Source organism: Lissotriton helveticus, chromosome 11, assembly GCF_964261635.1.
Source record: "Lissotriton helveticus chromosome 11, aLisHel1.1, whole genome shotgun sequence".
Classification (NCBI taxonomy): Eukaryota; Metazoa; Chordata; class Amphibia; order Caudata; family Salamandridae; genus Lissotriton; species Lissotriton helveticus.
The window spans coordinates 756,664,974-756,809,152 of record NC_136072.1 but is presented as its reverse complement, the minus strand read 5'-3'; positions in this window follow the sequence as shown (position 1 = coordinate 756,809,152).

The following is a 144,179-nucleotide window of genomic DNA, read 5'->3' as shown; positions in this document are numbered from 1 at the left end:
GCCTGGTATTTAAAAGTGCAACATTTATAATAATAAAGTTGGCATGTCTTTCCAATGGCTGCCCCCAAAATCTATTTATACTGGAACTGCTGTAGCTAGATCCTAGAAAATGTTAATAGTTAATGACTGAAATAGTCATTCAAAGTCTATTGTTCATGTTTATGAAACATCCAGTCCCTTGGTGAAGTTGGATTTACATTTAATATGTGAGCAAAGTAACTTTAGAAAGTTATACTTTTCTTTCTTGAGTCCCGGTCCGAATAATTATATTAACCTTGGAAAGCTGGCCTGGCTGTGCCTCCCTGACAGTGGGGTATGAACTGAAAACCACTCCCACAGCAGAGACAATAATCAGGTTGGGTTGGTGTTTTTCTGCCCCTTGCATGAAGGACAGTTGGGGGGAGCTCAGGAATATCATTAGCTTGTACAGGACCCAAGTGAGACCCAGCTTTTCAGAAGCAAATGTAAGTGGGACCTGGAAGAGTGGAATCTTTTTTTCTCAGGCCCATACTAGCCAGGGTGGCTCCAAACCCAGTGGGAGGGAAGCTGTCCCCAAAGCACGTTTGGAGTGAACATAGGGGAGGGGCCTGCTCATTACCCTGCCACACCCCTCGGTGGACTCAAGGGATCTGAACAAAGGAGGAAGTGTTCCGCAATCTGGAAATTTAAGAGAATGGAACATTCTGGGGTTATTTGAAGTACAGCAAGCAGGAACTAGAGGAATAGTGGGTAGGGTTACCCCTGGCATCCCCGAGAACCACTACACCTTTGGTTAGGGAGGGGGCAGGAGTCACGCCGACCCACTGACTCATGGCAACTATGCACCCTCAAAGAATGCTGGATCTCGGCGGGCAGGAAATATTTCCTGCTCTGAGCTTTTCTGTGTAAATCAACAGGATCTGGAACTTATGTATGATCACTGGTTTCAGGATACAAATGTAAATAGGCCTTTATATATATGCTTATGACCTCACATATTACATCACTCATTACATGGTCAGTGATATCACTGATGACATCACTGATGACATCTCAAATGACATCACTGATGACATCATCCAATGAGTGTCATTATTTTCTAAGAGTTTATGATTGTTAAACATATATACTAACCTACTACAAAAGTTAATTTACTATTCTAGGTTCACTACTAATGAGTGACACTGCTTTTAACATATATTTTATGAGTGGCTGTGTAACTGTCTGTATACTAGTATGTAAGGATGTGTGAGTTGCTGCATGGGTGTATAAGTGGTTGTGTGAGTAGATGTGTGGGTGAATGAGTTGCAGTGTAAGTTGAAGTATTTCTGAATGGAGTGAGTGGGTGTGTCAGTGGCTGCATGGAGAGTGTGTGGTGGTGTGAGTGGCTCTATGGGTGAGTAACTGGGTGTGTAGCGACTGTATTGGTGAGTGAGTGGGTGTCTCAATGGCTATATGAGTGAATGACTGGGTGTATACATGGATAATATCTGAGGCATGATGTCTTAGTTATGTACATAGTTGCAAGGTTACGAAGACCTGTCCATTAAGGTTTACACAATGTTAAGTACAGTCATATAATGCCATTGTGGTCAGAGTATTTGGTGCTCTTGGTACATTGGCAAAATCAAAGGTGGTGATGGACGGAGCGTTGACAATACAAGCACTAACCCCCAGTCAACTGATCTGGGTTTAATCCATCACCGTTCTTTAGCCCACTCTGCCACCCCAGTTCAGACATGGCCATATGCAAATCAGTCTGACCCTGTGCCTCATGGGAACAGTCCAGCCCAAACGGCCTAGCCATGAATTCCCTGTAACGGAAACAATCTTCCGAGGACCGGTTTCTGGCACTTCAGCCGTCTTCAACCCGGCTTGCTTGAATCCAGTGGCAAAGTGCGCAAGGGACTCACGTCTGAGCATACCCTGCCAACTTATGGTGAACAAAGTGGTACAAAAGGGGGTGGTGATGGACGGAGCATCTGCACCAATCAAACACTCACACCTAGTCAACAGATCTGGGTTTAATCCATCACCGTTCTTTAGCCCACTTTGCCACCCCAGTTCAGACATGGCCATATGCAAATCAGTCTGACCCTGTGCCTCATGGGAACAGTCCAGCCCAAACTGCCTAGCCATGAATTCCCTGGAACGGAAACAATGTTCCGAGGACCGGTTTCTGGCATTTCAGCCGTCTTCAGCCCAGCTTGCTTGAATCCAGTGGCAAAGTGAGCAAGGGACTCACGTCTGAGCATACCCTGCCAACTTATGACGAACAAAGCAAAACCAAAGTTGGTGATGGACGGAGCGTTGACAATACAAGCACTCACCCCCAGTCAACTGATCTGGGTTTAATCCATCACCGTTATTTAGCCCACTCTGCCACCCCAGTTCAGACATGGCCATATGCAAATCAGTATGACCCTGTGCCTCATGGGAACAGTCCAGCCCGAACTGCCAAGCCATGCCTTCCCTGGACCGGAAACAAGCTTCCGAGGACTGGTTTCTGACATTACAGCCGTCTTCAGCCCGGTTTGCTTGAATCCAGTGGCAAAGTGAGCAAGGGACGTTTTAACAAGTGAAAGGATAGCACACCTATTAATGTTTCATCTGTTTTTTTGTCCATTCTTTTTAAACCATAATTTTGTTCGGCGTGCACACTGCTTGACATGCCAAGCCCACATTGCATGTGACGAACATAGTATACCAAAATTGTGGGGCAACTTCTTAACCCCACTCCAGTGGCGACAGCCTGTTTATTCTGCATTTGCATCAATTTCTTCATTTATTTGTATTACTCTTCATTTTTAAACCATCCGCTTTGCGCAATATTTATCCTGTTGAATAAACATCCTTCATAATCCATCCTCAAGCAAGAAGCTGCAAATTATCAAAGTTTCTCATGCTTTGGTGGGCCAAACGAACCTCTCTCCCCAAAACACGCACTGAAGCATAGTTCTTATTTCAGCTGTTTATTTCTATCCAATGCATTTCGAACCCTTACATGGGTTCTTCGTCAGGGAAAACTGTAGACAAACAATAAGACATATATTTACAATCATCTTCGTTTCATGTTAATTTCATCAGATATATTCACTTCAATACAATCTGCCGCCCCAGTTCAGACATGGCCATGTGCAAATCAGTCTGACCCAGTGCCTCTTTTTTTTTGTTTTTTTATTGGAGTTCATCGTGCAATAAGAAAATACATAAGTACATAACCATAAGCAAGGTTTAAAAACATCTGATACATATGTAAACCATGAAAGGACACAATATTTCATATGGGGGTAAAAAAAATTATATAAAGATCTGTCAATAAATATAGCAATACAGTGCATTTCAATTTCTTATTCTATCGTCCATCCATTTCTTAACCGGGGCCCATAATCGTCTTCCCATTTCTCGTTTTTTAACACCTTTGAATTCATAGAGGCCAGACTCAATGTTGTGAATGGCCAAGAATCTGGACATCCACATTTGAAAAGACGGGGCTGTTACATCTTTCCAACCGGCTGAAATCAGGATTCTAAGCACGGCGACCGACATAAAAACCAAAGCAGCCTCGTCATCTGTTAAAACCAATTTAGAGTCTGAGCCAAATAACATTAGTCTTGGGGATAGATCGATCTTATGACCCAGCAGCCCCTCCCAGAATTTTGTTATTCCATCCAGGGCGGGTGTCAATCGTTCACAGCTAAAGAACATATGTAGTAGGTCAGCTCGTCTCTTATTGCATCTCGGGCAGCAATCATCATTCCTAACACCCCAAGCAAATAATTTAGCCGGTGTGTGGTACAGATTAAAGACTGTTTTAAAATGTTGTGTTCGTAAGTTGGACGCCCGAAAAATCTTTTTATTCAAGCTTAATGCTAGGTCCAAATCTACATCCGGGTTTCCCAATTTAGTTGCCCAATCACTTTCTACTTTTCCTACATCGTCCTGTAATCTGGACACCAGCATGTTGTAAATATCTTTTATCTTCCTACACCTTCTTCTCATACCCTCAACCACAGGAAAGTCTACGAGGGGTTTGAGCTTTGGTCTACAAGCCTGTAAGATACTGGAGATTTGCCCATATATAAGCCAATGATTAGCCGGGAGTCCATATCTCCTTTGCATGTCCTCAAACTCACTTATCCTATCTCCTTCCATTAGGTCTCCAATAGTCTTAACCCCTAAGTTCCTCCATACTCGTAGGATCCCGTCATTGCTTAAGTGAGAAAAAAGGCTAGAATTAACCAAGAGGAGAGAAGGGTTGACTTTAGGGATATGACATTTTTTTAGAATAGATTTCCATACTTGCCATGCACCTAGCAAGATCTTAAATCGCGCCTTTCTATAAAACCTATATTCCAGTTCCGTCAGCAATAATCCCGTAGCTTTCTCCCCCATTTGTAGATTGAAGATGGGAGGGGGACCCTGGTGGTCTGTCATAGTCGCATCAGTGTCGCAATGAACAGGATTGACATCTGGGTTAGGAGACAGGTCCAGTGATACAATCTCAGGTTCGGAAGTGCCATCCCACCCCTTTCCCAATGAAGCGACATAAGGGTCGTTGAACGTCTAACCTTGCCGTATTGCCATATAAACTTGATAAAGACAGACTCTAATTGCTTCAGAATTTTCTCCTCAATATATAGGGGAATGGCTCTAAATAGATATAGCACCCTTGGAAACATCGCAATTTTTACAGCATTTACTCTCCCGACCAGCGAAAGATGAAGGGCATCCATCCTTTTCAGTTCTTGCTCTATGGATTTAATAAGGGGTAGGTAATTCTCTTCCACTATCTTACCCACTGTAGCATTTATCTTAACCCCTAAATATAAAGCAGAATCAACATTCCTTGGGTCGGGTCTTGGTATGTTTCTAGAGCAAATTATCTGGGTTTTGGATTCATTCAGAAGATATCCAGAACCTTGACCAAAAAGTTTAGCTAACTGTACCAGTTCTGGGAGTGCCTGCTGTGGGTCTGTTGTGATAACCGCTAAGTCATCAGCGTAGGCTAAGATCTTATTTTCATAACTATTGTAAATCACAGGAGATATTCTAGGGCATTCTAAAATCTTCTGAATGAGCGGATCAATGTATAGATCGAATAGTATGGGGGAGCAGGGACAGCCCTGCCGTGTCCCTCTACTTATCTTAAACTTGTCTGATTTCTCTCCCATTACCGTAATTGTCGCTTCTGGGTCTATATACATAGCTTTAATAGCCCTAATAATATTTGGACCAAAACCCCTCCCGGCCAAAATGCTCCACAGGAAGCTTCACTCCACCCGATCAAAAGCTTTTTCTGCGTCGAGCAGGATCATGGCCATCCTTCCCCCCACTGCTTCCTGGGCATCAAACAGAGTTATTGCTCTAGATATGTGATCTGTCGTACCACGCCCAGGAACAAAACCATGTTGCCATGGAGAGACAAGATCGCCTATGATCCTGCCCAACCTCTTCGCCCAGATCCGTGAATATAACTTGGTATCGGCATTTATTAAGGATATAGGTCGATATGACCCCGGTTTCTCTGCTGGTTTGCCTTTCTTATGGAAGTCTATAATGTTAGTTTCCTTCCATGAATCGGGGACCACCCCAGAGTGCAATATCCCATTAAAAAGATCTACTAAAAGAGGAGCGATCTCTTTTTCAATTGCTTTATAAACCTCCGAGGGGAGACCATCAGGACCAGATGCTTTCCCTGGCGCTAATTCTCGCAGGGCAGATAAGACTGCCTCAGACGTAATATCTTTATCGAGTGCTTTTCTTGTTGTATTATCCAAACACGGTCCTATGTCAATACACCTATCCTCCTGATCATTATTGAAAAGGTCCTTCTCATATAATTCCTGATAGTATTTTTTAAATATCGCTAGGATATCTTTTATCTCTGTGTATGTTATCCCTTCCTCTTCTATACATGGGATCGCATTCTTTGTTTTTTCCTGTCTAATCCGGAGTGCAAGTGCTCTACCAGCTTGCTCACCCGTTTCATACCTCTTTGCCCTCGAAGCTTGGTACTCCCCTATTGCTTTCTGTGTAACCTCCTTCTGTAATGCCGCTTTTACTGCCAATAGAACTCCCTGACTAGCCTCGGTATTACTGTCAGTAGCGATATCCTTTATATGTTGTTCTTCCACCTCAACTAGTTTGGCCATTAGTTTCTCTACTTCGTTTCTATTTTCCTTTCTAAGCCTGGCAGCACAACTGATTGTTTCCCCTCTTTGAAATCCTCCCAGATCCCATTTCGGGATGTACTAAATCTATTTGCGGCAAAAAAATCGCCAGCCCATTTATTCAAATGATCCACAAATCTGCTGTCTGCTAACAGCCTTCTTTCGAAGGTCCAGTTTGTTTTAGACCGTTCTACCTCCCATATCGTAGTTCAGCAACAAAGGGTTGTGATCTGAAATAACCCTTGGGAGTCTACTTATCTTAACTTTTTCAGATTCCAAAGTAGAGACAAAAAAGTAGACCAATCTTGAATATCTCTGGGCTGGATTTGAAAAGTAAGTATAACCTATATTTGAAGGTTCTTTAGCTCTCCATAAGTCCTGAAGCCCATGAGAAGCTAACATAGATTGAACCGCTTTAAAAAATCTAGGTTTCCTTCCCTGATACGATGTACCCATCCCCCATTCAGATGAGATATTTAAATCTCCCGTAAACACTAGAGGTGAGGGCCAATTTGCAAGCTCTATTTCTAGGAAATCGTAAATTTCGGGATCGTCCTCATTAGAACCATACACCGTACAGATAGTTAGCCCCAACTCCATCTCTAAAATCACCCATCTGCCTTTACTGTCTACTTTCACCTTTTTAGCTTTCCCTAAACTTTTTCTTCCTAGAATGGCAACCCCTCTGATTGTTGATGTTTGAGTTGTACAGGCTAATAGTTCAAATCCATTTATACAAAGCAAATTTCTCTTAGACCAAGGGAGGTGGGTCTCTTGTAAGCAGAGAAGATCTATTCTGTTATGTTTAACTAGATATGCTAATTTCTGCCTTTTCCTCCAATTGTTTAATCCCCCCACATTCATTGTACATATAGTAATGCGTGTCATCGCTGAGAGTGTTATAACCTGTATCAAAAATCCTTTCAAAAATCCTTTCCCTTGCTTGCCTCCGTTGACCTTTACCTATTCTGCACCATTCCTTCCATTTTCCATTTTTTTGTTTTCTTCTCACCCGCCCTTCACCCTCCCTTCCCTCTCCCCCCCTCCCCCCTCCCCTCTCACACCTCCTCCCCCCAACCAGTCCCTGAGGCATCCTGGGACCAAGGGGCCCCAGGTATGGACGATCGAGTGATCCGAGTATCACCGCATGCTTGATCGCCTGAGAATTTTTGTATTTTCCCTTGTTTTTTTTGTTTTTTTTTATATAGACTTATAGCGTTACAGATGGTAATCTTTAGTATTTCCCCTTCTATTTTCTTAGTTCAGAGAGTTCATGCAAATAAGCTTCAGCTAGGATCTCGCTTGTGAAGTTCTTTGTCTTTCCTTTATAGATTACTCTTAAGCGCGCTGGATTCAGCAAAAAAACGGTTGCTCCAATTTTCTCAAATGGGGCAAAAAGTTGTCTCAGCCTCCATCGGCGTTCAACCGTTGCGTGTGCGAAATCTGGACGGACAAAGAAGTTATTTCCTTGAAATTCCTTCCTGCTCGTTGGTCTAGCCAGGTCATAGATTGCTTCTCTTAAAAGAAAGTTTCCGAAACAAACCAGAATGGCTCTTGGGTACTGTTTTTCTTTAATAGAGCTTTTGGGGAGTGTCAGAGGGAAGCGATGAGCACGTTGTACTTCTTGTTCCAATTCCCACTTTGATAAATCGGGCATGGAGGACTTCAAAAGGTTTACAATATAGCCCTTTACATCATTTCCTTCTGCCCCTTCTGCGATTCCCAAGAAGCGAAGGTTGTTTCTTCTTCCCCTATTTTCAAGGTCCTCCACCTTTATCATTAAGTCTTCCATAATAGCTGATTGAGATTTTTCTTTAACCTGGAGTTTGATGACATTTGCTTCCAGATTTTCGGTGTGGTTCTCCACCGAGGCCATCCTATCCACTATCTCCATACAGGTATTATCTACCTTCTGGATAGCACCTTGGAGTTGTTGAATCGCATCATGATTCCTTTGACTATCTGTTTTGACGTCCAAGTGAAAATCCTTTATGGTCTTTAGGACCTCGCTTAATGAAGGTTCAGGAGAGCCTTCTAATTTGTCAATATCATGGTGTTGTTGTTGTTGCTTTCTCTTACTTTTACTCGATTCAGCTGCCCCACTTTTGGGATTTTTAAATTCTGTGTCTCCTGTCAGTGTAGGAGTCGGACTTTTCCGGAGGGGTCTATATTTTCTCTTTGCTTGCTCCTGGTTGCTCCCCTGGTCCATTGTTTCATCATCTAGTGACCCTGTGCCTCATGGGAAGAGTCCAGCCGGAACTGCCAAGCCATGGCTTCCTAGACCGGAAACAAGCTTCAGAGGACCGGTTTCTGGCATTACAGCCGTCTTCAGCCCGGCTTGCTTGAATCCAGTGGCAAAGTGAGCAAGGGACTCACGTCTGAGCATACCCTGCCAACTTATGGCGAACAAAGCAAAACCAAAGGTGGTGATGGACGGAGCGTTGACAATACAAGCACTCACCCCCAGTCAACTGATCTGGGTTTAATCCATCACCGTTCTTTAGCCCACTCTGCCACCTCAGTTCAGACATGGCCATATGCAAATCAGTCTGACCCTGTGCCTCATGGGAACAGTCCAGCCCGAACAGCCAAGCCATGCCTTCCCTGGACCGGAAACAAGCTTCCGAGGACCGGTTGCTGGCATTACAGCCGTCTTCCGCCCGGCTTGCTTGAATCCAGTGGCAAAGTGAGCAAGGGACTCACGTCTGAGCATACCCTGCCAACTTATGGCGAACAAAGCAAAACCAAAGGTGGTGATGGACGGAGCCTTGACAATACAAGCACTCACCCCCAGTCAACTGATCTGGGTTTAATCCATCACCATTCTTTAGCCCACCCTGCCACCCCAGATCAGACATGGCCATATGCAAATCAGTCTGACCCTGTGCCTCATGGGAACAGTCCAGCCGGAACTGCCAGGCCATGCCTTCCCTGGACCGGAAACAAGCTTCCGAGGACCGGTTTCTGGCATTACAGCCGTCTTCAGCCAGGCTTGCTTGAATCCAGTGGCAAAGTGAGCAAGGGACTCACGTCTGAGCATAATCTGTCAACTTATGGCGAACAAAGCAAAACCAAAGGTGATGATGGACAAAGCGTTGACAATACAAGCACTCACCCCCAGTTAACTGATCTGGGTTTAATCCATCACCGTTCTTTAGCCCACTCTGCCACCCCAGTTCAGACATGGCCATATGCAAATCAGTCTGACCCTGTGCCTCATGGGAACAGTCCAGCCCGAACTGCCAATCCATGCCTTCTCTGGACCAGAAACAAGCTTCCGAGAACCGGTTTCTGGCATTACAGCCGTCTTCAGCCCGGCTTGCTTGAATCCAATGGCAAAGTGAGCAAGGGACTCACGTCTGAGCATACCCTGCCAAATTATGGCGAACAAAGCAAAACCAAAGGTGGTGATGGAGGGAGCGTTGACAATACAAGCACTCACCCCCAGTCAACTGATCTGGGTTTAATCCATCATCGTTCTTTAGCCCACTCTGCCACCCAAGTTCAGACATGGCCATATGCAAATCAGTCTGACCCTGTGCCTCATGGGAACAGTCCAGCCGGAACTGCCAAGCCATGCCTTCCCTGGACCGGAAACAACCCTCCGAGGACCGGTTTCTGGCATTACAGCCGTCTTCAGCCCGGCTTGCTTGAATCCAGTGGCAAAGTGAGCAAGGGACTCACGTCTGAGCATAATCTGTCAACTTATGGCGAACAAAGCAAAACCAAAGGTGATGATGGACGGAGCGTTGTCAATAAAAGCACTCACCCCCAGTTAACTGATCTGGGTTTAATCCATCACTGTTCTTTAGCCCACTCTGCCACCCAAGATCAGACATGGCCATATGCAAATCAGTCTGACCCTGTGCCTCATGGGAACAGTCCAGCCGGAACTGCCAAGCCATGCCTTCCCTGGACCGGAAACAACCCTCCGAGGACCGGTTTCTGGCATTACAGCCGTCTTCAGCCCGGCTTGCTTGAATCCAGTGGCAAACTGAGCAAGGGACTCACGTCTGAGCATACCCTGCCAACTTATGGCGAACAAAGCAAAACCAAAGGTGGTGATGGAGGGAACGTTGACAATACAAGCACTCACCCCCAGACAACTGATCTGGGTTTAATCCATCACCGTTCTGTAGCCCACTCTGCCACCCCAGTTCAGACATGGCCATTTGCTAATCAGTCTGACCCTGTGCCTCATGGGAACAGTCCAGCCCGAACGGCCAAGCCATGCCTTCCCTGGACCGGAAACACTTTTGTACCACTTTGTTTGCTATAAGTTGGCAGGGTATGCTCAGACGTGAATCCCTTGCTCACTTTGCCACTGGATTCAAGCAAGCCAGGCTGAAGACGGCTGGAATGCCAGAAACCAGTCCTCGGAAGCTTGTTTCCGGTCCAGGGAAGGCATGGCTAGGCAGTTCGGGCTGGTCTGTTCCCATGAGGCACAGGGTCAGACTTATTTGCATATGGCCATGTCCAATCTGGGGTGGCAGAGTGGGCTAAAGAACGGTGATGGATTAAACCCAGATCTGTTGACTGGGTGTGAGTGTTTGATTGGTTCAGATGCTCCATCCATCACCACCCCCTTTTGTACTACTTTGTTCGCCATAAGTTGGCCGGGTATGCTCAGACGTGAGTCCCTTGCTCACTTTGCCACTAGATTCAAGCAAGCCGGGCTGAAGACGGCTGAAATGCCAGAAACCGGTCCTCGGAAGCTTGTTTCCGGTCCAGGGAAGGCATGGCTAGGCAGTTTGGGCTGGACTGTTCCCATGAGGCACAGGGTCAGACTGTTTTGCATATGGCCATATCTGAACTGGGGTGGCAGAGTGGGCTAAAGAACGGTGATGGATTAAACCCAGATCTGTTGACTGGATGTGAGTGTTTGATTGGTTCAGATGCTCCGTCCATCACCACCCCCTTTCGTACCACTTTGTTTGCCATAAGTTGGCAGGGTATGCTCAGACGTGAATCCCTTGCTCACTTTGCCACTGGATTCAAGCAAGCCGGGCTGAAGACGGCTGAAATGCCGGAAACCGATCCTCAAATGCTTGTTTCCGGTCCAGGGAAGGCATGGCTAGGCACTTCGGGCTGGACTGTTCCCATAAGGCAGAGGGTCAGACTGATTTGCATATGGCCATGTCTGAACTGGGGTGGCAGAGTGGGCTAAAGTACGGTTGTGGATTAAAACCAGATCTGTTGACTGGGTGTGAGTGTTTGATTGGTTCAGATGCTCCGTCCATCACCACCCCCTTTTGTACCACTTTGTTCGCCATAAGTTGGCAGGGTATGCTCAGACGTGAGTCCCTTGCTCACTTTGCCACTGGATTCAAGCAAGCCGGGCTGAAGACGGCTGAAATGGCAGAAACCGGTCCTCGGAAGCTTGTTTCCGGTCCAGGGAAGCATGGCTAGGCAGTTCGGGCTGGACTGTTCCCATGAGGCACAGGGTCAGACTGATTTGCATATGGCCATGTCTGAACTGGGGTGGCAGAGTGGGCTAAAGAACAGTGATGGATTAAACCCAGATCTGTTGACTGGGTTTGAGTGTTTGATTGGTTCAGATGCTCCGTCCATCACCACCCCCTTTTGTACCACTTTGTTCGCCATAAGTTGGCAGGGTATGCTCAAACGTGAGTCCCTTGCTCACTTTGCCACTGGATTCAAGCAAGCCAGGCTGAAGACGGCTGGAATGCCAGAAACCGGTCCTCGGAAGCTTGTTTCCGGTCCAGGGAAGGCATGGCTAGGCAGTTCGGGCTGGTCTGTTCCCATGAGGCACAGGGTCAGACTTATTTGCATATGGCCATGTCTAATCTGGGGTGGCAGATTGGGCTAAAGAACGGTGATGGATTAAACCCAGATCTGTTGACTGGGTGTGAGTGTTTGATTGGTTCAGATGCTCCATCCATCACCACCCCCTTTTGTACTACTTTGTTCGCCATAAGTTGGCCGGGTATGCTCAGACGTGAGTCCCTTGCTCACTTTGCCACTAGATTCAAGCAAGCCGGGCTGAAGACGGCTGAAATGCCAGAAATCGGTCCTCGGAAGCTTGTTTCCGGTCCAGGGAAGGCATGGCTAGGCAGTTTGGGCTGGACTGTTCCCATGAGGCACAGGGTCAGACTGTTTTGCATATGGCCATGTCTGAACTGGGGTGGCAGAGTGGGCTAAAGAACGGTGATGGATTAAACCCAGATCTGTTGACTGGGTGTGAGTGTTTGATTGGTTCAGATGCTCCGTCCATCACCCCCCCTTTCGTACCACTTTGTTTGCCATAAGTTGGCAGGGTATGCTCAGACGTGAATCCCTTGCTCACATTGCCACTGGATTCAAGCAAGCCGGGCTGAAGACGTCTGAAATGCCGGAAACCGATCCTCAAATGCTTGTTTCCGGTCCAGGGAAGGCATGGCTAGGCACTTCGGGCTGGACTGCTCCCATAAGGCAGAGGGTCAGACTGATTTGCATATGGCCATGTCTGAACTGGGGTGGCAGAGTGGGCTAAAGTACGGTTATGGATTAAAACCAGATCTGTTGACTGGGTGTGAGCGTTTGATTGGTTCAGATGCTCCGTCCATCACCACCCCCTTTTGTACAACTTTGTTCGCCATAAGTTGGCAGGGTATGCTCAGACGTGAGTCCCTTGCTCACTTTGCCACTGGATTCAAGCAAGCCGGGCTGAAGACGGCTGAAATGCCAGAAACCGGTCCTCGGAAGCTTGTTTCCGGTCCAGGGAAGCATGGCTAGGCAGTTCGGGCTGGACTGTTCCCATGAGGCACAGGGTCAGACTGATTTGCATATGGCCATGTCTGAACTGGGGTGGCAGAGTGGGCTAAAGAACGGTGATGGATTAAACCCAGATCTGTTGACTGGGTTTGAGTGTTTGATTGGTTCAGATGCTCCGTCCATCACCACCCCCTTTTGTACCACTTTGTTCACCATAAGTTGGCAGGGTATGCTCAGACGTGAGTCCCTTGCTCACTTTGCCACTGGATTCAAGCAAGCCGGGCTGAAGACGGCTGAAATGCCAGAAACCGGTCCTCGGAAGATTGTTTCCGTTCCAGGGATATGGCTAGGCAGTTTGGGCTGGACTGTTCCCATGAGGCACAGGGTCAGACTGATTTGCATATGGCCATGTCTGAACTGGGGTGGCAAAGTGGGCTAAAGAACGGTGATGGATTAAACCCAGATCTGTTGACTGGGTGTGAGTGTTTGATTGGTTCAGATGCTCCGTCCATCACCACCCCCTTTTGTACCACTTTGTTCGCCATAAGTTGGCAGGGTATGCTCAGACGTGAGTCCCTTGCTCACTTTGCCACTGGATTCAAACAAGCCGGGCTGAAGACGGCTGAAATGCCAGAAACCGGTCCTCGGAAGCTGGTTTCCGGTCCAGGGAAGGCATGGCTAGGCAGTTCGGGCTGGACTGTTCCCATGAGGCACAGGGTCAGACTGATTTGCATATGGCCATGTCTGAACTGGGGTGGCAGAATGGGCTAAAGAACGGTGATGGATTAAACCCAGATCTGTTGACTGGGTGTGAGTGTTTGATTGGATCAGATGCTCCGTCCATCACCACCCCCTTTTGTACCACTATGTACATTGGCATCACTATCTGCCCACTCAAAAATATTTATTAGCACAACATGTGTAAATAGTAATGAATATGTGGGACAATTTGATCCATTAAGTACATGTTTTACATTTGTTGAATAGTGATACAGGGAACACAATTTGTATATAATATATATACAGGAAATACAATTCCCATAATGCCTCATTAATAATAATATTAATAATAATCATATTTATAAAGCGCCTGGTTATACTAGGCCATTGTGTCCCCGTGTTGCAGTGCAAACTGCCCTCAGCAACTAAAAGCTATCCTAGAGGAGGGACTATACAGCTGGAAAAAGATACGTTTTCAGCTTTTTCCGGAAAGTGACCTCCGAACCCTCCAACCGGAGGCTCCGCGGGAGTTTGTTCCATTGCCGTGCGTCCAAAAAGCGGAATGAACGGCCCCCCATCCTTGCTCTCCTAATGGGAGAAACACACACCAGACCCATCCCGCTTGATCTAAGTTGCCAAATTGGAGAATATTGAGTAAGTTGTAGCAGACGCACAGCGCCTTGAACCGGACTCTCTCCCTAATCTGCAACCAGTGGAGGGAGACCAGTGCCCTCTTTGAAGAGGGCGCTGGTCAAGGCGCGATGTCACTAGGGCATGCACCATGGTCTTCCTGGCTGCTGTAGGAAACACATCCAAGATTTTCCGGAGGCCCAGCAGGACTCCAATACAGGCACCTGCCACCTGCCTGGTATGATACTCAGAGGAGAGCTTGGTATCCAGCCATACCCCAAGGTTCTTAGCCTGAGCGCAGGACGTGGGGGAGGGCCCCAGACTCTGGGGCCACCATGCCGATGACCACATTAACGGAGCTTTTCCTACCGCAAGCACCTCGGTCTTATTGCCATTCAACTTCAGGAAGTATTGGCCATCCACTTTGCAAGTTCTTGCACGCACGCCACGAAGTTGGAGGCTGCCGTGTCCTGTGCCTGTGTAAGGGAAACCACCAGTTGAGTGTCATCAGCATGGGACACAACCATAATTCCAAATTTTTCTGCAATCTCAGCTAAAGGAGAGACATAGAGATTGAACAGGGTCAGGCTCAGGGTGGGGACCTGAGGCACCCCCTGTTTAAGTTTGACAACTTTGGAATAGTAAGAGCCCTGCGACACATGAAAAATACGCTCTGCCAAGAAAGATTCCATCCAGCGCATAGCACTGCCAGACACACCACCTTTCCTCAAACAGTGCAGCACAGTATGGTGGGCAACAGTAGCAAAAGCAGCACTTAAATCAAGCAGAATTAAGGCCGCAGTCTGTCCCGCATCAACGTATTTCCTAATGGTTTCCGTTGAAAGTAGCAGGTACGATTCCGTAGAATTGAAGGCCCGAAAACCGGACTGAGTAGAGTGAAGGAGATTGTGTTTCCCGATATGCGCTGTAAGTTGCATGTTAACAACCTTCTCTGCAACTTTAGCGAAGTAGGGAAACAAGGAAATAGGACGCAAATTATCAAGTTGGTCTGTACTAATACCAGGCCCTAAAGTTTCAATACTCCCTCTAAGCACCTTAGGGGAGGCAGGGTCCCTGGAAGAGCCTGACTTAATACTGATGCTAATATTTGTTAAAACTTCAGGGAGGGGGACAGTGAACTTATCTATACAATCTATCTCTGGAATGGGACCAGCTTCTCCAGGGGTCCACTGGCCTGCTCGAGCAGAGACTAGAAAGATGGAGTACATTTTCGCCACTTTGTCTGCAGAAAAATCCGCCACGCGATTGCATGACTCCTCAGAGCTAACCCCTGGTGCTGCCGTTTTTGCTAGAGAGGATATTTCTTTATAGATCGTAACAGTTCCTTCACTGAATTTTCAGCTTCCCCAATTCTATCCTGATAGTAGGATGCTTTAGCCCTACGGATAAGCCCATGATAGCGCTTCAGGGCGCTTTTATACTCCCTCTTCACCTGGGCAGGCAGGTCTTTCCGCCGCCGCCTTTCAAGGCGTTTACAATCTGCTTTAGCAGTTCTCAGGGCGTTATTAAACCAAGGGGCAGATTTTTGAACTGTTCCCGGCAGTTTTTATGTCCAGGGAGCAATGCTGTCCAGTGCCTCCATAATACGCATATCCAAGGTTTTGCATGCACCTTCAGCATCTAAGCCCCCAGGCAGCCCACCCTGAGAGAGGGCATTATTAAACTTCTCCTGAGAGAAGCCAGCCCACTTCCGGTATGCTATTTTCAACTTGGGTTTCTCCTGTACCTTCAACTGGGGAGACCCACCGCGAAAGGAACCAGGAAGTGATCAGACCATAAAACAGAAAGCGGTGGCTTCACAACTATAGTTCCCCAGTTAGCAAAGATGGGTCCAATAAATGACCCAATTGATGAGTGGGGAAATCAAATGTTAGCGTAAGTTGTAGAGTGGCCATTTCCTGACATAGCTCTCAAGTCCCCGCACTCATTGCATGATCAAAGTGCAAATTGAAATCGCCGAGCACTAAGAATTTCTCGTATACAAGTGTTGGTTCTATGAGGCATTCTATCAAGCTAGGTGAAAAGCGAGTGGGAGGTTCAGAGGGTTTTAGAGAACAGGAGCCCATTCAGGATGTAGTTTGTGGCCGCATTTATGGTAAACAGACCAGCCTCACTATCTGCAATAGTGACCGGCTCGAGAAAGCATTGGAAAGTGTGCTTAAAAATTATCGCCACCCCCTCTCCTCTGCCAGATGGCCTATCTACCCTGGAGATTGTATAACCGCTGGGCAGAGCCTCGAGGATTTCAGGCGCTGAATCCTCATCCAGCCAGGTCTCAGTAAGGAACATCATGTCTACCTAGCCATCTAAAAGATGGTTGTAGATCTACAGTTCAGTAGGCAAAGATTCAAAAACCTCCCTCCAGGCGCGCGACCTGAAAAAACAGAACCTGCAATCCCAGCTCTTGCTCCCTCCCTCAATACTGTGCCTACATGAGTAAGCCATGGCAGGGCAGAGTGCATGAAGTTCTAGTTAGCTATACTGTAACCCTGCTCCCAAACCCCCAGGGGTTCTGGCCCCAGGCCCCGGATGGGCGCGGACTGGCATGGACGGGCGCGGACGGGCGCAGATGGGCTTGCCTTTGGCATGCCCGCGGAGCGCCCACTGTGCGCGTCCGCTGTGGACCACATGGGATATCAATATAAAAAGAAATCAATGTAGGACTTACCCAACCGTGATTAAGACCTTCTGTCGAAAGGCTTTGGTGTTAGTGGTGAGAATAAATCTTTGACAACTACGATACCCTGGAATGCGGCATCTTTTGTTGAATGAGAATTACTACGGGCCTGATTCCGCCCATTGCTGCCTGCACAGATTGAGAGCGCGTTGGGAGCTGGACATGCCGTTGTTTGAAATTAATTTGAAACACAACAGCACCCGATTCTGAAGAAAGAAATACCAAAGAGATTGCATCAGAAAGTTTTCACAGCTTGCCCAGTTGTGAACCATAAACAGCAGGGGCCTCATTTATGAAAAGGGACGCATCGCTGCGTGAAAACAGCGATGCGTCACTTTTCACTGTGCACTCCTTGCGACACCAATGATGCGTCATATTTAATGTATGAAGCATCATGTCGCAAGGAGTTACTGATACGTCAGTATTTCTGACGTATCTGTAAGCGCAAAAGTGACGCATTGCTGGAGTGTGTCACAAAAGTGACGCAACTCCAGCAATGCGCCCTTTCACATGAGGCAAGCCCCATGTGAAAGGGCCTGCGTCAGTCTTACGCCAGCTGTGAGGCAGGCGCAAGATTTTGACGCAACGGCGTCCTAAAAGTGACGCAGTGAAATCTCATAGATTTCACTGCGTCACTTCTACGACCCTTCCTTGCGTTAATACACCCCCCCCTTGCATACATTATACCTGGCGCAGGTATAATGTGGCGCAGGGGTTTACAAAGTGACGCATCTACCTAGATGCGTCACTTTGTAAATATGGTGCAACAATGCACATTATTTACGCTGCTGGTGCGTCACAAAAAGTGACGCACCGGCAGCGTAAAAGTGGCGCACGGCCTCATAAATGAGGCCCCAGATGTTTTGTCCTGTATACTACAATCAGATCCCCTAGGCAATGGTGGGCCTGCACAATTCGCAACTGACAAAACCGAGCCTGTACACAGACGGCCTCACCAAGTACTATACTCTGCACAATGGAGAAACTGTGAGGCTTACACTAATTAACCCCTCCTCTGCTGGTGACGGAACCACTCCGTCATCAGCTGCGGTCGCGCTGTGCTGATGACGGAGCGGTTCCGTCACGGCCCGCTCGGCACGCCTGCATGGCACGGATTCCGCGCCTGCGCTGAGCGTTCCATTGAGCGGGCGGGGCCGTGACGGAACTGCTCCGTCATGAGCACAGCGCAACCGGGGCTGGTGACGGAGCGGTCCCGTCACCAGCATACGCCCGCCGCGCGGCCGCCCTGCCCCCTTAGCACTGTGGCGGAATAGCTGCCGCAGTGAAGGGGTTAATAAGACTAAGAGATACACAGTTTAATTGATGTCCGTACCTTAAGACAAGTTATTTTTCTGGGCGACTCTCGGTGCCACCAGCTAAGTGGAGGAAGAGACGGTTTGCACAAAATCTGGCACTCTGAGGGCGAGAATGCTGGTCAATCCACTGAGAAACTGCGCCAGGAGGCAGACCACCTCTACAGACCTATCGTAGCTCGCGTGGCAACCAGCTGACCCATACGGAGGAAGACATCCCTAAACTTGCATTCCTGAGGCTGGGAAATCTGACAGCCTACGAGCCGACAAGTAGACCGCCAGCATAGCTTCAGTGCTGTGACTATTGCAACGCAAAAAGAGAACAGCACGATTGAGGACACTGGAATACGTACCAGAGCCTGAGTGTAAACCGCGGAATTGAGCCAATATCTCTGGGCATTGAAACGCCCGGCAGTACACACAAACAACATCAGAGTCACAAAGCAAATGGCATCAGCCGCCCCTCGCCCTGTAGAATGGTTAAAGAGGGCGGGTCACGGAGAACAGTAATCAAGCCATGAAGTGAGCGGCCTCACCGTACCTGCAATCGAATCCCAGTACAGGTGAATGAAAATTAATGTTTGGAGACGGAAGACATCACCCGACCGTGAGTGGTCACTGGAAAAAGATTAAGGGGTTGCTTGGTTTCTGGGAACGATACATCACTGACTGTTTCTTGTTAAAAACAGAATCGAAACAGTGGAATTAGTGGGTTTTTGCTACAAAAACAATTACTCATGCCACCAGGGATTGCAACATTGTGATAGAACAACATTGTATCACTAATTAACCGCATGCGCGCGGCGGCGTTTCCCGCTGTATGCGGCGTTTTTTTTAAAACGCGCGTTACATGACGAGCTCAGCTTGTCATCAGCGTGCGAGCGGTGCAACTGATGATGAGCTGAGCTCGTCATCAGCGCCGAAGTGGTTAAGATATGAGCATGTTCCAGGATTTAACTTCACCTAACCATCAGAGTTGATCAAAGCACATATTAACTCGGTTTGAAGGCAACAATCCTTTATTAAGTTATAATGCTTTCTAGATATAACATGGAGGCAAGAGCAGCTAAAGCCTACAAAAGGCTGAAAATCCATTCACAAAAGAAAACAAGAATATGAATGAAGAGGTCTCTATGCATAAAAATTACAATAGTTCAAAAGAAAACAATGTTAAAACTTTATTTATACAATTAGAACGTCTCCTTAGAAAAGACATTTCCAAACGTTGAGAGATCATCATCGTGGAAAAATACATTGAGGTAGGGAGGGTACCGATATGTCTTAGAATCTTTACCCTACCCAATCACCCAGACACCCGACCTGAAATGTTAGAGTGATGGGGTAACAACAACATGTAATGTTCCAAAAATATGATGCTAATCCACATTAAATATGCGAAAAGAGACATGGAGGACATCTACAATACAATCAATACAATTGAGAATCAAATTCAATTCCTGAAAAAAGGGAAGAAGCAAAACAATTGAGTTTAGAAATGGAACAAAGACTGGACAAACATGAAAATCAAGTAGAAGAGAGGAAAGAGCGTAAATTCAGAAGAGATGAAAGAGACTATGAAGTGGGCACGATCTTGACATTCGCTCAAAGATTCAATTCATTGAAACAACAAATAAAAGATCACAAACTTGGGGGCAATGAATCAGATACAACAATCAGAGACCAGGGAGAGGCAGAGGCAAAGGGAGAAGTCGTGGAAGGGGATAAAGTTCGTCAGGATCACAAAGCTATACAAGAGGCGAAAAAACAGAAAAGAAAATGGAAAAAAGAGACATGTACCCCATAGGCATCCGACCAGAGTAATAAAAGCCACAATGCAAGCAAACATCATTGTCAAACATCACATTAGGTCAAAATCAAGCCAAACGTTTGATCAAAGGTTTAACTTTTTGCCCTGAGAAACACCAGAACTATACTGAAACCAAGATAGACTTATACAAATTCACCAGAAAGCTGAAATTGGCTACATTCTTTGCCAAGATAGACAATGTCAATAAAAATACATCTAAAAGAGAAAGAATCCCAGACACCCACCTCACAATAGAACAAATACCTGACTTAGGGAATACATACAAACTCATGTGAGACATACAGGAAAATGAAATGACGACTAGTCAAATTATTGATGAGTTGGACATTGATATAATGGGCCATGAATACACACAGTTCAAGGGCCAATCTAAGTTCTGCCCAACATTGACACCTGGTAATAGATCAACAGTTTTATCTACAAGTCTGAGGACATGCTAGGGTTAAGAATATATTGACAAATTACATCTTTGGCTCAGACACATGGACAATTTGTTTGTCTTATAGAGTGGTACTGAAAGTGAATTTATGCAGTATTTTAGCAAGCTAAACTAGAATGAGATTGGCCTATCATTTACCTGTAACACCAGCACGACTGCAGTACAGTTCCCTGATCTCTCAGTGTATATTGAAAACAATCAAATCAAAACTACGGTATACCGGAAACCCACAGCAACCAATAGTCAAATAAACCTGTTTTTAACACATTATTTCTCCCCAGAGGGAATTACAAAACAGTTGTTACAATGACTGAGTTGTGTACATGCATGACATTACTCCACAAGTCGTAACAATGACTTGCAGAAGGGGGGGCGATGGATTTTGGAATAGTATATTTTACTATTCCAACTGCAGTCTGTGCGGACAGTAGGGAAGATGTTGGATTTTAAATCCAACACCTTCTGCCCCCTCCTTGACTAGGGGCCTGCCCCAGGGAGGTGGCGTCCCCAGGGAGAACGGCCTAGGAGGGGCCATGCAGCCCCTTTCCATTTCTTTACACAGTACTTTGGCCCCAGGGAGATGGGGGTCCCTGGGGCTTGGGGGTGGGTCCCCGTGATTGCCCACATAAAGAAAAAATAGACAACCAGGTGATGGTGGTCCCCAGGGCAGGTGGGGCCTGCAAGGCACCCCATATTACTGTAATTAGCCCCAGGGATGTGGTGTTCCTTGGGGCAGGAGGTCCACAAGGCCCTCGCCATATTATTGAAATTCGCCCCACAGAGGAGGCGGTCCATGGGGCTGCAGGCAGGCCAAGTGGGCTTACCCGCATACATAAAAAAATTGCCTAGCGAGATGACGTCGACCGGGGATTAGATAAGCACTAGGAGGGGGTCCCTTGCCTCCTCCTTCTAAATTTATATTATGCCCCCAGGACCCGGCTTACACAGGAGTTATTCTAAAGCAAACATAGGAACCCATGTTTGCTTTTTTTAAATTTTGCAACAGATTTGCGGATCCACCCCCACGGATTCACAGATCCCCCCATGAATCTGTGGCAAAATGTAAACAAGAAAATGCTATTTACCCCGCGCAGGGTCCCTGGGGAACCTAACCACCATATCTTGGGGGGTCAGGGTACACCTACCCTGACCCCTTTTCTTTATTTTTAATTTTGATCCTGGGACTGGGCTTCAAGCCGAGTCCCAAGGTGGCAGCCAACACTTACTGGTTTAAGTTTTGGCACCAAATCAAATTATATATGGATCTGTGAGTCTCCTGGAAGGACGCGCGCCCCCCGATATCTATTTTTTTTTTAAGTTAGATAGCTCAAAATCTACTGAACAGATTTACACGAAATCACAAAAACAACACTTTCTGAACCATCTAGCTTTCTGCCAAATTTGGTTTTATTCTGTTCCGCAGTTTGGGCTGTAGTCTTTTCAAAAAATGAAAAATCCCCACATATATAACATGGGGAAAATGTGTTTTGGGGCCCCTTTTTTTCAGCCCTCACTTGACAGATCACATCGAAACTAAATGTAATCTTGGGCAGCTTTGAAGGGGCAAACAACACCATGCCACCGTGAGGGAAACGGCAAACACTGCTGGAACTTACCTTTACCTGCCATGAGGGGAACGGCTCACACGGTCTCAATCTCCCAGCCGCACATGCTCTGTCGCCTGCGGTGACAGTGTGCAGAGCACCTGGAGGCGCAATATATTCCCACCAGTGCATATTAGTGTAAAAGAGGGCGCTTCATTGCCACGCTTGCCTTAATACAAAATTTAACAGGAAGGCGAAGAAGAACTTATACACATTGTTCATGATTTAATTAAAGTGGGGGTTGTGGAGGAAGTCTCTTACAATGCTTGCAACAGTCCTATTCTTTCCATTTTGAAAAAAGATACTGACACTAGGATTTACAGAATCATTACTGATTTGCGAAAAGTTAACAAGATTGTAGTCCCACAATACCTAGTGGTTTCTGACATAACAACAATTCTTACTTTGGTTCCTCCGACAGCAACTATGTTTTCTGTGATTGACCTGAAGAATGCTTTCTTTTTGATTCCTATTCATCCTGATAGCCGATGTTTGTTCGGCTTCAATCGTACAGATTTTGTAGAATTCCTCAAGGGTACTCTGAGAGTCCTATTATTTATAGCCAAGCATTGAAAAGACAGCTTGATTCTTTTGCTTTACCTGAAGGAGTGGCTCTCATACAATATGTCGATGACATCCTGTTGTCAGCCGATACTCCTGAACAATGTGAAAAATGTACTTTGTCTTTGCTTTCTTTCCTTGCATCGCACCATCATACAGTGTCATGGAAGAATTGCAATATTCTAGACCGAAGGTAACCTATTTAGGTCACCTTCTGTCTAAGGATGGCCGTGCACTTACACCAGATCGCATTCAAGCAATTTTACATCAGAGTGAAGGGATAGTTTTGTCATATAAATTGTTGGTGCTAGTACCCCATGCAGTAGATGCCCTTCTAAACCAGAACAAAACGCAGCACTTGACTAGTGCTCGTCTGACAGGCTATAAATTGACACTGTTGGCCCCTTATATTACCCTAAAGAGATGTGCGACTTTAAACCCAGCCACTTTGTTGCCATATCCTGTGACTCAGTCTCAGTCACAGGAGCCTCATGATTGTATATTCCTTACTGAGGAACAGGCAAAGGCGTTGATTTGCAAGATACGCCCCTTTCTGATGTAGATGGGGAACTGTGGGTTGATGGGTCCTGTTTGAAGTTACTAGATGGCACAACTTCAGCTGCAATGCAATTACGACACTTCAGACAGTAGTGGAAACAGCTTGTATACCTCAGAAGTCAGCTCAAGCAGCTGAACTAATAGCTTTAACACGAGCATGTGAACTTAGCATTGACTTGCGTGTGAACATCCATACAGACAGCCGCTATGCTTTTGGAGTGGCCCATGATTTCGGCCTGCTTTGGAAGGAAAGAGGCTTTCTTACATCCCACGGGATGTAGATAATGCACGGAGAGTTAGTGCATAATCTCTTAGCTGCACTAACATATCCAAAGAAGATAGCTATTGTGAAGTGTAGTGCACACAAGAAAGTAACTGATAAGACAGGACAAGGCAATGCCTTTGCAGATCGCGTAGCTCGTGAGACTGCAATGCAACAAAGCACTACTTCTATGTATGTAGTGAAGTCTCAAGCTGAGCGATGGCATGATGCTAGATAGGAAGTGCTAGATGTACAGAGATCTGCTTCTGTAGCAGAACTTGAGCAATGGGCTAAAGAAGAAATATTGGACGATGAGGGTTGTTGGCGAATACAAAGACATGGATAAATTGAAACTACCTGCAGCCTATTTACAACCTATGGTTCAAATGGCACATGGGCTGGCACATGTTGGAGCTCTAGCAATAACGAAATTGCTTACGCGAATTTGGGAGCATCCTGAAATTGCCAGCACAGCTAAGAGAGTAGTACAGTCCTGTTTGATCTGTTGGCAGTATAATCCTGGTAAAGGGACACAGACTCCTATAGGAGGGTTTGCTACACCGACTGCACCTTTTGAAGTTTTACAGATGGATTACATCCAACTTGCATGCTGCAATAACTTGAAGTATCTCCTAGTGGTTGTGTGTGCCTTCAGCAAATGGATAGAGGCATACCCAACAAAGGATAATACAGCTCTCACTACAGCTAAGGTGCTTCTAAAGGAGTTTTTCCCATGATATGGTGTTTGCAAATTTTGTGGAATGACAACGGACCTCATTTTATTGGGCAAGTTGTTGAGTATGTTCTGAAAGGATTAGGAATCAAACAGAAATTCCATGCAGTCTTCCACCCACAATCAGCAGGATTAGTGGAGAGGTACAACGCTACTTTGAAATTGAAGTTAGCGAAAATACTGGCTTCCACGTCTCTGAAATGGCCTGATGCACTACCTTTGGCATTGTTATCCATAAGATCGGTGCTACATTCACGATCTAGGCTTACACCATAAGAGGTGGTGTTTTGGAGACCGAAGAACATTTGGGGAGTTCCTAAGCCACGCCCCATACATGATGTTCCATGTGTTCTGATTAATGATTATTTGGCACAGTTAACTGACAGTTTGATCTCTATTCAACAATCTTTATTTCGATCTATGTGATCATAAAAGATGTACAAGCAAACAGCATTACAATATTTAAAACTGTAAAAAAGGGATTAATCAGTTAAAAATCCATGACATGATTACTAGCTTTAAAAAAAAGTGCATCTTTAAATACAATCGTTTCCAGTTATTACAGTTAGGTTCTTGGAAGTATATTAGGGAGAAATTAGTCGAGGCACAGTGGAATCACTTATAATCCTTGCGCGTACTCTCCACATAGCTGTCAGAAACTTCGCCATTACAAATACTGTGGGAGATGTAAGATCAGTTTTAAGGACTCTATAGGCTGGGGCATAAGTTCGAAAGCCCAAGTTCCTTAAATATGGCATGAGCCAGAAACTCCTAATGTACAAAATAAGACCACATGAACGTCGTTTTCTAGTTTATGGTTACACGCGGGGCAGTTGGGTGTGGCCTGTTTATCGTCCCAATTTTTAGTGAGCGACCTCAATGGGAGAGAGCCATATCTCCATTGTAAATAAATTTTTCTAACATATACAGGAGACATTGCATCAAGGACATATTCAAAACTGTAAATGTCTTTTATTTTAATGAATATGTCAGTTAAAGAGCCCTCCCAAGTTGAGGTAATAGATCTCTGGAGCATGAAGCCATAGAAAAGTTTGGAAAGTGCTTTCCTAGAAAGCCTTAACGATGTTGCTTGAGGATCATTCCATAACTCTGGGACTCCAAGGGTCATACACATATCTCTAATATACTTGAGCCATTGAATTTTGGATATGGATATCATTCTAAGAAGCTCTTGCAATTCGCTTCTATAGTGACTCAAATCTTGACTACTCCAGAGGCGCCTCCAATAGGTCAGTGGTTTAAGGCTCACTTCTTCGCTAATTGGGCACAGTGCCAAGTCTATTCTCAGCGGAAGTAGTGGAGTGCTTAAAGGGAGAGCCGTCAGGTGCCTAATAAAATTGTTCTCGGCAACTTGAATGGAGTGGAGTGGTGTGTGGCCCCATAGTTCAGCCCCGTAAATGATACCACCCCGTGCTTGGGCCTTGTAAATTTGTATAGCAGGTGCCAATGGGCGAAAGGGGGATTTTTTAGCGATTCTAGTGATTGCACCCGCCCTCTGGATTAGTTTGGTGGTTGCTTTTGTTTTGTGCGGCAGCCAGGTTAGGTTGTGATTAAGTGTTATGCCCAGATACTCAATCACATTAACTCTCTCCAGAGGTGTAGGCCCTAGACGTGGATTTGGACAATTTTTATGTTTGCGGCTCAGGATCATAAATTTTGTTTTTGTTGGATTTATTTCTAGGCCCCTTTTGTTACAAAAGTCCAAGAATCCATCCAGGATCCTTTGCAGCCCCATTGGTGTTTTTGACAGCAGCAGGGTGTCGTCCGCAAACATAATCGCGGGCACCCTGCTGCTGTTCAATGATGGGGCGTCGATGTCGGCGATTTTACAGAGGTGCTCTATCACCCCATTTGTAAACAGACAAAACAGGGTCGGGGCCAACACACACCCCTGCCTTACCCCACGTTGGACAGGGAACCTATCTGTAAGCCTACCACCCTTTCCATACCTTACCCGGGCGTAATTGTTAGTGTGGAGCCTAACGAGAATCTGTAGGATGTCTCCAGGGACACCCATGTCCTCCAATACCGCCCACAACCTGGCCCGAGGGACCAGGTCGAAGGCGGCACGGAGATCCACAAAAACTGCATAGAGTGACCCCCCTTCTACATAAGCAGTTTTCCAAAATAAAATATTTAATCTCAGTATTTGGTCCACTGTAGAGACACCCTTCCTAAAACCTGCTTGAAGAGGACTCAAGATCTCAGTCTCTTCCATCCAACATTGGAGTCTATCCAGGATCAGCCTACCGAACAGCTTTTGACTGACATCAATGAGGCTAATCGGACGATAGTTGGCGGGGAGCAGAGACGAGCCCTTTTTATATATCGGTACCACCTCTGCTCCCAGCCAAGTATCCGGTAGCCTCATTCCCTCTAGGATTCATCAACAGGTTCAAGAAGCTCTTCCTGACAGATCTACAGGTGAGGCCCACAAACTCTGTCCTGGCAACCACGTGATGGTCAAGGTCTTCAACAGATCAAACAGCTTGGAGCCGAGGTGGCGAGAACCAGAGCAAGTGCTCCTTGTGACAAGTACTGCAGTTCGAGTGACGAATCGAAAGAATTGGGTCCATAGTACTCACTGCAAGAGAGTATTACCTACCTTGGTGGAATCTACTGTGTTGACCATCCATCGAGAGATTCTGGAGACGGAGAAAGGTCAAGCTATCTCACCTTACGAATCTGGGGAAGTCTTCCCGGACCACACGAGAGAATCCCGATATCAATTGAGACCAAGGAAAGAATCTGCTTTGCCAAAAAAGACTGGTTGAGCTACCGCCCTGGGTTGGTGAAACGGAATGTCAATGTGGCAAGGGGGGGATCAGTCCTGCATAGTGTAGTGACACCCGTCTTGACCCTCGGTGAAGAAATCAGCGGCTGCCCAGGGATAAGAGCTCCAACGATTGTTTTTGACGACAAAGTAATTATGTCTGTTGAAAGGTCAACAGTTGCTAAGATCTGCAATAAGAAAATAATTTGTGCTGTAGGGTTTGTTGTTGCTTTGGTGGTTATGGCAATAATAGCTTGGTTTGTTGAGAAAGTGGCTCCTGCTCTTCAGCTTTTGATTGCCACTACTCCAGTGCCAGTTGAAGACACCACTACTTCCCTACCATGAGCAGAAGCATCGACAATCCTACCTAATAATACATTCATCCAGATGTTGCATGATACTCATAATGCCACAAATACTACCAACTGTTGGGTGTGTGGGATGATACCTGCTCACCAGAAAAAGGGAGGAACACCTTTCATTCCTGTTCCATTCTCACAAAATGGTTCTTGTCAAGCTTGGTATGCGCTTTGGTTTGCATCTGGAAAGCCTTCAGTAGGTGGGATTAACTTTCAACTCAATAAAATATGCTATCAAGATAAAGATGGTTATTCTCAAGCTAAAGGGACCAAATGGGAATGGGAAGAGTATCAACCTGACAATATTTCAACACCATATATCTTCACGAATATGAGAACTATCAAGTACAATGGACCATTTGTGCTTTATGTTACTAAAGCTAAAGCAGATTTATGTATTATTAGTGTTGGGGGAAATTCAAGTGGGGAGAAGTGAATGTACTGTAATTCTAACCATTGAAGCTGCCAATAATAGCAGTTGTACAGCCTCGCATAATACTTACTTTGTTTGTGGCAATAAGGGATATTATCAACTACCTGTTGGTTGGTCAGGGGCATGCTACATGTCCTTTCTGTTGCCCCCTGTGTTTTTGGCACCTGCATCGTATTATCGTGATTACCGACTGTACTGTGACATTTCCAGAAGCAGGAATAAGAGGACTATAAGTATCGATGAAGTGGACCAGACTGACATCACTCTGCAACAATGCGTTGATTTCAATTTGGGTTTGTTTTTCTTCGTTGGTTCTGTATTGAACTTCAGAAAGATAAGGCAATTGACCCTTGTTGTGGAAGCTGTTACCAATCAGACAGCTCTGTCACTTGGGAACATTACAGAGGAGCTGCAAGTTGTGAGGATTGCAGCACTCCAGAATCACATGGTGCAAGATGTGATTTTGGCTGATCGAGATGGTGCATGTCGCATCATCGGTAGCAGCTGTTGTGTTTTCATTCCGGGTCACTCGCCTTCAGTATATGATGCAATCTCTAAACTGCATAAGATTGCTGCAGAGATTCACCCAGAGACTGGTACATGGGCTTTTTCGAACTGGATGTGGACACTCTTTATTACTTGGGGCTGGAAGCTACTGACTATTCTATGTATACTATTGGTGATACTACTTACATGCTGTATATGTATACAATGTGGTCCCATGCTGTGCTCTATTTGCATCACTGCTTGTACACCTGCCAAGAGAAATGTTGCAGAAATGAAAGCCCAACGAATGCTAAATAAAGAGGTCACTGAACTGATGAGCATCGATGTACAGGATGCATATCTAGATTACCCCAGATGAACGACTGTCTTCTGCTAATGCTCAAAGGGTTATCTGTTGTAATTTGGCAGCGATTGGTGTTAGCATTAGCAGAAGCCATCCTGTATTTAGAGGTTATCTTATCCGTTTTGTGGAATCCATTTTGTATTTCTGGCAGCCATCTTGTTTGCCATGTGCTACCACGTGCGTGCCATGTGCTCTGTCCTACCTTGCTGTTGTCTGCTCTTGGAATCTGCCTAGAGATAGGTTATATTTAGTTTCTTCTGCTTCGCTCATGCTCAGTTGAGCTTGTAGCTGTCCATGCAGCTGCTGTTAGTCTGTAACTGTCAGGATGTGTTCACCAGCAACAGTTAGCTCCTCCCACTTGTTGGCTGTGCATTTTTTGTATGACCTTATATGTACCTAAAACCTTCTTTCTTGTATGTGTACCACCTTCTTTTGAGCCCCTGTGTGGGTATAAAAGGACCAAGCTCCTTCCATTCAGTGTGCTACTTCATACATTACCGAAGGGTGCTGTGTGAATGTAGTTCCACCTCATGAGGTTTAATAAATCTTGTATTTTCTATTCCAGTTTCTGTGCCAACTCCTATTCTATGGTCTTAGGATTCTGTGCAGAGAAGGGCGAACCCCTAGCACGGGTAGGCCTTGCTGAGGCCCACTACTACAACCAGCCATTGACTATTTACATTATAAGGCAAATGTTATTAATCATAGCGGTGGTATCTTTAATATATGCCGTCTGGCAAGTTACCAACGGTTGGAAGAATTTGTCCACGTACTTGCTGAATGTCTCTGTTAGAGAGTCAATACTCGAGATGATAGGTCTCATTGGTGGATTTAATATATTCTTGTGTACTTTTGGGAAACCATGTATTGCTGGTACTCTTGGATTGGAATTCTTCAAAACATTTTATTCATCAGAACACAAAATATCATCATCTTTGGCAAAATCAAGTAATCTCATTACCTTTTTAATTAATATATTCCATTCTGTTTTGCTGGACTTTTGATAATGGGAAGTGTTATTAATAAGTAGAAGCATCCTATCATTGTAATCCTCAGTGTCCATCACAATGGTATTTCCCCCCTTATCTCCTAGCTTAATGCTTAGGTCCTTACGTCCTTCCAAATTGTTAAGAGCTGTTCTTTCTGCAGGGCTCAGGTTATTTTGCCAATAAAGTTTTTGGGACAGAAGGTCCTTAATGTTTTTTTCAACCACTTTCTCGAACAGCTCAATGTTTTCGTTAACTAAATTGAGGGACAGAGTTCATTTAGACTTGGATTTTAAGCCTGATTTATTTGGTAGCAGTGTGTTTTGACATTCTCTATTCTTAAAAAAATCTTGTAATCAAATTTTTCTAAAAAAACTTTGTAAGTCTCTCAGAAGATTAAATCTATCAATCTGGGTGCATATTGCGTATCCTAGCCCTTTCTCTAATACTGATGGCTCATCCTTAGTCAGGACAGTTTTAGAGAGATTAATAATGGGTGCTGTATTGTCTAATCCCACATCGCCTGACTTTTGGTTTTCATGTAGGGGCGTTTTTGTGGTGGGTTCTGGGAATAAAAATTCCCTCTCCCCCGACTCTGTCCAGAGGTGGGTTGGCGATGGTCTAAAAAAGAGAAAGATTCTCTACTTGTCCCTGGGGTTGGTTCACTACACTTGCTACTGTCTGGTACATTCTCGTTCTCAGATTCTGTGCTCTTATATGAGGTGTCTAAGAATGTTAATCGTTTTTTTGGGTAATTTCTTCTCGGTTGTTGCCAGTTGTTATGATTATATGTATCTTCCCTGGGTCTATCGTAGAAATCCTTTTGGAGAAAAGGGTATAGGTTCTCAAGATTATATTTTGTTACATCCTTTCTAAATGTATTGGATTTTTTATTTAGGAGGTACTCTCTATACCCTGTTATGTCATTTTGAATATTGTCTAACTTTTTCTTGGCATCTTCCAAAGCTGTGCTTTGCCTCAGTTTGGCTCTATGATTAGTATTTCGTGGGCTGTCTCTATAATTAGCAACATCCAGTCCCGACTACATCGGTTTGCGATGAATGTCCAACTTTCAATAAACTTGGGATTCCCAATAAAAATACTGGGTTCATTTTGAACTTGTAGACCTCTCGGTATGATCCCTTTCTTGCAGTACTCGATTAAAAAATCAGCATGCAATTCCGTTCTTATGATTTTTTTCTTATTATTTCATAATTCTTTCGACTTATCTTCATTGCAATTATTGGTGGTAATGGAAGTGAACCTTTAGATGTGCCATTTATAATCTTATTATAGGTTTTTAGTGCGTCCATTATAAATTAGGACCACCAATCCTTTGATAATAGGGATACCAATAAGGCAAACTTCCCAGCTAACAAGCTGTACAGATCAGGCATAAAGAGGAAGAAGGTACCCCTATGATTTACACAGGGATTTACACAGGGACGGGGTATATATGTAGACCAAAAAAGATTTAAAGCCCTCTCTCTCTACTTGTGTTACTAAGGCTAACTTACTCTTTCATGTACATAAACTGCATGTACCAGCCATGCGCTTTTTTCCTTTTTTTTAAGAAAGATTTTCCGTCATGATGAAGGTGAAAATATTGGTATAACACCGAAACGCCGCGTTGACTGTTGTTTTTAACTTGACATGTATGGTTGGTATATTCACATGATTAGATTGTAACCCAATAGGGAGGACTATAAATAAGGATATGTGTATAAATATATAAAGTGGTTTTATTGAATATATTTATCTATTTTACACACTTGTAACCGTAGAAGAACATTTTTGAGAAATTGTAGGCTGTACTGTGATACTAAATATAGAGGCAAAACAAATGTAGTTTAATGGTAGATAATGTTAGGATAGTTGACATTGTTTTAAGAGAGAATACTAGAATAGTAGTTGTGTTTTATAAGGGACTAGCAGCCGGTCCCGACGTTGTCCGGGTATGAATTGCTGCCGGCCAGTAGTATTGTTTTGTAGGATTTCGTTTTGATAGCATTTCTTATCTGTGACAGGCCTGTGAAACGCTCCGATTCACAGTGCACTGCTGATGCACTTAAGAGTGCGCGTTCAGTAGTGTGTGAACTTGAGTTTCCCTACTTTATTTTCCTTGCAATAATATATAGCGCGAACTCGACAACATGGCATGAGCACAATTTACATTACAGAAGAACACATTCATTTGTGGTAGGCACGGGGAGACAAAGTGATTTACCTGGAATCACTGGATGTTGAGCTGATGCCAAAATTTGAACGTAGCTCCCCAGCTCTAAAGTTCGCAATTCTAGAACTTGTGGCGGGAGGTGTGTCTAAAAGTGTATGTCGGTGCTGGCCATTCATTAGAGAGACCTGTGCATTTTTCAAATCGGTGGTGAAAAAATATGAGTATGTTGCTGGAGATGTGGGCCGCCGTGCCACCAATGTACTTACCGGGGGAGGGTAAACACCCATTATTCCGCAAATTTCTTTCCACATACCATCACTCCGCATACTTTCATTACGAAAGTATCATGACTCCGCAATGCGATTATAAGGCATGGCATTACGTTTTATATGCTTTTACCACGCATACATTCACAACGAAATTCGTTGTAAATGCATGAATGGTAAAAGTATGTTTTTTTTAATGTTTGGATAAGGTAAGTATTGGTATAGGGGTATATGTTTTGGGGTACTGAGGTATATGTTTTGGGGGTGTTTGGGTATTTTAAGGGTTCAGATATCGTTTTGGGTTAAGGGGTACAGGGGTAGTTTTAGGGTTTAGGGCTAGGTATTGGTTTTGGGGTACAGGGGTATTTTTAGGTTTCAGGGCTAGGTTTGGGTTTTGGGGTATAGGGGTATATTTAGGGTTCAGGGGTAGGTTTAGGTTTTGGGGTACAGGGGTATTTAAAGGGTTCAGAGCTAGGTTTGGGTTTTGGGGCACATGGGTATTTTTAGGGTTCAGGGCTAGGTTTGGGTTTTGGGTACAGGGGTATTTTAGGGTTCAGGGGTAGGTTTGGGTTTTGAGGTTCAGGGTTATTTTTATAGTTCAGGGCTAGGTTTGGGTTTTGGGGTACAGGGGTATTTTTAGGGTTCAGGGGTAGGTTTGGGTTTTGGGGTACAGGGGTATTTTAAGGGTTCAGAGCTAGGTTTGGGTTTTGGGGTTCAGGGGTATTTTTAGGGTTCAGGGGTAGGTTTGGGTTTTGAGGTACAGGGGTATTTATAGGATTCAGGGCTAGTTTTGGGTTTTGGGGCACAGGAATATTTTTAGGGTTTAGGGATACGTTTGGGTTTTGGGGTACAGGGTATATTTATAGGGTTAAGATGGGTTAGTGTTTAAGGGTGTTGGGGTATTTTAAGGAGTAAGGGTGTGTTATGATTATGGGGTGCAGGGGTTTTTAAAGGGAGCAGGGGGACACCCGGAGCTGGAATGTACAGAATCTGGGAAGAAAAAACAATGAAATATTAGGCACAACGCTCGCTTTTTTTTCCCGTAATCCCGCGCCCCGCACACGCCCACGCCCCCAGCACACCCCCACAGCACACGATATGAGACATGGCATGAAGGGCGGAACGTACCGCACGCCCCCAGCGTTTGTCACGCCCCCAGCACACGTCCACAGCACAACCCAGACATGCCCACAAGGGACTACTTTGCTGGCACGGTTCTTTTACCTTTTAAATGTATATGGTGGGCGTCTGCATAGCCTATATCCTTCTGCTGCAACTGCCCTTTCCAACGCTTGATTGGGTGCTGTGATTGGTGCTGTGGTTCCTGAGATTACCCGCCTCAAAGGTTTGGGCTCTCTCTTTATTATATTAGTATGGATTCCCCCCCTTTTTCAGACACCACACTACAGGGCTTTAAATCTTTTTTGGTCAATCGTACATTGACAACATGTGTATCAAGAAATGATATTTGAAAATAATAAATCTAATTCCTGTTTTTCTAGCATGTTACTTCTCTGCACCATGTGCAGTGATTTAGTTGCTATGCCAGCCCCTTAATAATATTACAATGTCAAGTGACAGTATGTACTGTTTCTCGGACATCAGAAATGCTCAGAGCCCAAGATAATAAATACAGTGGTGTATGGGATCCCACACTAAAAAACACAGAGATGACAAGTGTGACAGTGCTAGATACTGTGAATACTAACTTATTTGTGAACAGTAACACCACATTAAACATACAATCCTTCCTGAAAATCAGCTAATTCAAGCAAGAATCTGCCAGTGCCGCACGCACCTCCTCATAATAAAAACTCTGTGTGTACAGATGAATACACAAATCATCTTCATAAGCAACTGAACATGTATCCAGCAAAAGGAAAACAGGGGGACAGATCAGGCAAAAGAGGGAGGGAAGGAAGGGAAGATATACGTATGGAAAGCAGATGGGGGTACCGAAATGAAAAAGTTAGGAGGGACCTGATGGAGATAAATTAATTAACCCAGAGGGCCATGCAAACCCTCATCTTGGTTGAGACCCTTGGGGGAATGCAGTTGAGGTGAATAATATATCCTGAATCCAGCTTCCTTTATCCCTGTTTCTGATCTCCTTCTCGCGGATTCACTGGGATCCTGGGATCCTGGGATTTTGGTCACTGTTAGGCCCATGCACCTGATCTTGCTATGGGGTAAGTCACATTCTGGTAATTGATAGCACAAAAGTGCTCCAGTATCCTCTTTTTGACTGGGAAGATAGTACCCCCGACATACGCAAACCAAAGGAGCACACCAATACGAACACAGCAAAATCACTGTTGCAGTTAAAAAACGTTCTGATCTTGACTGTACTGCATGTTGGTAGCATTTAATTCTTCACATTCATACTGTGGGCACATGCCTTACAACTCCCACACTTATAGAATCCTGTTGCTTCTTTCAGCCAAGATCCAGCAAGGCCTTCCTGTCTTTTGAGATAACTGTGCAGTAGCATGTCCCTGAGGGAATCACTCTTACGATAAGTTATATCTGGTTGAGGACTGACCAGTTTACCGATCATCAAGTCCTATTTAGCCACATGCCAATGCTTGCCATTTTTCTTGCTAATGGCAGCAGACTCACAGTTGTAAGCAGTAACTAGCCTCACTTCATTCTTACCACTTACTTTCTTTTTAGGTCTCAGGAGACTGGCCTGTCCCTGTTTGTTCCAGGTACCTTCTCTTTTGCTGTCCTGACCGCTCTCTCAGCATAACCACTCAGCTTAAATCCACCCACCTTTTTGCTGGCTTCTACCACAAAGGTGTCATTGGTGCTATAATTCATCCTTGCCCTTAGGAGTTCCCTGAAGAGGTTACTCCACTTTAGCCTGGTTGGTGATGGCTTTGGGCAAGTAGGATGCTATTTCCCGCTGTGTTTTTCCTGAAAAGTCCATGTGGATATTTTCCCCCACTATTTTGATTTTGACATCCCAAAAATCACTCTTTGTGCTTTTTGTCCTGCTAGTGAATTTGAGATTCAAATTGTTATCTGCTATCTTTACCAGGAAAGCATTTAAGGTTCCCTGTGGCCCATCCTAAATCACAATGATATCATCTATGAAGGGGTCCACTATTCAATTTCCTAGTACATTCCTTGTTAGTCTCTGACAATACATTCTCAGACTCCCACCAACATTCCAGCATAGCTTGGAGCAAAATAACTTCCCATGGCAGTCCCAGTCAACTGCCTGTACCACTGGTCTTGAAATAGAAAAATCAAAAACGCAACATTTCAACTATTAACATAGAGTGATCATACATGGATAGCGGTTTGTCCCTGAAAAAGAATCAACAAGCCTCCAACCCATGCTCATGAGCTATGCAGTTGTATAAGGATACAATATCAGTGGTGGCTGGGATATAACCTGATTTCCAGGGGATGTTCTTAATTCTAGGAATGAAATCTATGCTGTCCCTGCAATAGGAAGGTCATTTAATCACCTAGGGGCATAAGAAGTAATCTAAGTAGAAGGATGTGTTTTCCAATAAGCTATTGTTGGCAGAAATGATGGGCCTGCTTGGTGGATTTGTCCTGTGTATATGGATGTTAGGCAGCATATAAAAACAAGGGGTCATATGTTTCTTACATATAAAAAGTGCATCTCATCCTTACTCAAAAGACCCCTCTTTCGCTATAACACAGTGATAAAACTTGACCTTACATGGCAGCATTGACTTTCTCATACCTGCAGGACAGGTCCAATTGTCTTCTAGCCTCTGTCATGCTCTTATTTATGAACCACAGCACTACATTCCCCCCTTGTCCCAGGGTTTCACCACAAAAAAGATCAGATTCTTTCAAGGATATCAAGGCTGCCTTCTGGCCACTCATCAGGTTTTCAGTAAAATTATTTTGCTGCCACAAAACCATGAGGTCACAGAGAATAACCTCATGGCAGGTGGGGTTGTATCTGGATTTGGGTTCAAAATCATTTCTGCTCGTCCTATCAATCTCAAGACCCATGTTGCAGAGTAATTATCTCTGTGATTCCTATCGATAAACCAATTTCCAATAGGGATCGCTCATCATTATTACGGGGCTGGGGTAGCGACTGAATCACTTCGCATGGTGCAGAGAAGTAATATGCTAGGACAACAGGCATTCGATTTATTATTTTCCAATAAAACTTCTTGATGCACATGTATTCAATGTATGATTTTCATTATTTGTGCAAGTTTAGATAAATGTAGAATTTAAATCTTTATCTGCTATTAAGATATATATATATATATATATATTTGTTTGTATATGATTTATCAGATAGATTATTTTCATTTTAAATGTAATTTTAATATTTTTGTTATATATTTTGTGACCTTGTGAATGCATACGATAAACCACACAATTGTGTTCATTAACTTGCTTATTCACGTTGCCTAGACACAGTAATGCCAGTCTGTTTTCAAAGGTTCTGAGTATCGAATAAGATCCTGCTAAGTCTTTTTAATATGTTTACTCATGTGTTAGTTTTGTGATAATAGGTGATAGGTCATGATCACCATTTGTGTGTTGGCTTCTAGAAATACCAGTTTGGTCAAAACGCTCATCAAAATAAAACCTTTATTAGAAAACTTCTTGGGAGTGCTGGCATTAGTTGCACTGCAGTGTGAGTGTTGTTTTACATAATTAAAAGGGTTCTGTGCCCCGCAGCCTTGCACCAACCTCGCAAGGTGGAAGTGGTTGGGCGTTCCATGGGTAAGAAACATATGGATATATATCAATATATGTATACACTCACTGAAAAAAATCCAAAGTTTAAAATAACGTTGTCGTTAGGAGTGACAAAATATCAGTTTTACTTTATATTTAGAACCTACAAACAAAAAACAAAGGTTAAAGTAATGTTATAGTAAGGTGAATTTGTCAGAGACAACATTAACATTTTGAAATAAAAAAAATTGAGAAATATCTCAGTCATAGTTAGCGGTGCTATTTATAACTTGCAACCCCCATGCACTGCTTTTGACCTCACATATGACATCAGTCATGACATGTTCTATGACATCATTTATGGACTCACTGATGACATCTTAAATGACATAATTGATGGCATCATTAATGACATAATCCAAACTTATTTTATACTCACTGGTCTTTAAACCGGTATACCATTAGAGAGCTATGAAAGTAAATGCAAAATAGCTCAGATTAATATGACACGTCTCTGATGCTATCATACATACAAACCCCATAGATAAATCAAGCTTATGTTATTTGCAACTTTGACCCTATTCCATACACGTCATGGGTAGCCGAATTCATGTTAACTATGAACTATAGAAGAAAGGGTAATATATCCTGCACACAGTGTTCAAACTGTATGTACATGTGCAGGGAAACCAAGTTCCTCCATATACTCAAGCCCTGTTACATAATTGATGAACTTCTACAAACAGACTTTTGTGGGGTTTGGCTGCATAGCCTCTCACCAGGCCTTGCAGCCAACATCCCCCATACAGCCATTCCCACGCTGCACAGAGCCTTTGGCTGTGTGCAATGGGCATTTGGCCATATGGCCTAGCCCCGGTAAATCCATCCCCCAGGGCCCTTTGTTTAGGAATTAAAGAGGAGAGGGTGCACTTGGCCCCCACCCGGAGCCTTGCTAGGGCCCCCATCCTCCAGGGATGAACATACTTCTAAAAAAGCAGAGGGGGCTGCACCACCCCCGACCCTCTTTAGGCCCTGGGCCCTGTATTTTATGAAAGGGAGACGGGTACCCTCCCTGAGCTGCTATCAGCCTGGGAGCCCATCCCCCAGGACCACTCTTTTAAATAAAGGGGAGGAGGTGTGCATTACCAAACCATCCCAACAGTCCCCTGGGGTCGCCGTGATATTTAGGGGAGGGGGCACGCTGCCTCACTTCCCAGGCCGATTTTGGCCACAGGGACCCCATTCCCCAGGGTACTTCATTTTGGTTAAGGGGAGGGGGCATGCAGCCACCCCCTTCCCTAGCTAATTTAGGCCTCAGGGACCCCTTCTCTAGATCCAGCATAATGTTTCGGGGAAGGGGAGCACAAAGGCCGCCTTAAAATCCTATTGCTCTGAGGTGAAAGAGGCCAAGAAGTGCTATGTGCGGGTAAAGATAGAAACTGCCCACAATAAGAGAAAGGACATTTTTAATATTGGAAAGGCCTTCACCTCCCCAAAGGCAGTTAAGAAAGAATCCCCGCAGTCAGCGGATTGAACCAAGCAGGTGGCCTTGTCCCTCCATAACAAGATTACAGCAATCAAACAGTCCTTCAATAATGTCAGCGAGGAGGATCAAGTCTTATACCAACCTCTGAATGAAAAGTATGGTCCTTTGCAGCCTCCTGCCTTATTGAAATTCCCTGATATTCAACTGAGTGAGTCACTCTTACCTCAAGGGCTTAAAATTCAGCTCACCAATAGATGCCTGCTCTGTGAAGCTATTAGCATCTCTAGCACCCACCATTAATTCTACAGTGAACACGGTGCTGAATCTATCCCTCTCCACCGGCAAAGTGCCGCATATCTGGAAGCAGGCCAAAATCATACACTTCCTTAAAAAAAGTCAGCCGATCAGAATGACCCAGCTAACTACAGACCTATTTCCCTCCTCCAGGCCTTTGCTAAAGTGTTAGAGAAACAAGTTAACAAAATTATCACTGAGCATCCAGAAAGCCATAATCTGCTGCGTGTGTCAAAATCTGGCTTCAAGACAAATTACAGTACAGAGTCTGCCCTGTTTTAATTGACAGAGCCCATAAAGGGAAATTTGGATCAGGGTGGCAGGGCCGTCTTGATATTACTTGACATGTCGGCGACATTCAACACAATCCCTCATGAAAGACTCCTTGACAGATTGAGGAATTTGGGTATGGGAGGACGGTGCTGGCTTGGTTGACTTCCTTTTTGAATGACAGGTCTAAGGAAATTTGGACTCCTCCTTTTTCTTCCCCATGCCTTGCATGAAGGTAGGAGTACCCCACGGCGTGATTCTCATCCCTACCCTTTTCAATTTATATACGTCTACTCTTGAACCATTAGTGGAAGACTTTGGTGCTAAGATTATATCCTATGCAGATGATACACAGCAAAATTTCACCTGTGAAAAAGGAGCCGACTTTGACCAAGAGAATATCAGATCCTGCCTTAATAAGGTGTTCAACTGGCTCAAAGTGAACCAGTTGAAATGTAATCCAGATAAATCTGACATTGTTTTCTTTGGCATACCAGAAGTAAATGACTGGAGTATATGGTGGCCGGTGGAGTTGTCTCCCCCCTCTCAGAACAATCTACAGTTAAAAATCTGGGTATCCGCATTGATAGTACCCTCTCAATGAGGTCCCAGGTCCAAGCTTTGATCGGTTCTTATTTCGGGATACTGCACATGCTAAAAAGAATTCTCCCACTCTTGCCATTAGATACCAGGAAGAAAGAGGCCCAGGCCCTGGTAACATACAGAGTGGACTATGCAAATAGCTTGTAACTGGGTCTACCCAGCTATCTCACTCAGACACTGTAAGTGGTGGAAAATTCAGCGGCAAGGGTGATATTTTGATCCAAACCTAGATCCCATATTGCTCCCATCCTCAAGACCCTACACTGGCTGTGAATGAAGGAAAGGATCAATTTTAATGTCCTAGTGATATTTTTCAAAGCCCTTCATTGCACTGGAGCCAGTTGCCTCAATAAGCGCATCAATCGCTACACTCCAGTGCGAAAACTAAGATCGTACTCTTCCGATCTCATCTGCATTCAGAAGTACGCTTGGCCTGCATGGGGGCAGGTTTTTGGGGTTCCTTGGCACTCACGGATGGAACAGACTTCCTGCTACGATGAGTTCCACCTCTGACTTGGTAATCTTCAGGAAACACCTTAAAACGTGGCTGTTCAAAAATTAGTTAGCTTCAGTGTCCTGCCATTTTTCTCCGTTAGCGCTGGGACACTCTTGTTGAGTAGCTGTGCGCTATATTACATTTTGATCATTCATTCATTTAGTATTATCCACAACAAGCAAGTTGAAAGCAGCTTTCTAGACACTCTTTGGTGGGCCAAATCGAACAGCAGGTCTGTCATAGGGACCAAATAGGTCTGCGAGAACAGTTACTAATTGCTTTTACCAGTTGCCGGTATAGTTTAGGTTGGACTGCTATTGAAATCCTTGGCGTGTTCTTGATGCCAAGGATTCAGGATTCTGAGGGATTCTAGAGATACTGGGTATGCTAAGCTGGTGCGGTGGCTCTTGTTCCACCACCCCTCATTCAATGAGCTTCGTGAATTGCCCTCGAGGTCAATCTCCCATGGTGCACAGAACTGCCTAAATTAGATGAGCTGTCATAGAAGTCATTTTTTGCTGGCTGTCACCATCAGGAAAACCCTGGCAGTAAGCGGTAGTGAAAACTGCAGAATGTTCCCCTCACAATAACTCCTCGACCATGGGAGATAAATCCCCAACCTCCTCAGATGGACTCACGTCATTCCACACCTCAAGAAACTCCACTGACGTCCTGTCCGCAATAGATGAAAATTCAGGATGCTGACCAATTCCTGAAAAACCCTTCAATATCGAGGACCAGCATACATTAACCACTGTCTGAGTTTCCACCAACCTTATAGACACCTTGGAGGGCGGAGCTAGCCTTGAAGTGCAATGGCCGCTTGCTAAGCGAGCTCCTCGCACACGCCCACCATCCTACAATTAATCCTTTCCACACTTTCCAAAAGTGCCTAAAGTCCAGAGGAGATGAAGAGGTGAAGCGAGGGAGCCCGCTGCAAAGCTTGGTCCGAAACTGAAAGTAAAGCCGCTGGCCGCAGCAAAAAGGTGAGCCGGGATGTGCGGCATGCAGCATGGCCCTGGGAGGAAGGAAGGCCCGCTGCGATCATGATTCAGGGTCCTGGGTCCAGAGGAAGCGCTGCAGGCCTGTGCGTTTGAGCTCCCCCCGCCCGCATTGATTGTGAAGAGCGGCGGAGTAGGCTGTGGAGACCTCCTGGTGCGCCGGAGCCTTGTAAGTGGCTCTGTGACTGCTGTTGACCCCGGGCAGTCCCCTGGGTCCTGGAAGTTGCTCACGCTGAGCACAGCGTGGGCAGGCAGACACCCCGAGTAATTGCAAGTGGCTGCCTGAGTTTCTTTGAAGGCGTGAGGTTGGGACACAGTGGACGGCCCCGCTAATAACGTACAGCGGGCCGCAGAAACAAGGAGCGGGCCACATTTGACTGCCTCCACAGGCTGTAGACCCACAGGTGCCACTGATTGCAGGAAAGTGTGCAGGGGACCAGCAGAATCGCAGGACATCTGGGAGGTGCACTACTATACAGATATGAGCCTATGCAGTGCCTCAGTTAGCAGGGCAATGAGGGTTTGCTTTGTGACATCCTAGCCCTCTAGATCAACGCTGCGAGACAGGTAGTACACCCCCCCCACCCTGTCTTCCGCCTAATAAAGCCCTATTTGCATGGGGGGACTCAAGTAAAGGGCCAAGGACAGCGAAGGCACAGTTTCTGCCAGACACGTGATTTGGGTGGTGCTGAGACACACGCCTGCAGCGGTATATAGATTTGTAAACAGCACACAGGATCTGGCACGTCAGACATTCGAGAGGAAGTACAGAGCCGGGTGAAGTACCGTAGAGGCTCCCCTGAAGTTGGGGAATCTCGCATTCATATTGGAGCATGAAGACGCACTGGGTAGTGGCACTCTGACCACCACACTAGACCAATACTTGCAAATATCCTGTGACGGATTTCCACGCTGCACCACGGACCAGTTGGACTAAACTCATGACGCCATTGTTTTGGAGCTGCAGTTAGCACGACGCGCGTGGTCGGCATAGCGCATCTCCTGCATAATTGGTAAAACAGACCGCACCCAATGAAAAATAGCATCGGGGGGGTAACGAATGACAACATACACGCTATGTTCACCACAATTCAAACCACACTGTTGAATACTGATGGAAAGATTGATTCCTTAACATATAGAGTTGACAGGATGTCGGTGCGGATTGATAAACATACGGAAAGACTGGACATGGCGGAGTGGAAAATATCTGAAACTGAAGACGGCCAAGTACAGATGGACGTGAAACCTGTCGAGGATGGAGAAGCAATTGGCGGCCATAATGACAAAGTCAGAAGACTTGGAAGCTAGGTCTCGAAGAAGCAATGTCCGCTTAATAGGAGTCTCTGAAACGACAAACACGGGCCCGATGGAACGCTACCTGGAGCCACTACTAATCTCCCTGAAGGGACGTGAAACGTTTCCAGAAGTTTTTATCATGGAGAGAGCCCACAGATCATTGGCGCCAAAACCTCGTGCTGGCTCCAGGCCGCGAACGATTATTGCCAAGCTCCTAAATTATAGAGACAGGGACGCGGCGCTCCGTAAGGCCAGAGAACTCGGCAAGTTGTCACATCAAGGTATGGATATCTCCATCTACCTGTACTTCACGTCCTCAGTACAGGAGGCACGGAAAAAGTTCACTGTCACGAAACAGAAACTAAGAGACTTGAATGTCCCATATGCCATGCTTTACCCAGCCAGACTAAAGCTCACAGTTGACGGCAAAACTCAAATCTTTGCTGAACAATCGGAAGTTCTGAAGTTCATACAACAGAAGGGCCAGCTGGGAGCGCGAAGAAGGTCGCCGAGAGGAGAACATGGAGAGCAGTCTGCTACATCTGATGTGGAGTGAACACTATCTAGTCAACACATGTTGGCTACCACTGTGGATTGACTGCGCGCTAAGTGGGACCGTCCCAGCAAACGCTGGATGGACACTGATTGAGTAGCGGAGGCCTACGACCTGCTGGTCCAGATAATTTGATTGTCAATGTTTGTAACTATTGACCCTTTATACTACTATTCCTTTCATTGATTTGATGCAGAAAGTTTTCACTGACCTCCAATAGAGGGAACTCTCTTGCAGTATTTCTTAAAATTGTTGGAAAGTGTTGGAACTTGTAATATGCATATTCGGGGTGGGCAACTCTGACCCCTGAGTATGTACCACACCAATTGTTGGATTGTTTTTTCTTTTCTTTTTATTTTCTCTCTGGGGAAATGTCAATTGTTACTGTTGGGTATGGCTCCACTAGGACAGGCAAGGTGGAGAGGGTGGGGGCGGGGAAAACTGTTACACAGAAAACTCCGACCAGTGGTAAAGTAGCAGATTGGCACATGGGATTCACTAACACCTACCATAGACACTTACACCAGTTTGATGGCGGAGGACCGTCAGAGGGATGATACTTTACATCAGCAGAGACTATTAACGCTCCTAACGTGGAATGTTAGGGGACTACACAACTCTCGAAAAATCCGAAAGGTACTAGCGTACCTGGACAGGCATAAAGTAGATGTAGTCTGTTTACAGGAGACACACCTGACGGAACTACGAGAGAAACAAATAGGGACCAGATGGGCTATGTACAGGATCTCATCGACCTATTCCGGATATATGGAAGGGGGGTACCTCTATGGATAAAATGTACTACACCCTTTACGCTCATTAAATCTATAAAAGATGACCAAGGAATGTATTTTATAGTACAGGGTTGCTTTGGAGGCACGGTGTTAACAACTGTAAATGTATATGGCCCAAATACTGATGACTCTGCCTTTTATGCACAAATTTGGACAAAATTACGCAAATTCCAACCTAGAGCTATTCTATGCGGGGGGGGACTTAATATCTGTTTAGACCCCACATTAGATCGTCGACTGGAATAGATAGATATGGTAAACACTCGGCCAAAGTCTTAAGAGATGGGATGGGGGACTGGGACATGGTAGACATGTAGCGACATAGAAACCCAGACTGTAAAGAGGGTACCTGCTTCTCCTCAACATATCTCACATGGTCCAGATTCGACTACTAGCTGGTATCTCAGGATGCATGTGCATGGACAACAGCTATCGAACACTTACCTAGGACGCTCTTGGACCATGCCCCGGTCCGCATCACACTACAGATCCCAACACACACTCCTATACAATTCACTTGGAGGTTGAGGCACACAACACTACAAGACCAGGTTTTTAGGGAAGAAGTACGGCAAGCTATATTAGACTTTTTCTAACACAATTCAGGATCAGTAGAGAGCACAAGAACACTCTGGGAGGCTTTTAAAGTTACTATAAGGAGACACTGTATTAGTAAACACACAGGTATTCTAAAGGATATACAGGGACAATTGGACAAGACAGAAGCTGAAATTACCAGACTGGAACGAGAATTTGAAAACACCAACGATACAACACTACTAGCCAACATCAGAATCCAGATTGATAAAATTAATGAATTCGCAGAGGATGAGATAAAATACATCTCGCGCAAATACAACGCTAGAAACTATATTGAGTGAGGGAGAATTGGCAGAGTGCTATCATACAGAATTAGACCCGTCTGCACTTCAACGTATATTACACAGATTAAGGACGGACAGCGTACAACAGTAGATGACACGTCAGCCATACTGGACTGCTTCACCACATTCTACACTAAATTGTACACTGCCCAGGGACAGTCTTCCACGTCAGAAATTTGAGACTATCTAGACGATGTGGCACTGGCATGGCTGTCAGACACCCACCGAGAATACTTTTGTCACCATATCACCCGGGACGAAATAATAGAAGCCAATAATTCCCTGCCTAACAATAAAGCACCAGGACTAGATGGCCTTCCGGGCGAATTCTATAAAGAGTACCGTGACCTACTTATCCCATATTTTGCCAAAATGCTGAAGAGGTCTCTGAAGAAGGCACACTCCCGACCTCGCTAAGTGAGGCACTCTTGATAGCTAAGATCTTAGCAAAAATAATAGCAAATAGAATACAACTGCTTCTTTGCAATCTGGTGCTGCCAGAACAGGCAGGCTTTATGCCAACACGGTCCACCACCCACAACATTCGTACCATTTTTGCGCTATACCATCAAATAGACCTGGACACGCCAGCTGCTGCGGCCCTTTTGGATGCCACTAAGGCATTCGATTCAGTGGAATGGGATTTTATGTTCATTACTCTTTGGAAGATGGGGTTCCCAGAGCCATTCCTGAAAAGGGTATTGCTATTATAAGCGGCCCCTAAGGCAAGGGTCAGAATAAATGGCCACACATCCGATCCCATAGAGATAAAGCATGGCACCAGACAAGGCTGCCCACTCTCACCAATGCTCTTTGCCTTTATCCTTGAGCCACTAGCCTGCAAGATTAGACAGAAACACTCTGACATGGCCCTGCAATTCGGTATCTGCCCCATCGGAATACCGCTATATGCCGACTATATGGTCATCGACTACGTACCCAGATAGGAATCTGAACCGGCTTATTCGGGAATATGATAGATATGAGTGGTATGCCGGCCTTCGAATAAACTGGGATAACTCAGTTGTGATACCTCTCACTGCGGAAATAGTGGCACCTCAACTGGAGTACCCCCTAAAATGTCGGACAGACCCAGTTAAATACTTAGGAGTCTGGATTCACCGGGACCCAGAATTGGTTGTTAGGGAGAACAATGGAAAGGCGCTTGTGAGATTAGAGGAACAGGTGGATAAATCGATAAAAATGCCTCTCTCAATGGCAGATAGGATAGTCTTACAGAAAATGATTACATTACCCAGGTTGCTATATCTATTTTGGAATATATCACTATGGTTGAATGCATCCTTTTTTGCAAGACTGCGTTCAATTGTGCAAAAGCTCGCAAGGGCAGGCAAACAGGCCAGAACGAGCTGGAAGGATTTAAGTCAACCATATCATTTAGGAGGTTTCAGGGCGCCGGACTTCTACTTATATTACCTTTGAGCAGCAAAACTCAATGCATATATACCACACATTGCAGTGGAAAAAGACAGCGTAGATCCTCTCCTACTGACTGCACTCATAGCCGACCCGATACGGTATACACCAAAGGACAAGATTCACACAGCCCATTGCACCTCAAGGGCGTGGCATGCATTGGCACACAGGGCACGTAAGTTACCAGTGTACGCAAGAGCATTACCAATGGCATGGCACCCCAGACTTACTGTGACGCAAGAAAAGAAAATGCAAACATTCCTGACGGAGATGGGACTAACCTCTATGGGGAAACTATATCCCCACATTACATTCATTAAGTGGACAGACCCCGCACTTTGTGCTCACCAACTCCCCCTGAAGAAGTTTGCATACTTACGACTCCATACAGCTACACGATCCTTATACCCCACATTCCCGGATGAACCCATACAACTGAATACATTACAAATATTATTACGGGCTCCCAATCGGAATGGACTGGTGACACGCTTATTTAACACAGCTCAAGAGGAACAGGCTGAGAAACCCACTGCAGCGCTGGGTAGATGGAGGTGTCGCTAGGTGAGACAATTGATGAACACGACTGGCAATACAGCTGCACACAACTTACACTTCTCACGTCAAATTGCAATCTGCGTATCATTCATTTCAAATTCCTCCATCAACTATATTATGCACCGGCCAAACTACACAGGCTAGGCCTGAGAGAGACTGACAACTTCCAGAGATACAACGCACCAGGCGCTAACTTTTTATACACCTCTTGGCCATGCCCACAACTGCAGACATATTGGGACCAAGTTACCGCTACACTATCTGAAATGCTGTCAGAGCAAATCCCAAACACTCCCTTGGTATGCATTCTAGGTGTTAGGAAACGTAAACACACCAGACACAGGAAATTCTTGGCGGTAGCATTGTTGCTTGCAAAAAGGTGTATTGTGATGAAGTGGGGAAGCAAAAGACCTCCTAGACTTAAAGACTGGATCACGGACATGACATATTGTAAGATGAGGCTGGAGACTTATGCAGAGGATATCTCACAAGATTCGAGGCCCAGAGACTTCTGGGAGCCGCTTGTTCAATACTTACAGGCAGCAACGGAAACCGAACTATGAGCTGCCCAAGACATGAATCGCCACTATGTTATCATGCCTGCGATACTACACCGAGAATAGACACTAGGGGATAGAGGGTGAATTGGATTGCTGGGGAGTGTAGAACCACACGTGGGGTAGGATACCTCTGTCAATCTATAAATTACAAAAGTATTAACTGATATGTATATGATGTAACTTGTGACTCCAAATGTTATATACAACTGCACAGAGGTAAAAGAGCTCCCCACAAGTCAGCCATGTGGCATTATACCATTCAGTCATGCCTGACTTTTAAGCCAACAACATGTTGCATTGTGGGGCTTGTAGTTTGGTTTTTAACATTTTAACTTTCATCTTTAAACCACAGCATACAAGCGCTGTTAGCTAAAATGGCAGATTTAGCTGGAGGTGTTACACCTGACATTTAGCCATGTGAGCAAGATTCTGGTAGCATCGATACGCGTAGATCACTCGCTTTCATGTTTAAAAGATCGCAATAAAAATCCTGCCGTGCAAACTCTGAAGGAGTGCGCCCCAATTCTTTTGTGAGCCGAAGGAAGTGTTGGGATATATATATATATATATATATATATATATATATATATATATATATATATATATATATATATATATATATATATATATATATATATATATATATATATTTTAAAGTACATACTTTTTCAGCCTATTTGAAAAACTGCTTATTTCACATTACAACCAAAAGTTAACTATGCTCACATGGTATTTTAGGATTCACTTTTTCACTCACATAATACATTAAAACAAGCATTGTATCCGCAAATCATTTTTTCTTTTGTGAAGTGGAATATTTATTCTAAGCTTCGCAACAATATAAATCTACAACTCAGACAGCTGCATGCACCCTTCTCTAACACAAAGAATAAGTAAAGGACAGATGGCTGTAGCCGAAGGAACAGCACACAATTCTCTCACACTTACTGGAGAGGTATGACACAGGTAATTAACACACTAAACAGGAAATGAGAGGCGTTAAAGGACTGTTGTATAATTTCCATAAAAAAACATAAATATGCAAGACGTTCAAGGCTCCTATAAGAAAAAGGCAATTCTTTTATGGAACAAGTGTCATTCACATACTCATACAGGATGATGAACACTCAAGTACCTATTGTGGTATGCTTTATCGATGGGTTCCATATCATACACTGGGAAACATTCAAGAGTTGGAGGGTATACTGTCTTATAGTTATGCGTTCCTAGTTTGGGTGAGGCTATGTCATGTATGTTGACCTTCATGTGCCACCACTGTTAAACTCAGTATAAAGCAATGGGGTTACCTAGTTATATGCAGAACCTGGGGATTTGTACATTAAGCGAACAGTGGTTCAGCCACTTATCAGCTTATAAAAAGCGTCCAACGTAATTATTTGATTTGTCCCTCTCCTCGGACGAGCCTATCATTCAATGAGAGAAGTCAAAATAAAGCCCAAGAAACAGAAACTCATGAACTTCTGAATTAATATATGATTTTAAAACAAATTCGGTGAAAACTATATACTCATAAATTGAGAACAGGACATATATGTGCACACACAGATATATGATTTGTATTTACACTTATTGACACATAACGTGAAGTGAAAACAAAAAAATCTATTTACATATCACGACACAATATATATATGACAATTGAACATATATTCAAGGCAAACTTTTAAACACAGTATTCTTGATTTATTATGAGTGATCAATAACATTTGAAAGTGTGCGTTGCCGTTTCGACCCCAGATATTATTGTGATATTTTGCTAGTATAAGGTGGGTCTTCTTCAGGGCTATATGTAGGGTCTGTGTGTGAACAGCAAAACACACAAGAGGATGGACAGAATGTTGCACAATGGCAAAAAATTCACCCCAGTCACAGATCTGGGTTTAATTCATCGTTATTTTGCTCACCAAGCCACCCCAGTTCAGACATGGCCATATGCAAATCAGTCTGAGCCTGTGCCTCTTGGGAACAGTCCAGCCCAAACTGCCAAGCCATGTCTTCCCTGGACCGGTATCAAGCATCCTAGGACTGGTTTCTGGCTATCAGCCTTCATCAGCCAGGATAGCTTGAACTCAGTAGCTTAGTGAGCACGGGACCGACGTCCGGGCATACCCTTCCCACATAGGGTGAACAGCAAAACACACAAGATGATGGACAGAATGTTGCACAATGGCAAAACATTCACCCCCAGTCACAGATCTGGGTTTAATCCATCGTTATTTTGCCCACCAAGCCACCCCAGTTCAGACAAGGCCATGGTGTGTGGCCTTGAAATAGGATTCCACCTGGATATCAGAGTATAGGTACTGTCAGCACGACTGCTGGATCAGATTATATATGGTTGAACTGAGTCAATATGCAGCTCTCCTTATCAACTGCTGGTGTTAACCTTTTCAGTGCTCTTGACGAGACCAGCTCGTCATGAGTCACGGTGGAGCTGTGCTCATGACGAGCTGGTCTCGTCATAACGGCTGCGCTCCGACCACGTGCGATTAATTCCCTGCCTGTGCAGGCAAATTAATCAGTGGGCGGGGTTGTGACAAGACCAGCTCGTCATGAGCACAGCTCCACTGTGACTCATGATGAGCTGGTCTCGTCATGAGCACAGCGGCGCCGCGCTCCCCCACCCCCCGCTCCCCCCATACCATTGGGAATTACCCCCACAGGGAAGGGGTTAAGGTTCAGTGGCCTGAGATCAGTTTCCAGATAAACGATGGCAGAGTGAACTCATTGGCATTAATTAGCCTGGAGTCTATCACTGAAGTTTTGCCAAGATCCGAATGGCCCCGGCAAAGATTGCCCAATTGCAAAGTATTGAATACTCAGAAGACCCCTCGTGCCAGATGCCGGAGAGTTGTAGGCACGCTGTGCCACTGAACCTTAACACCAGCAGTTAGTGAGCACGGGACCGACGTCCGGCATACCCTTCCCACATCGGGTGAACAGCAAAACACACAAGATGATGGACAGAATGTTGCACAATGGCAAAACATTCACCCCCAGTCACAGATCTGGGTTTAATCCATCGTTATTTTGCCCACCAAGCCACCCCATTTCAGACAAGGCCATGGTGTGTGGCCTTGAAATAGGATTCCACCTGGATATCAGAGTATAGGTACTGTCAGCACGACTGCTGGATCAGATTATATATGGTTGAACTGAGTCAATATGCAGCTCTCCTTATCAACTGCTGGTGTTAACCTTTTCAGTGCTCTTGACGAGACCAGCTCGTCATTAGTCACGGTGGAGCTGTGCTCATGACGAGCTGGTCTCGTCATAACGGCTGCCCTCCGCCCACGTGCGATTAATTCCCTGCCTGTGCAGGCAAATTAATCAGTGGGCGGGGTCGTGACGAGACCAGCTCGTCATGAGCACAGCTCCACTGTGACTCAAGATGAGCTGGTCTCGTCATGAGCACAGCGGCGCCGCGCCCCCCCCCCCCGCTCCCCCCATACCATTGGGAATTACCCCCACAGGGAAGGGGTTAAGGTTCAGTGGCCTGAGATCAGTTTCCAGATAAACGATGGCAGAGTGAACTCATTGGCATTAATTAGCCTGAAGTCTATCACTGAAGTTTTGCCAAGATCCGAACGGCCCCGGTAAAGATTGCCCAATTGCAAAGTATTGAATACTCAGAAGACCCCTCGTGCCAGATGCCGGAGAGTTGTAGGCACGCTGTGCCACTGAACCTTAACACCAGCAGTTGATAGGGAGAGCTGCGTATTGACTCAGATCAACCATATATAATCTGATCCAGCAGTCGTGCTGACAGTACCTATTCTCTGATATCCAGGAGGGCAGAGTAATGGATCCTACTTTGCTATTCAATCGATCAATCAATAGATTTCAGAGCTCAGATCAAATATTGTGAAACTATTCCTGGTTCATAGTCATGTTTACCTGCATCTGAAGGTAGACGGGGCACTCCTTGAAGTGGCCTTTGGAATGTTATTGTGAGACTGCTAGCACATGCAGCATGTCTCACAGGGCAAGGCCCTGTAATCGTGGCTTGCACTACGAAACAGGCCACATTGCTAACCCACACTCAGAGCTGACTGGTGTGGGCATTGGGTGCGTACAGCCCTTGAAACTGTGAGCAACATAACCACCATCCATGCATTTCTTTTTTACTACCAACACCTATTGAGCAGTAAAAGTTAGACAGTGGTGGTTGGGTTTCATAATTCTCTCAGGTCCTTCCTGTGATGCTTCCTGTCTGGTAAAGCAGTGCCAGGGAGGCTGAACAGAACAACTCTTGGCTAAAGCCTGGACCTCCCAACCTTCTGAAAATGTTAGTGACTGCCACTTTGTAACTGTGGTACAAACTTTTAAATAAGTGGCCTTTATTAGCATTAGTGAGCCACATCTTTTCTGCATAGGTTCTGCTCGGTTTACAGATGGACTGGCAGAACACCATTAGTCCCATTTCCAAAGGTCGAGGACTGGTGTTACACCATTTGGCATGGCACACTCACAGATGGCAGAGTCCAGGTTGCTGAGGTTGAGGTTGCCCCTCTGTCCCTGGGGCTCAAGTCAGGAAGCCAGCCAACAAGCTCATAGAATAACTCCGGGGTCCTGAGTTCAACAGTGCAGGTCCAGTCACAGGCAGGAGGGCAGCAAGTCAGCAGAGCAGGACTATGTCCTTCAGAGCAGCAGCCCAGCAGAGTGGTCATTCTTTCAGTAGCACAGCAATATTTCTTCCTGGCAGAGTATTCACAGGTCCAGAAGCATACTGAAGAGTTGGTGCCTGAGGTCACACATTTATACCTTGTGGCCCTCCTCTAGAAGATGGGAGAAGTTTCTAGAAATGTTCTTTGCCGTCCCCAATCATCCAGACTAACTACAGGGGTTATGCAGCTCTTTGTGTGATGAGAGCAAACTGCCTATTCAAGTGTAAGTAGGGCTGTGACCAGCTCCCCCCTTCGATCCTGCCAGTTATGGCCCAGCCAGGCACACCTAAGCGTTCTATTGTGTGTGGTTATCTAGGAGGAATACACAAAGCTCAACTGTCAGCTACACGCAGCCATTTGACAGAGAAACACACTACAGGCACTAAGGGGCCGATTAATAGAACTAATCTGAGACAAAATCCTAAACGTACTACTGTTGGTATTCATAGAAATCACTTACGACTCCTAACTTTACGTCCGCACTCGGGCTGGAATTTGTGAACTCAGGTCTGAATTTCCGCACCCGGAGTGGAAATCCCGCCCTTGTGCCGGAATTTCTGCTCCCGGGCCGTAATCTCCGCATCCGGGCCGGAATGTCCCCATTTGGGTCTGATGCCTACCATCCCCCACCATGCTCCAGCTGAAGTCAATGAATATTAACTGCAAAACCAGCACCACAAACCACAAACCACATAAAAGCAGCACACATTTAAGGAACAGGTTTGGCCACGGAGAGTTCCTGTTTTCATTTGCTGTTCATCGCTACTGGAAAATGTACAAAATGAGGAGGAAGAAGAACTTCACAACTGAGGAGACCACCATGATTGTAGAGTTGATTGTGAGACACCACAAATGCCTATATTGTCTCCCACCTTGCTGCACCAGTGGCACACAGAAGGCAGCTCTATGGCAGCATTTAGCCACTGCTGTCACAGCGTTGGGGGAGGATGTGTGCACAGTCCAGGAAATCAAGCAGAAGTGGAAGGACGAAAAGACGAAGGTGAAGGAGAAGTACTCAAGGATCTAGTTGAAGAGGATTCTCCCTGCCCCACAATCTGGAACCCACCTATGTCTCCCCACACTTGAGGAGGTTGCCCTCACTATAATTCACCGCATGAATGAATGAATAAATGAATGAAGGTTAAATAAAAATATGGTCAGTCAGAGGCTCATGTGTTTACCTAGGTATGTTGAACCACATCCCAGAATCTTTTGTATTAGAAATAGTAAATCCCTTTCCTACTATTTAAAACATGGGCCCAGTACTGCTGCCGTATATACCTAACTAACACTGTTAAGTAGCAATTGTCAAAGTGCCCCTTCCACTTATCCAGATGCGGCTGGGTCAGTCAAGAATATAAGGGGGTGGTGGGTGTGGTGCAGATGAAAATAAACAGACAACGGAATAGGGAAAATAAATACAAATTATCACTCACTTTATGCTTGCCAAAGTCACAAAGCTGAAGGTGAGAAAATCCTTATTTTAAAACATTTTATTCCCATATTCTGTTAGCTATTTCTCACCCTGCCACGCCATTACATCCCCAATGCCCCACTGCTCCTACCTGCACTGGCTGTGGCAGTGCTTCACAGTACTGTTAGCATGCACAAGATATGAGGAAATGTCTGACCAGTTCCACATGTACATTTTCCACTTGGTGACTTTTCTCTCTTCTCACCTATCAACACATTCAGCCAGAGTACATACAACCACAGTAGCAGAGGCCCCTGCATCTTCTGGGAGAAAACAACATCATCCAGAGCAATGCATACCACCCTCACTAACTGGTAAGTCAAACTGGTCAGGAGATGGTCAAAATGCATACATTGTCAGCAAACAACAGAGGTAAGTATACTGCCCGAATCTCAAAGGTAACCGTAGAGGAAAAACTAGCTTTACAGCTATTGGACTTCTTAAAGGACATTTATCTTTAGCAAATGACATTTGGGAATAGCGAAAGACAAAATACAATATATCTAGGCTCATCAGACCTTTGTGATTTCTGAACATTAAATGTATTCCACCAACACTTCCAGAACTGTGAACTTAATCCTGGAATTGAGTGCCACAATAAGTCAAAAAGGAGCCTCCATTAGATTGTAAATGTTTTTGTAGACTAAATCAAGAAATCCAATGTTAACAAATATACCAATGATGAACATGAAGTGAGATACAATTGGCAGGAGTATTGAAAATGCATACACTTTCCAACTTAGAAAGTTTTTTCTATACATGAAATTGTTCAGTCCACCCAGCTTGTTACATATGTTATCATCTGATAGCATGTTTTTCGCTACTAACACAACATAATAGTGGACCTTACTTCAGGAATTGTTGTCGTGTTAATTTGATAGACGTGCCTTCTAGGTAGTGGGGCCATTATAAGGTGAATGTGTGATCACTTATGATAATTAGAGCTTCACACTTCTGCAACAGTAGGGCCCACACTGATTGTGCCTGAAATTGAGTGCATCACATGTGGTAGCAGAAATGTAAATACGCAGAAACACAGAGGATCTGATCTGTGATAGGATGACTCAGAATGTACACAAAATGGCTGTCAACATCTTCCTGTGATGTATTTCCTGTCTCCCACTTCCTGTATATCATTTCTTGTATGGGATAATGGGTTCTGGTTCAATTTAGGTCCCAAAATCATAGTTTCTGGTTCCGGAGCACCAGGTCTGCATGTGAGGCGCATGCTCAGCAACCTCCAAAATTGACCCGCAACCCATTATTTCATACAGGAAATGATACACAGGAAGTGAGAGACAGGAAATATATCACAGGAAGTAGTTGACAGCCATTTTGAATTCATTCTGATTTATCCACAATCACAGATCAAATCCACTGCCATCTGTTGTTCTGAAGCGGAGAAACCAGAAATGACAGTGTAAGAAAATCATAGACATGAAACAAAAGGGAGAACAGACCATTTAATGAGATAGATTTGGGTTAGGACAAGGGGGGCTGACACAACATCAACCCCCAGTTTAATTTTCTCCTCCTTTGCATTATGGTACATGTAGTCCATATTTAGTTCTCAACACGACAGTTGTCTGTTGTGTTACGGAAAACTTGGGGGAAGTAGTGCAGTGTATCCCAGACACAAAAAGCCAGAATCACCCATAACATCATCACTCTTGTTTGGCTCCATCGTTTGTGGGGGGGTCAAATCTGTTGGGGGCTAAAACTCTGGCAGTGCAATAGTTAGGCCCTTTTGTGATTCAGAAACCCATTCTCATAAGGTCCGGAAAGGACTCTCAAAACATGTACATCTTTTCCTCTGAGTCAAAAGATTCCTTAGGGACATCCACTACACTTATTGCTGAAATGGGCACATGATCTTATGCACAGTCAATCTTTGGACTACTGTCAACAGCTGTGGTTTACAAGCAGTTAGTGTGGCTTGGGAATATTCTCAGGATGACATTTTTTAAAAGAGTCGTAATTATCCAACTTTCATCATTGACAACAGACTGCAAGCCACATTTTGTCCATGATGCAACAGGTTGGTCATGTGAAAAATGTGGCAACCAGCTGATCACGGTCTTGCATACCCTGACCTCTGTTATATGCAATGGACCGGTTTCCCAGATTCAGAGCTATCCGAGCTACAAGAGGTATGTGTAAGCCATGTATTAAAGCTATATCGTGCAAAACACAACAGGCTAATATGATCTTGCACACAACTTCAGGGGAGTGCATCAGCATATCCGCGGTACTGTCAAGACATCTGAATTGTGACTTCAACAGACAAAAAGTGCGCTCTATGATGGCTCAAGTTCGTATGTGTGCCCTATTGTACCTACGCTGCTGTACAGTAGTTGGATATCTGTAAGGTGTGAGGCATTGTGGGGAGAGTGCATACCCAGAATCGCCTGAGGAGCGAAGAAATGGCAATTGGTTACATTTCACTCTTTAATTTACACAGAACATGATCTATACTTTGGTACATGCAGTGTCCGTTGAGACCGTGTATGTTGCTTGGTGATTCTTATTGTACAATGGTTGTTAATGTAAGGTGGCATTCATACATTTCATTTACACATATCCCTCATTTTTAGTGCTTGGTACTTACCCAGTAGCCACATGCTGCTAAATTCTCTGGCAGCCATCCGCCAGGCAAGAGGTGATATGTGGAATACAAAGCTGTCATGGGTACTGCCTGGAAACACTGCATGCACATCAATGAATCTCCCACTGGCATCACAGACAGCCTGCACATTGATGGAATGCCATTGGTGTCTGTTGCAGAAAATGTGTGCAATGCGGTGGGGTGGCTGAAGGGCCACATGGGTACAATCAATTGCACCCAGCACACGTGGGAAGCGACCAATGAGATAAAAATCTCTAGCTGCCCTTTGTCTCATGTCCAGTGTATGGGGCATTCGTATGTACTGGTGGGCTCTTGCACTGCTGCAGCTCAGTACCTGATGCAAGCACGGCAACTGGCTTGCCTGACAGATGCCCACAAGGTCACTGGAGACCCTTTGGAACAACCCAGTCGCAAAGAAATGGAGAGCAGAAAGTATCTTGAGATATGCTGGATTGGCATGGGAGCTGCAGGTCACAGAGTCAAGTTCCTACTCCCACTCACATACCATCTGACTTATGGAGGGAAACGGTATCTTGCCCTAAATATCTTGGTTGGAAATCCCATATAAGTTGATCCTTTGTATGAAGACCCACTCTACTCTCCTCCTTTCCTCCTCAAGTCTTCTTGCCGCATTGCAAGAGGCAGGGCAACAAACTCATTCAACAACATGTTAAAAGAGTTTGTGGGTGTCTGTTGTGCTTTCATAAAAGCTGCAGGGCTGGCATTGGATGTTGGGCTGCAGTGTGTCAGCTGCTGCATAGTGGGGAATGGTAGGCACTTGGACAGGTGTTTAGCATTGAGGAAAATGATCAACCGGCCCATATGCTGAGATTTCGGCCTTGGTATGGAAATTCTGGCACAAGTGCTGGATTTCTGCTCCCGTGGCCGTAATTCCGCTCCAGGTGTGGACATTTCCTCCCGAGTGTGGACATAACAATAGGAGTCGTAAGTAATTTCTATGAATACCAAAAATCGTAAGTGCCTTCTGTGAATACCAAAAGTGGAAGTTTAGGATTTTGTCTCAGATTAGTTTTGTGAATGGGCCCCTAAATGTCCAAGGCCGGAAAATGTAAACTTTCTAAAAGTGACATTGTCAAAATTGCGATTCAAAATCTGACTACCATAAGACAGGATTTTTTTCTCAAAGATACCAAACATAAAATGGTTGACTGTTCACATTTTTAAACTGTAACTTATTAAATGTAATAAGGTAACTCCAATGTTATCCTATTAGAGAGGTAGGCATTGTAGTAGTGATAAATTAATGTAAGAGGTTTCTCTACCAGTACATGTAATACTTAAGAGTACATGTCCTACTTTTAGGGCCCCATTAGGATGGAGGGCGGGCTTTGCACGCTCTTTAACCTCTTCAGCGCGACCGCGTTTCCCCCTCCGGTGCTGGGCGGTAATAGAAACGGGCGTGGTCATGACGGAACGGTTCCGTCATGAGCACAGCTCAACCGTAGCTCATGACGGAACCGTTCCGTCATGAGCATGGAAGGGGTTAACACTGGTTGGTAGTGGTCAAGTACTCAGATTTCTAAAAGCCAACAAAAATGGTTTCAGAAAACAGAAAGGTGAAGGCGAAAAGTTTGGGGATGACCCTCCAGAAAGGGCCAAATCCAGCATATAGGGTCACACAGTCTGGTCAAAAAGGGAAGCTGGGACTGAAAACCAAGTGTCCTGATGAGAAATTGTGTCATTCAAATGCTGGGTGGGTATCAATCTTCAGCGTCCCTACTATCTTGATGACCATTTTATTAGTGACCCAAAAGGCAATTCAGTTGTCTTGTGTCTCCAATTCAAGAGCTTTATTATTGTTATGGATAGAGAAATATTATGATCTATTAAATCATATACAAGACAGAGTTTTTTACAGTGTGTATCCTGAATTGGATTATGTTAAGATACTCTCAAAAATTGTGATGAAATACAGAAAGCAGGCATAACAAAAAAAGGTAATTGCCCAGGTCACACAGTTGTCCCAATCCGGGATTGAAACCAGATTCTCTGGTCAGGGTCCTGACAATTATCTTTACCCTAGGCCCCAGAAAGGCTTTTGATTGATCTGGGCATCCTTTGCAAGTACATTCAGAATATCCTTTGTTTATTCTTACGGTGAGGCAACAGTATGGGAAACACCCCTTGTTCAAACGTTTTTCCTAGCATAGGCACTGTAACCCAATAAATCAACTTTGTTTTAATAATAAATGGCAAGAATGAATATATGGAGATGAAGGTGCAGGTCCTTGGCGAGTTGAGGCATCCGCCTTGACAGTGTATGCCAGTCCTTCTGTCTTTCTCCATGGGTATGTGCGTGCAGTGTTTTTTCTTTTTTCTTTTATTTGTTTTATATTTAAATTTAAACTTACTTCACCTAAATTTCATCAAACTTCTTAACTTTAAACGCTCTCAACCTCAAATCTGCTAAATTTCCATACTTTAAATCGATGTTTCTTGGCATTTTAGGGGAAGTACATGAGTCATTTTTAAAAATAATAAACCCTGCAAAGATATACACCTAAATATAACACAAAATTTCAGAAAATGACCCATTTTGCATGGTCATCACCATTTGTGTTAACTGATTATGCTATTTTGTGAACTCTGTACACTGTGGTACTGCTCTTCAGTCCCATGGTATGTGCTCTGACATTTTGGCTAATCCTCAGTCAGAATATTTTACTTTCCAGTAAGGCCATGGTGAATGTTGCACGAAAATACACCAATGGAGTGGACATATTAATGCCACCGGTAAACTGCAGCACTTTCAGTACGTTTGCAAGGAACAACTTGGCTTCAGGCCTACAAGCAAAGTCTGACTGCTATTGCTTATAAATCAGCATGTCACCTTACTCAAAATAAACCTTTCTGACAGCAAGGAGACATTTTTTTAATTTATGAATTAAGTCACCTTTAAGTAGGCTTCCTAGTCCACAACGTACAGTGCTAAGCCTTTCAACATGGTACATGCAAGAAATTAGTGCTTGCATGATCTTACAGTGACTAGTCTCGAAATGACTAGCATCCAAAAGCTGTTTTCACTCTACACGTTCCTATGATGAACACTGAAATGAAATTATAAAACTATTTTGCTAACTCTGGTTTGTGATACACTACATACATAAAACAGCCTCTGTTTTAATATTTATTAAAAATCCAGTTTAATGGTGACGTTGGATTTTTGATAAATATAAGGAAAAGGTAACTTTAAAAAAAATAAGACCTTCCCTTCCTAAAGCTCCAGTTGGCTAGATAGAATTAGCCTGTCAGTTGCTGCAATGGCTCAGGCCTATTGGCAAGAAGACCTGGGTGTGAGGGGTTGCATGTGACTCATCTCAGCTCAGAAAGAGGAGTTGGTGAGAGCCCAGTACTTCAATAACTTAAAAGGGGCCAGGGTGAGGTATGGCCAGTCATAATTAAGGGTAAAAATGGACCAGTGAAAGAGAGGGCCTGTTTCCTCATGTAAATGTAAATTAAAATGATACTTGTATAGCGCACTACTCACTCGCAAGGGTCTCAAGGCGCTTGTACGAATACCTCTGTGGAACCCATCCTGGCTTTCCCTGTGAGGTGTCCACTCCTGGACACCCCCAAGGTGGAGGCCAGGCATCCTTAGCGTTGCGGGGGCCATTGTGGAGATTAAGCAAGCTATTGCCCAGAGTTGCAGAGTGGGACTCCATGATTGGAATAAGCACCGAGGCAAGAATTATTAGGTCCGTGGAATTTTTTCGAGCCCAAGACCCGCCGAGGCAGGGAATTGAACCCTGGTCCCGGGCTAGATCTCTGCATCAGGGTCTGTCGCTCTAACCATTGAGCCACACTTCTCCACTTGTACACTGTAGCCAGCTGTATAGTAGCCTAGTTAGAGGGTGGCTGGTCCCAGAACAGTTTGTAGTGATTGAGGAGGACGAGACTGCTCATTTCTCTAGACACACACCTGGCTTTACACCAGCCACTTATCAGGAATTAAGGGTCCTGCCATATTAGATTAAATACAGAATAGGACACTTTGGGATAGTCAGCAGTAAGCCAAACAGGATATGCTGGAAAAATGGGCAGGTTTGTCTCAGGGTCTTTTTGTCTTTGGTTAGGGAGTATCCAGGCATCCTCTCCTTACCAACTGGCTAATAAATCCCGCAAAAGTGTCACCCTTCAGCAGATCAGAATACATCTGGACATGTGCAAGAAACGTGTTTACTGAATGTAAAGTAATTAGGTTCTTCACTATCATAAATTGTCACTCTGAAATCAGCATATAGATCAGAGGTCTTCAAACTGTGTGGCACACCCACCTGGGATGCCGTGGATAAGTTCCCAGGGGTGCACAATTGCCTCTGCAAGTACATGTAAATGTAAATGGCCTTAAAGTAAGGCCTTGTTTATTTGCCACATTTCCAGGCTGTCTTCATTTACACAGAGTCCTTGAAGTGGATTAAACAAAATGAGAACTGTGATCGAAGTGCCATTGGGGTGAGGATCAGTTAGTGTGGTGACAGGGTCAAAAAGTGGTTAAAATTAAATAAAAGAGCAAAAAAGTGTTTTGTTTTTTCACTATCAGGTAACTGTGTTTAAAATAATGCACTAACAGCTTAATTTTAATTGAGAAATAAATGCAGGTTTAACTAATCGATGAAAAATAAATTATCTTCGGTTATGAAACCTCAGTTAGCAAATACCATCACTGCAAATGTCTGTGGGGCATATTATTAAGAAAGGGCGTTACATTATCGCCGCTTTTATTGGCAGGAAACTGCCGATAAAGCGGCGATATTGGGCTTGAAAATATGCTTTATGAATTCCAATCGAAGCCCATGTTAGATGTCTTCACATCTAACATGGGCTTCGATTGGAATTCATAGAGCATATTATCAAGCACCTTATCGCCGCTCTATCTGCAGTTTCCTGCCGATAAAAGCGGCGATAATGTAATGCCCTTTCTTGATAATATGCCCCTGTGTGTGTTAAAGCTAAGTGACACATAATTGAACCCTAGTTGGTGCATTGAACCACTATGGCCATTGAATTTATAGTTAGGGCCATTGGAATAGTGCAATTGAACGACCATTACTTTTTTTGCATAATCTTTGCATAAATATGTTTGCCACATAATCCATCATCTGCTGCATAATTTACACATTAAAAAAATGGTTCAAAGGTTACTGAAAATGCAGCACGATATGTTACTGAGCAGTGGAGGGCCCTTTGCAAAGGTTGACTGGTCACCTTTCAGTGTCAACAATTGTAAAAATGATAAAATAATGCAGTTATACTATCACAAAATGTTCCTCATTATGTAGCTTAATTTGGCTTTTCTTGCCACATAATTTAGTCAGCTGTGCCGCATAACGTGGCCTTCTACCACATACATCCAATGGACTTGTTTATAGTGCTGTGGATCCCTGCTTGTGCGAGAAAGCGCTGTGAATATGTGTCATTATTTTAAAATAGTCTAAGTAATCTAGACGGCAGCAAAATTATGCAGTATTTGAGATAAAATAAGTTCTTACAGTATATAGTATATTAAAAAGGAATCAGACTGTATCTAATGCAAACTTTTTTATGTTTCTCCATTATTCCAGAACTGCTGATAATGCCCCTACATTTATTTCAAAATGAATACATCTTTGCCACCGTGAAGCTTTTAGCAGAGCTACTAGAATTATGCGGCCGAGAGGACTACATTATGTGGCTGTGTTGACTAAATTATGCAGTAGAAAAGGTTAATTATGCAATGCAATGCGCCACATTTTGTGGTTAGAGTTACTTCATTATTTTGTCATTTTTACTCCTGGTAACACTTTCAAGGGAAATATTTCACCTCCTTGGTAGCAGTTTAACACCTATATACAGCAATAAGCAATTACAAGATTACCGGTCAGTCTTTACAAACGGGCTTCCACTGCTCCAGAGCACTTTGCCACTTAGTGAGTAACTTTTGTTCCATTGCGCTCGAAACAAATCTTTTTTTTTTTAATCTGGAGATTATGCTGCAGAAAATGGATTAGTAGCAAATACGGTGAACCCATAATTATGCAGAAAATCCTGCTACTGCAGAAACACATAATTCCAGTGGCCCTGGCTTTAAGTGACTCAATCAGTTAATGGATAATAGGAAGGCTTGTTTTTCTTTAACTCTATGCACTAACACAAAACCCTTCGTTTTCAGGCAGGGGAAAATCAAAGTCAGCATTAACCATTCTGGGGCACATTTTTTTTGCGAAAGCTGAGTCCATGGGCTGGCAGGGAGAAGGCCAGCATGGCTGTATTCAGATGCAGAACCCTGATCTGCTCGACCCCTCGGGCCTCACAGTAATGGTCTAGGGAAAAGAGGAAAGGAGCGGGATTCTGACATATCTTCGAAGAGATAGCCTATAACAGGGTACACTGTGTGGGTACTCATTGCTAGGGCGCTCGACCTCGGACCTGGAGAACTGGGTTCGAGACTCGGTAATGACACCAAAACCTCCTGTGATTCTGGGCAAATCACTTAATCTCCCCGTGCCTAAAAAGGAATGTGTGTCCTCATGTAACGTAACTGGTGCTATGTAAAGCGCTCTGATACCCGATTCGTTTCGGGTCTAGTTAGCGCTATATAAAACTCTGCAAAAACAAACAGCCAGAGACATAACCCAAGCAAGGGGACAATAGGAGTAGCCTTTATTTTTTCAAAAGGGGGCATTTAGTAGTGTAGCAGATACTGCCGCCAGATGTGTAAGAGGCCACTGCTGCTCAATTTTGGCTGTCTCACCGTGTAAAAGTAGAGTAGGGGCCCATTTCCCTTGCTAGCATTAGAGATTAGGTCACCATTCAAGCTTTCTAACACAAAGGGGCAGAAAGTATTAATAGTTCAGCAGTTACAGTGGCACCAGGGCTCAACATTAGGAGGAGCCAATTAAACCCCAAGTTTAGCTATTTTCTATCCTCCCTTGCTTGCATTAGGGGCCACTGCACGCTTGCATTGTTGATGTGGGCCACCGAGCAATGGCCCAAGGAAGGGGAAAATTAGAACAGAGGAAACACCTTAGTTTGGCCTCATAGAGATGGCAGAGGTGGGGGGGGGTGGCATGATAGAGTCCATGCTTTTAACAAAGGGCAAGGAGACTTCCCTTTTTGCAAGGCAGTAGTTGTCAATAATGAAGCAGATGCAGAAACACTCAGGCCCAGGGGTCGGGGGACCTATTGCATCACAATCATTACTGTCTCACTTTAAAAAAAGGGGGATTGGGGCTTATTTACCTATCTAGCATTGGAATTGAGGGCGCCCTTGCAGAAAAAAGAGAGACAATATGTGGGAGAGCTTTTTTTCTAAAAGGGACAGAAGGCCTGTTTCAAGATTGGAGTGATGGTTAGGCAAGGTGGGCAAGGGGTGTAAGAGAAAGAAGAGACAGCCCGCTACTCAGGACTGCAGTTATCATTAATGCAACAGTTGTAGTTACATTGGAGTCCAGGAGAGTGAGGGTCTCACAACACCCCAATTATGGGGTTCAGGATTCTTGGGTCAATGCTTGTTTTTGTTTAATACATTTGCAGTTTTTATAAGTCTCATGTTTGGTGTAGTTTTTGAGCTATAGAAGAAGCCCTCCTGAAATGATCACATACGCCCCACCCCTTGCACTCGGCCATGTCCCTCCCACTCCCAAAATATGCCAAACATCTTGCTATAAAATCTATGATGGGGGCCCAACTTCAAAACATTTTAAAGCAAAAAAGCTTGAAGACCTCTGATTTAGATTGTTATATGAGTTTACTCATTTCTGCAAAAGAAGCCTTCCTGGTAATCAAAGCATCTCTGTGTGTCGGTGTTGTCTATGAGGCATATCAAGGGGCAGATTGCTGCTGCTTCAATAAAGCCTCTGAGGTAGCAAGCAGCTTAAATGCAGGGGTATGCGAAATTTCCTTTTTGTATAATTATGCAGAAATTCAGGAAATTACATGAAATTACATGTGATTATATTGAATGCAAAGCTCTAGTGCTAGATTTTAGCATGAAATGCTTCCTAGCATGAAAATTACAAGTGCAGCCGCTCCCATTCGGGTTGTTTGCATTGTTGCTGCGCCAGTGGCGGCTCCACCGCCAGGGCAGAGGAGCATCACCACACTGCTTTGATGCAGCAAAAGAAAGTAAAAGATAAAATGATAATAACTAATGTTGTTATCATTTTATTTTGTCCTCTTGCTGTGGCGTGAGGGGGCAGGACGGAGCTGCAGGAAGGAGTGGTACAACTCTCCTATGTGAACAATGACTGTTTGGTTGGCCGTCTCGGGCCACCCAAAATAGTCATGCACACTTTCCCTGTTCTCCATGCAGGCTTCATTACAGCCTGAATGGAGGATATGCTCACCCCTCCAATCCCTGGCTGAGCGCCTTGTCTAGGTTCTCAGACCAATCACAACACTGCATTGTGATTGGCTGCGGGAAGCGTGGGAGCCCTGGTTCTTCCTGTTTGTTCCAAGAAGGAAGAGTGAGCACGAGAGGCAGCAGAGGCCGGTCAGCCGGAGAGTAAGTGATTTATTTTACCTGATCCACCCCGCTTCATCTTTCCCACTCACCCCACTGCAGGTGGGAGGTAGCAGCTGCGACTGTGCTGCACTCCAAAACTCTAATTTTACGACCAACAGCAGTGTATTTACACAATGTAGAAAACCGGTGTAATTTTGGTAATTTCACGTGAGAAGCAACGGTAGGCAATTCCTAAAAATACGCCTACTATACAGGCGTGATTTAACATTTGCCCAGCCCTACTTATATTCTCTCAAAATCTATGTGCCACAATACCGATAAACTTGTAGGGTCTCATTTATGAAAACTGTTGCATCGCTGCGTGAAAACAGCAATGTAACAGTTTTCACTGTGCCCTTGTTGCAACACCTAGGATGTGCCATATTTAAAGCACAATAAAGTAAATGAATTGGGAAAGCCAATGGACCCTTGGAGGCTTGGGCGATATAATTAAAGCACAGCACATCATGTTGCGAGGAGTTACAGATACGTCAGTATTACTGATGTATCTGTAGGAACAAAAGTGGGGCATTGCTGGGGTTTGTCTGAAAACAGATCCATCTCCAGCAGTGTGTCCTTTTACATGTGGCTTACCCCATGTCAAAGGGCCTGCGTCACCCATACGCCTGCCATGAGGCAGACGTAAGGTTTTAACGCATTGGCGTCTGAGAAGTGGTGAAGTGAAAACTCAGATTTCATTATGCCACTCTTACGACCCTTTCTAGTGGGGGAACGCCTATCCTGCATACATAAAACCTGATGCAGGTATAATGTGGCACAGGGGGTTACAAAGTGATGCATCTACCTAGGTGTGTCACTTTATAAATATGGCACATGGTGGTGCAAAAGTGACGCAGGGGCTTATAAATAAGCCCTGTAGCCTCTAGTAGTGGAGCACAAATAGATTAGAAAGACAAGTGAAGTTAGAAAGGTTCTAGATGAAATTCCTTACACAAACAGGTAGGGACTGTTAACCCATGTCAGCCCAGGAACATCCAACTCTAATAGAAACCCTCTATTCCACAGTCCACCAGGAGATCACTAGAATGGCATAAAGGCGAGTCCGGCAGCCATGCATACAATTCTTTATTGCTTCATTTACAATTACTTATTCCCACGTAGGTTTCCTTTTAGTAAAAGAAGGTATACATTTCAGGTATTTCTTCTTGTTTGTAATGAGACAGGCTGTTATTACCTAGTGCAGGTTGAAAAAGAGGCGAAAAGCAGAGATAGCTGGATCTGGTTGCTTGAGAGCGAAAAACAGGAAGTGTTGTGCATCCTCTCCGCTGCCATACAGCTCATTCCAGGAGCTAGAAACAAACTATTGATGAGCTGCCAGCCCTCTGGAAATCTCTTAAAGTCCAGCCCACCAACGCATGAAATTGCCTGCAGAGTTTGTGGGGGATCCCGAAAGAAAAGAAGGTAGGCCTGCATGCTGACAAGGGTAGAAAGGCCTAGGAAGTTGAGAAAATATGTTGGTAGCATAGGAGCATATTTACAAGCCCCTATTACCATGGGAACATCCCTTTTTACAATGTTCCTGTGGTTACAGGGGCTTTGCCTTATGTACAAGGCAGCGATAAGCCACTTCACATGGTTTAACTCTCCTTGTAATTAAGGCCTCATTTCATGCTTGTAAATAAGGCCTCCTTTCATACTATGCTGAGCCGGAAAGGGGAGGTCAATGGGTGTTGCTGTGGGTGTTCCACCGTAACCCTCATTGATTCTGGTGCTGCCCCCTATTTACAAGGGAGGCATAAATAGGAGCCAGCACCAGAATTAAGACCAGGTTAAACCTGGCCTTACCCTGGCGCAATGAGGAGAAATGTTTAATTTCTTCTCATTTTTGTTGATTTTATGTGTGCTGCATTGTGCAGCACACATGAAAAAAGCAAAAGGACAATGATTGTTTATGTACATGAAGGTCCCTCTTCCTGCACATAAACAATCATTTAAATAAATTCAGTTTTTAATTTATAGGTTATTTATGTGCACCTTCCTACACATAAACAATCTTCCTCTGCACACAGACACCCTTGCATTGTGGTGGCGGTGCAAGAGTGCCTGCGTTAGCGCTAGGCTGATAAGTGTAGTGCCAGCGCACGGGAAAACGCAGTACTGCACCATATTCTTGTAAATATGGTGCAGCCCTGCGTTTCCCAAGTGGCGGAGTGGGGCATTAAGCCAGGAAGGCTAACGCCTCACTCCGCCAATTCCCTTGCAAATGTGCCCCTAAGTGTCTTGGCCTGATTCAACAAAACAGATGGTATCCCCGTTCTTTTTTTGGGGTGGTGGGGGACAGATGATCCCCAATGCCAATCTAGGGACAGAAACAGGCGCAATGAAGATTACGAACTAGTACTGGAGGCAGGTGATGCCGACATCGCCCTGGCAGACTTTTCGCACTTACTCAAGCAAGGTAGTAGTAATTATTACCACAATGTTTTTGCAGGATCAATTCTTTCCAGTGTTTTAAATGAAGACAGGAGTAGAGCGTGATCACTGGGTGACTGAGAAGAAATTTCATAGATACAAAATCAATTGCACTTAAAAAAAAAGGATGGGTAACTCCAATTTTGCATCTATCTCAAGAAAACAACAGCAGTATGGGACCTGTCAGCTGTTCAGTGCCTTGAAGAGAGGATGTGGTGTGCCAGCCGCTTGAGAGGGCTGCTGTATATGTAGCTCTGTGCTTGACAGATGCTGAAGGGTATTGACAGCATATTGTGGGAAAATGCCACAAGAACCACGAAAAGGTCAGCAGTGTGCTGTTCTCACGCGGGAAGATGCTCCAACCAGCAAATGAAGCAGCTGTGACTGTGCTCCAGGACAGGGCTAGGATACAGACCCAAGCCCTAGCAAGGATTTCTCAGTTTCTCAACCTATCAGGGCAAGAGCTCCATTAATTGTAAATAAATAGCCATATTTATTACGTGGCCTCAGATTGACATTATTAAGGCATTTTCCTATTTACAAAAACACAGACCACTAAAGTGGCAAGATATCTAAGCTTCCTTAAGAATACACTTTAATTAAAAAAGCAGCTTTAATTCAATTACATTAATTCACTTTGGGGGATCGTATCCTTGACATAAATGTTATCTCCTCTTGTTGATTTAGAGCTCAAGGAATCATGTGGCAGGTTGAATGTGCTCCGAATCTGAAATTGGGGAATCAGGGCACCTGTTAAAAGAGCTTTCTCACCAAGACCGCACAATGAAGTTATGTAGATATGCAATCCAGGCTATGAAAATACAAAGATCGAATTTCTTTCTTTCTTCCCAGAACCTGAGGCTTGTGGCCTCAAAGTATTCTTCAGGATTCTTCATTAAGACCCGTACATTGGTGATGCCTCTGGAGTGCAATGGAAACGCTATCCATTTGGAAGCTGTGCAACTTTAACGAGTCCCTGGGAATTTCATCACCGTTAAAGTAGTGCATCTCTCAGGTTTGTGCAATACTTTATGCACAATTGTATGCCAGGACCCTTCCAACGTAAGTGTTACAGCTTTAGCAACATCAGGCGTGGCTGATGGTAACTTCTATGCATGACAAGTTTTACTGTCGATGCGTGCCTGTAAAAGATGCCCTAAAGACAGGGTAAATGGAATTATGTTGTAAGGAAAGACCAAAGTATGCAGCAGGGTTTACTAAATTATGTGGGAAGAGAATACAATTTATGCGGCATAATATGGCACATTTTGTGACAGTATCGTTCATTATTTGACTTTTTTTTACACACGTTTAGACTGTCTGGATAATGGTTTGCCATCATTAGTAGTAGTGTAAAAGCAAAATACAGCAATATGCAACTGAAAGATTGACTGTCAATTTTTGAGAAGTGCCTAATGCTGTGCAGCAACATGTCGCTACATTTTTTTGTACCTTTTGATCCGTTTGAGCTACAACCAATTTTTTTCAATAAAAATCTGCAAATGATGTTGCAAATGATGGATTATGTGGCAAATGCAACACATCCATAATTAAGGCAAAAATGCCTTGGCCACAGTAGCACTTAATTCTAGTGACACTGCCTAAATACGGTTTCTAATATAGGAATCTCTTAGGTCACATTTTCTCACAGTAGTGGTGGATAATACTGCATTGCAGGGTTCAACTTATCAGAAAATATCAATGATAGTGTAAGAGCGCAATGTCCTGCCCATATCCTCCTAAAGTATTTCGCAAGTGAGGATGCACTTTGTTATGTGGTCCTACAGTTGTGATAATTTACTGGCAGACATGGGCAGTGCTTGACTAGCACTGCATGCCACACAGCCAAGCATTATTTTCAGAGAAGTGTAGGTGTGCACTGCAGCATAAACCACACATGCATTTCTTTTAGCGAAACATGGGGCTGTTAAGGAATTAAGGGCCATATGTATCAACACATTTCACCATAGACACAGAATGGGCATACATCTGTCCCTATGAGTCTTACAAATAAAGCTATTTTGCAGACGCAAATGGTTGGATTCGTGATATCCATGATAGCTTTTGGATACGTGCAAAACTTAAATTGCTTTAGGTAGCTGTTTATCGAATAGCAAAATAGGCGTCTGAGTACATACCGAATCGCAATTCGGAAGGAACATGTTCAGGGCAGCCCTTAGAATTTGCTATTCCTTAAGGAATGTATCAATATCTTACAGGTTACTGACACCTCAAAGGAGGTGTCTCTCATTCGCTAATTGGAAGAGCTCTCTAGGGGGGTCAACTCCCCTTTGTGAATGTTAGCAAAAAAGTCCAGAGCAGGTTGTGTTCCAAGGGACTACTGTTTATTCTTAAAAGCTGTTTATGAAACTTTTCTTTTTTTCCTTAAGGAAATGAGCTACATAAAAAAATGCTTTATTTAAAAGCATTCACAAGGGGCTAGGTCTCCCCTCCATGATGCCTAGGCACTTCAGCTGATGCAGCTTGACTATCTGCAGCGTGGTGCAGTGGTTCACTCAATTTAGGTTCAGATAGAGTGCAGTCTATCTGGAAGCTTGTCTGGGTTCTCCACGCTTTATGTATATGGCACCCTCAGGGTATGCTCTGCAAACCCCATGGTCCGGCAATGTTCATCGCATGGAACATGGGGCCCGATGTAGGTAAAAGTCATTTACCGATTTTAAAATACCGATTGATACCGAATCGGTATTCTGAAATCGGTAAATGATATGTAGATAAAAAAAATCGTAAAAATACCGATTCGGAAACAATCGGTATCGTGTGTCTACACCTACCGATTCGGTTACAATCGAATCGGTATTTCCCGATTCGGTATGTCCCGATTCGGTATATCCCGAATCGGTAGATACCCAATCGGTAGATACCGAATCGGTAATGGCAATACAACCGTATGGGCCAAAGGCCCATAGGAAAGCATTGTCAAAACCGAATCGGTATTTCCCGAATCGGTAAATACCGATTCGGTAAACACGTGATCGGCAAACAAGGAAGTGAAACTAATGAAAGCAGCCAATGAGGTGGAAGCACCCTCCCCCACCCTAGCAGGGAGTGGCTACCCAGGCAGGTGCAACTCATCAGAACTTTCTGGAAAGGAAGCCAGAGCTGAACAGGGAGAGTGAGCAGCAGACAGAGTTTTGGGAGTACTGTGTACACAGTCAAAATGGAAAGCAGCTCTGAGAGCCAGAAGGCTGACAGGAAGAGAAAGGTCAAGTTCAGCAGCTTGGAGCTGAAAGTATTGGTGGAGGAGGTGGTGATGGTACACAGGCAGCTGTATGGGAGGCTGTCCCTCACAGTCCCAGGGTCAACGAAGAGGAACCTGTGGAGTGCCATCAGCGAGAGGGTGAATGCAGTTGGAGTGACCCCCAGGACCATGGATGACCTCAAGAAGAGGTTCTATGACATCAGGAGCCTCACCAAGAGGAAACTGGCGGAGATCAGCAAGCAGGCAGGACTGACCGGTGGCGGCAGGAACCCCGCGCCCCCCTCACTGAACTGGAGGAACTGGTATCGACAACTATCGCGAGGGAGAGTGTGGTCGGAGTTGGGGACCTGGACAGCTCAGCCAGAGCCAAAGCTAAAGGTAAGAAGCATGCACAGCATGACACACCCTACCAGACACCTCCCCATTGGCTCCCATGTACAGCCAAACCCCAGGCCAGTACTGCTAGCAATATAAATGTGCAATTCATGATGGGAAATGTAGCCAGATGATGTAGGAACATTTTACAGTGCACATGACACTGCAATGCACCTTAAGAAATAATCTGAGTAATGAAATTGACATGTGCAATGCATTTATTGTAGTGACAGGAAGACATTTCCACTCAGTTGACAATTGCTACTTTATTCCTAGGGCCACCATCAGGTAGTGGAGCAGCAGCTGCACAAGCCTCAGCACCAGCAACAGCAGACAGTGCGGTGGCAGGGCCAAGCAGCATGGCTGAGTCGCAGGAGGTGGAGGACAGCAGCGAGACTGCAATTGAGGATGACTCAGGACATTCCCTCTTGTTTCCCCACTCCCCCCAATTGTCGCAATCCCCAACACTCCAGTTCTCCCCAGAGGACACACCCACATGGTCCCAGCCAGCACCTGCCACAGCTATAGCCAGGAGGATTAATGTGGCCCCATTGTCCATCATGGAGGGAGCTGCGGGTCAGGCACCAGATCCCACACCTGTCACACCTGTGGCACAGCAGCCCATACAGCAGACCAGCACCGAACGCCGCCGTCCAGGCACTTCCAGCAGTGGCAGTGCTATTCCATCACGGGAGGGCAGCGTCTTCCAAGGGCTAGAGGGGAGCATGGTCCGGATACAGCGGATGCAGGCCAAATCCATCCTTGCTTGTCACCGCCAATTGCGACAGCACACCCTGCAGATGGGGGAGTTGACAAAGGGGATTGTTGACTTAGTTGCAACCAACAGGGAAATAGCCACAGGTATGGGCAGAATGACAACTGCCATGACACAGCTGTGTGCAAAGTTAGACCAACATGAGCACATACGGGGCAGAGATGCCCAAGTACAGAACCGGGCCATTAACAGGCTTGCAGCATCAACAGCCCTGCTATGCCGCCGAGGGGCAAATATGGAGGAGTGCCTCACTAATAACACTGCTGAGGTGACCAGGGGCATGGCCCGCATCACCAGTACCATGGAGGCACTAATTATTTCTAACACTGTTGTGAATCCTGCCCTGGACGTGGCAGAGGCTGGGGACAGCAGCAGCCGCAGCAGTCCTGCCAGCGCAGTGTCCGAGCTGCGCCGGAGCTCCAGGCGCTCCGCAGAGGCAGCCGGACATGCAGAAGGGGGGGAGGCGCATCCCAGTGGGTCTGCAAAGTGCAGCAAGAAATGAGACAGCCATTGTGGGTGAGGCAACCCGGCACATTTCCTGACCACATTATGTTGTTATTATTTCTATTGTTGCACATCAGTGCTGTCACGTTATACCGAAAATAAAAATTTGCATTTCTTGACATACACAACGTGTCTGTGCATCTGTACTCACTCAGAAATAGTTGTCTGTTATCTCCTCACGTCTGTACCTGCCATCACTTGGTGTAGAGACTCCAGCAGGTTGTGTTAGTGGCACAGCAATGTCATTGTCGGGGTCCTCGTAGTCAGACAACTCTACCTCTGTGCCCTTCTTGACCGCAAGGTTGTGCAACATTTCACAGACAGCAATCATCTTGCAGCAGGTGATGGGGGTATATTGTCTAGCACCTCCGCTCTTGTGCAGGCATCTGAACCTGCTTTTCCAGATGCCGAAGGTCCGTTCTACTACATTCCTTGTGCTTTTGTGTGCACGGTTATACCTCCTTTGGCTGGGTGTTGAGGGGTTGAGGTAGGGGGTGAGAATGAATGAGCGGAGGGCATATGCACTGTCGCCTAGAAGAAAAAGGGGTAACATTACTCACATGCATACATGTACTTCACACTGCTATTTAGGTTATGGGGGTCTGACACTGTGTCTTACCTAGGAGGTATCCTTCACCGAATTCCCCTGCCGTCAGCCGTGCATAAATTCCACTATTTTGAAAGACGTAGGAGTCATGGGTACTCCCTGGGAATTTTGCTACCACGTCAGTGATGACACACTTGGCATTACAAATCACCTGCACATTTATGGTGTGCGTTGACTTCCGATTACGGTATATGTATTCCGTGTCAGCAGGGGAACAAATCGGAATGTGTGTGCCATCTATGCAGCCAATGATGTGGGGGAATCTTGCCATCTGGTAGAAGTCTGCTTTTGTCTGTACCAGTTCTGCATGGGTTGCAGGGAAGGAAATGTATTGGTCCATCCTTTGTATCATGGCGTCTAGGAACTTGTGGAAGAACCGGGACAGGCAGATCTGGCTCACCCCTCCTACCGCAGCTACTGCACTTTGATAGCTGCCAGACGCAAGCAGGTGTAGGCTGCATAGCACCTGCACGTGCACTGGGATTGCGTGTGCCCTTGGGGTGGGGTGCTGCAACAGGGGTTTGAGGTCCCTAATGAGCTCTAAGATGGTCTCTGGGTCCAGCCTGTACCTCTGTAGGATCTCTGCATCTGTCTGCATGAACAGGGTGATCCGCTGTCTATACACCTGCTCCTGTTTCAGCCATTCCCTCTCTCCATCCTGCTGTAGCCGTAGCCGTCTTGCTATGACATAAAAAGCTGCCATGGTGCAAGCAGAAATGCATTTTGGGTCCTTTTTTATAGGTTGCAACTGGTTACCACCTGATTCCAATCTATGCTAAATACCGATTCTTAAAAACCGAAATTGACGCTAAATCGGTATTGCAGAGCTTTCCTACATCTCAATCTTCAGTTTTTCACACAGAATCGGTTTTATATCAGGTAATTTTCCCGAATCGATAAATTTACCGATTCGGTTTTATTTTCCGATTCTGTGTTTTTCCGATTCGGTATTCTACCGAATCGGTGATTTTTCCGATTCCCAAATTTTTACTGATTCGGTTTGTTACCGAATCGGTATACTTGCCGATTCGGGGTAATTTCCGATTCGGTATTCTGCCGATTCGGTAATTTTTCCGATTCGGAACATTCAACAATTCGGCCGGTTTTGGGACTGCTACATCCCGATGGCTCGATACCGATCGGTAACGGCCGAAAATACCGATTTTCGGCCGTTACCGACCGACCTACATCGGGCCCATGGTGACAGTCTTGTTTCAGTGAACCACTGTCTGCATGCTGAGGCCACACTGTGGTGGAATGCTTGTATCCAGATTGGGGGCTCTCAACCAGGCTGGCCGGAATGGAGACCGAGGGGCCTTGAAATGGAATTGCAACTGATCAAGGGTGGGTCTCTCTTAAACTCTTCCACGCCCTCCATAAAGAGTTTTGTGTGCCCCAACAACAGTATTGGTGGCATCTGCAGCTGCACAACTGTCTCCAAAGGAACTAATGCAAAGCCTTCTCAACAAGGAGAAAGCAACTCTGAGCACAACTGAGAAGACCAACGGGTCTTATTCATTAAATCACAAAGTTAATCTAAGATTACCTTTGTGATTTAATGAATAAGACCCGTTGGTCTTCTCAGTTGTGCTCAGAGTTGCTTTCTCCTTGTTGAGAAGGCTTTGCATTAGTTCCTCTGGATTCAACACTGCCAGGCCAGACAGTGTTTTACTCTAGCAGCACACTACACCCAGTGATTGTTGTTCTACCAGGGATTTATTGAGCTGTGCGAGCTCCTTCCTATCGTAGTAGCAACTGTCTCCAAAGCCATCTGGAGACGCCACTGTGGGACCTGCGGTCATCACCCGTTGTGTCCCATTTCCAGGTGGGGGGTAGCTGTCGTGATGAGATGTTGGACCTCCACAACCTATGGGTTTGTCGCTGGTACTCCCTGCCCTAAAATTAAGTTCTGCACTTCTACTCTGCCGTGAGGGAAACGGCTCTGCCATATCCCATTCCACCGTGCTGGGAACGGCCTTTTCTCTCCTGTCTCACCCTGAGGAGAATGGCTGTATTTACATCACCAGCGCCGTGAGGGGAACAGCCTCCAGTAAAACTCCAGCCCCCAGCAATCCCGGGCCGGCATCCACCGGGGCCCGTGCACCAACAAAAGCCCTGCCAGGCTCCTCCAGTGCAGGACGTGAGCGGGCGTGCCCGGGCCAATGGCGGGCCCGTCTGCGCCAGATAGTGGCAGGGCAGGGCCACATTATTGAATACTTGAACACCGCACCCTATTATATCCAATAGTTAAACTCCATAGGGAAATTTGTTCCCGGACTTTACAGGAATTGCCGAAAGCTACAAAAAACAGTGAGTGGTGAGACGCTTTGAACTGTAACTTTGCCTTACCCTAATTTTGTGTTTCTCCAATTGTTTGTGGCACCGGTGCAGTTTTCAGATTGTAAGACTCCTCTTTTTTTCCCTTCTTAGACATTTTTTACCTTTTTAGAATCTTTTCTATTTTGACCTTTATGCCCCTTGGCAGTAACCATGGAACAAGGTCCTTGGGTTAGTACTTATGTGTGCTGCTTTTTATATAATATCTAGTTCAATATTCTTGTTATATAATATAGTTTTATATTCTTGTTTACAGTAGCCATATTAAGGGGTATCAACCTACAATATTAGATGCTCTAGATCCCTTGGCAGGTTATATATTTGGATTAAACCAAAAAGGAGCTTAGAGGGATTTAATGGTGCTCAAGGGATGGCCCTCCACTCAACTACATACAATCACAACAAATCCCGGCACCAAGGACTGGATATAACTTGAGCAAGTTATATCCAGTCCTTGGTGCCGGGATTTGTTGTGATTTTAGGTTATATATTTGGCCCAGCGTTGGATGATATTGGGTGACACATTGGGGTTTCAAGCGGCAGGATGTCAAAACGTAAATTATTGAAAACGCCTAAAAATAAGGATCCCCATGGTTCAACTATCGATGACTATTTAGTTAAGGCGGTTAGCGCCATCAATGTTGAAATTAACAGGGCGAACGTCGCCTATCTCTTGGAGTGGTCAATGGTTCAGAGAATATATCTGTCCCGGAGGCAGATGTCACCTCGAATAAGGTCCAAGAACCTACCCCTATGGTGTGTTTAGAGACCCCTACTCATTCTCAAGATTCATGAATGCAAAATCCGATCCCCCAATCACCACTTCCTAGTGGGTCCCCAGCAGCGAAAAGGAAAAGAAATTGCAGGAAAGACCAAACCAAACCAGGGAGCACTGGTAAAACTAAAAAAGGGCCATCTTCTTGTGATATATGTAAGGTACTTGAGAAAATTTCTGCTCCAAATTTGATGTCTGATGAACAAGTCAATTTTATCGTATCCATTATAACACAAACAATGGAATTAACCATCAAACCATTGGTCGATAAAATAAACAATCTAAATGTTGAGATCAATAAACTTGGTAATATTTTGAAAGATGTTAGTGGACCTTTAAGGATAAAGGCGACTGATCCCCAAGGTGAGCGTAATTTAAATCCAACTATAACTGCTGTTACAGCTAATACATCTGCTAGTGATACAGCCAAACCACACTGTCCCATTAGGAGTACTGTTGATATAGGGACCACTAATCCCACATCTATGGTTGCTAACAATCTGACTGCAAGAGTGGATAGACAGACAGGGCCACAGAAAGGATATCTACGCCCTGCTAGAGGGGATACAGTTGTAAATAAGCATTTAATACATGCACCAAATAAAGTTAAGGAGAGGGAAGAGTACGTAGGACCTGTAGAGACATCTATTAATTTACAGCCTGAATGTAGCCCATATGTAGCAGTTATGGTTAATGTACCGCAGCTAGAGGCGGAACAAAAAGAAAGCCATGGCACCTTAAAAAATAAGGTGGTGCACTGGTTGCACCAAAACTGCAATTTCCCAGTGGGTCATGCTGACCAGATACTCCTAACTAGAAGGGTGAACTGGATAGGGCCCTCAAGAAAGACTCTGCAAGGGGACTGTATTATTATTAATTTTAAGAACCCCTTATGGGCACGAATGTCCCTCGAAAGAGCAGCTACTAGCCCGCATACAGAACGTATTGCCTCACTCTAGCCCATTGGCTATTTTTATAGACACCTAAGCTACCCATTGTTTGGGCGTTACAAAGGGGGGTTGAACCCATGCAGTCGCGGGGACCTGGGCGTTATGTGGTATGTGTGAGAAAGGGGTCCCCGCAAGGAGAACGTGTTGTGTACAACACACACTAACACAATTATAACTAAACAAACATTAATCAAAAACCATTAATCAAAATTACTTGTAACAAGTATTGTCCTTTATTCAACAATACCATATTTCAATCATTATGAACATTTAATAAATAATTGAATAGCCCCAGTTGGGGAAGGGAAGAAAGGGGAGGGAAGAGTGTGCTCAGGGCGGTGTAAAGTCAAAAGAGAATAAACACAGTCAGGAAGAAAGCAAATTATAAAAATCTTTAAATGAGAATTGAAACAAATCAAACTACGAAAAGCCTAAACAATTAAGGCATACATTGAAACACTGTTATACTGGGGACATTCAACGGTCACATACATAGTTCAGAGCAATCAGGGGCATGTGCCGGAGGACCCAAGTGAAAAAGAAGAGCCGTCGACGTTTCGACCCCTAGCTGTAGGCTACGTTAGATCCTTTAACGGGGTCTTCATCAGGACATGTTCAGGAGGAGGGGGGGGGGAGGGAAAAACAGGAATGGGTGGGGCGGTCCTATCTGTGAAAATTTAAACCAGAGGTCAGAATCATATATTTGTAAGACCTTCTGATCTTCATCCTATTTAACAATGCTGCAGTACAATAGCTCTAATTTTATTTTTACCATGGAGTCCGGGCCCGAACGGGCCTCTGAACGTGGGAATTGAGAGAGACCAAACCAGAGGTTCTGGTCAAACTCAGCGATATTAAATCGCAACAACAGAGGAGGAATAACCAACGTGGAATAAAAACAAGTTGGGAGAAGAGTATTCTGTCATACAATAATACATACTAAGTACAGCATTGGGATTCAACTTACATCAGCTTTAAACAATCAGCCAATTGGTGAGAGTATTGTGGGTTACAATCCCAATTTGTCGATATCCTGAAGGGACAGGCTGCCGTTAGTGTGCGCCGGCTGTGGGTTGGGAAAAATGTGAAACCGTTTTAGTCAGGTGATATTCATAGCAGAAGCCAACATTGTGGCGTGTAAATTACTTCGTAACTTACATCAGACAAGCAGAGGTGAGGAACGCTGACTGTTTTAGCACATCGGACGTGGTTCCTGGTATAACTCTGCAACGTTATAAGTCACTGTAGGGATACAATCAAGACCCTATTGGTAACAAACTAGAAGAAGCTCCCAACCTAGTAAAGAGCATCAAGGCTCCGTGACATACCTTTGAAATGCGCCGTTTTTATCTTTTTCCTTATATTTGGTGGTGGAGTGATATGAGGATAAAGTCACTTCGTGTAACACCACCCCGAAATTAAAGCGAGGCAAGGTGGAATAGCTGTTCCGTACGCCACCGTGATGATTGAATCTGCAGGGCTGCTTCACGGAGTTAGAGCGGAATAAGTGGTTAAAACACTCCGCGGTGATTAGATCCTACAAGGGAAGGAAACCACCAGTCAAGGAGGAAATGTCGGGTCTATATTAGGAGTTGAACAAAAGACGCGATTGCTCGGGGGGAGGGAATGCGCTACTACTTACAAGCACGCGAAAGGGACGCTGCAGTCAGACGCTCATCTCTGCGGGCTCCGCAAGGCTGCTACGCGGAGTTAGGGGCGGGGTCAGTACTTGACTAACGTTAAAGACATAGAAGAGTTACTGGATAATTACAGTGGAGCAGTATAGAGCGAAAGCAACTGGTGCTCGGAAGCATAGAATTGTTACTAAACACAATAATTTACCGGATATAAGGCTATACCGTTCTTGGATATCTCCATTTATGTGGATAAGGATCATTTACAGACTACACTTTTTAGGAAACCCACTGAACGTAATTCCTTGTTGCAATATGGGAGCCACCACCCCAGAGGTCTTAAGGATAATTTGCCTGTTGGGCAGTTTCTCAGAATTAGGAGAAACTGCTCCACTAGAGCAAATTACATCAAGGAATCTGAGATCCTAAATGAGCGCCTCATCTCACGCGGATACCCAGTCCGAATGGTTAGACGTGCCAGGAAACGGGCGTGGTATAACCCACGCGACAGTCTGCTGAACCCAGAAATCACCAACCAAACAGAGCTAGACCGTATTATCTGTGTTACTACTTTTTCGACACGTAGCAATGAGGTCAAACAAATCATAAATAAGAACTGGCCCCTGGTAGCAGACGAGATTAAGCAACCGCATCCCCCCTTCACTCCTTTAAATGGGCTAAAAATATACGAGATATGGTGGTCCATTCATACCTGGAACCAGTGAGTCAACCAACTCTTACAACCTTATGGAACTTGCCTCCTGTGGTGGGACATTACAGATGCGGAACATGTACTGCATATGACACCACCATTCAGACCAAGACATTTACCCATGGTGGACGGGTTTACACCTTAAAACATTACACAAACTGCAATTCGACTAGTGTGATCTACATTGTACAATGTCCATGTAATCATGTATATGTTGGGCAAACCCAACAGAAAATCAAATCCCGTATCTCTTCCCATTGCAGTAGACTGCGATGCAAAGTGTTAGGTGCGCCTTTGGTAGAACACTGGCAAAATGCAGGACATTTGGTGTCTGACTTGAGATGGTTGGTCATTGAAAAAGTATCCCTAGGGAGAAGAGGGGGTAATCTATTGACAGTTCTCAATACACGTGAATCCAAATGGATGTCCCTTTTAGACTCGATAAAAAATGGGCTCAATGAACAGGATAGCAGCCTGGCACAATTGGCAGCACTTGGTTGATGTATTTGATTATTGTTGTTGTGTTTTGTTTAACGCACCAATGTTTTTCTGAGTTTACTTACCAAAACATTTTTTTGTGAAAAAATCCAAGAGTAAACCAGGTAGTGCACCTGACCATACTAAATATATTTGAATGTACTTGTCTACACTCTCATGTTGGAGAAGTGCACGAGTTGTTCTATATGGACTTGAGGGAACTTTTGTGATGTATTGTATTACATTAAATGTACCTGATATCGCTCGTCTACACTCTCATGTTGGAGAAGTGCACGAGCTGCATTAGGGGATTTACTTTTTCTAATAATGGAATATATTAGACACTACATTAACCATATTTATTTTTAATCTATTCCAACAACTACTCGTGTGCAACCTCCTGTGAGAGAGTTGCTCGAGCTGAGTAACATTCTAAGATTGTAATATACCTATCCGGTAAATTATTGTGTTTAGTAACAATTCTATGCTTCCGAGCACCAGTTGCTTTCGCTCTATGCTGCTCCACTGTAATTATCCAGTAACTCTTCTATGTCTTTAACGTTAGTCAAGTACTGACCCCGCCCCTAACTCCGCGTAGCAGCCTTGCGGAGCCCGCAGAGATGAGCGTCTGACTGCAGCGGCCCTTTCGCGTGCTTGTAAGTAGTAGCGCATTCCCTCCCCCCGAGCAATCGCGTCTTTTGTTCAACTCCTAATAGAGACCCGACATTTCCTCCTTGACTGGTGGTTTCCTTCCCTTGTAGGATCTAATCACCGCGGAGGGTTTTAACCACTTATTCCGCTCTAACTCCGTGAAGCAGCCCTGCAGATTCAATCATCACGGTGGCGTACGGAACAGCTATTCCACCTTGCCTCGCTTTAATATCGGGGTGGTGTTACACGAAGTGACTTTATCCTCATATCACTCCACCACCAAATATAAAGAAAAAGATAAAAACGGAGCATTTCAAAGGTATGTCACGGAGCCTTGATGCTCTTTACTAGGTTGGGAGCTTCTTCTAGTTTGTTACCAATAGGGTCTTGATTGTATCCCTACAGTGACTTATAACTTTGCAGAGTTATACCAGGAACCACGTCCGATGTGCTAAAACAGTCAGCGTTCCTCACCTCTGCTTGTCTGATGTAAGTTACGAAGTAATTTACACGCCACAATGTTGGCTTTTGCTATGAATATCACCTGACTAAAACGGTTTCACATTTTTCCCAACCCACAGCCGGCGCACACTAACGGCAGCCTGTCCCTTCGGGATATCGACAAATTGGGATTGTAACCCACAATACTCTCACCAATTGGCTGATTGTTTAAAGCTGATGTAAGTTGAATCCCAATGCTGAACTTAGTATGTATTATTGTAGGACAGAATACTCTTCTCCCAACTTGTTTTTATTCCACGTTGGTTATTCCTCCTCTGTTGTTGCGATTTAATATCGCTGAGTTTGACCAGAACCTCTGGTTTGGTCTCTCTCAATTCCCACGTTCAGAGGCCCGTTCGGGCCCGGACTCCATGGTAAAAGTAAATTAGAGCTATTGTACTGCAGCATTGTTAAATAGGATGACGATCATAAGGTCTTACAAATATATGAGTCTGACCTCTGGTTTTAATTTTCACAGATAGGACCGCCCCACCCATTCCTGTTTTTCCCTCCCCCCCCCTCCTCCTGAACATGTCCTGATGAAGACCCCGTTAAAGGATCTAACGTAGCCTGCAGCTAGGGGTCGAAACGTCGACGGCTTTTCTTTTTCACTTGGGACCTCCGGCACATGCCCCTGATTGCTCTGAACTATGTATGTGACCGTTGAATGTCCCCAGTATAACAGTGTTTCAATGGATGCCTTAATTGTTTAGGCTTTTCGTAGTTTGATTTGTTTAAATTCTCATTTAAAGATTGTTATCATTTGCTTTCTTCCTGACTGTGTTTATTCTCTTTTGACTTTACACCGCCCTGAGCACACTCTTCCCTCCCCTTTCTTCCCTTCCCCAACTGGGGCTATTCAATTATTTATTAAATGGTCATAATGATTGAAATATGGTATTGTTAAATAAAGGACAATACTTGTTACAAGTAATTTTGATTAATGGTTTTTGATTAATGTTTGTTTAGTTATAATTGTGTTAATGTGTGTTGTACACAACACGTTCTCCTTGCGGGGACCCCTTTCTCACACATACCCATTGTTTGGGAGCAGGAATCCTATATTAAGTAGATTCACCTCAATAGCCAATCCACAGTCATACCCTGTTCTGCCTACATCCAATAGATTCCATATTCTAAGCACATTAGAATCTAACGATTGACTGGATACAGCATGTATATCCCAAAGGGGGGGGGACGATTCTAGACTATTAGATCCAGGTTCACCACTAGGAAGTGGGTCTATTAAAGATTATGATGTCATCATCATGCTTAACTGTTTACCAAGCGCCAATATTGAAATTGTATTTCAAGGAGAGTACGAAGCCACAAAAAAGGGGGCTAAATTAAATGTGAGTAATGGGCCCTGGATCAGCAGTAAACACATCCTCCTGTGTATTTTTAGAAGATTGTAGCGAGGCTATTAGTGAAGTTGCTATCAATGTTCCCACTAGCCTAGGAACTGCCTTATCTGTATTACATCAAGGAACCCCCTTAGTTGAGGGATACACTATTGTCACTTGGAATATAGCTGGAATCGCAAGTAAGATCAATCTGTTAGAGGAGTTGATTTGGTCACACGATATAGTGTGTTTGCAGGAAACTTGGAGTACCGTTAACAATCATTTTGACGGGTTTACTACATATAACTTGCCTGCAACCCCATCAACTTCTGGTAGAGCAAAGGGGGGACTGTTAAATCTACTAAAAAATAATTTACCTGTGCAAGTCAAAAGAAGTATTAATATAGGGCACCATTCGCAGCTACTTTGGATACACCATAGGGATGGCCGGGATGTCCTATTGATTAACATTTATAATAATGTATTTGATTCTACTCGTCATAGCGTAGTTATAGAATTGAAACAGGAATTAGACAAAATGGCTATTGCGGATAGTATTAATTTGAATATTTTTGGGCTCGGCAATTCTAATGTTAATATTTGCCCCCTGTCGATGACAAAAGATTGTGGGTTTCAAAATGATGAAGGTAATGATTATTTACACTTCCCACATACCTCCTATGGTAACACTCTAAATACAGTCCTGACAGAATTTGATTTGGATATTTTGCAGTGTGCAAAGGATGGGAGCGGACAGGAGATTCCAACCTTTACAGGAAGGTCAGCACATAGTAGTATTGACCATGTTATTGTCTCTGCCAACATTGTGAATGTATGCTGTACCCCGCAGATTGTTGATTTGTTAATGAGTGACCATAACTCAATTATAATGAGCCTGCACTTATGGGAGCACAAGATAGTTGAATCATGTACTGTTATTAATAACATTGCTCCGTCCAGCCCTAATGGTATTAGAGTCAAATGGAAGGGTGCCAACTCCTGTGAATTGTCAAAATAAATTGTACAGGCCTATGGCAATCAAATAGAAGACTGTCTTTTGTCAAGACCGAACCAATTAAGATCCAGTCCAATTTCTTCACCATAAATGAATCTATCTCTAAATTATTTACTGTGACGTCCTCCAGGAAACAAACACAGACCAGGGGTTGGTTCGACCATTCATGTACTGTCTCTTTGAATCGTTTGAAAACAGCACTTTCAAACAAACCAAGGGATAGTGCAGTCGTTTATGCTCTTAGAGCAGTATATAATTTTAGTTTAAAAACGAAGGAAGAAGGAGCTTCAGCAGGAGGCGTGGGACAACCTTGCACTTATTCTGGGATACGGTGTATTCTAAACTTCTCAAAATTGAATCTGTCCCAGAACTTTTAATTCATGTGAGTTGCGACGAATGGGTGGCTTATTTTTCCAGTATTTTTAACCCTAGTAATGTTTACTTGGGAGATCTAACAATTCAGAATAATTGGCCTATTACCCCACTTGATATTACTCTGGAAGAAGTTTTGATAGGTATAGGTAATAGTAAAGGGGGGAAAGCACCAGGTGCTGATGGTGTCCCTAATGATGTATATATATCCTTACCAGAACTCTTGGGCCTATACTTACAAGAGTTTTTAATGCTGCAGTAACCGAGGGCTGCCCGTCCTCCTGGGGGGAATCCGTTATTATTCCCATTTACAAAAAGGGTGACAAATCTTAAGCGAAAAACTATCGACCCATCTCCCTGCTCGACTCCTCAGTCAAAATTATGAGTAGAGTTTTATTGTTAAGATTGGAGGAGTGGGTCATGGATAATGATATTTTGGCCCATGCACAATATGGTTTTAGAAAAGGGCTAGGTAGGGTAGAACAGAGTATTAACCTGGAGCTTTTAGTAGAGAAATATACAAAAGCCAAACAGGGTTGGCTCTTTGTATGCGTCATAGATTTGAGCAGCACATTTCATTTGGTAGATCATGGTGTTTTATGGCCTGTTTTACTCAACCTCGGTACCCCGAAACCCATCATTTATTTCTTGGCCAGGCTGTACAAAAATCTTTCAACCAAAGTACGGTACGGCCAGAAGGGTTAATGTACTCCTAATTTGAATGTAAAACGCGGTATCCGCCAAGGCGGTGTTTTAGCCCATTGATTTTTACCTTGTTTATTAATGAAGTTGATGCAGCACTTAAAATGATACAGGCGGATTCCCCATTAATGGAGGGCAAGGAAGTGCCAGTCCTGCTTTATGCGGACGATGCTGTGGTTTTATCTAGAACATCGGTAGGCCTCCAGATGTTAATGTATGGGTTTGCTGCTTTTATTAATAAGAGGAAGCTGTTGATAAATAAGACCAAATCTTTTACAATGATATGTAGCCCAAAATATAAATGTCTGAAACCCTTCTTTATTGAAGGTAAAAAAGTACAAAATGTGGACAACTTTTGGTATTTAGGTATTTCCTTTTCTTCGGATGGGAAATTGAATCATGAAATGTCCCAGGTTCGGGCAAAATTGAGGAAGAGCATATACGGTGTTTTTAAATTTTCTACTAATTTTGGGGATCGTCGCATTAAAGACATGATTGACATCTATAAAGCTAGATTTTAATCGGTTGCACTTTATGGGGCTGGGCTTTGGGGACACTAACCATGCTGTGATTTACAAGTGGAAGAGAATTCTTTTTTAAAGAAGCTTTTATGTCTCCCGGTCTCAGCCTCCACTGAACTTATTCACTGTGAGGTTGGTATTGACTACCTGATGGATGTATTAGCCATGAGACCCATTCAGTTATGGAGATCGCTATGGACAAATGAGGAGACTATTTTTACGAAGTCTATTATAAATGATTGTTTGTGTTTGGATAACTATTTAAAGATACCCTGGCTCAATTATTTAGCTTAATCTTATGGGGACATAATTGATCAAACTATTCTGGGAAATCACAACGAAACATCTGCTCTGTCAAAACAGGAGTTAAAGAGTACCTTCCTGTCCCATAAGAATGAACGCAGGATGGAAATAGCAAGGAAACAAACCACGTATTGGCTTTATCATCTGCATATAGATACGGTGGGTTTCCAAGCTTATCTTTCACTTGTTACAAGACCTTCCCATCCCTGTGTATTAACCAGAATGAGGTTAGGTCTTGTGCATCACCTGGTTGCGTTCCCCACGATGAAACATCACCCCGATTCCTTATGCCCCTGCGACGGGACTACAAAACAGAGCACCTTGCATTTTTAACTCCTATGTGATCTGTTTTTGTCTTTCATAATTGTTTATCTCAAACCATTGTTTAAAAAGTACGAAGCCAAAACGATCAATGCTGCTATGACCCTACTTTGTACACTTAAAGAACCTGAGATTTGGTTTTATACTGCTACATTTATTTTAAGTTCAACTAATGTCCGAAAGAGTATGTTGGTCTAACGTAAATTATCATCCCCATAATGTTTGGGGGCGTACCTACCGATTAAGCACCTTGCACTTTATATTTTGCACTTCTGAAGCCTATGTGACCTGGTCTTTGGTATCAGAAATATGTATTTCTGCTATGAGTCTATTATTTACATTAGGAGCTATGCCATAATATACGCACTTTATATTGCACTTTCTGAAGCCCTGTGTCGGACCTATGTAACCAAATTATGTAAAGCTGCTATGTGTTTATTGCTTACATTAAGAGAACTGATGCAATGTACGATGTCTAATGAAACCAGTATTTGTACACCTTTTTTAATATGGACGCTGGCTTTTTATTAACTGTTTTTAACTTGTTATTATATATTGTGCTTTTATGGTTGTATGTCCCAACCGAATAAAGCTTATTTTGAATTGAATTGAAGTTCTGCATATTTAAATTACCGAACGACTGGTATTTGATCAACGCAAAGCTGAAAGGAGCTGGACTCCACCACCTCTCCTGCGGGTAGTGTGCTCTCCCTAGATGTGACATATCACATGTTCTGATTGATTGCCATGCTCTTTGTGGGTTCTGGACTGTGGTTCAGGCCACATTGGCCTGCACTGCCCCTCTCCCCTCCCTGTTCCCTGCCCCACTGTAGTCGTGCATGATCTGTTAGCTCCCGGCAGGAGCAACAGTTTCTAGTCACAACTTTGACATCTGCTAAACTGTGGGTCCTACAACACTGGCACACCCTGATAATATACACACATATATGGAATGGCTAAAAGAAATATTTAAAGTGGAGTCCTGGGAATAGATTGTGTACTCCCTTAATGATAAACTGGATATTTACTTCCAGGTGTGGTCCCTGTTACTCGAGGACCAGCCGGGTCGAGATGGAGTTTAGGCAGTGGAGAGGGCCAGATGTTTGGACATGGTGTCTGCGGCGATTCTTGCCAGTGTCATCTTTACTTCTGTCATTCCTGCTATTTTGCTGTCTCCACTGTTCCTTCTGACTCTGCACTGGCCGTTGGGTGGTGGGGCCTTATGGGCCACCGGGTCCTTTCTACATTCCCCTGTCTTTGCCCACTCTTCCTCCACTCTCCCTTTCGTTCTCTTTGTTCTTATCCCACCCACATCCCCCTTTGTGCTGAATCATTGGACTTGGAGTGCTGGGTCCAGGGAGAGGGTTTGTACCCTCTTCTGAGGGTTATTTGGTATTATGGTCTCCTCTCCTGCTCATATTTCTTTGTTACGTAGTTCAAGAGAGAGAGCATCTGTTTTGTATTATTGCTTGTTGAAAATCTAAAATAAAGACAGCTAAATAAATAAATAAATAAAAGCAATCTCATACATGGTGGTCTGCTGAATCATAGTGGGTCATAAATATTCGTGAAGTACACCGAATTGCGACCCACTATTATTCAGTATTTTGCAACTCAACATATTAGTACATAGGTCAGGTCACAAAACACCAGTAAATTCATTAAAGGTTTGTGCACACATTGTAACTCAAAAAATCAGAGGGGGGAGGATCACTTGTCCTGGGTCACCAGGGTTTTTATTCATTCATTTCACAGTACTGATAAAAAACCCTCAATCAAGTGCCTAGTCTCGGGTGGCGGTATATCTTGATTCTCTGCACACATTGTAACCCCTGCTACCAAAATTATACTTAGTACATAAAACCAAATATATCTTTGATCAGCTAATTGACTGCATTTGGGTTCTATCAATTCTTCAGAATCTTAGTCTAATATATTTTGTGCTATGGCCAATCTTTTATTGCAGTAACTATATGATGGAAAAAACAAGAGTTAATTTGTGTAGATGTTAGCAGGTGGAGGGCACCAGCACTTATTTTTGGAAACCAGGGCTTATGTTTCAGCATCAAAGTTTGATCTACAGCAAGATAGACAAAAGCATGAAATGAGAAATAAGGGGTAGGAGAAATATAAAAAAAAGGGACAAAGGGAAATAGAAGGAACGAAAAAGAACTGGAGTAGCATAATTTTGGCTCCAATCTTTTACGTTTGGCTAGGCTTTTACCTTTGGACTTTTGTACTCGTGTAATGAAATAATACCAGTGATATATGGTGCACTAAAGTTATAGAAGGTGCATTTATCGTGTGTTGGATACATATATGTGTGGATATATTAAAGATTTTCCTTTTCAGAAAGATCTGGATTGTTGATATTAATCACATGTGTGTTCAATGCTTTCTTTACAAATTGTGGGGCCGATTATGATGGCGGACGGACCTGAGTCCGTCCGCCACCCCGGAGTAGGAGGGACCGTCCGCAGGGGCAGCGGCGGTCCCTCCGTGCAAATTAGGATGTGACCGCCACCTTGGCGGTCACATCCTGTATCTTTAACATTGCGGCGGGTGCTGCTTGAAGCAGCACCCGCCGCAATGTTAAAAATGTAAGCTGTGCATTTGCATGCACAAAGCGGCAGGCACCGCGCGGTGCCTGCCTCTTTGTGCACGCAAATGCAGGGGGGTACCATAGGCACCCTCCATGTGCAGCCCCCAACCCCCCTTCACCCCTGAACTGGCACGGTCAAATAATAACAAAGAACAAAGGTAGTGTTACCAGTTGGTACTATCAGACGAAGGAAGGAATCCAGGGGTGACTTGGAAGCCGAGACTGGAATATGGGAGTAATGTTCAATGTGCCAAGTTCTCTTTTGGAAACTGAAAAATTACAAATACGTATATGAGGTTATATTTTCAAAAGTACTTTGTGCATTTTAATTAGTAAATGCACCTTGGGTTTGGTCTGATTCATTTTAGACATAGAGAGTGGAGGAGTGAGTTGCAGTAGGGTTGCGTATAAGCGGCTTATGCTTAAGTTGTGGTGTCTGTGGCAATTGTGTGGTTTCTTGTGGGGATTGTGTGATATGGTGTGCTAATAATTTAGATGATTGTGCAAGTGTAGCACTTATTGTTGAGAAGTTATTATCAGGTCCTACGTGGCCTATGATCCTGGAATATAAAAAAGTGTAGAAGACACTGTATTGTATTTATCTGCTGAAGTTTTGTGGGGCTTGTCTTGAGACATCATCGACAAGTCCAAATGAGATAAGGACATTTATCTTGGTGTAAAAGTGAAATATAATTAGTGTGGCGGACCTTTTGCACACAGAAAAGCCGTACCAACCAGAGTGATTCCCTGCTGGACAAGGTTTCATTTGAATGTGTGTTTGTGTTATTTTTGTAAGATTGATTTCTGTTGATTCTTTAGTAAAGCAGACAGGTTATTTTTTGCTATGGCATTGTATTTAGTTGCAAGCACATTGCTGACAAGAGTGCAAATTGTAGAGCACGATGAGCTGCTGCGAGTAGTGAGATTGCCATCACAGAATGCAGCGCTGGGATAGGTCGGTTGGTGTAAAGCCACCCTGTTATTGGCTGTCTGCATCACAAGGTGCAACGCTGTTATTGGTTGATGATTTGGAACAAGATTTTAAGTAAAATTTAGATTTTTGTGTTGAAATGAACAAACTTTACTCTGAAATTATATTTTTTAAAGTTGTATGACATTTGTTTTGCAGAGATGTTCAGGTACTGCTTAACGGGGGTAAGAATCCCCACCCGAAGACCCTAAAGGACATCATATGGTGATAAAAGCAGGGTTACACACATGTAGTTGGCTAGAACAATGTCACAAGATAACTGAGAAGAAGGCGTAGAGGCGCTTCCACATTATAGTACATTTAATCTGAGAATTATTGAAAATCTGAGGAGAATTCTATTTGAAATGAAACCACAACCTAGACCCACGCAATTTAACCCACTTACAGGCACATGCATCAACCATTTGTGCAAGTGCAAACGGTGCGATTCGCAAAAATTGGCTGTTTGTGCCCGCAAAAAGGGCATTTGCGATGCGTCAAGGTTCATGGCACTCGCAATTTAAGAATTCACAATTAAATGTGATTTCTAAAATTGCGTTTGCATTTAAGGAATCGCAATTTGCGATTTCACTACTAGGGGGCGCAAATTACCTTCAAGTTGAACTTGATGGTAATTTGCAAAAACTTTGAAAATTGTAGGTTACACACACACATGCCCTTTGCAAAATCAATAACATTGTGATACCCTGTTTTCCCATGTTACTAAATACTGTTATAATATTTTTTTCAAATTCCATGAGCGGCTGAGTAGTTCACTGTTACTGATTTGTGCGAGGCATCCTTCTACAAATGCTTGCATGAGGACAGTCAGTTCTTCTTAGCATTTAGGCTTATTAACCATTTTCTGGCATGGCGCAGAGTACCACAAGGGTATGCCGAGAGTCCCTCCATTTTAAACCGGATCCTTAAGAAGAATTTAGGCTCTCATTATGCTGTGTAACTCTAGCCTAGACCAATGCATTGATGACTTTCTGGGTGCGTCAAATACTCTAGAAGCATGTCAAATTGACACTATTACATTGCCTAACTACTTGGCTGAGTATGGACATAAGGTGTCCCTGAATAAGTTGCAGTAGTGTTAGAGAGAAGACGTATATCTTGGTCATCATATTGAGAAAGGTGTTAGAGGGGTATCACAAGAGAGAACTTTGGCACTCATGCAAATTAATTCGCCAACAACACAGAAAGAAGTCAGAATGTATTTGGGAATGGTGGGCTACTGCTGTCAGTGGATACCCAACTTTTCACTAGTGGCCAAGCATTTACAAATGCTGACACACATGGATGTGTCGGATCTAGTCCCTTGGGGCAATGGCTGCCTGGTTGCCTTCCTAGAGCTGAGAGAAAACCTCTGCTGTGCCCCAACACTTGAAATGCCTGATTATAACAATGCATTTTCACTTTTTGGCAGTGAAAGAGATGGCTGTTTTCTTTCAGTGTTAACGCAGAATCATGGAAGTTCCTGAAGACCAGTTGCTTACTTCCAATCCATGTTAGAGTCAGTGGCTGCAGCACTGTCAGGATGTCTTAAAGCGGTGGCAGCGACAGGTGTCTTAATTGAAAGGTGTAAAAGTATAGTAATGGTTCATCCTTGACTGTGTATATTCCTCAGGTGTACCAACAGAATATCAATGTGGAAATATCGAGCTGCATGACTATTGAGTCAAGCATATCGATGGTGTAAAATATTGAGGTACGTTTTTTCGGCGGTAAAATTATTGAGTTTTGTGTAATTTAGAAATATCAATTTTGAAAATATTATGCCGTAAAATGCAGATTCCTGAAAATAAATAGCTTTGTGAACTTACCTTGCCTGTGGAGTGGCGTCCTTTAAACAGAGGCATCTTTGGGGAATATATTGGGGAATATATATATATATATTCACAGATATACAAAAAAATGGAAGAAAGAGCAAAACTCATAACATCTTCGGGGAATATATATATATATATATATATATATATATATATATATATATATATATATATATATATATATATATATATATATATATATATATATATATATATATTATAAAGTACTGAACAGTAAACATGTTTTTATAATTATTGTATTTGAAAATAAACGTACATTTGTCTTGCTTCCCCTCCAGCATGCACATCTCCTTCAGCCACTCAACCAGACTACACTGGACAGACCACAGCTGCGTCCACTTCAGCTTCAGGAGAACCACGACCCACCACCACCCACAACAGGTTCCCCGCAGAAGCTGGAGTAAGATCATCGCCGACCAGTTCACCACCGCCCTCAGCGAGAACCCGCCCACCAACACGACGGACCCCAACGAAGCAGCCCGCAACCTCACACAGTGGCTCATCAACTGCGCCGACGAACTCGCACCACTGAAGAATCCTCCCAGCAGACCCGACAGCAGGAATGCCTCGTGGTTTACCAACGAACTCAAAAACTCCAAGAAAACCTGCCGCGCCCTCGAGAAAGCCTGGCGCCACGACCAGACAGCAGAACACATGACCACCCTCAAGAACGCCACCCGCAAACACCACCAGCTGATCCGCACCACCAAGAAGACAACATTCAAAGAACGCCTGGACAACAACACCCACAACAGCAAGGAACTCTTCAGCATCGTTAAAGAGCTCTCCAACCCCAGCGCCTGCAACAACGACATCACACCCTCGGAAGACCTCTGCGACTCACTCGCCTCGTTCTTCCACCGCAAGATCGCCGACATACACAACAGCTTCGGCGCGCAGACCATGGACCCAACCACCGAACCAACGCCCCCACCACCCCCCTCTGCACCTGGACCCCGGTCAGCACTGAAGACACCACCCGCCTGATGAACACCATCCACTCTGGCTCCCCTACCAACCCTTGCCCTCACCGCATCTTCAACAAAGCCGACACCATCATCGCACCCCAACTCCGGAACATTATCAACAGCTCCTTCGCCTCCGCCACCTTCCCGGAGAGTTGGAAACATGCCGACTGAGCGCCCTCCTGAAGAAACCCACCGTGGACCCCACGGACCTCAAGAACTTCCGCCCCATCTCGCTCCTCCCCTTTCCAGCCAAAGTCATCGAGAAGACCGTCAACAGGCAACTCTCCGCCTTCCTCGAGACCAACGGATCCCTCGACCCCTCACAGTCTGGGTTCTGAGCAAACCACAGCACCGAGACCACCCTCATCGCAGCCACCGACGACATCAGGTCCCTGCTCGACAACAGAGAAACTGCTGCCCTCATCCTCCTGGACCTCTCAGCAGCCTTCGACACTGTATGCCACCGCATCCTGATACAGTGCCCCAGCAACACCAGAATCCAAGGAGCGGCCCTGGAGTGGATCATCTGGTTCCTCGACGGAAGAACCCAGAGAGTCCGCCTCCCCCCGTTCCGATCCTCGGCCACCGAAGTCATCTGCGGCGTTCCGCAAGGATCCTCACTCAGCCCCACCCTCTTCAACGTCTACATGAGCCCTCTCGCAGCCATTTCATGCCAACACAACCTCAACATCATCTCCTATGCTGATGACACCCAGCTGATCCTCTCCCTCACAAACGACCCCGCCACCGCCAAAGCCAACCTCCAGGAAGGAATGAAAGACGTTGCGGAATGGATGAAGCTCAGCCGTCTGAAACTGAACTCAGACAAGACGGAAGTCCTCATCCTCGGACCATCTCCCTCCGCCTGGGACAACTCCTGGTGGCCCCCTGCCCCGGGCACTGCACCAAAGCCAACGGACCATGCACGCAACCTGGGCTTCATCCTAGACTCCTCCCTCACGATGTCCAAGCAAGTCAACGCCATCTCGTCATCCTGCTTCAACACCCTGCGCATGCTCCGAAAGGTCCTCCGGTGGATCCCCACCGAAACCAGGAAGACGATCACCCAGGCCCTTGTCACCAGCCGTCTGGACTACGGGAACACCCTCTACGCTGGAACCACAGCCAAACTCCAGAAAAGACTCAAGCGCATTCAGAACGCCTCAGCACGACTCATCCTGGACATCCCTCGCCACAGCCACATCTTGGCCCACCTGAAAGACCTGCACTGGCTCCCCGTCAACAAGATGATCACGTTCAGACTCCTCACCCACGCACACAAGGCTCTCCACGACACGGGCCCGAAGTACCACAACAGCCGACTCACATTCTACACACCCACCCACCAGCTCCGTTCCGCCAGCCTCGCCCTCGCCTCCGTCCCACGAATCCGCAAATCCACCGTCGGAGGAAGATCCTTCTCCTACCTGGCAGCCAAGACATGGAACTCCCTCTCCACTCACCTACGGCTGACCCTGGACCATCTCTCCTTCAGGAAACAACTCAAGACTTGGCTGTTCGAGCAGTAGCGACCCCCCCCTCAGCACCTTTAGACCCTAACGGGTGAGTAGCGCGCTATACAAATTCTATTGATTGATTGGTTGATTGATTGCTATGATTTTCTTGTTGCATATTATTTGGATGTTCGTGGTTTATTCACTGGTTTCTTTTTTCTATTGGTTGAAAAGGAAAATATTATTTTTATTAAGGTGTTACATTTAGTTTCAATACTTTGTTTATTTAGTCTTTTCTTTTATTTAGTTGTAAAAAAATGTTTTTTTGTTGATGTTGTTTTGTTGAAGTCTATAGAAGCTGTTAAGAGAAAAGTATTTGTTAGTTATATTTTGCTTTTTTTTAAATTAGTTTACGCTATTTGCTGGTCATATACTTTGATAGATATTTTTTGCAAATGTTGATGTACTTGTTTTGGAAGTTAATTGCTGTTTTCAATTTTCTATGTGGAGTTTTAGTGAAGTTTAATCTGTGAAATATAAAGGAACACATGTTATAGTTTTAGTTAATTTGATTATTTTATTCTCTATTTTTATTCAGTTGTGAAATGAAATACTTACTATTTCTAGTTGATGAAATTTATTTTGTTGAAGTGGTTCTGTTGAAGTCTATTGAAGCTGTTAAAAGAAAAGTATTTGTTATTTATGTTTCTTTTAAATTAAATGTATTAGTTTTCATTAGTTTACTCTATTTGTTGGTTAAGTCCTATACTTACTTTATTTTTCATTAATATTAACTTTGTAGTTATTTTGGAAGTAAATCAATGTTTTTAGTTTTCTAGGTGGAGTTTTAGTGAAGTATAAACTGTGACATATAAAGGAATACATGTTATAGTTTTATTTAATTTATTTACATATTTCTTTAAGCTAATTTTATTTATTTTGTTAAAAAGTTTTGTTCCTACCTTTACTGAGAATATTTCTGAATAGTTGATTGTGCAGTTCTTTTTTGTTCTGTCATCTGTCTCGCAAAGTTTCGTGCTTCTTAAGTGTTTGTCCATTTCACTGTACATTTTTTGTTAATAACTTTATTGCTTTTATAGTGTTTATTTCATTAGCTAGAGTTTTCTATTGGTTTTTATTGGTGTAGTTAATATTTATTGGTCGAGATAGGTTTTTTTGAATATTTTTAAGTTATAGTTTAATTTGTTTAATGATAATTATGCGTATTTAATATTTGTTTTTATTTTGTTTTTTAGTGTAATTAAAATGTATTTGTAAATAGATGTTTAAATTTTTTATATTTTATATATTTATGTTTGTTTATTTGTGATAGTTGTGATTTTTTTATGTGGTATTGTTTGTTTAAATATTTGTTTTTGGTTTTTCAGTGTATTTGTTTTTTTTATTTTTATTAGTTTTTAAAAAAAATTGTGTTTGTGTTTAATGTTTGGTATATGTTAAGTTATTATATTATTGAAAATTATTTATTTTTATATGTTATTTATTGGTATTTTTATATGTATTTTTTCGATGTTTGTGTTGTAGATATTATTTATATTCATGTTTTTGTTGTGTTATATGTTTTTTGAATGTTTATCAATATTTTTGTGGGGTTTTTTGTTAATATTTTTGTTACCAAAATTGTTTTTTAATAATAATTGTTTATCGATGTTTGTGTCAATTCAGTTTTGTGTATTGGGTGTCGTTATTTTTGTATATGATAATATTAACTCGATATTTTTGTCATTCGATGTTATAGGAGTCGAGGTTGTATCAGTGATCCTATTCCTCATTCTGTTGGAATTGGCTGAGAACGTGTCCCTAAAGAGGTGTTTTGTTTTGAACCCTGCCATTTTGCTACCCCAACCCTTCCTGAGAATGACAATGGTGATGGTGTCGGTGGAGCATCACTGTCTTGATATCACTGAACTATCCAACAAGCCGAGACCAGATATCCAAGAGGAACCACTACCTGAATCTGATTACGTATTCTTTATGGGTGGTTCATATTAATGAGATTACAAAAGAAATTTGTGAGCTACTTATGCAGTCTGCACCATTTCAAGAGTAACAGAAGGTGCTTGGCTTCAAGGAGTAGGCTCCGCACATGTGGCTGAATTAATTGCTTTTACCAGAGTATGCTATGTTTCAGATTGATCACAGGTGACTATATTTACAGACAGTCAGTATGGTTTTGGTGTGGTGCACGATCTCGGACAGTTATGGTCCCAGAGGGTATTTATGATGTCATAAGTATCCCATATCCGTAATAATGAGAACGGTGAGAAAACGGTTATAGGCTTTGCAATTGCCTGTGCAAGTTGCAGTTGTGTAAGTTCTGTACTTTTATTTTAATGCTATATGCATTACAATTGTGTTATTTCAACTAGTGGCATAATTGGCAGCTAATGCATACAAATGTTAGGCAGGTGTTTTCCAAGGGTCTAAGCAATCTGGAGCACAGGTGGGGGAATGTGCAGAGAATAGAAGCACACAAGGGAGTAATATTGAATGCAATGATATAGGGAAGTGCACAATCGAGAGATCAATGTAGAGCATGGGAGGTTTGAGGGGAACAGCACATGAGATAGAGAGCAATATGGAGTGTAGGGGCATTTTGCCAGCAGGATACACGAACAAGGGAGAGAGCAACAAGGTGCGCCTGGGTGAAGGATTTGCAGGGAGAAGCACATGAGGAAGAGAAAGCAACATGTAGCATGGGGCGGTGGCATATTTTACACATGAGGGAGAAAGCAACACAGCACACGGGGGTAGTGTGTATAGCAGGGAACAGCACATGTGGGTGAGAACTGGAAACCACATACACTCTCTTGGAGTGCTTTACCAAAATTAGTAAAGAGGTTTCCTAAAAGTGAGAAAAGGAATGATACAAGTCAGCTAAGCTAAAGGATGGAAAAGGGGCTATGCTCCATGGGAGGGACAAATACAAGCTGGACACGACAGAACAACCACTAAATATGATCTAGGCAAATAAGATTGAGATTCATGCCAATCAATGGTAAGCAATAGGCCGGCTGCAAACCCATTGTAAATACCATGCCTGCAATTGGTCTTTCTCAATCAGACAGCATGCAGTGCCTGGTTGGCGAGACAGAGAAATACAGAATCCTTTTTCTTCGGAATTAGAATTAATGAACTGGGGAGGTAAATTATAGAAAACTTTTACAAGTCATGTTTTATGCTAAAACTGTTTGCTGCAACCAAAACCAGAAGCGATTAAATTAATGAGTCACAGAACCCCAAATTAAATTGAATCTGATTCAATGATTAACTCAAACTTTTATATTGTGCACACATAATAGATAAATGTCTCCAAATGTTAAAAGAATTAGGAGGCACTGTTACGTGGTGTTAACACATTTCTTTAGGAATATCCTTAAGCAAAAGGTTATATATTTGCTTGACATGATATAATGAGGTTAGACTCGGTTAAAACATTAATTTTAAATCTTTTCTTCATTGTGCAAATAATGAAATTACTGTACTATGGTGTGTGAATATTGATTGAGTCTTCATTGAACTGTCAGGTTGTCTAAATGGGAAGGTTTCCCTTTGTCTCATCAATTATTGGAATGAATGGTACTTAGGAAACGTAGGCCCAAATTCTCAAAGGTTTAGCATTGGGTTAGTATTACTTTTATATGCTAAACCAAATCTAAAACTTTTTGGGGATCAAAAAACAACGCAAATTGGTATTTCGGTCGGTTTGTATGGAAAACTAACTCAAAGCAGAGCAAAACGCTGCTGTACATTACTTCGTGTCAAGGGGGCATTACATGGGTGGTACATGTGTGCACCTGTGTTACCACCATGCTTTTTGACATTGAACCCTATGCTCAAACATCAGTAGAAAGGGTTTAACGCCAAAAATTAACGAAGCTGAAAAGCAGGCTTTAAGCTCAGAAATGTTTTCATTTTTCTGTGCTTTTCTGACTTTGCATGCGTGCCACACTATTCAGCACACATACAAAGTAGGAAAAGCTTTTTAACTTGTCTAAACATAATACTTTGTACAAGAAGGATACATTTTCTGTACAAAACCTATGCTAGACTCACACACACGCCCTGGCACTATGGGTCTAAGGTGTGTGCATGGTGCTCGGCAGCTGAAATCTGCACCAGAGCTATGGAAGTGGGAGAAGAGAGCCATATCTTTGTGAATATGGTGCTCCCCTGCTCTCTCCCTGTTACGCAATGCAGTGCAGCATTTTTGGCTGCGGCGTCGCTTTCTACGACAGTTAAGAGTCTCTGGGCTCTAGTTTCTCTAAATGATTTTCTTCCATATAATACTTTTACAGAAGTCGAAGTAACAATAAATAGACTGAAAACTTAGTCCATTTATGTAGAGGAATTGGTGAAAAACATCAGCTCTCTCAACTTGACAGTTTGTGGGGAAACAGTTCTGATGTGACAGGTGAGTGGAGGACAGACTGCAAAATTTCAGGATATCTTTAACATGACAATAAGGGAAACTGAAACTAGCCTTTTTCATTTACACATCCTGCCAACTAATATACCAGGCCCCACATAACAGTACATTTATGGACAGCTAAGGCTGATTTAAAAACATGCGCCGGGATAAAATAAAGGGTTGGGTACAGATTTCACAAAGTTGTCCCTTTCTGCCCAGTGCTGATAGTAAGAAGCCTAATTGGAATTTCTTTCTATCTTACCAGTTGTGCTTTGCTTGCAATGGCTGTTTGGTGTCCAACTATGTGGAGGAAGTCTTGTTGACTCCTCCAAGGTTTTAGAAGGGATTCCCTTGGGAACCCACTATTGTCTGATGAGTCCCAATGTAACCCACAATTGCCACCTGACATATACTCCAGAGAAGGCTGACATATACTCCAGAGAAGGTTGACATATACTCCAGAGAAGGCTGAGCAATTCTGGGAAGCATTTCTCCTGATATCGTTGGTTCTGAAATGCTTATTCAGTAATGGACTGTGGTGACCAGGAGATCCTAGTTAAATTCTCCTGGTGGCTGGAGCATGTCAGCAGCCCTTGCAGAAAGTCACAATGCCACCCTGAGGCTAGGAAACACTGCAATGCATCATCTGGTTCCCTTGGAAATTCCCTTGAGGAGAGCTAGTGCTGCTGCCACTAAAGGGAGCACATGTGGCACTCTCCACTTCTGTTCCCTACAACTCGAGGTGGGCCAATGCCCCAGTGATTTGTGTCACATAGGCGGAGTGTGGTCAACTCTTCACTTCCTCTGGAAAAGACCAGTACCATGGGCATAAATATGATTGGGCATGTCAGGTATCTTCCTGTCCCACAGTCTGGAGGCAACAGGAGCATGGGACCAGCGGCGGCCAGCACAGGTAACCCGGAGGAGCAGGGCATGGCGCGGCAGGGGGAAGCCGACAGACGATGGAATAAGTATTATTTATTTATTTAATTATACCTATTTTGTCATCTGTCAACTTCCTCCTCCCATCCCGCCCGCCACCACGCCACCCACCACGTTTACCTGTGCCAGCCATCGCTGCATGGGACCATCGGTTTACCTCACCTGTGCTGCAAGTGGTAGATAGGAGAGAAAATGGGACACAGTCAACTCTCCAACTGACACATAGGAACAGTGTCAGTGGTACGGAATCAGGTAGGGCCCGCACTGGTTTTGGAGCTTCTACGTGTTCTCGAGCTTTTAGATACAGTTGGCTAAAAACATGCAAGAAGGTGCTTGGAAAAAAAAGAAAAAAAGTGTTGATTACAGATCCATATTAAAGACTAGCCCAAGGATGTAAAATCTGGCCAATTTGGAATTGGGGCCACCTGGGCCTAAATCCATCCACAAGGCTGATTTGCATATGGCCATGTCTGAACAGGGGTGGTCTGGAGTGCAAAAAAAACGATGGATTTAGGCCCAGATATCTGTACTTGGGTGAATGTATGACATTGTTCTGCATTTTGTCCATCAACTGTTGTTTTTGCATTTTTCACCCCGAGTGGGATGGGTATGCTCAGACGTGAGTCCCATGCTCTCCACACCACTGAAGTCAAGCTATCCTGGCTAAGGACGGCTGATAGCCAGAAACCGGTCCTAGGATGCTTGATTCCGGTCCAGGAAAGACATGGCTTGGCAGTTCGGGCTTGACTGTTCCCATGAGGCACAGGGTCAAGGCTGATTTGCATATGGCCATGTCTGAACTGGGGTGGTGTGGAGTGCAAAAAAACGATGGATTTAGGCCCAGATCTCTGTACTGGGGTGAATGTATGACATTGTTCTGCATTCTGTCCATCAACTGTTGTTTTTGCATTTGTCCCCCGAGTGGGATGGGTATGCTCAGACGGGAGTCCAATGCTCTCCACACCACTGGAGACAATCTATCCTGACTGAAGACGGCTGATAGCCAGAAACCGGTCCTAGGATGCTTGATTACGGTCCAGGAAAGACATGGCTTGGCAGTTCGGACTGGACTGTTCCCATGAGGCACAGGGTCAAGGCTGATTTGCAAATGGCCATGTCTGAACTGGGGTGGTGTGGAGTGCAAAAAAAGATGGATTTAGGCCCAGATCTCTGTACTGGGGTGAATGTATGACATTGTTCTGCATTCTGTCCATCAACTGTTGTTTTTGCATTTGTCACCCCGAGTGGGATGGATATGCTCAGACGTGAGTCCCATGCTCTCCACACCACTGGAGTCAAGCTATCCTGGCTGAGGACGGCTGATAGCCAGAAACCGGTCCTAGGATGCTTGATTCTGGTCCAGGAAAGACATGGCTTGGCAGCTCGGGCTGGACTGTTCCCATGAGGCACAGGGTCAAGGCTGATTTGCATATGGCCCTGTCTGAACTGTGGTGGTGTGGAGTGCAAAAAAACGATGGATTTAGGCCCAGATCTCTGTACTGGGGTGAATGTATGACATTGTTCTGCATTCTGTCCATCAACTGTTGTTTTTGCACTTCTAAAAGTGGCATTTCAGAAACAGTTATGACAAATCTGCTTTCACCAATAAGCAGGATTTATCACTACTATTCCAAACTTACCAAACATGGCCATGCTACTCCTCTCATAGCAGAAATTACCACTGAAGCACCTATCAGGGAATTCCCAAAGCAAATTTATGAGAGGGCAGCCTCACAGCAGTGAGAAACCAAATAGGCTGTTTGCCACTACATGGACATGCCACACAGTTAAGGCACATGTCCTACATTTCACCTACAGAGCACACTACCCATAGGGTAAGCCAGAGCCTATCATAGGGTTGGCTTATATGCAGTAAAAAGGGGATTTTTGGACATGGCAACCACTTTAGATTCCACATCACTGCAGCAGTAAACTGCGCGTGCAGGCCCTGCAGGCGCAGAGGCCTAAGACATGTTTGAAAGGCTACTTCGGTGGGTAGCACAAGCAGCGTTGCAGGCCCACTAGCAGCATTTAAGTTACCCACCCTGTGCCATTGGGATACCAATGTACAAGGGACTTACAGGTAAATTAAATTTGTCAAACAGGTTTAGACTAATCTTAACAAGTGTACAAGAGAGAACACATTCACTTTAGAACTGATCAGCAGTGGTTAAGTGCCCAGAGTTAGAAAATCAACAAATACAGGTCAGAAAAAATACAGGAGGAAGGCAAAATCTGCTGAGATGACCCTGCAAAAAGTGCCAAGTCTAACAGTTGTACAAATCCAATATTGCAGGCAAGGGTACTGGATACATTATATGGCAGAAGACAATGAATGTGTCCATTGTCTAGTGGAAATGACTTGGCAGTGTGCATAGGAGGAACTGATGACAGGGATATTTGGCAAAGGGATAAAGGATAGATTATCTCCCAGTACCCAAAGTAAACTGCTGGGTTATGGTAGTGATACTAGGATCATGTCAAAAGTCAATGACCACAGCACAGAGACAGTAGTTGCTAGCAGTTCGGGCTGGACAGTTCCCATTGGGCGCAGGGTCAAGACTGATTTACATATGGCTGGGTCCAAACTGAAATGGCATGGTCAGCAAAAAAAACGATGGATTTAGGCCCAGATCTCTGTATTGGGGTGAATGTATGACATTGTTCTGCATTCTAAACATCAATTGTTCTTTTTGCATTTGTCACCCCGAGTGGGACGGGTATGCCCAGATGTGGGTCCTGTGCTCTGCATTCCACTGGAGTCAAGCTATCCTGGCTGAAAGCCCGATACCGGTCCTAGGATGCTTGTTTCCAGTCCAGGGAGGACCTGGCCTGGCAGTTCGGGCTGCACTGTTCTCATTGGGCGCAGGGCTAAGACTGATTAGCCTATGGCTGCATCCAAACTGGAATGGCATGGTGAGCAAAAAAACAATGGATTTAGATCTTTGTACTGGGGTGAATGTATGACATTGTGTTGCATTATATCTATCAATTGTTCTTTTTGCATTTGTCACCCCAAGTGGGACGGATATGCCCAGACTTGGGTCCCGTGCTCTCCATGCCACTGGAGTAAAGCTATCCTGGATGATGAGGGATGAAAGCCTGAAGCCGGCCCTAGGATGCTTGTTTCCAGTCCAGGGAGGACCTTGCCTAGCAGTTTGGGTTGCACTGTTACCATTGGGCGCAGGGTCAAGACCGATTTGCATATGGCTGGGTACAAACTGGAATGGCAAGGAGAGCAAAAAAACGATGGATTTAGGCGCAGATCTGTGTACTAGGGTGAATGTATAACATTGTTCTGCATTATATCCATCAATTGTTCTTTCTGTATTGGTCACAAGACACAGCTTCTAAGTATTGTTAGCTACTGTTAAAATGCAGATGGCCTGCATTTGTACCGGTGTATACTACAGCCATGAGCGTTAATTGCAAGACCCCAAGGAAGGTGTTGCCTCTTGGTTGCTGGGCATTCTACTGGTTATTTCCAGTGAATACTGTAGATGTGTCTTGTTCAAGACTAAGGGCCTGATTCCTATCTCGTTCGGAAAGCAAACCGAACGATTGGTGTCCGGAATGCTTTCCATACGACTCGTGTAAGGGGAGTCCGACCGAACAAGTACGATACATTTGAATGCATCCGGATACGATTCAGTCGGGCTCCCATTGACGTCAATGGGAGCATGTGTACCTAACGCGTACACAGGCTCCCTTTGACAAAAGTGGTAGTTGGGGATCATCATGCACCCTGTGGCGGACACCCCTTGGTGCCTGTCACACTGTGCATTGTCTGAAAGTGAGACCCATGGGTACCCCCATGGGCACGATTTGGAAGGCCCCAGGTGAAAGGGGGCCTGCTACAGGCCCCTAAAGACCAATTCCGGAAGCCTTTTCGATCCGGGAAAAATGAATAGTAAAAGCTGTCTGAATCGTTCATCACACTTGCTCGCTTGGAAAACCTACTCCATAAAGCTATAGGAATCCGCTCCGGAGGGGTCCATCTCTCAGTATGTTTTCCGGAACCGATTTGGTCAGTACTAAGGGTTTAAAGGCATCGTACTTGGTCGTTCGGAATTGGGAACGAAAAACCAAATCCGAATCGGAACCCTTCTGACTGAGATAGGAATCGGGCCCTAAGCTAGGTTCTTTCTGGGCAAGGTATACGCTATAAGCAGTTTAGCAAGTTATTTTACGTTATAAGGGAAATGGTGCACTGTAAAAAAACTTTGTCAAAGGGATATTATAGTGCTCTACTACATTTTCCTAACTAATGGTATACAAATGAGTCCATAAATAGCTTCAGTCCAATGGATATTATGGTTATCTGTTAACTGCCAGTGAAACCGCCATTTTTGATATTCAGGAAATGTGTGTGAAATCATCTTTTGGCTGTCAGTGAAACTGAAGGCTTTCATCACTTTACAATAGCTTGTGCAATGCCTACTCAGTAAGATCAGTATTATTGACACTGATGTTATGCTACAATTTCTGATGCTATCGGAACCGCCATGAACATTCAATGGGTGCAATTTATGGGCATGTATTGAACATGTCATGGTTGTCTAGCTAACAATTGAAAGCTAATTAGAGTGTTTTGTAAGTTTTCAGCAGTATCATTAAAGTTCCTATAATTTAAGGGGTATATTATCAAGGACCAGTCTTAAAATTATTGCCGTTTTATCGGCAGGAAACTGCCGATAAAACGGCGATAATGGACTTGATAATACGCCCTTGTTAATTGCCATAGAAGCCCATGTTCTGATGTTAACATAAGCTTCTATGGGTATTAACAAGGGCGTATTATCAAGCCCATTATCGCAGTTTTATCGGCAGTTTCCTGCCGATAAAACGGCGATAATTTTAACACCGGTCCTCGATAATATGCCCCTTAGTTTTTAGAGGATGTTTACGTCTGTAATACATAATGTATTAAACGATCTGAGGAGAAAACTATGAAGCCCCTTTAACATTTATTTTCAGGCATCCTTCGAGAAGACCATCTACGGATGGAGCACAATAGAAATATAAAAATGGCTAAACATGCAAGTTTAATAAACAAATAATAGTGTGTGTGGGTTAAATGAGGCAGTGATCACTACACAATACCATGTAAATAAAGAAGTACCTGTGTAATGCACAGAACCATGCCTCTTGTTTCTATGCATTTTACCAAAACACCTGTTGGTTTGCTAGGCAGATACAGTAGGATTAATCAGTTCATGAATTTAAGATGTTTAAGTAACCAATTACCTTATATTATTCACAAACATTATTATGAAAGTTGATGATAACTTAGCATTGTTCTTCGATTTCATTGCAGATTGCACAAACTCAACTTTGGTGCAGTTCCTAAATAAAGGTAGTAGATGTCTGAAATGTTCAGTGTAAGGGCTTAACAGTATGAAGATCATTTGCTTTTGAGAACAATTTTGTTTTAATGACTTTTAGAATTAATTTACATGTTGCTACATTCTTGAAATAGTTGCAGTTGGTCATACTTTAAGTTGAAAATTTCTATGTAACAATTACTGACAACACAACAAAATGCTTACATATGATATTTTTAATTTATTTCATTATGCCTAAATTTAATTAGAAGTTTGTAATACTAAAAAATGAAATGTTGAACTTAAACACAATGGGATTTTTTTTTTCCTTAGGCTGCATCATTTCATAATCTTGTGCAATGGACTTGATACCTTTCTCAAATGTTGCATTATTTGTTCTGGGTTCATGCAACATTCCTTCTGATAACAAAGACAGCTCTTTACCCCTTGTGTGTGAAAGGTGGGAAGATGATATTTTCTCTATATCCATAAAAAGTATCAACAAGAAAAAGCTCTATGTTTACCAATCTGTGAGGATGGAAGGACATTCTTTGTCACGACTTATGTGGGAAATTATGCTGGAGTAACAGTTTGTACCTGGAAAGATGGAAGAGCGATCACATGACAATTAGACCATTGTGGACCGACCATTGATGTTATTATGACAAATATGAACTACTTAACTACGATATACAGGAGGAGTCTTGCATTGCATTTGTGTTTTGATGTCCTTTTTGGGCCTTTTGAGGAGAGTTTATGTCTAAGCTCAGGCTGCCCTTTGACATTTTTCCTTCTCTCTAACAAGCCTGCTGAACCTTGCCTTTTTGCCCTTGCTGATGAACTTACATTTCAGATGATTTGGAGCAGTTTGGTAGGTACCAGACATGTATTTTCAAGGTTTATGCTCAATTCTACCTTTTCCCTTTCCCATGGACTTTGCCCCTAGTGTACTTTTACTTGATCCATTTGCACATGCTTAGAAAACCTTCGAGAACCAAAGTTGTCCTTTGTTGATGATAGAGATTGTATTGCTAACCAAAAAGTATTTATTTTGTATCTTTCTATTTAGGGATAGCTTACTTTAACTAGATATGTGATTTTATATTTCAAACTGTTAAATTTATGTTTTATGAACTAAATAATCTGGAGATTTGGACGATTTTTATTGTTTGGATTTCTATATTTGCATTTGTTTTATTTATGCCCTACTATGGCTGTATCCTTTTTTTTCAACCGAATAAAGTTTATGAACGAATGACTGAACTTTTTAAAATGTTACTTATATGCATTGATTCTGAATCTTTAATACAATAACCAAATTCTCTAATTTTATCTGAGTCTTATTGTGTCTAATGTTATTTATTGAAGCTGTGCTAATTTCTACGTTTACAAGAAAGTGTCACAAAGTGTTGCGTGAGAAGGGGTCATATTTACAAGGACATGAAAAGCCACGCAGGGTGGCTTTACTTGTCCTTGTAAATTCGGGACAGCAGGTTGCGTCGCTAATGCGTCACAAAAAGTGACGTACTGGTGGGGCAAGTGGCTTGTAAATAAGCCCTTTAATGTATGATGGAGACCGTCATATATTATTTTCAGAACATTAGGTCTTTTTCTCTTGCTCTGTGTAGCCACAGCTGGGTGTTTAGCTTGCATGATACTTGTTAGACTTAACTTCTTCAGGAGGGTCAGTCTACCAATTGCCATAATTAGTTCTATAGCAGGGTCTTGAGAGTAATTTGCATGAGCCTGATTACCAATTTGTGAACTGGCTACCAATTAATAGTCCTCACTAGGTAATTGACAGTAGGGCATCTTGTTTTCTCACCCCCCACTACGACAGAAAAAGATCCATTGGCGGACCATCGCTCTGAGGTGAAGTATTGCACCTAAGTAAAATCCTACCCATATGGGCCCAATGGAAAACAATGTTCGTAAGTGTATTAGGCTTCCGCTGCAACAATGTATTTGGGAAAGTGCTCACTTCACCTGTGTTCCGCCATCTGATCCAAGCTCCCAGAGACCAAAGTGAGGCAGCAAAATGGTGAATGGTGGTCTGAACAGCTATCTAAAGCATCTCCTTGGGCTCTACAGACCTTACGAAGGTGAGAGAATGCAGGTGGTGTGATGCCTGTACCAAACACCACATTTCCCTGTCAGCGGTGGTGTCTGCAGACCCACTCTCACAGAGAAGACATTTCTATGCAAAGTAGCAGCTCTCACGGCATGATGTCAGTATGTTTCCAGCTCTCATTCTCAAGGTGAAAGAGGAAAGCATTGGTTTTGGAAGGCCATGTGCTTGGCAATGGCATACAGGGTGGCAGGAGTGGGTAGAAGAAGGCCAGGTACCTTTTTTATTTTTTGATGGGATGGAAAGGCGGGGTGGGTGTGGGGGGAGGGGTGACTGGAGGCCCGGGATTTTATTTCAGATTGGAGGATAAATATAGTGATGGGGTGGGGTGGCAGAAGGCCAGATCTTTTTTTATTTGGGGATGGTAGTTGGACGGTAATGGGGTATGTCACAGGAGGAAAGGTATGTTTCGCTTTGGGCAGGGGGGTTATTTAAATCTTGATGTTGGTAGGTGTTGATGGCAGGAAGACATGTATATTTTGAAACTTTGGGAGCTTGTGAGTGGCCCTGTGATGCATGACTTCCTCATTACTGCTCTGCCACTCTTTAGATGTTGAAAGCATGATTTGGGGGTCCATAATTAACATAAAATTATACAGAAGAGAAAAACAAAGGGCCTTACCTTAGGATCCTGGGTGACATCATAGGCAACTTGAGGTTAGCTTGAGTTGTCTATAAAATGTCAATCAGCACCCCTCTGTGAAATATGTTATCCATATATAATTACATTATACATATTAGTATTAGTATATTAGTATATCCTATCTTGGACAGACTTTTCTAAATACTGTAACTCACTGCAACTATGCCACAGCTGTGAAAATAAAATGAGTTTTTCACTGCTGTGATGTGAGAATCGTTACTGAGTGTTCATAGCCTATGTACAACATTAATTAACCCATGTGGAACACACCATTGTGTATGGGCAACTGTGAATAAAGTAAATATTTTATTTTTTACCTCAGTGTTCTGAATGACATCATACAAAGCTCCATCTTTGCTCTGGTTGTCTGTTTAATGGCATACAGAATCAATAGGTGAAAAGCATCCTCATGAGTCACAGTTACCCATCTATAATATTGTACATACTGATTAGCAGTTGTTGTTTGTTGGATAACATTAGGGTCCCAGGTATCCCAGGTAGACTCCAAATTATTAAATGTATTTATCCTTCAATTCTTAAATGCACACCTCCTGCTACACATTGCTCCTTTAGTACCCGTATCATCCCAATGATCAAGTGATGTGGAGTACTGGGCAGAGCTACTGACTTTGGAACTGGGGAACTAGGTTTGAGTCTCGGTGTCAGGTCAACATCCTGTGATTCTGGACAAATCACTAAATATCTCCTGTGCGTACCAAAAATGTATGTATCTTTGTGTAATGTAACTGGTGCTCATGTAAAGCGCTCCAATACCTTCGGGTTGGGTTTGTGCTATGTAAAACTGCAAAAAATAAATAAATCTCAGAATCGCATATTTTTGTCTGGGAAATAACATAAGATTAGATACATTTAAAAATGTAGGCAATTTTTGCCATCCTTAATCAGAAACAGAGGAGCTCATTAAGGGCAGGAGGGGCCTGCTGAGACAGATTGAAATAACCTGCTGTAGCTTGTTGATAGAGTCTAATGCAGCCAGGCACAACACTATGCTGACCTGTATAACACAATAAGAGGGGGTTGGTTGGTTTGTCGTAGGCGATATTCGAGACTCTGGAGTAGTGTCATTAAAGTTAATGTGGGTGGATGAATGGAGAGATAAATCAGTCTTTAATCAGGGGAGTGTAAGGGGCACGGTCTCTGCTGACAATTCATCGAGTTTAATATGCAACACATCCAGATTCCTAATTACGCAGCTTTTAATAGGGCTTTCCGACAAGACATTTTATGAGCCCATTCCTCTTTTATGCTTATTAACTAAAACTAATTCAAAGTAATGCACTCTATGCTCTTAGCTGGGTCATCTTATTAAGATAGTGCTTTAAGTCCTGAAATGAGCTTGTGTTTTAGGAAGTTCAACACTCTTTGCATAGGAAATAAAAAGAATAAAACATTTATTTAACTCACTATAGGAAGTCTCTCCTTGAATTCTTTTCCATTAGGACATCCAGAAGTGGAGATATGTTTGCAATACTAGTTTGCATTCTGTGGACCTGGACGTACACTGAAGATGTTGTCATGTTGATATCTATGTGAAAGGCATCTCCTGAAGGAAAATCAGCCGGGAAATGGTTGTCAATGTACCTTACTTTTGCTCATGAATTTAGATATGGTATTTATGACGCAATAAGTGACATCATTGATGGTGTCAGCGTTCACAGTATCATTCATCATTCTGTTAGATAACACACGGAAGGGCAGATTTACAAGCCCCTTGCAACACTTTTGCGCTGCCGTTGCGTCACTTTTTTTGACACAGCAGCGGCGTAAACAATGCGCCACATCGCGGCCCATTTACAATGTTATGCATCTAGGGAGATACGTCATGTTGTAATACCCTGTGCCACATTATACCTGCATCAGGTATAATGTATGCAGATTGGGAGTTTCCCACGCAAAAAGCCATGTAGAACTGACGCATAGAAATGTATAACATTTCACTGCGTCACTCTACGCCTTCCCTGCGTCAAAATCCCTATGCTTGCTAAAACCAGGAGTAAGGAATGACGCAGGGATTTTTGAATGGGACTCACCTGTCTCTATGTAACAGAACTCTGTTGTCACCCCCTTGAGGCCTGACTTGCAAGAATTCCCTTGTTAATCTTACCGGACAGTATGTCGCCCCGGTTACCATGGCCAATTGCAACCATATACCTTTACCCAGCGGGTCTGTCTTTGATCTCCGGACCCTGGCTCTCAGGACGTTCCCTGCCAAAATCAAATCTTCGCACCGTATGCCCCCTTCCCCATCAGCCTTAGAGGCAGGGAGCAATTCCGAGATCCTGAGTGCCCCAAAGAAGGCTAGAGCGTACGCGACCCTGAATAATTGAGTCTTGTATGGGGAGAAGCAAATCTCGGGCAAAATCTCCAAGATGTTTACCAGCCTGCACACGTCTATGGGTCTTCTTGAATCCTTCGCCCCCGGGGTTAAACGTTCCCATCCCTTCACAGCTCTCCTCACTCTCTGATCTTTTGTTGGGTCTGCCACCCCCCCTAAACCAGCATAGAATGCCATAGCTGACAGCTGTCTTTTCATCATTGCCACTGACTTCCCGCTAGCTTTCTGATGCACTATAAAATCCAAGACGCTCACAGGTGAGAACAACTCAACTAAACCAGCCCCTTTTAAGTAGTCTTGGTATAACTGCCACGACCTCTCATACATACTCTTAGTCTTGGGGGCCACTGATGCTGTAATCAATTCAGGGGCTGAGGGGCACCAAGCTTCCATAGTCCGGCCGGGAAGTTTGTCATCTCTCTGTCTGCTTGCGGCCAGTGTGTGCGGAATTCTGCCAACTTAAAACGGGACAAGGCGTCAGCGGCTTGGTTGTCTACCCCCGGTACATGCCTAGCAGTAAAATATACATTGCGCCACAAACATTGCAACACCAATTCTTTCAACAGGCGCAGCACCCATGTGCAAGTCGCTCTCTGATTGTTAATTGCCATCACCACCGACATGCTGTCAGACCAGAAAACAATGTGCCTATTTGCGAGCATATCTCCCCACAGATGCAGGGCCACCACTATGGGAAACAGTTCTAGGAAGGTAACATTGCGTGTCAAACCATGACGTGCCCATTCCTCCGGCCAATGCTGCATGCACCACTTGTGACCTAAAACTGCCCCGAAGCCCAAGCTGCCTGCCGCATCTGTGAACAATTCTAGCTCCGCGTTTGAGGAACTCGGCCTTCGCCATATCACGGACCCATTAAAATTCTCCAGGTAGTCCTTCTAAGTGTTCAAGTCATTCCTCACCTCTGCTGACAACCTAACTCTATGATGTTTGGCTCGAAGTCCCGACATTGCCTTTGCTATGCTCCTAGAGAAGGCCCTGCCCATCGGTATGACTCTCAAGGCGAAGTTCAATTGTCCCACCAGGACTTGCAGTTGGTGCAGCGTAACCTTCCTTGTCCCCAAACAAGCGTCAATGGCTGCCTTGAAGGCAGACACCTTCGACCTGGGAAGCCTACATACTCCTTCTCTAGTATCAATTTCGATGCCTAGGAATGTTAAGCAAGTAGTTGGCCCTTCCGTCTTCTCAGCTGCCAGTGGCACCCCCAGGGCTTTTGCCAGGTGCTGGAAGCCCAGCAGGGCCTTCCTGCATGACTGCGAGCCCTGAGGGCTCAGGAACAAAAAATCGTCTAGGTAGTGTACCACCCCAAGGGACTTGTCTGTTGTCAGGAATTGTTGCACTGCCCATTCTAAAAACCTGGCAAAAGTCTCAAATACTGCGCAAGCGATTGAACAGCCCATGGGCATGCAAAGGTCAAAGAAATAATCTCCTCTGAAGGTGAAACCCAAGAACTTGGTATCCTCAGAGTGTACTGGCAGGAGCCTAAATGCCGCCTCGATATCGGACTTGGCCATTAAGGCCCCTTCCCCCATCGCCTGTAACTTTTGGATTCCGGTGTCAAACGTTGTATAACGTACCGTGCATAGGTTTGGGTTAAGCTTGTCATTGACAGATAAACCTGGGGGGGCTTGACAAATTATGGATCAGGCGAAACTTCCCTTTCTCTTTTTTAGGTACCAACCCCAGAGGTGAGCATACCAGATCTGGTTTGGCAATTGTTTGAAGGGTCCCACCACCCTCCCCAAGGCAACCTCTTTCATTATTTTCTGTTCTGCTGCCTCCATGTTCTGAAGCACTGAGCATTGGTTGCGCGGGGGAACATTGGTGGGGGTAGCTGAGGACGGGATACGGAAACCAAACATAAAACCATTGTGTAAAAACTGGGCATCTTGGAGCTTGTCATACTTGCTAAGGAGGTGTGTTAGGACGTGCGTCTTAATGGGTGTTGGCAGATCTCTCGGATGTTTGAGGAGGCCGCCCTTTGGCTGCGGAATGGGCCGGCTGCTCCCTTGGTCTTCCTGACTTCTTGAAACATTTGATCTCTGAGTGAGACTTACCCCCACAGAGGGAGCAGCAATGCTTGTATCTGAACGTTGTCCCCCTGGTGCACTCATTCTTGTTATACAGCCAGCAGGCCTGTTTTTTATCTCCTGCCCCCCTATCGTTCCGAAAGGACTGATTGTGAGATGGGTAACTAGTCTAGGTCATGGGCAACGTTGAATAAAATACTGCGTGCCACACATTAATCTCGCGTTGGTCCCATGCTATCTCAGGGTGTACTGCCTTCATTTGCCTAAATTTGGTGTCATATTGTAACCACCCTGTGCCTGGGAACTCAGAAGCCGCCCCATGTATCAAGGATATGTAACTGATCAACTGAGGCGCCACCGCGGGGTACCGATCTGCCATGATGGCCGCATAAATGGCGAATCCTGTAATCCAATTCTTTATCGACCAGTCCACCCATACCTTCTTTTGCTTATACTCGCCTTCCTTACCAACCCTGGTCTTGCCTGGGACCACCCCGGCATTAATGAGATCAAAAACATCAATATACTCTCCCTTTAAAATCTTTTCCTTGGTTTCCGAGGGGACATGCCATGTGATCCCCGCAGAGGGTGATAGAGCCATGGACGAGGAACCGTAAATTAAAGGGCTGTAAGCTAGTGAAGGCTGCCCCGTCGCCACCGTTCCTGTCGCTCCCTGAACCTGATTACCTGATGCCCCTGCCAAGTTTGTGCCGTTGTTGACTGTTTGCCCCTGTGGGGACATCGGTACTACATTTGGGGATGGTCCCATAACCACCGGTCCCACGAACCCTGGGTAAGCTGCGGTGGGCACCATTGCGCTAGTTGGGCACTTATTAATTGCCTGCCCGTGTGATGTTGTCGCTAGTACTCCTGGGGATTGTGCCACCCCCCCAGACTGCACCCAGACTTGTGCTATTCCGCTTCCTGGATGTGCGACCACTGGAGGCAGGGGTACCTGTGCACCGGGCGCCTCCGCATTTGCGATGGGCGCCCTTCCCGGCTGCGCAACGTTAGTCTGTGTGTTGCTTCCCCCACCTGTACCCGCCAGCGGGACACTGTTTCCTTGGGCTGTGTTCGGAACCAAGTCTATTGTCTCAAGCACCTCTTTCTCACCTGAGGATGCTGCCTGCGAGTCCCCTGCTCTGGGCCGCTTTTCCCTTGACGCTTCTTTAAATCTTTCCGGTGTGCACCAGGCTCGCTTGCCTCTCCCTTTTTCCTCTTGGGCATCCGTTCCTGCCCCTTCTCTTAATGTCTTTAGCGCCCAATCGACTCCTTTTTCTGTCGTAAACTCCAGCAGCTCCGTCAATGCCAGATAGTCGTCTCTTTTAGCCTTGGCCCCCTTGCCCTTCGTTGGCCGTTTTGGCGGCATTCTGCACTTAATGAGAATGGAAAAGGTGTTAGTCCTTCCTTTATGACTGATCATACCTTCAGGGGTAGCAACCTGTTTGCTGCCATACCTACTGCCGAAAATTAAAACCCTTCAGATTTGCTGTTGGACCTGAGCCCGCCCTATATGTTGATACATTGTGCAGGGCGCACTACTTTCCACTATCGATTGCTGCATGTTAAAACCCCCACTTACATGGAACTTTCGTCCTCGGCTCCTTGCAAACCAGCACCGCTGGGTAAATACTACTAATTGCCCTCTGCGATAGGCTCCTTAAGACGCTACTGCCACTAAACTGCCCCTTTTATCGTACTCATGTGCCTTTTCCACAACGGGAGTTGCCCCTTCCTGATACCTCGATTGCGCGTACTTTTTGACCCCAGCTCATTGCGCCGCTAGGAAAAGGACCTTAATCGCGCTAACGCTGCAAAAATGCCCCCTTTCCTTGTACTCGTGTGCTGTAACAGAAACCGGAAACCCCGATCATCTCTCATTCTTTGGCCCGCTATGTCCACTCTGCTCGGTCCGATCACGCTCTCGCGCACCGATACCCCTTTCATCCACACGTCGTGCCCTTTTAAGGCCCCGTACGGGACCGGAATGCTGCTCGAGGGACCAATTCTGAGAAGTTATTATTACGGGTCCAATATTGGTTGCTCACACCGCTAACACCATTCATTTGCGGGGAGCCCGCTCCAATACTGAATATACCTTTGTAATATCATCGCCCATGCACGCTTACGCACTCGCCAACATTAAACCGCTTAATCAGTCCGCTGTATTCGGCCCAAGTTCCCGTGCCCATGCAGGCCTACGTTCCCACGCGGCGTCCCTTTAATCCCCCGCAATCGCACCTGGACCCGAATTAACAAGCTCCTTTTCATCCTCGACCTCAATCACATCGTTCATCTCCTTGCTCCATGGTAATTCACATCCACGCACGGATCACTGCATAAAATTAACTAATACCTTATCACACTGCGAGGCCCACTCACCTGCACCTCAAGTCGGCTGGCTTTACACGCGTCCAAGCTGCCGCCACACGGTTCCAGCAGTAACTTCCTACGCGACGTCCGACTCCTGGGAGGTAGAGTGAACAAAGAGGGGGCGTATTCTGCCTCACTGGCTTTTCAAGCCCCGCGCTCCTAGATTGCTTCCGGGTCACCCTGACCCTACCTGACGCACTTCCTGTTTCCTAGAGATATCCCCTTCCGGGTCGCCTGACCCGGAAGAGGTCCCTACCCTGCGCGGCCCTTTGGCTGCCACTAACGGCGCCACGCCCCCTAGGTGGGGTGGCGCCCTGCAGTTGCGTCACTTTTACGAGCAACTCCAGCAATGCGTCACTTTTGTGCCCACAGATGCATCTGTTAATCCTTGCTCCATGGAGCACTGTATTGTAAATGAATTGCATCCATGCTGGCACAAGGACATTTGGCGCTGGCACAAGGAAACAGACGCATCTATGCAGATGCATCAGGTCCTTGTAAATGAGGCCCCGAGTTTATAATGAATGTCAGATTCCTTTTGACCTGAAGGACATGCAGTGTCAGACATTGTTACCATAAAGGTCGCCCTGGCTAATAGAGAAACTTTAAAAAGATTATATCGCCACGCATGCCACACTGAGTCACTGTGCTGAACAAACATTCAGTGCAGAAGAACATAATCGGTATCACCTTTTGTAGAGTATTATCAGTTTGTTTAGGGTGTGTGTACAGTGGAAGCTTTGAAACACCATGTCACAGGGCCAGCACATATTGTCACTGTGTTTTTAATGAAAACTTGAAATTGTTTTTTTTTTTTTTACTTTGTTGGAGTGGAACTGTATTTGTAAGAAATCTAATCGCACACTCCAGAACAATATTCAGCCTTTTTTAATCAAAACTTTCCGCATTCACATATTGCTATAAATTTCAAAATGTTTCCAATTGTGGACATCTTTAGGGGAATTAATACATTGACAGCGCCATACAAATGCCATATTCTTCATCTATGTTTGTAGGACATCATTTATAACACGGATTTGGAATCTCTGACACCTTCAAGGAGTCAGTGCACTTTAAGCGCCCAGTAAAAGAAGTAGATCTTCATCTTTGAAGGCAGCATTCTTTGAAAAATCCGTTCAGAGAGTCTTCAAAGGTAATCTGTGATATATTTTCTATTCCTACTATTTTCGGGCTCACATTTCCTCTAACATTGACGTTTACACCTCTTGTATGATACAGAACTTACTACGCACATTAGTAAAGTTGTTTTGCTCAGTGGTGTAGGCTGTAAATACACATCCATTTAAGGGGCTGAATACAAGTTGCATTGTGCTGGATAACAATAATGCAAGAACAACAGTTGATGGAGAGAATGCAGAACAATGCCATACTTTCACCCCAGTAAAGAGATCTGGGCGTAAATCCATTGTTTTTTGCTCACCACACCACCCCAATTCAGACATGGCCATCTGAAATTCAGCCTTGACCCTGTGCCACATGGGAACAGTCCAGCCCGAACTGCCAAGCCATGTCTTCCTTGGACCGGAATCAAACATCCTAGGACCGGTTTCTGGCTATCAGCCTCTTCAGCCAGGTTAGCTTGACTCCAGTGGTGTTGAGAGCACGGGACTCACGTCTGAGCATACCCATCCCACTTGGGGTGACAAATGCAAAAACAACAGTTGATGGACAGAATGCAGAACAATGTCATACATTCACCCCAGTACAGAGATCTGGGCCTAAATCCATCGTTTGTTTGCTCACCACACCACCCCAATTCAGACATGGCCATATGCAAATCAGCCTTGACCCTGTGCCACATGGGAACAGTCCAGCCTGGACTGCCAAGCCATGTCTTCCTTGGACCGGAATCAAGCATCCTAGGACTGGTTTCTGGCTATCAGCTGTCTTCAGACAGGATATTTTCTATTCCTACTATTTTCGGGCTCACATTTCCTCTAACATTGACGCTTACACCTCTTGTATGATACAGCACTTACTACGCTCATTAATAAAGTTGTTTTGCTCAGTGGTGTAAGCTGTAATACACATCCATTTAAGGGGCTGAATACAAGTTGCATTGTGCTGGATAACAATAATGTGACATGCAATTCGATCGTTATTGTGTAGTAAATCTACATCAGTACCGCAATTACAAGTACAACTCCATGGAATGGTGAATTACTTTGGTAAACCGATTTTCGGGTAGTAAACGCCCCTAGAATTAAAAAAATGAATTTGCATTTTTATTGCTAACATACACCACCTGCTAGCTCGTGTACTATTCATAGGTCATTTAGATCTCAGCAGCCTAGCTGGTAGCCCACTAGGTCAGCAGAGGCTAAAGCCTCTGGATAAGAGCCTGTATGGCCTCATTGCCCCCAATGCATCACCTAATATGGCAAAAACACAGAGCAGATTGCCGATTGAGTGACATGGTTCTTCCGCCTAGCCTGCAAACTTTTTTTCCCCCGAAAACAAACTTCCAAAGGCAGAAAACTAAAAAGTGATGGCCCTGAAGCACAGGAAGTGTGCTTGGCAGTTTAGGTATAATTAAGAGAACAACGAACACCCCGACAACTCCCGTGGTGGTGCGGGAGCCCCGTCTTCTCTACAGGAAAGGAGCGGTAGCCCTCTCGGTTGTCTGTGCAGCGTGTGTTTCTCTCTATAGCAGCTGTAATATGCTGCCTGCTTTGAGCTGACTCAGCGCTGGCTCTGAACTGAAAAGAAACAAAATAGCTTATTTGTTTATTTTCAGTTCCCAGCCTGCCAGGCACTTTACAAGAGTGGTTCGGGGTCCCCTGAGATCAAGCGTCCAAAACAGAGCACTGCGCGTTTTAGAGGGAAGAGGCAGCACAGAATTTACCAGAGTGAAGTTATGGTTGCCCCTTTCCTAGAGAAAAATGCTAGCCCACTCTTCACATTTTAAGATTCTGCAAAGACCTACACACCATTGTTAAGTAAAACTTTATGTGAAATAATCTGTATTCATTTTAACATTGCCTTTATGTCTTTGTTTACTTAGGTTATCAGTATCAGTCAGGGATCATTAGAACAACTGTAGAACACATACTAAAGTGTTTTCCTCTTACATTAGTTGTTTAAAGTATGTACTGATAAGTGGAAAACATAAGGCCAACACAGTAAATGCTAGTCACTGCAGGGGATTTCATAAGGTTACCTTTAAAGGATCTAATGGAAACCAGGAGTTCTTATTTCCCTCGGTCATGCTTTGAATATCTTTGAATAATGTGCCAGGCCAAAGTTAAAAGCAATGATGCAATACATATAGTTTAAAAATGAGTGGCAAATATGTACCAATAAAAGCACAGCATTGCAAAACGAAATTGAGCAGCTTTACTGAAATATTTACAGGTGCTTCACATTTTTTTTAACCAATGTAAAGCCTCTGTGTTACATAAAATAATTCAGTGAATTCACTACTTAAATAACCACATTAAGTTGTGGATTCTAAAGCAGAGATCTCAACCTCTCTCTTGTCAGATGTATCTTGTTTTTTAAACGTGCATCCTGTTACTTTGCTTTTCCAATTATAGAAAGGACTACAAGTACCAGTGCAATTCATTAACTACTCATTGTTAAAATACAAAAATGTGAGGTCACTGTGTAAGGTCTGATTGATAATTTTTTGTACACATATGAAGCATGGACGCCTTTTCCTTCATTGTTTCTGCAAAGTATGTTTGTGTTTTCATGCTGGTCGCTCCCATTGTATGAATGAACAACAGCGCTGGTCATTTTAGTTTCCAAATGAAAATCCTTTCCTGGTGCTTAACAAGCTTGTCAGAAATACCAAGGACATTTCTTAGGGGCTGTGAGGAATGGGACCAAGCACATGATTTTATTGGGCTGGTGATGCAAGTGGCAGGTGGCCAAGAGAATTGTTGCTGAAAGGGGAGTCATGATTTTGTGAGCAGTCCAAATGAAGTTAATTTGTATTACTGGGTAAACTTCCTGATACAAGTAGGGTAAGTTACCCGCAAAAGGTCCTTGAAAGCGCATTAGGGAAAATTTACTGCTATGTGTGCATACGAATTATCTGCTTGGGTCAAAGACAAAATTTCCCTAAGTAGTCAGTCAAAGTGTCGAAGGTGAGGCCTGTGAATGTCACACCTTAGTTGCTGTAAACAATAAAATGTCACAGAAATCTGACTTAAACTTGGTAGCCCTGTTTGAAATTGTTAAATGTAGGCATGGTGTCCCGTTCATATGCAGTAAACTAAGGGAAAGGGTTCAGTGGAGACATGTGATTTGTTTTAATCCAAGGAGTTGTAATGAAAATTTGACAGCATCTCTTACACTGAATTTGAACCTTCCAATTCAAATGTTTTAGCAGGGCCATTGGAATTATGCAGCATGGAAGGACCAGATTATTTTGCAGGATTGACTGAATTATGCATTAAGAATAGGCAAATTATGTGTGGTCATTTTTCCCATTTTGAGATACCATTACTTCATAATTTTGTCATTTTTTAACAAGTTAACACTGCTCGGGTATAAGGTTGACCTACTTGTACCAGTTTAAAATACAAATATAGGTAAAAGCAACAGAAAGGTGGCTTGTCAACTTTTGAATTGGGCTTTCTACTCCATAGTGACTTAGATTTTAGTAACTTTTGATCCGTTTAACTTAGAAACACATTTTATTTTTGCTAAAATCTGCAGCTTAGGCATCAGATGATGAGTTATGTAGCAAAGGCATAATTATGTGAAACTGACGCAGGTGCAGAATCACATAATTAAAGTGGCCCTGTCTATTACCCAAAATAGCAAATACCCATATTACCCATGCCTGCATGTGCCGTCACATACATAGGCATTATGTTCTCCATGTGTTTTTTTATATGCAATATTTAAAATACCATTAGCCACACTATCATTGGTGTCCCTAGAAGTGAACTTCAGGGGGGCACACATTAAGTCACAGATCAACTGGTGCTACACCTGGGCACTCAAGCCAATTTACTTTATTCAATTTAACATAGTAGTGATAAAAGCACACACAAAAAGCAATTCCTTTAGAACATCTATAAACAATGTAGAAATTGTCATCAGGAAGAATGGGTCACACCTGCTAACTACCAAGATACATAAAGACAAACAGTATAAATATCTAAAAATTGAAGGTACAGTAAAGCAGGCCTCACTTTATGAAAATAAAATGGGAACAAGAGGGGACATATATACTTGTTATGCAAATGCAGGGCAGATGAGGGCAATATGTTAAGTGTCTAGTGCAGCAGTCATTTCACATGTGCAAATTGCTGGTTCCTACCAAATTGCTGTGCCTACCAAATTTAAACGAAGGGAGCAGGTTTAATTTAAATTAAGTTAACAGTTGTCTGTGCCAAACAGGCATATCTGGTGTCGAATACAGTTATGTTTTGCTTAGGGTTTTAGCCACAACATAAAATCTGCACGAGTTTTTAAATAAGGAACGATTAACCCTTTTCTCATGCACAGAAGCCCAAAAGTCATCCTTAACCCACAAGATATCAGCTTTACAAAGTAATTCAGGGATAAGAACACCTAGGCATTCAACATTGCAAATTAAATAGAAAGGGGAACTGTCAGTGTAAGAATGGGAGCTCTGTGAGTTTGTGGTATATGAACTTGCTCGGCTAAAATAGAAGTTTGTGAGGGGAACATTCACTATGCTCCTAAAGTTACATTTTGATTTAAAAAAATGTATTATATTAGAACAAAAAGTATGAATACAGCTTGGTTTTCGGAGTGCATGTATGTAGAGCATGCTCATCCCATGAGGATAACTTTTTTCTTTTTGACACAAAGCGTGTCATGGAAAGTCCTGCTAATGCCATGTTGAGACAGGCGGCAAATGAGAAGCACTTCTACAGGGCGGGTGGTGACTATGGGGCATTTGCATTGTAGGAGACCCCCTCACCATTCCTTTCATGGCTCCTTCGAAGGTTTTGTTATGCATCTGCCCCTGATTCCGTTCCCTGCTAGGGATCACCCTTCCTCACATGAGTGTCCCAGGCAGGGAAATCTAGTGACATTCACCACACCTTAACTAGGTCAATAAGACCATCATTATGACCTTGTGCCCCAGTGGTAAACGTGCCTTCAGGTTACAGAGTTCTCACTGCAAAACACTTGAGGCTTTAGTAGTGGAAGCCCAACAATCCACCCAGGATCTAAATGGAGTGGGGTAGCTGCCAGGGTGGCTAGGGTTCTTCATTCACCAAACTCAAAATAACTTCATGGTCTTCTTTGAATGACAAATATCATTGAATGTGCATTCATTGAAGCTTTAACTTGCTTGCTGCTTAACAAAGGACCACTAGACAGCACAGATCATAAAATAAATTATTGGCTTCATCAGGGTAGTGTCTGATGGGAGGATTAAACAAAGATGATGATGTGACAATGGAAGTACAAAGAAGAAACAAGTAATGGACCATCCAGATATATTTTAGGGGCAAAAATGTTAAAAGGATAATGATAGTGAGAAAGGTTAAGTCTTGAGACGTGGCAGTTTTGTTATGGAAAGTGGGTGAGAACGTTCCACAGATGTTGTGCCTCTACAGTGAAACGTTGTCTAAAGTGAGATGTCTGTGGGATTTTAGTATAGACAGAAAGGTGGTGTTCTAAGTTCTCTGGGGTCAAGCTGTTGTGTACATTTGTGATCATAGTATGCAGGTAGGCGGGGTTGGGTTTGTAGAGTGCCTTACAAATGATGCAGTTTTACATTTGAGGACTGTATCCTCTGGCATCCAATGTAGGGTACAGACAAATTGTTAGTTGTACCAGAGTCAAGAATAGGGAAAACTGCAAAGTCTAAGTCTGTCGCTTTGCAGCTTAGCATTTGTTTTACAAAGCTCGCAAAGTTTAAAAGAAAGAGGACATCAGTAGTGACCCTGCAGCTAGAAGTGTTCCATGCTGCTCTTTAAGACAGAGAGTAGACACAGTGGGAGTACTGCCACTTGGCAAACATGACCTACTACTTCTTTTTATGCTCCTGAAAGTCACACATTTGTGGGGCAAGTCTTCTAGTTGCTTGGAGACTTTATTGGGTGTGTGCTGAGTGGTTTCATTTTCCAGCCACATCTCAGGGTTAATGGCAGATCTGAGTGAAAGCAGCTAAAGTTCCACAACTTAGGAACCAATGCTGTGTCCTTAGTACAGAAGTCTTCAAAATGTGGGACTTCCATGGGGGAGTCCATGGCTGTATTCCTAGAGAGGGGCACAAATGCCTCAGCAAGGATTAGTCGATGAAGATGGGGTGGAAGCATGATGGACAATTTACCACTTTTGCACGTTGTCCTTATTTACGTGCAGCATTTAAAGTGCACTAAAAAAGCAAGTAAACAGTACTGGCTGCTGCCATGGGGCAGGGAATCAGTAGGTGGGGTGGCAAGGTCAAAGATGGTGTATAAAAGACTAAGGGGCCGATTCCAATCTTGCTTGGAAGGTCATCCGAGAGCCGTCCGGAGCCAACATTACAACCGACTCGTACTGGTAACCGATTCAACCAAATGATACACAACAATGCCCAAATCCCTTCATTTACTGAATGACCGATTCTGTCCACGATTTCGAAATGAGAAGCCTCTGGAAAAGCAGAATGGAGTCGTCCAGAGGCATTTCCAAAGCCTATTCCGAGCACTCAAGTACGATGCGTACTTCCTATGTGCCAAATCATTTGCCACAATCAACACGTCAGAGCATCAAGAAGGGGAGTATTTCAGCTCCAATTTGCGCCACATTGTGAATCCTGCGAATGGGACGGTGCAGTCACGACTCCCATTGTGCATGTCATCCCTATACTCTAACTCTTTGAGTACTTCTACAACTGCAAGCGACACATTTGTTGCAGAAGGTAAGTCTGACACCAACCCATACAGAATAAAGTAAGTACCCCGAGAAAGACAATACAACAGAAAGCAGGGGCGCAACTACAGCCAACAGGGGGGAAGAACACTTCCTGCGTTGTAGTGTCAAATTGGTGGATGTGGGGTAAACACCTACAGCAATGTAGAGCCAATTTGGAGGGTGGCTAATACCCACAGCAATGTAGAGCCAATTGGGGGGGGGGGTGGAAATACCCACAGCAACGTAGAAGCAAATCTTTGGTTTGGGGGAAATACCCCATTCATGTAGATGCAAATCTGTTGTTTGGGGGGCAAATATCCCCATTCATTTTGATGCATATCTGGGGATTGGGGGTGCAAATACCCCATGCGTGTAGATGCATATGTGGGATTTGGGGGGAAATACCCCCATTCATGTAGATGCATACCTGGGATTTGGGGGGGCAAATTCCCCATGCATGTTGATGCATATCTGGAGTTTGGGGGGCAAATACCCCCATTCGTGTAGATGCATATCTGGGGATTGGGGGCAAATACCCCCATTCGTGTAGATTCATATCTGCGTTGGGGGAGCAAATAACCCCATGCATGTTGATGAATATCTGGGTTTTGGGGGGGAAATAACCCTGTTTGTGTAGATGCATATCTAGGATTTGGGGGGCAAATACCCCCATGCATGTTGATGCATATCTGGGGTTTGGGGGGCCAAAACCCCATTCCTTTAGATGCATATCTGGGGTTTGGGGCAAATACCCCCATTCGTGCAGATGCATATCTGGGGTTGGGGGCAAATACTGTGAATGAATAATAATGAATAGTGTGACTTGCGCTCATGCAAAGTGCTTCAATACCTACAGATCGAGTACATGCTGCAGGAATGTCTACATAAACAAATACAAAGGAATTGTTAAATGAAATGCATTCCCATACTACTACAGCAAAAGTAACAGGCAACATTGAGGAATGGGCTGAGTGGAGATGCAAATGCTCCAGGGACCATAAACAAACAAACAAAGCCTCATTATCTACTAAATGGTCCCTTACAAACCTGTGAAATACTGGGGGCTGCTGAGCAAACAAGACAGACCAGCCACTTACCACAGCTCAAGGACTCTGTGTGTGTGGGGAAGCTGCCTCAGCCTAGGATGACACACACAACAGGGGGCGAAAGCCCATAGAGCCCTTTGGGTGTTGAGATTCAATCAGAAAGTGTTTAGCATACCCTTAGATTGGCCCTGATGGCAAGTGTGCATTGGTCAATGGGCTGGTGCACCAGGGTAACCTGTGGGCCACGGTGTTGGGGCCTTCTTATACCATACCAATAAACTTACTTACACAGTCCCCACCAGGCCACTGCAATATGGTGCCAGGATTTCTCCGGCTCACCAGCTGTTCTGTAAATAGAGGCTAGGAGTCAGCCTTTGGTGTATTTCCACCATGGTGCACTGCCTTACATGTCTTGGCAGAGGTAGTGTCATCTCCACCACACAAGCTTCACTTTCAGGGCATGGCAGGTACAGGGAGGTTGCATTGTATGTAGGGGCCTTGCAGGAACTCAAGTCTGACCTACATACCACCACCTTGATAAGCAGCAGTATGCCTTTTACAAAAAAACAGTGACAGGTATAATCACAGAGGCCAGGTTCCAGAGATGATCACAGATTGTGTGCCAATTACTTTCTGAGGGCCTGAGCATCATTGTGATCATAATCCCATTTTGGATGTGCAGAAGGTGTCCTGCATAGTAATAGGAGTACGCATGAGTCTCAAGATGTAGGATCGACAAACAGTGTTGGTGTGTGTTGGAATGGGCCGTTTTGGCAGGTACACCCCTAAACGTTTTGCTTTTAATTGTGACCTGATACTAGTTGTTTTTGGCTTCTGCGCACTTTAACACTGTGTCCCAGTGTAAAGTGCGTGCGCAGTATGAGTGCATGTGGTGAGATTGGCCTGCCCTCCCATAGGAATGCATGGGGAATGTGTGTGTCCATGGTAGTTCCTGATGTGTGGGGAGGTGCGAACTTGTGAGATTAAATGCTGCGCGACGGTGTGTGCTGATTTAATGTGTCTGGTGTGGAAGTGCGACTTATAGAAGTTGGCATGTCTGTGCAGTAAATGTGAATTGACTGTCTGGCTTGTGATTGGCTGTAGCTGGCAGGTGTGCCTAGCTCCAGGAGTCAGGATGGGTCTGCCCGGTGGTGAATGGGGAGATCTGCATGTTGATGGCAGGGAGGAGTGTACCTGGGACCTGAATAGGGCTGTGCCTTCCCTCCACAATGCTGGCTCCGCCCCCTGTGTCTGAGTCTGGTGTCCCTAGCCTGCTGTTGAATGGGGACAGGGGCTGAGCACAACAAAGTGCTCAAGAACCAGTTGTAACTGGTTCTCCCCTTGCCCAACAGCTCCAGACAAAGAAAATGTGTGTCTAAAAAGGGGCTGTGACCCCATGCAAAAGGTTCTCTGGATCCTAACTCGGGAGGAGTCGGGGGGGGGGGGGCGCTGCTGCTGCTGGGTGCCAGGAGGACCACCACTGGGGACTTCCTTCCTGCTGGTGAGCCCTGTGAGCCGACCCCTGGGCCCAGCCTTTGCCCCCCCCCTGCGCTCTGAAAGAGACTTTCCCCTGGTCTTTGGGACTTGGTGCTAAAGCACCTGGGAAGCGCTTTATTTCTACTTTCCTGAGGTGCGCTTTTATTCAGACCTTGACTATTTCTAATTGCAGCACGGAGCTGCAAGAATTTTAACTAGGGATTCCCCCGCATTTTTGCGGCCTTTTATCGCAGGTGCCCACCCCGCTTTATAGTTTGATTTCAGAGGGAGCCTACCCCTCATTTTGCCCCCTGTTGCAGCCTGCCACCAAAAGTTGCAAGGAACCTTGAGGGCCGCCGCGCTGCCTGCGGCGACCCGGAAGTGATTGGAAGAAAACAGGAATCAGACGGGAGCCCACTGCGCGCTCCTGTAACCAGAAGGGAAGCGAGTGTACACGCTAGCGGGACTCCCCGGCTCAGGGAGAGCCCCGCCTGCTGCTGAGGATGACTGTGGGTGTGGGGGAGGACGGGAGCCCACCCCGCCTCCACCAGACGCCGCCCAGAGTCTCGCCGGTTTCCCGCGGTCCAGAGAGAAGTAGCGGACGGGAGCCTACCCTGCGCTCCAGGGCCAAGGAAGAGCTTGAGGCCTCAGTCCGCCCGAGCGCCCCTCCTGCTTGGTTGGGAGGAGCACCGCGAGCAGCCCAGGATGCCCGGAGCCTGGCAGGCTCCCTGACGAAGCACAACCGTCCTGCCCGAGCCGCGAAGGGAGCGGAGACGAGGCCGCTGACAGTCCCGGTGAGTGAGGTGGCTTGTGTAGTTAAGGCGGAGGGTGCCCGAGGCACATTGCCGGTGCCTGCCCCCGCCGCAGCTGAAGGAGAAGAGACCGGTTGGTAGGGCTCCTTAGTTACTGGACCTTAGAGGGGGTTGCCCCTGTTGGTGGTACGAGCGGCCCCACTTGGCAGCGGGCCACTCCAACGGGAATGACAGTCTCTGTTAAAGAGCCCATGGGTGGCTTTATCCTGGCCACAATTGTCGCCCCAGGCCCAGAGGGGCCCATGCTCGGTGATTAGGGGGCATAGTGGTGGCCCATCCCACGCTGCATTATTTAATTACCGAGGCCCCCATGACTCCAACGTTGTAGAAATATTTGGGGGCATTTCTGGGTTGTTTAGAGCCCCGTGGCTCCAACGTGTAATTGGGGCATTTGCGAGTATTTAGAGCCCACTGTGCTCCAACGTGGTTGGTGTTATGTTATGTTATGTAAAAAGACTTATACCGCGCACGTACACCAGACGGTTTCTTGGCGCTCATAACAGACATAGCAAACCAGGGCGGGGATTTTTTACTCAAAGGCAGCTTTAAAAAGATGAGTTTTTAATGTCTTTCGGAAAGCGTCATATGAGGGACAGTGACGAAAAGATGAGGGAAGAGAATTCCAAAAAGAGGGCCCTAGAAAGGTGAAACGAAGGCCGCCATGTTTCTTCCGGCGGTTACATGGAATGCACAAAAGGTTGTCAGCAGAGGAACGGAGATTACGGGTAGGGAGATAGCGTTTCAATTTTGAGGAAATGAACAGAGGTGTATGATTCTGAAAGAATTTGAAAATGGTGCACCCAAGTTTAAAGGAGCACCGTTTGGCTACAGGAAGCCAATGGAGACTCCTTAGGAGAGGGGAAACATGCTGGTGTTTTGGTTGATGAAACACCAAGCGAGCGGCCTGGTTCTGAATGAGCTGGAGTCTTTGAAGCTGGTAGGCGGGAATTCCCACATATAGGATATTGGTGCCAATTTTTTTTCCGCTGCAGAGCCTACGTGGCTCCCATGTCGTGTTTGCCTCATTCTGGTTACTAGGATCCCGAGAGGAGAGCCAGGAGGCACGCTGGTACCAGGCTCAGTTTCCCCAGCTGCCCAGCACTTAGTGGGCACCTGCAACGTTTAGGTGGTGCCCCTGCGCCCTGCGCATTGCTGCATCTGCAGCTTGTAGCCCTGACTCTGCTGGACAAAGGGCATTTGGGCCCCTGAGAGGCCAAGTTGGCCTGGGGTCAGTACCTTTGTGATGTTTGCGCAATGTGATTACCTACTATGTTTGTGATGACAAATTGCCTAATGTGATTCTGTGCAAGGTAATTGGTGATTGGTGTTTATGCTGATAATTGCTTACTGTGTCTTATGCGTATTGCGCAATGCCTTTATGCCTGTGATACCTCTAACTTTGTTTTTATGATTAGGAGGTTGTTTTGCCTAGTATAGTTTATACTATTAAGTTTATGTGTCCCTGCGTGATCTATGCCTAAGGTGATTAGTGTTGCGTAGTGTGTACAACCTGTTACCAGTGGTTACTGGTTGTGTTCTACAATCGTTATTTGGTGCTATAATTTTTCTATGTTCTAGAAGTGCTAGTTCTACTAAGTGCTGATTATGACAGTGGCCCTGCCATGTGTATATAGACCCCTGTAAATACTGCCCAGTGCCAGTTGGCACAGTGTATCTGTGTGATTATGATCTAATGTGTTCATTGTAATACAAAGGCTATTTTTATATATAACCTTGTGTAGAGTTCCTTTTTGTGGTGTGCCTACTACGTTGCTGCTGTGTGTGTGTGTTATGCAAACGCTTTACACATTGCCTCCAGGATAAGCCTATCTGCTCGTGCCAAGCTACCAAGGGGTGAGCAGGGGTTATCTTTGGCGTGTAACTCCCTTGCCCTCACTAGAGTGGTGGTTTCTGCCTGGCTTTGGCGCAAGCCTTAGCCAACCAGAAATCCCATTTCTAACAGTGTGTCTAGTGCACAGCTCATTGTGCAAGATAAGCTGCCAGCTTGGTTGAGGATGCTGGGGTGGTGGCTCAATCTGTGACTCATCAACACAATTGACATAGTCATCCTCAAGCCAGGGGATATGGGTACAGCTTGTAAGGATGAAAGACATGTGCAGAATTAAGTCCGCTTTGTCCACATTTGGCACTGAAACAATGACAAAAAATCAATGGAAACATCATGGAGACTTATAACAAACACATATTACCATCAGACCCAGAGGCAGTATTTAATGGCATTAATGGGAGCCCTCATGGACACACACATGGGTGGCCTTGCAAAACCAGATTAGAGGTAACAAAAGTTTGAGAATCCAAACATTTATGGAACTGGATGTCTTGTTCCAGTGTCAAGTTTGTATTTGTTTACAGTGCAATGTGTTTTCCTAAGCACAACCAGAGACATCATCACAATGACTCCATATTCCTTGTTGTCACCATACCTCAGACATTCAAAGTCAGAATGCCAGCAATAGCTATGGGTGTGTAGCATACTCAATTAATCAATCAATCAAGGAACTTGTAAAGCACGCTACTTACCCGTGAGGGTCTCAAGGCACTGAGGGGTGGGGAGGTGCCTCTACTGCTCAAAGAGCCAGGTCTTGAGGAGTCTTCTGAAGGTGAGTAGATCCTGGGTCTGCCGTAGGTGGGTCGGGAGGCTGTTCCAGGTTTTGGCGGAGAGGTGGAGAAGGATCTACCGCTGGAGGTCTTTCGTTGGATGTGGGGGACAGTGGCGAGGGTGAGGCTTGCGGAGCGGGGTTGGCGGGTGGGGGTGTGGAAGCTGAGTCTGCCGTTCAGGTAGGCTGGTCCGGCATTGTGGAGGGCTTTGTGTGCATGGTTGAGGAGCTTGAAGGTGATCCTGTTGTCGACTGGGAGCCAGTGTAGGTCTCTCAGGTGGGGGGTGATTTGGCTGCAGAGGGGCACGTTGAGGATCAGTCGGGCTGAGGCGTTTTGGATGCGTTGTAGTCGGCGCAGGTGTTTGGCTGGGGTTCCTGTATAGAGTGCGTTGCCTTAGTCTAGCCTGCTGCTGACGAGGGCCTGTGTCACTGTTCTTCTTGTTTCGGTCGGGAGCCACTTGTAGATCCTTCGGAGCACGCGGAGGGTGTTGTAGCAGGAGGAGGAGACGGTGTTGACCTGTTTTGACATGGAGAGGGAGGAGTCGAGGACGAATCCTAGGTTGCATGCGTGGTCGGTCGGTGTCGGGCTATTTCCAGCGTGGTCGGCCACCACGAGTTGTCCCAGACTGAGGGGGTTGGTCCGAGGATGAGGACCTCCGTCTTGTCGGAGTTCAGTTTCAGACGGCTACTTCTCATCCAGTTGGCGATGGCACTCATTCCCTCGTGGAGGTTAGTTTTGGCCGTGTGCGGGTCCTTGGTGAGGGAGAGGATGAGCTGGGTGTCGTCTGCTTAGGTGATGATGTTAAAGTTGTGCTGGCGGGGGACGCGTGCGAGGGGGGCCATGTATATGTTGAACAGCGTCGGGCTGAGGGATGAGCCCTGGGGGACGCCGCAGATGATGTCGGTGGCTTCGTATCGGAAGGGTGGGTTCGGATCGGGTACTGGCAATTGTGGCAATGCATTTTGGAGTAGTCTCACCCCAGGTGGCGCAACAACACACATCCATCACTTGAACGTTGATGGGGCTGTCCCCTTCTAAGGAATGGACTGCTATCCAATGTTTCAGAATCATGACTTTGCAAATGTAGCAATCACCACATTCATTCCAGGCCACTTTCCAAGGCCATGACTGATCAATCAATGAGTACAACTACCTACAAAGGGAGAAAGGCCACACATGCAAACAAACAACTCAGACAAGGCAAGGCTAGGTGTAGCCAACTTTTCCAGTGATGCCAATAGGTTTTGCATATGTCAGTGTACTCAAAGTGACCATTCAAACAATTAGTCATGAAAATCCACTGGCAGACAGCAAGCTACAGACAACACATTCCACATCTTCATATTCACTCTGGGAACTGAATTTGACTACTTACATACACCCCATGGCCTGCATGAACTCTACGTGAGCAGGTATGACCCCTCTCACATCCACTCCAAAGTATATGCTCAAATTTCAAAACTAGCAAACACACAAGCACGTCATTAGCCACCTCTGCTGCAGCTAGATGGAAAAAACATGTCTGCCCACAAGCTACTGCCTTGAACTCAAACTGTTTTAACCCAATTCTCACAATCCCACTCTGGCGCTGCCCTTCTAAAAAAAACACACCTACATGCACAGCACCACTCTTCATCACTATGTACACAACAACTCTCAAATGTATGACATGCACACAATGTACTGTACACATCACCTCCTCAGCAGCTGTCAAACGTAACATGTAAAAAGGACCATGCTCATCACCAGTTGCACCCTCAGTAATGTCTTAGAATGCACTCATATAACAACATGCAGCATCACTGCCCACTCTGACATGCACACTTTACACATCACCACATCTTACAACAAGACACTTACATTGCTTAATGGATATGTCCTCAGTCAGTCACAGATCACCACAAACACACACCCTACTCTGCTTAAGTCTACTGATTGTCATTACTGAAACACATGCATACACAGATGCAAAAACAACATACATAAACTATACAACACCACACATTACAAAGTTCTGCACATACACCGATCCACGTTGTCACAAATGACAAGTTGAAACTTGTCTCACTGTGGCCCTTTCACGTCCACATATGACTTACATGCTCCCTACCACCATTGACCTATGCACATCAACAACTATCCTCACTCATTAGAAATGCCTGGTTACAGTCATCCCTCACTGTAGAGACACAGACTACAGCTCACCTCTTGCCAGAATAAAACCTTGTCTAAGTGCTATCACATCTACCTATTCATTCTATACCTTGCACAGGATTTAACCAGTTGCATACTCTGAATCACATAATTCTACCTGTATACACTCACATAGGCTGAATGTGGATACCTCATGTCTCCTACACAAGATCTGCCTATGCACTCAACTCACACTTCGCACTCTTTGACAATCACTTAATTTGTCCTCCCACCATGACGTATGTATCTCCACTCCAAACCAAAATTTAAAATACTATACTAGTCACTCTCACCTTTACCCTTGCTTAAGCTAGCTCAGCACATGCAACATGAACCCTTAACTGTACATCTACAGCCAGGACGCATATTCACATGAACACATCCTCCCGTGTGTGTCAACTAAGAGCATGGTGGAGACTCCAGATTTTGGAGCATCTTCAAAGTAGACAGACACACATCCTTTCTTTGCACTCACTGTCCACTTGCCTTACCATACGTACCACCTGGCAATTCAAGAGACGTCACAGCACTCATAGTTCAGCGCTTGGTGTGACATGAAACAGCATCAATCTAAGCTCAAAGCAACACCCTTGTCAGTCATCCACAAAATACAAATAGCACAAAAATCATATGCTCAACTACGACTGGTGTTATGGTTGCCAAATGCAATCCAAGATGGGATAATCCATAAACACCATACCTTTAATGCCACTAAACAAAAGCAGGATGGTGTGAACGACTTGTAAATGAGTAAGCTTTAGGGTATTAAGACAACCCACACCTTTTCTAACAAGAATTCCAGCAGTAATTGGAGTCCTGTTGAGGCAGAGGGTCAGAAGTCTGAGAGAATACTGCTCTCCTTACACTCACCATGGGCTCACAAAATGCATCAGACGTGTTCATAGCCATGAAGGGTGTTTGCCCACATTGGAATGCCACCTGTTGCAAGGTTGACATTGCCACTATTCTACCAGATCTGAAGAAGACACTGACATGGGTCTACTACTATCACGACACATACAAGTAATGTAACATCACTTTGTGTACATGGTGTGTACAAAGTCACTGCCATCCAGTCAACATCCATATGTATCCAGGTGAATAGATGAGACAGGTGCCTTTCTGCACATCCCAAACATTTGCATTATGCTTCACCTAAACTGTTGCATTTTGAGAAGTTTGCAGTATGCCGACAAATGAAAGCATGATCTATGTGTGAGTGTGTTTTAAAAAAAATTAAAAGGTTTGTGACACTCTTACCCAAAACTGAAGTTGACAATGACACTAAGGAAATGTAGATACAACATTCTTGAACACATACTGTCAAAGTGCTGATAGTCCATGGAACATATGCAATTCATGCCATACTAACATCATTGTATAGGCAAACTACAGATTGGACATGTTATACAGTTAACTAAAAAACAAGTTGGTGGACACAGAAATTAGTAAACAAAAATAAAAACATGCTTTTTTCAGCCAAAAAATAAAACTTCAACAGTTCCCATGAGGCACAGGGTCAGACTGATTTGCATATGAACATGTCTGAACTGGGGTGGCAGAGTGGGCTGAAGAAAGGTGATGGATTAAACCCAGATCTGTTGACTGGGTGTGAGTGTTTGATTGGTTCAGATTCTCCGTCCATCACCACCCCCTTTTGTACCACTTTGTTCGCCATACGTTGGCAGGGTATGCTCAGACGTGAGTCCATTGCTCACTTTGCCACTGTATTCAAGCAAGCAGGGCTGAAGACGGCTGAAATGCCAGAAACCTGTCCTCAGAAGATTGTTTCCGGTCCAGGGAAGGCATGGCTTGGCAGTTTGGGCTGGACTGTTCCAATGAGGCACAGGGTCAGACTGATTTGCCTATGTGTAGTATTGAAGCTGACAGGACAACAGGATAGCTTGTAGAGTTGGTTTATTCAGCTTAGGAGAAGCACAGCGACAGGGAACAGGCAAAGCTATCAACTGCCAGAAGGCAACATTCTACTACAAAGCTATAGAACATACAAGCACAGGGATTCCAACTACAGGTGCCAGGAAGGCACAATACAGTGAATACTACATTATCCTCTTTTCTGTAAAACAAAAGAAGTAGAGTTTGTACCTGAAGAGGGAGGAGAGAAAAGAAAGAAAAGAAAAGAAAAGAGGAGGAAAAGGAAAAGAGAAAAGAAGTAACCAGAAAATTAGGATGGGAAGTAAGAGGAGAAGGAAAACACAACAGGTTGTGAAGGAGAAGAACAGAAGTAAAAGGTTATCTGAACCTGGCAGGAATCTTACACACTCTATGACTCCTGCGAGGTCCTGGTACAGAAACATCAACAACATTTCTGCCATTTTCGTTAATAGCAACAGTACTGAAACGTTTGTCACTTGAAACAGAGCTGGGTTTGGGCTGAGAAACACCAGTGGAAGCATCATCACTACTAACTTTAACAACTTTACAGATGTTCCACCAATCCTTATTATTCACACGTACAGTAGTATTGAAGCTGACAGGACAACAGGATAGCTTGTAGAGTTGGTTTATTCAGCTTAGGAGAAGCACAGCGACAGGGAACAGGCAAAGCTATCAACTGCCAGAAGGCAACATTCTACTACAAAGCTATAGAACATACAAGCACAGGGATTCCAACTACAGGTGCCAGGAAGGCACAATACAGTGAATACTACACTATGGCCATGTCTGAACTGGGGTGGCAGAGTGGGCTAAAGAACGGTGATGGATTAAACCCAGATCTGTTGACTGGGTGTGAGTGTTTGATTGGTTCAGATGCTCCGTCGATCACCACCCCCTTTTGTGCCACTTTGTTCGCCATAAGTTGGCAGGGTATGCTCAGACGTGAGTCCCTTGCTCACTTTGCCACTGGATTCAAGCAAGCCGGGCTGAAGACGGCTGAAATGCCAGAAACCGGTCCTCGGAAGCTTGTCTCCGGTCCAGGGAAGGCATGGCTTGGCAGTTTGGGCTGGACTGTTCCCATGAGGTACACGGTCAGACTGATTTGCATATGGCCTTGTCTCAACTGGGGTGGCAGAGTGAGCTAAAGAACGGTGATGGATTAAACCCAGATCTGTTGACTGGGTGTGAGTGTTTGATTGGTTCAGATGCTCCGTCCATTACCACCCCCTTTTGTACCACTGTGTTCGCCATAAATTGGCAGGGTATGCTCAGACGTGAGTCACTTGCTCACTTTGCCAGTGGATTCAAGCAAGCCGGGCTGAAGACGGCTGAAATGCCAGAAACCAGTCCTCGGAAGCTTGTTTCCGGTCCAGGGAAGGCATGGCTTGGCGGTTCGGGCTGGACTGTTCCCATGAGGCACAGGGTCAGACTGTTTTGCATATGGCCATATCTGAACTGGGGTGCCAGAGTGGGCTAAAGAACGGTGATGGATAAAACCCAGATCTGTTGACTGGGTGTGAGTGTTTGATTGGTTCAGATGCTCCGTCCATCACCAGCCCCTTTTGTACCATCTACTCTTGCCTGCACAAGTTCTGCTAGGGGACACCTCCCCTGGGAGGGGCATCTAGGGAGCATGCCAGGCTGAGACAAACTGATGGGGTCTGGGGTGCGTTTTGGGAGGGATGGGTTCAGGAGGGGTGTCAGGGACCACTGCAGTGGTAGATTCTGCTCATCTCAGGGAATGGCAGTGAAAGGGGTAGCCCTCTAGTCAACTTTCACGAAAGCCTGGGGACGCAGAACTAAGTTGGTTAGCACACGGGACACAACACTTAACAAAAGTTGACTGGAGGGCTACCCCTCTCACTGCGATTCCCTGAGATGAGTTACCTCTCCCAAAATGGGATGGAGTAAAAAGGAAACCATAAAGCACAAGATAAGTTTATCTTCTGTTCATATGAAGGTGCAGCTATCTACCCTTCCTTCACAAAAATAGGAGTAGCTAGGTACTGTCCCTCTGCTCTTTCCAGGGAGGAAATATATTTTTGTTGTCCTGAAGAAAGCCCAGGACCATTATTTGGCCAACTAGTGGGCTGAAACATGTCGGCACTAGGGTCACAGGACCACAAACATTCAATTGACCCTTTATATGCGTATTATATATTAATACCCCTGACAGTTCCAAGAATAAAGCGATACTGGGAATTGCCTGTGGATTTTTAATCTTTAAGACCCCCTGACCTTATCTTTTAAAAGCTCATCGAAAAACAGTTGAGTCCACCCTGACCGTTAGGAGTCAGGGTGACCTGATGATGAAGCAGCTCACAACTAGGGTGTGTGAGGGTAATATAAACAAAAGGAATTATTTCCTTCCCCACAATCCAGTAGGAAACAACTAGGATGCTTCATATAACACCTTCCTATACCTAAGCAGGGTTAGTTAATGTTATTTGTATAATTGTGGGTAACGTTTTGTGACTTAGACTCATCACTGGACCCAGACTGATGTACTGCTCCCTCCACATCCATGGCACAGTCTCCTACAGTGGTAGCTATGACCAAGAATAAAAAATAATTTAAATAGTCATCCCTATGCACTTGACACATAGGTAACTTCACAAATGTTCACAGATCCAAGATATTAGACATAACATTGAGTTGTGTTATTAGCTCTTGCTACATTAACATACATGGCACTTGTCTGTCAGTTAACCATTGCTCAATCACACACGATGTACATCATTGGGTGTATCAACATTAAATTACACAACCATAACGTTGACTAATGAACCAGGTAGCAGGGGATGTTTCATTTTGTGCTCTTGACGGTCTTGTGTCCTACATTTCTGTCTCCTCTCCTACAAGTGAGTTTAGCCATTACAATGGAAATATGAATCTCAGATTTGAATTGAGACAAGATATACATTCTGCTATCCTTAGTCATCAAATGTGGACACATTGGCTCATATGTCACAGCTCAAATGTCCTGCTTGTAAAACATTCACAATACGTAGTCATTGCATGAGTCAAGTCACACAGATAACAGTGATTGCTCGCATTTGTCTTGTAACTTTGCTTCTCTACCGCCAGTTCACACAAATGACTCCTATTGCGGAGACACCAAGGCAGTACGCATAGCTAGGCTGAAAGGCATGTGGCACACTGGGCAGTGTCATCTATTCACGGTGTCAAGTACCAGAATCAGAATGTTTTGCACATTGAAAACAGTTCATGTTTGACAGATGTGAAAAATTGTCTACGAACATCCAAGTTTGATCACTGCAGCTTCACAATGCCTCAGGTGGAACACCATTCGACTGTATTGACTGTAGAGACTCTTGTTACTGAACCAACATCCATCATGAGTACAGTCAACACTGTGTACCAATCCTGTAACAATCATGTCTACACTGCACAAGTCCCCATTTGTATGGGCCAAGTCTGAATGTCCCTCACTTAGATTACACATTATGCACACTTTGAACAGCTGATATTGCTCCTGTTGAACATCTCATTTCGGTAACCAACTCAAATTTGATGCATATTTGACATCTCTGAATCAGACAGAGATGCATCAAACACATTGTTCAATGAGCCATCAAGTAGGAATAGTCATTTCCATTCACACACTTGTCAACTGCTGTGAATGTGTACCTTACATCATACCTCACAAGTGCAGCCATGTTTCGACCAGTGACAACCTGTGTTTGTCACTGAATGGCTTGTGTTTTCACCATTACAGAGTCAGACACATGGAATCTGTTGTATCTTACATAGTTTCCCTGTCCCTTTCCCTTCAAATATTTTGTATATGTTTGATTCTGGCACATGCCACCTGCAATAGGGTTAAGAATAGAACTGGAACTCTGCCAGAGGGACTTGTCTGTTTGAGCTGTTTGGTACTGTGCCATTGAACATTAAACTCCTATCCTTCAACTTTCTGGATTTTAACTTATTTCTAATATTTCAACACACTCACGCCTTAGATTGGTATGTATGTAATATTCAACAATATTATGTGTGAGGTCAGTGTGACATGTGACCAGAGTTAGCCTAGCCGTGATTGTCCTTTGGGATACATGTGATTACACTTGGCAGCATGGCTAAGACCATACATTGGCACACGGACCAAGCCAAATTCACCTAGGCCTGAACATAGACAACACCTTCTGCCAAAAGGTATAGCATAGGCTTTCCATAATTGATTGCTCCAATTACAACATACTTTAATGATTTGTTGAAACCACATCGAGATTAGGCTCACCCATCAGTGAATGTGCAGACACATGTCAAGCTATGGGCTTCATGCTGAAGCTCATCCACATGCACTTGTGTTCAGAAGTTTGGATGAACACATGCCATAGCACTACTGTTACCACCCTGAACATGACTTACTCACATGTCCCTGTTGTAAGGGGTATTACCTGCCATCTAATGTTTCTTCTGCATATGCATCATGTGAAACTAACTGTACTTTTGCCAAACTTATGACCTGTAAAAGTGTCATCAGGCTGAGATATTACAGCATGCATGCTTACAGATAGTAGTGAAACAAAGCACATACTCACCCCCTCCTTGCTGCTGTTTGTCTTCAACAGCCCATTCAGGTCAGGGAAGACCACTGTTAGGATGCAGAGCATGTGGGGGGTCAGGGTTCGTTGCCTGCCTCTCTTGCCAGGTTGTGACAGGTCCAGCTTGACCTCAGCTATCTTCTTGGCCCAGCCATGAAGGTCCTGCCACCTTTTAAGGCAAGACGACCCCAACGTCACACACCTTCTTCTCGATGGTCCACATCTCTGCCTTCTCATCAGGGGTGACCTGTAAGGATGACATGGTGACAGTCCCTTAGTTCTCATCCTACATATTTCTGAGTCAACCACTTCTACTCATAGGTCATGGTCAGATTTGCGAAAAATGTCTAAGGGGAATGCATATGACATCATGTACATCAGTTCTGTTTTCAATGACAAATCTGTCCCATGAGAACAGTGATGATATGTTTGCCCCAGTACACACACTTCTACAGCAGAGTACCTGCCTAGAACAGTTCCCTACACACAGTTAAAATTTCAAAATCACAAAATAAATTATTACAAATTAATATCATAATGCCAGTAATGAATGGTTCTTGCACATATCTAAGGGCAATGCACTATAATCATTACTCACCTGCTCCTCTGGTTTGCCATACATCTAGCTGTGTAGTGGTAGGAGTGTGGCTACCACAGGATGTGGGAACAGCAGCAGAGAGACGGGGAGCGGCAGGAATGATGCAGGTAGTGCAGGCAAGTGCAGTCTCTAGGGAACATACAGACTTGAGTCTAGACAGCGGAGGCGGTCTCAAAACCATGCATCCAAAGTGATTGGTTTGCATTGGTCGCATTTTCAGAATTGGTTCAAAGCATTACCTTGTTTGCAAATGACACGCCTACTGCGACATTCAAACATTCTTCATCGTAGTTCGATTGAGTTTGAATCATTTCTGATGGATGGTAACCAAGTCAGATTCCACACGATGAAGACATAAGCCTAAACGCGTGTCTATCACTGTAACAACAAACAGCCAATGGCTGTTACCGAATCGGTTCAGATGAATAGTCAACTGCATCACTCACCAGAACAACCAACAGCCAATGGCAGTGACCGAATCATTTTGGATGCGGATATTGCAATTTTTGTGTAAAAGGTTGGAAGAGCAGACACTTCTGTGATTGTTGTATTTCTGTGCAATATATGTGTGGACTCCTTTTTTTTTTTTAAACAGATTTTATTTGTCACAGGACATATATTACGCTCAGCTCCGTAACTCGGAGACTACAGCAAACAGCAATAGAAACAAGCAATAATGCCATTGACTTTTTATCCCAACAACCCCCCCCCCACCATCCTCCGATTGCGTTCATGCCATCCCAAATGAATAATTACGAAGCCATATGTGCACACTGAGTCCTGCTTGCAATGTCACAAATTGCCATCATCACCCCACTTTAAAGAGGTACAACCGGTGACTCGTCTGGCAGCGGGTCCAACTCCAATCCCCTATAGTCCGCCCATCGTTTCCAGAGTTTATAATGTTTGCGGGGACATCCCCTAGAAGAAATATTGGCTGCTCAGGCCCCATGCAAAAGTCCATCCCAGACAGCCAAGCAGCCAACAGCGGGGCCTGAGCCGCCTTCCAAGCCCAGGCTATATCCCTCTTTGCCAACGTGAGGCCCAAGAGGAGTAAATGGCGTTTGTATCTATTGCCCCCCACACTCTCCATCATGTGCAACAATGCCAAATTTGGAGTGTCCGGTAGCTCCCACCCCAACACCTCAGACAAACAGCAGAACATACCCCTCCAAAACCTACGCAGCGCAGAGCAGTCCCAAACTGTATGTAGCAATGTACCTTCATGTGTCCCACATCGGAAGCACTCAGGGGAGCCTATAATGCCTGCCTTCCACAGTCGCATTTTAGTAAAATACACGCGGTGCAGATATTTAAATTGCACCAGCTGCAAACGTGTGGAAATAGCGGCACCTCGTGGACTCGCCAGGGCCTCTGTCCAGTCCTCCTCTTCCAACTCACCCACATCTCCCTCACATGCCGTACGAAGGCGCTGTAGATCAATAGAACAGTGGTGGACCAGTGTCTGGTAGATGCGTGAAATCTTATGGTCTGGCAGTTCACCCATGAATACCTTCGCCTCCAGGGGACTAAACTCAGGAAGGGACCCCTGTCCCGCTAAATAGGGCACCAATGCGTGCCAAAGCTGCAGATACCGAAAGAATTGGGACCACGGCATGCCATATTCATCATGTATCTCCTGAAAGGATTTAAGTGTCAGATCGGTCATCACGTCGCCCAGGGACGAGATCACTATCGAGTCCCACCCCTGAAAACCTTGCAGCGCCCCCAACTGGGGCAGCTGCCCATTGTTCCACAGGGGCGTCTCCAGCGTCAATACATTCCACCACCCCATCCTATGTAGGGTCCGTCGCCAAACATGAAACACCACTTGCGTGGCTGAAGGGTCCGCCGCAGCGGCGCAGAATAAAGCAATGTGTGTAATTACCTTGTACCCATCAAGTGCCGCTCTACCGCGTACGCCGGGTCCCCCCGATCCCCATACCACCAATCGTTTAGCACCAGCAGGTGCGACGCCTGATAATAGGAGAGAACGTCCGACGTTGCAAGACCCCCAGTATATGTAGAATGAAAGCATGTACGTAGCGCCACTCGCACCCCCCCTCCCATAGGAACCCACCCAGGGCCGAATTTACCTGTTGGAACCAACGCGGCGGGACAAGGTAGGGGTGATTCTGCAACTGATACAATAGGCGAGGGAGCGCCACCATTTTAAAAATAGCTGATCTGCCATAGATAGTGAGAGGCATACGAGACCGCGCCTTAAGGTCTTCACGCGTACGGTCCCATACCACAGCCAGGTTCCGCTCCCTAGAGACAATCGCCGAAGCCGAGAGATAGACACCCAGATACTTCATCCCCCCTGATGCAAGCTGGAGATCGGACGCAGTCCCCCACTCATCTGCAGCCTGGTTGCACATATCCGACTGCACTGATGCCCAAAGTGAAGGTTATGGAAGCTTCAATTTTTTTTGCCATTGTTTCATTTCAATACAAAGTGGCAATATCTGGTGGAATGTCACAACCCATGTTCAGCCGTGTTCTTCGTGATGTTTTGGGGGCATGGCTCCATTACCTGGGCCACTACATACATTTCCCAACACCTGGAGAGTTGGCAAACATCAAGGGTGAATTCTGTGCATTGGGATGGATATCCCATATCATTGGCTCTATTGATGGCACCCACTTTGCATTGGTACAAACACAGGCAAAGGAGGTGGTGTATCGCAACCGCAAACATTACCACTCCCTCAATTTCCAGGTGGTATGTTTGGCTGACATGTCCATCTCCCACGTCTGTGCACATTTCGTTGGATCGCCACATGATGCATATATCATGAGGAACAGCGCCATCCCCCGTTTGATGTCTCAGCTACAACCTGACCATGCCTGGCTTATTGGTAGGTGATGTGGCAAGTGTGTGTGTTTTATTGTGTGTTGATTGTATGTCAGATAAGGCTCTGTTAACCAACAACTGATTCTATTTTCTGTTTTCAATGTAGGAGACTCTGGGTACCCCAACCAACCTTGGTTACTGACACCACTCCATAACCCTGTCACCCCTGCAGAAGTTCAGTATAATGAGGCACATGGTAGGAGCCTGTGAGTAATTGAGCTGACTTTTGGCCTCCTGAAGACAAGAGTCTGCTGTCTTGATCAGGCAGAAGGAGCCCTACAATATAAATAATTGAAGGTGTGCAAGATCATCACCACTTGCTGCATGCTCCACAACCTGGCTATATGGAGGGAAAACCACTCATGCAGGACAACGGAGACCAGCGGCCACCAGCGAGAGAGAATTCTGGACAGGGACATGATGACAGTGGTGATGATGATGATGGCGTGGTTTTAAGAGCACAGCTTATCCAGAACTTTTTCATATGAGTGTAGGTATGAATTGACAGTAGGATTCTACCCCCAAGTGTTTGCTGTGTTTCTGGTGAACAATGTGTATGCATGCTCGTGTGTGTATGAAAATTGCCTTGATGTTAGTTGTATGATAACTTTTTGTGACATGTAAAAGTTGAGATGTACAGTGTTACCGTGAATCCTAGCTAGTGTCCGCACTGTAATTCTTGTGCTTCATATGACATTTCTTGCTAAATTGAACAGGCGTTGTCCTGTGTGTCTAACTCTGTTCTATGTTTCTCCTTACCAGGGTACTGTGTTGTGTCAACCCGCAAGTTGTCACTTCACCAGACCCCTGATGCTGTGACCTAGTCCAACATTGGACTGTTTTGTTAATCCATGGCACACACTTTCTTTTGGACTGATGGGCATTTATCTTTACTTTAGAGCATTTTGCTACTGTGTGATGTCCTTTGAAATTGGGCAATGGCACCAGGTTGTATCAGGAGGATAAACCTGTGCTCCACAATTAGTTGTGCCTTGTCTGTTTTTACACACCTAAAGGTTATTTTGAAACAAAACATGCTCCATGATGAACTGGTTAGCTAACAATGTTTGTTGATTGTGCTTGCAAATGGTGCTAGTATGTTTAGCAAAAGACATGCATTGCATCTGTAACATGTCCTACGGATTGTGTCATGACGTGGTTGTGCCTATCTATCATGCTGTAACAAGGTACACATACTCACAAGCCAGTAATTGACTTCTTTAAAGTGATGTTACCAATGTTATAGACACTTGAGTTTTCCAACATCATTTCAATGATTACATTTGGCATTCAAAGTCACAGCATGACCAATTTGTTGGTGCAGAGTGATTTATTTTAGTGCCTAATGTGATGAAATCAGTCCACATCATGGTGGTGTACTCAACCAAAAAGTACCAAACAAATTGTAGATAGGAGTTGGTAATGTATTGTAGATGAGCAATTCCAAAGTAGATCCACAGTTATTTGAGTCCATAGTCCAACTTAGACCCTCCAGCCAATGTGTGAGAGTTCAGTGACAGTCAACAAAGTGAATGTTTGGCACACAATGGAGGATATCAGGAGCAGGTTGTCACTTCCTGGGGGTGATGTGTCTCATCGTATCTTCTTTGGACAACCAACTCCATGCTTTTCCAGGGGACCCTCAGGTGCAAGCAGCGGCAGTGCAGGGTGCTCTCCGCCAGAGTCCACATCCCTTTCTGTGGCAAGTGCAGATGTTGTTGCACTGGATGTTGCAGGCACACAGGAGGTGTGGACATGTTGGTTGCGATGTGGCAGAGGCAGGTGACAATGTCCCTGTGCACCGCAGTCAGGTCATCAATTTTTTTCATGAACCTGCCCAGTTTGCCATTTCGGGCTGCCTGCTGCTGTTGGATGGTCCTGAGGATCTACATGACCTGGCCAAAATCTCTTTGTGAATCTTCATATGCATGGAGGCTTCTGGAGAGGTTTTGGATCTCCTCCTAGGCAGCACCAGCTGCACGGTGATGTTGGTCCCCACGGCCCCTCCCACCACCCCTAGCCAGAAGGCCAGGACCAGTTGGTGCTGGCACAGTCGACACAGAGCCTCTTTCATCTTTGACAGTGGCTTTGTTCTTGGGCAACTCAAGAGTGCTCTGTGTTGCTGTGTCTGTGAGGGTAGGAATCCCCCCATGGACCAGTTGGTGCTGGCACAGTCGACACAGAGCCTCTTTCATCTTTGACAGTGGCTTTGTTCTTGGGCAACTCAAGGGTGCTCTGTGTTGCTGTGTCTGTGAGGGTAGGGGTCAGCTGGGTGTTGTCAGTTGAGGCGGAATTGGTCGCAGAGGATCCAGATGTTGCCGCCGCTGGTGCTGTGGGGTGACCCAACCCAGAAGGGCCAGGTCTGTCCTCGTCATCCGAAGAAAGATGAAAGTCATCAACGCCCGAGTGCTCCTGGTCAACCAGACTCTGGGCCTTGCTGCTCTGGATGGTTCCAGTGGTGTCCCCAGCCAGCCCCGTGAGTACAAACATAACACAATAACTGCTGTGAATTTCCACTGCCACTGAAATCATACACATGACAAAGGCTACTGAACCTAATGATGAGATATTGTAGCTAGATTGGACTCCTTCATCCATGATACTGGTCTATTTTTTGGAATGACTATGTATTTGGGACAAAAGGGGGATTGATGGGCATGTCCAGGTATGTGCGTAAATGGCCCTGTTGTGTTTAGTTTAAATTACATCTACAAAAACATTGACTGGTTCCTGACACCCTGTGAATTACACATGTGTGTTTAAGTTGCTCACATCTTTACTTTCACAGTGAGATACATACACTTTCTCTCCCTATGTAGGTACTTTTTTGTGCCTGTGTACTGGTCTTTGTGCATATCTTTAGCAGCCACATTGGCTGCCTACACACTCACATTCTGAAAATTGTGGGAATGGAATGATTGAGGTGCTTCTTGTTTTCATCTCATTTCACACATGTGAATGGCGGTGACTAGCAAAATTGCGTGACTGGTTAACTTTGTGGCTATACAGATTATGTACTTTGTACATTGATGCCATGGTCAAATGATTTCACAAACTCAGCTTTCTGAAATTGGCTTGTTCTCTATTTGTAAAACTTACAACCCTCCTTCCACCCAGCCCCACCAGGCCACCAGGAACAGTGTTGTCCAGACACTCTTTGTAAATATTTGTCTATGTTGGCTAGTGTGTGTACACATAGGCACATTTGGCGGTTGTGATAGGTTCAGACAGCAGTCCCCGGTGTATGCCATCTTGCTAGTGCACATGAACTTACTGGGTGGTAGACATGGGCCCAATGAAGTGGTTCTTCTGTGTGTGTAGGAGTGTTTGCTGTTCTTCCAAGTCCCATCAGGTACAGTCCTACATACACCTTCCTGCCCAGTGCTAACAGGCCAACAGGACATAAGCTTACCTCAAAGTGTGACCGAATTTCCCTGCCGGCTGTCTGGCATTGGGAACTGGTGTCTGACCTGAAGGAAAATCCCCCCATGGCCTTGTGCTCCACACAGCAGGCACCAGTCTTTGCCATAGTTGGAATGTCCACCAATGTCAGGTAATCACAGTTCTTAGTTGTCTTGCATGGCTGTTTGTGTGGATGAGTGTTTGCAATAGCCATACATCCCATCAGGCCCTATACTATGCACACTCTTTCATGCATGCAAAAACAGCACCCCAGGAACTATGCTTTCATGAAAGTGAGTGGAGATGTACTCGCAAAGCTGGTTGACACTGGTGCCTGGTGTTTTGAGCACTGGTCCCTGTTGGTATTTGTGGAAAAGTCAGACACCAGGGCCCAGTGTCATGCATCCTGCTGGTAAATTTAAAATCACTGTGTGTACTCTTAGTTCCTGTTGATCAGTTTGTGATGATAGGGAAGGTGTATGTTGGAAAGTACCTGATGTGAGTTGTAGGCTTCTGAAATACACTTCCTCCCACCAGTCCAGCTAACTCCTCTGAGACTATGGCTAACTGGCAGAGAGGGTAAGTGTGCTGGCAAGGATGTTGACACTGCTGCATGGTGTTAAACTTGAATTCAAATCACAACAAGGCCTTGCGCCCAAAACACCATGCACCAGTGTCAGGAATCTTGCTGTTGCACTTCCGTTCACTGTCAGGTATGCATAGGCCCAGATGAAGTGGTTGTTCATGCTGGGTGCAGTAGTGTTTGCCATTACTCTGACTCACACCAGGCTCTGTCCTTCACACACTCTTTCTACCCAGAGAAAACTGAACACATGGCAGAATGTTTTTCTGACAGTGTTTGAAAATGGTTAATCAAGATGTGTGTCACTTGTGCCCGGCCCGGTGTCTGATTTTTCCACAATTCCCAGCAGGGACTTGTGGTCCAAACACCCATTGCCAGTGTCAAACATCTTGTCAGTACATTGCCACTCACTGTCAGGTAATCAGAGTTTCTGGTATGCTAGTAGGTCTGGGTGGGAAGAGTGTGTGTATTATTACAAGGCCTGATATGAGTTGTAGACATTGCAAATACACATCCTCCCACCCAGACCTGCTAACTCCTCTGTGCCAATAGTTACCTCACAGATAAAGACAGTATACTGGCAACAGTGTCTTGCACTGGTGCATGGTGTAGATCTTGAAGCCAACTCCCATCAAGGACCTGTGCTCAAAACACCATGAAACAGTGTCAGGCATCTTGTTATTCCACTTTCCCTCAAAGTGAGGGTGGCGTAGGCACACAGGAGTTACCTAGACTGGATGGGAGGAGGAGTCTTTGCAATGACTAAAAGTTGCATAAGGTCCTGTCCTACGTAGTCCTTCCTACCCAACTCAGACATCCCAGCATGTACAATGCTTACCTCACTGTGATGTCAATGGTCACATCTGGATGTCTGACACCGGTGCCTGTTGTTTGACTTGACTGCAACACCCATCAAGGCCTTTCTGCTCCAGACACCATGCAGCAGTGTCTGCCATCTAGGCAGCATATTGCCACTCATTGTCAGGTAAGCAGAGTCCCAGGTGAGCAATTTGGCCTATTTAGGAAGATGTGTGGAGGCCAGTGCCTGATGGTAGATGTAGTCAGGGCAAACACCCCTCCTCCCAACCAGCACCGCCAGCTCTTCTGTGGCAATGGCTACCTGACAGTGAATGGAAGTGTACTAACAAAATGGCTGAAATAGTTGCATAATGTTTTGTGCACATGGCCTTGATGGGAGTTGGTTTCAAGAACAACACCATGCAGCAGTGTCAGCCACCTTGCCAGTACATGTCCCCTCAATGTGAGGTAAACATAGGCCCAGAAGAGTTAGCATGGGTGGGTGTGAGGATCAGTATTTGCAATGGTTACAAGTCACATCAGACCTTGTCCCACC